Source organism: Peromyscus leucopus, chromosome 1 (assembly GCF_004664715.2).
Source record: "Peromyscus leucopus breed LL Stock chromosome 1, UCI_PerLeu_2.1, whole genome shotgun sequence".
NCBI lineage: Eukaryota > Metazoa > Chordata > Mammalia > Rodentia > Cricetidae > Peromyscus > Peromyscus leucopus.
In genome coordinates, this window is record NC_051063.1 from 86,253,211 (window position 1) to 86,397,389 (window position 144,179).

Sequence of the window (144,179 nt, forward strand, 5' to 3'; positions counted from 1 at the left end):
GGCCCCATGAGGAGGTAGAGGACAACATTTGGGAGTCAGTTAACTCCTTTTATCACATGAGTCCCAGAGGTTGGACTCTGGTCCTCAGGCTTGTAGGGCAAGAGCTTCAACCCTGAGCCTTCTCACCAGGGCCACAGTATGGGCTTCATGGCTTCAACACTGAGCCTTCTCACCAGGGCCACAGTATGAGATTTCTTTGCAATTTGACAACACAGTATCAATGTGAAAAAAAGTTGTGCACACCCAGTAGAGCTTGCTAGAAATGCAGGGTCAGATCTAAGGCTCTGCCCCCAAATTCCTGAGTGGGAAATTCCGGGTGAGGACTGTACCATGAAGCAAGAGGCTCTGTGGTTCTCATGCTGGGGCCAGCATCAGAATCTCCTGCAGAGGTGGTACAAGCACAGACCTGTTCACTTGCCCAGGGCATCTCATTCGGGAGGGTAAGATTCTGTTCCTCTGGTGAGGGTGCTGTCCATCATCCAGATGCTGCCTCAGATGTGGGTTCAGAGAATTAGCCTTGACAATCACCATGGCAGCTGGCAGTGGTGGCACATGTCTTTAATCCCAGCACTCAGGAGGTAGAGACAGGGGGATCTTTGTGAGTTCCAGGCCAGTCTGGTCTACAGAGTGAATTCCAGCTCAGTCAGGGCAACACAGAGAGACCCTGTCTCAAAAAACCAAAAGAAAGAAAGAAAGAAAGAAAGGAAGGAAGGAAGGAAGGAAGGAAGAAAGGAAGGAAAGAAAGAAGGAAAGAAAGAAAGAAAGAAAGAAAGAAAGAAAGAAAGGGAGTCTGTGGGAGTTCAGCTCCGACCTGTTCCCACCTACCTAAGGGTTCTTGGGTGGAGGAGAGAGGAATGAGGAAATATTAAGTAGAAAGATAGACCTGGACGATGAGAAGAAAGACAAAGACACAGGATAGCTTTGGAGGGGCCTGGGTCAATACCCAATAGCCTCAAGTTTGTTCAAAAGAGCTTTTTATAATATGCCAAGGAGCGGGGCAAAAGACCTCCCCCTTGCAAGATCAAAGCACATTGTACAGCCAAGTGTAGATCCTTCCAAACACCTGGTAAACACACCCATGGCCAAATCATCTCCTTATGCAGCCCTGCTGGGTAAAGCAAGCGCAGATTCTCTGACCCTGAGTAATTTCTCACTAGATAGCCTCTGTGGGCCTCTGAAAGAAAGGAAGAAAGAAAGGAAAGAAGGAGGGAAGGAAGGAAGGAAGGAAAGAAGGAAGGAAAAGAAAATCATCATGGCTCTCAGGGCACAAAAAGTTGGGGAACGGAACTGACTAAGGTGCCAGTGCCATGTTCATCTGGAAGTAACCTCCAGCCTCAGATCCTCTTCCTGCCTCAGGGAGAAAAGTACACAGCAGATTCCAAGCTGCTGTCTCATCATGAGCCCAGGAAAGCAGACTTCATGTGCTGCCCCTTGAAGTCACATCTGTGTTGTCATGTCCATGCCAACCCCAGCATCCTCTTCTCTGTCTGCAGTTAAATCCCATCTCCATTCTTCCTAGCTGTAGGAGGTGGGGGTGGAGGGAGAACAGGTGGTCACTCATTCCCTGAAAATATCCCTTCATATGTGTGCAGGCTGTTATTAAATCGCCCTCAGATTTTCCTTCTTGAAGACTAAATCATTAGCTACCCTTTTCTGAACCACAAGGTGGAGAGGATTTGGCTGACTGTCGTTACCAACCTCAGTCAAGCTAGTGTAGGGGTTCCAGCGGTTTTTAAAGACTAGGTCATCAGACTCCTTCATCTAAGCAAGATCCTTAGGGCAGACGCCAGCAGACAGCATGCAAGATGAAGCGATGTCTGGCAGGTTGCAGGGACCAGCAGGAGGGCAAGCGGCATGGGTGAGTCAAATGTCTCTAGAGCTGATGCCCGTCAGGTGCATGCCCTACCTCCATGGCATCTCCTACTCTGAGCCCCGACAGCCAATGATTAAACATCACTCAGAGGCAGTCTGGCTGATGGACAACATCCTTCTAGTTTGGAAGTGCAGAAGTACCACAGAGATGATGTCCTAACACGCCAAGGTCTAGGTTGGACTTTGTAGCACCTGCTTCCATAAGCATCCTCTGGAAAATTGGTAGGAACTGGGGTTCCCTAGATCCTGTCCCTAAACCTGCTACATCCCAGTGTTTAAGTGAGTCTGTGAAGAGGGAGTTCAATGAGATTGTCACCTGCTTCTGTGCAGTCTCATTTAAGAATAACTTGTGTCTGGGGTGGCTTTGTCATCTCAATCATGGCCATGAACCAAAAAAAGGAAAACTCTTCACAAGTAGTGGGGTCACTCACATTGATAGGGACTTGTCTGGGGTGTGTGTTCAAGTGTGTGTGTGTGTGTGTGTTGTGTGTGTGTGTGTGTGTATGTGTGAAAGTGTGTCCATGTGTGTGCCTGTGTGTGCTTGTGTGCATGTGAGTGTATGCGCGCGCGGTGTGTGTGTGTGTGTGTGTGTGTGTGTGTGTGTGTGACCCAGGGCCTCACACCACTAAGGAAGTGCTATCTCTTCAGCCCATACACTTTGAGAATAAAAACAGAGTAGCGGAGAGCATTTACTGAGAACTCCCTGGGGGCTGGTACGGTGCTACGGGATAAATGCAGTTATTCTATGCACCATCAGGGAGAGTGCTTCCTGCCATGAAGCACCGATTTTGACCCCAATTCACTGAGGAGGACGCCGAGGCCCCCAGAGAAATGCATCCCAGGTCTCACAGCTAATGAGAGGTGAGCAGCATGACATTCAGACAGGCTAGCTGACTCCAGCAGCCAGAATTTCAACCTCCACGTTGTCCCTTCTTGCTTCCTGACAAACTCTGCTTTTCCAAGCATTAAATACAACAAGAAGCTCCAGGTTAAATGTATGCTTTGGGGGAAAGAAAGGGAACCACTTCTGGTGAACTATGCATCCATGTTTGTGGATTTTCCCCAGCAATTAGCGTTCTCTCCAGGCCCAGCAGGAAAGTATATGATACTCATTTTACAGATGAGGAAAGCTGAGGTTCACAGAGATGAAGTGGCTTGCCCCTAGTCGCGCATCATTAGGTAGAGCTTTTGCCCCTGGCAAAGACAGAGACCAAAAGAACTCTGATGACCACGCAGCATAGCTTGGGCTCTGGAGACCCTGTTTAACAGATGGCCTGCCTTCCTCTTTCAGAATAGCTGTTTAATTAGCTTTAAGCCTTCTTACTACCCTGGCATTCTGGGTAGAAACACAGCCCTGGGGGCGGGGGTGGGGTGGGGAGATACAGGTATAGCTAAGGCAGGATCTGAAGGACATGTTTTATATGCCATAAAATTAAAGTAGACTTAGGCAACAGGTTCCATCAGTGAGAATGGCCAAAGCTGAGCGTCCCTGAACCAGAAGCTGCATCGCTCAGATGGGTGGCAACAGCTGTTTCCACCACCCTGGCACTTTTGAATGATAACAGGTATTGTGAGGGCTGGAGGCTGCATTCCCACCTCTAATTCCCTTCTGAAGACTGTTATTATGTGTATGCATCTGCCGCCCAGGGCTTGGTGCTCTAGGCTGGTTCATCTTAAGAGCTGGAGATGGTAGCAGTACCACAAGAGGAACTGGAAGTCAGTCCCCAGACTGTCCTGCATTAGGAGGGATAGAATTCCACAAACATCTATGCTTCCCTCTGATATGCTACTAGAGACCTCTAAATGGGCCATGGCTACCTCATGGTGGGAATAATGCCTCTGACTCCAGCATCTTTTTCTTAAAAAGCCAGCCTTTCCTGCCATCTATGTGGTTCTCACCAGATAGTGACTCCTGATGCCACACGCATCTGGCTGCCTGCCCAGTCTCACTCTAGCAGGGTCCTGGGTCCTCTGGCTCAGCATGTGACCAAAGCAGGACCGTTACATGTGACATAGAATCTCTCTTCATTGGACCACAAACATAAAAATGTAAAGCAAGGACATTTTTCTCCCTTCTGTCTCTTTTGCCTCAAGAAACAAATCTACCCTGGGGGCAAAAAAAAAATCTGAAAGAAGCCATAAGAAGTGATAGATGTAGAGACTCCATGGCTTCTAAGACACTCCGGATTCCAGCTGTGTCTGCAGGATTTGCCCTTGGACTTCCCACTAATGAGCCCCTTCTCTCATGGAGTGACAGGAAACTACTTGACCTCTGGTCTTTGCACGTGTTGAACCTCACTGGCCTCATTGTGGTCTGCAGCTAAACCAATGCACCTGCCACTTTAAGGGGGAGGGGTTCCTTGTCCCCTGTACCACTGGACCTGGGCAGTCCATGGAAGCCTGTAGACTGAATTTCAAGAGAATGGTTTTAGAAGTATAGACCATAGTATATCAGACATCAGAGAAATTAATTACTTGGATATCAGTTATCAAAGTATTTAAGCAAATTGAAATATAGTAATATTTATCTTCCTCCTCTTTCCCCTGGATTTTATTTTGTTTATTTTCTACTTTTCTTTAATTTTTGAGATTATAATATAATTACATCATTTCTTCCCTCTTTTTCCTCTGTCGAAACTCTCCCGTACATTCCACCATGCTCCCTTTCAAATTCATGACCTCTTTTATCATTAATTGTTGTTACATGCATATATGTATATACATAAACGTTCCTAGATTGTATAGTGTTACTCATATGTGTGTTTTCAGGACTCCCATTTGGTATTGATAACTGATTGCTGTGCTCGTCCCTGGGGAAGACTATTTCTCCTGCTCCCAGCATTCCTTAGCTGCTTGTAGTTCTTCGTGTAGGGTCGAGGCCTCATGGTCTTGTTCCATTCAGCATATCTATCATTGTCCTTATTCGGCTCATGTTTAGGCAGTCATGTTGGTGAGATTTATGGGTGTGGTTTCTGATATTCTCAAGACACACAATCTCACGACGAACTCCCTGATTCTCTCTGGCTCTTATGATCTTCCCACCGTCTCTTCCACAAAGTTCTTTAAGCCTTGGGTGCAGAGTTGTTTTGTGTGTGTGTGTCCACTGGCACTAAGCTTCACAACTGTGTATTTTAATTGCTTGTGGTTTTCCTGTAATGGTCTCCATCTGTTGCAAAGAGAAGTTTCATGGCAGAGGAATGAGAACTCCACTTATCTGTGGGTATAAGGACACATATATATATAGACTGTAGCTATCTTCTGGGTTTTGATTCAGGGTGTCACCATGTAGCACAGGCTGGCCTGGAATGCCTAATCCTCTTGCCTCAGCCTCTTGAGTATTTGGGATTTTAGGCATGTGCCATCAAACCCAACTTATATGTGTTTCTTCACCGATGCAGTCAATGCAAAGATCTAGTGTTGGGCCTGATAACTATTGCAATTTTCAAGCTGTAAAGAGTTCAAACATGGGCTCTATGACTATAAAGGCATTTTCTGCCCAGCCTGATGACCAGAGTTCAATCCCTGGACGCATGTGGTAGAAGGAAAGACTAGATAGTCATCCTCTGACCTTTACATGCCTCCTGTGGCACACACATGCCTGCCCCACTCCCTGACACACACACACACATCATATGTACACACAATAAATAAATACATTTTATAAAAAAGAAAATTATAAGAAAGAATACAAATGGAATTTTAAGTGTCAACAGCAGCTGTAAGGCAGTATACAGCCACAAGCTTTCCCTTGGCCAGAACACGTGTTCTGGATTGTTGCCAGCCTTTGTAATGTAAGTTCACAGACTACGTGGACATCTCTCCATAGATCCCTGAGATTAAGCACTATTGGCCCCCAAAACAATCCCCCTGCCTGCAATTCTCAGGACTCAGTTTAATGACAGTCCCTCAAGGAAGCCTTCCCTGACCCTCATCGCTCTGGATCAGCGTCCCTGCTCTGTACCCTCGGGGTTTCCCCTTGTCACCCCACAAGTCACAGGTAGTTCTGTTTGTCCGTCTCGAGAAAAAGTGTCATCTACCTCACTGAAACAAGGTGGTCTGAGTCCAGGTGACATCTCAAAGCTGGACTGCAAGCGCCTGTGAAGGACAGGGCAATGATCAAAAGGTCACAGGACCCTGGAATCTAGTCTGGGGGTGACCTTGCACGCTCATCTGATGAAGGCTTTAAAGCTGACCTCTGAGGATGGAGCAGCCATGCATGAACAGCTGGGCCTTCCTGGGGAGTAGATCAGCTTATCCCTTTACTGTGGATAGCTCACTCTGCCCTCCAATCCAGCACTACAGCCTCCTCACTTGTGAAAGGGAGAGAGATGCCACTGAGCAGCCTTGCGGAATTCCCACAGAGATTAAACAAGGATCGGTGTGGTGTGCTCGGCACCCCAGTGTAACTAACACTTTACTTGAGTGTTGGAGCTGTACTTGTGAGCAGCCATTGCTGTCCATTTACTCACTCAGCAAGCACTTAAATAGTTATTAAGCACCCATTGTGCTAGGTACTTCGCATGCAACCAAGACATTTAATAATAACAGAAGTAGATTTGCAGGTTCTATGATTTCCCACACCAAGTAAACACTTCTCTTGCCAGGATCCTTAGTATTGTCACAGACTTCAAATCTTAAGAAATGAAGGTCCCAGGGGCCAAGTGTGGTGGTGCACGCCTGCAGTCTCAGCCCTAGGGAGGCAGAGGCGGGAGATTGGAGAGTTCAAGGACAACCTTGGCTACATAATGACTTTGAGGCAAGTCTGGGGTACACAGTGGCACCTTATCTACAAAACCCCAGAGAGAAGAGAGGAGCATAGGTGCTTATGACAGTAGTGGTGATGGGGGTGATGGAGGTGGGGTGGAGAGGAGGGCAAAGGAGAAAGGAGAGGGGGAGGGACCAGGTGAGAGAAGGGGACAGGAATCAAGAATTAAGTTTGCTCCAAGAAGTTCATCTCCCTTCTCCCTAGGATCAAGCATTATGGGACCAGCAGCCAGAGCAGCTAGGGGAAGGATTCAAGTTTAGGCTTCCTCCTGGATCCCGGCTCCTGGAACCCATATACCCTCCAGACAAGTTTCTTTATCTCTATATGCCTCCTTTTTTGCATATCTAAACAGTGGGCTAGAAAAGGAGTCTACTTCAAGTTTATCTGAAAATTAGAATGTTGACTGTGTGCCGAAGGTAGAAGACAGACGTGAAGCTGGGCTTAGGTTTAGCAGGGCTCGGTAATGCATGCTTGTAACCTCAGGCTTGGATGTGGAGACAGTAGCGTCTGAGGTCAGCCTAGGCTACATGGTGAGAACTGATTTCAAAATTAATAATAATAATGTAAGCTAGATGTTACTATTTATAGAAACATCGATCAAACTCTTCTAGCCCCTCCCATCTCTCCAAGAAGTAGGCTTCCTCTGTGAAGCCTCCTCCCCCACAAGGGAAACACTGAATTAACACAGGTAAATACCGTCATGTGGTTAAGCCTGCCAAGTGTGAGGAAGGCAGTCAATGCCTTGGGGAGTGGCCTGACCTCTCTGTACCTCAGTTTCCCCATCTTTAAATAGGGGCCAAACCCAGCACAGGGGCCAGAATCTGCCAGCACAGGGACCAGCAACAAGTGGACACCTTGCCGAGGACCTACCCTGCTCTAGGCTCTGTAGTAGAGATAATGACAGAGCCAAGGCACACGAGTGGTGCTCTGGAAACATGGACCTCCCTGACCCATTATCCACACTCAGTGTGTTCTTTCCCAAGAGAAACATAAACACTCCCTACAAAGGACTCCAGAGACCAAGTGTGACTCCACCATAACCCAGCTTGGAGGACCACAGTTTATTTGGTTTACTTACAGAGCATGGGTGAGGGGTTACTTGCAGGAGTATGGGTGGTCCCCCAAAGAATCTGCACCACTTGAAAAAAAAAATCTCACTTCTCCTTAGCTGCGTATATGAAGGTCGTCCACCAACCCAACTGGCTTCAATTAACCTTCCACCATCTATATACTCTAGCATCTCAGAGATAGTGAGGCTGCGTGCCATTAGGGCAGAATTACGTACCAACGGCTTGGAGGTGCAGGAGGGAGCAGCCAGAATCTAAGGCGAGGGTCTAGCTACCCTCTCCAACCCCTCCTTATATGAGAGAAGGCCACCAGTCAACAAGCCCTACCTCCGTGTTCTCTTACAAAGTAGCACAGCTGCTCTGATGAAGGTGACGGCTGTTAGGCTCAGAGGATCCAGTTATTCAACTTGTCGCATGCTGTGCTACAAATGTCGTACTCCCGGATGCTCGATTTTTCCTTGTGTGCGTTACATACCTAATTACTTCCATATTCCTTTACTCATTTATCTCCCCTGGAGGCTAGGCTGGGCAGAAATTTGACCCCATTTTTATTGGTGAAAAAGACCGGGACGCCAAGAGGTTGAAATGACAAGCCTGATGAGTTGGTGAGCAGCGACACCAGCTGCCAGGCATGGAAAATAGAAACTCAAGGAGGGCCACGTTCCACCTCAAGTCCCTAGCTGGAGGGTTGCACCGACCTTAGTGGCCTAGCGAGGGAGACCCTGGGCTGGGAGATGCACTGGCGATCTTCCAGTGCGGGGGGGAACGGGGGACGGACGGGGGCACGGGGAGGTGGGTCCAGGCAGCAGGTGAAGTCCACCGCCAGCGACAGGTCCTGAACACTGGAGTCCCAGATGCCCTCGGGTAGAGTCACGCCGGCGCTGGGTGGCGCTACGCGGCCGCCCTGCACCAGACCTGTTGCGTCCTGGGCTCGGTAAAGAGGCCCACCCAGAGCCGAGCCAGGGTGAACGTCCCCCTGCCCCAGCACTGTCCCGGGAACTGCCAGGTCCGCCCTAAATAGGTGGCGCCTGCCCTTCAACCTCTACACAGTCCCCAGCCCGGTTCTAGGCGCGTCGGGTGCGGCTAGCATAAAACTTTCGCCAAACCGCTCGGACAGAGGGCGGGTTGGAGGGGGACCTTCCAATTCCAGACCCCACAACGGTCTGCGCGGTGTCACCTCAGCCTCTCAGTCGCCCCAGAAGCCCTGCTGTCGATCAGGCAGTGGATCGGTACCACTCTAGTTCCTGCCGGCGGCGCTGACCCGGGCACCGCCCCCGCCTACCCCTTCGAGGTCCCCTATCCCCTCCCCCGCCTCCCGCGCTCCGGCCTCAGCGTCGCCGGCCCCGCCCGCGCCGGGGTCGCCGCAGTCCCCACGGCTCGCCTGGGACTTCCTGGCCAGGCGTCCCAGCTTTATTGCAACCCGGGAGCTCCCCAAGGTGTGGCTGTGGGTGCTGGTCCACCAGAGGCTGAAGCCGGGGACCTCAGGGCATCCTGGTTCTGAGCTCCAGGGAGGCGGCCCCGCAGGGTTGGGCAAGGACGGGGCGGCCGGCGGAGGGGCGGGCGCCGCTCATCAGTCACGCCAGTCACGTCTGGGGCCACCCGGCCGCCCACTGGTGTCTTGCCGGCTGGTCGTGCCACCTCGCCGTGCCGGCGAGGGCAAAGGGGCTGTGGCGACGCCATGCCCGGGCCGGAGTGAGTGAGCGCGGGCGAAGATGGCGTACATCCAGGTAGGACTGTGGCTGGGGGGACGGCCAGGGGATACCGGGGACCGCGCCCCCTCGGCCGGGAGCGCGCGACGCGGGAGTGCGCACCACCCAGCTCCCACAAACTTACTAGAGGGAAAAATAAAAAAATCCAAAAACAACAAAACAACGGTTGCCCCAGAGCAGGCACCTGTGCGTGTCCTGGAACCAGGGCAGGGGACCTCAGATCCGGAATGGAGGGCCCTGCTTGGGACCTGCATTCTCGCGCTCGCCTCCCTGGGAAGGGAGACCGTAGGGTGACTTTGCACACACCCCCACCCTCGTCCCCCTGGCACCTACCCCAGGGGAGGGGCTGCAGGAGGGCGGCCCGGGGCGCCCCAGCCACCCGACCCGCCAGCGCCCGTTGCCGTGGTGATGGCTCGGGCTAATTGGCCGATGGAGCCAGCTGGAGGCAGCTGTTCAGACCTAGAGGGACAAGGACATCGTTCGCCCGGGCACTGGGTGCAGAGGGGTGGGGACATCCAAAGGCCAGAGCACACTAGTGAGGGCTGTGGGGATGGTTACTTTAGTCCGTTAAGGTCTGAGAAGTGCAGGATCCCCCCCCCATCCCTCTCAGAGCGCCCCCAAGACTCCCAGACGCAGAGAATTTCCAAGTATCTCCCCCCCCAACCCCACCCCGCCTTTAGAGGGGACGGGTGGGGATGGACTGTGTTGCTTGGTGAAGAAACCGATTTCTTTTACAAATTGCGAAGTGGTGACAGGTCATCCCCAAGGTCACTCGGTCAGACTCGCGAACAGATCGAAGAGCTGCAGAGTTCTAGGACTGCATGCTCTTAGCAGGAGAGGAAGGGAGCAGAGTGACTTCCAGGTCCAGGGACTCACTTTTGTCTCCCAGCCTCAGCTTGGTGTGTGTGGAGGAGGGCAGGGGACTGCAGACCCCCTAGGGCTCCCCTGCTACCTTGTACCCTGCTCCTCAGATGGCCTGCCACCAGGTGGAACCTGACCCTCTCCTCTGGCTTTGATCCCCAGGAATGGCTTGCTTTTTCATGGATTGCCTAGGTCCTGATTTCAAGTTCAATGAAGGTCACATTTACTGTACATCTACTGTGTCTTGGAAGTTGTTGGGATGCTGTTGAATAGTTGCTCTACACCAAGATGACACCAATTATGGAACAGCACTGAGGACATAGGTCACAGTCTCTGCCCCTCTGATGTCCAAGGAAGTGAGCAGAGAACAGTGAAACCAGTTTTATGGTTCTTCGTCGAATTAATATGTTTTCTTTTTCTGAGACAGGCTAGCTCCTGCCTCGTCTTCCGAGTGCTGGGATTACAGTGGTGGGTCACTGCTCAGCTACCTAAACCATATTTCAGAACAGAGAAGTTAAGTCACTTGCCAAGGTCACACACATTGCTACTTAGCAGTCATAGTGGGATGTGAACTATAGGCTGGGAGGGGGATGTGTAAGTCCTGCTTCTCAGGGGGTCCTGGCTCCCCTCTTAGAAACAGTCTCTGAACGTCTACAGAAGAGGAATAGTAGTATTCTTTTTCTTCTGCCACAACTTTTCACTGGGGAAAACAGTGCTAACGCCAGCACGGGGAGGTCAGAGAGTGGGCGTGGCTATGCACCCGCAAAGCTTTATTTGTTTCCGTCAATGAGTTTCAGCGACTTTCTGAAAGTCAGGAAATAGTTGTCTGTGATGTTTTGCAGCCATTTAAAAATTCTCGAATCCACAAGTCGCCCACACCTTTCATCCCAACAGCACTCTGGAGGCAGAAGCAGGCATATCTCTGTGAGGTGGAGGCCAGCCTGGTCTACACAGCAAGTTCCAGGACAGCCAGGGATACACAGAGAAACTGTCTTGAAAAACCAACCAAACAAACAAACAAAACGGGAATCCTTCTTTGCTGGAGGGCTGGGTAGTGGCCTACCATGGGGCTGTCAGCTGGACTCTGCTGGCCTCTGTGGGGTGCCTGGGACTTTCTCTATATGCTTCCTGGCTTGAATCAGTTCTCCAATGGTATCAGAAGAGGGAGACCAGAGGATGGAGTGAGGCAGATGAGACCCTGGCCTTGGGTCTTCCTTCCCGTTCCCTTTGTCCCTGCCTTGGGCTGCTCCTGGGCCACCATCTCGTACCTGGGCTTTGAGAAACCTGTGCATCATCCAGCAGTTTCCCTGCTCATCGTGGCTGTGTTAATGGCTAAATGGATCTCTTGACCACCTGTGCCTTGAGAACACACCCGCAAGTTGCTAGAATGCCACAGGTGCTTGGAAAGCATTCCTTCACTTTGCGGTGCCTGGGGGACCCTGGAGGACTGGGGAGGACTGTGGCACATCTCAGGGTGTGCGTGACAGTGGAGAACAGCTCTCCTTCCACCATGCGGGTCCTGGGGATTGAACCCAGGTCACTGAGTTTGGCGACAAGCACCATCACTCACTGCACCATCTCACCAGCCCTCAGCTATTTGGCCTTTTTTCTTTCTAGACAAGGTCTTGTTGTGTAGTCCAGGCTGGCCTCCAATTCACAGCCTTCCTTCCTCCGTCTCCTGGGGCCAGGATGATGGGCACACACCACTATGCTCAGCTTAGAGCAAACAGCTTCAAGTAAGCCCCACGAGAGCTCAGTCTTTAGGGCTTGAACTTGCCAGGGTGGCTCTTGGTGGCTCTTGGTGACCAGGAGGAATCATCTTGTCTCAGAAGCCACAGAGAAGGTGTGTTTATTTTGAGGTTGAGAGTCACACAGCATTTCTATATTAAGAAATCATCAAAAGAAGCAATCCAGGCTCAGAGCCCACCTCCCTCCCAACTTATAGGTCTTATGATCTGTGACCTTTAGCACTCTGTGTCTGGCTGAGTTGGGAGGGACCTGTGACCTTTAAGTGCTTTCCCATGAGACAACCCATGGCACTTCTCGGAGCTTGAGTTTTAGTTAATAGTATCACCACCTACGCTATTATTAATTGTTTTTTTTCCCTCTAGAATTGGACTCTAAGGGCTTGAGTTCAAATCCTCAGCACCCATGTGAAAGCTGAGTGTGGTGGTGTGTTACCCTAGTGCTGGTGAGGCAGAGACAGGAGAATCCCTGTGGCTCCCTGACTGACCAGCCTAGAGTTGATGAGCTCCAGGTTCATGGTCAAGATCCTGTGTCACTCAAGATCCTGACATTGACCTCTGTCCTCTACATACATGTGCACACATGTACGTGCATGTGTCCAAGCACTCACAGGAATGAATATGTACACATGCTACACACATACACAGTGGAAAATCAAACTCTCTTTTTTATTTTAACTTACAAAAAAAAAATCAAGTTGGACATGATAGTACATACCTATAATCCCAGAATCTGGGAGGATGAGGCAGGAGGATGAAGCATTCTAGGTTGGCCTGGGCCACAGAGTTATACCCTATTTCAGGACAGTCAGCAAGCCACCAGGCACACAAAAGGTCTGTGAAGGAAACTGTGTCACCCATGGGCAAAGAGAGTCAAGATCACATGATGGAAGCAGAAGGCGGCTGGAAAAATAAACACATGGGAATGCTACAATATTAAATGTGAGCTGGACTGGGCTCTCCCCAGCCTTAGAGGACTCCTCTTGCTATGTTTACAAGGAAGAGCAAGGGTCGAAAGATGTTAACATCTGGGAGCAGCCCCAGACTGTCTCCTCCCTGTTGGCTCCCTGTGCACTCCAAAGCCCTGGGTTTGGGCTGCACCTCCGTTCCAGCCTAGGAACTGTCCTAATCTGGTCAGCAGGATTTGATGCCTGCCTGGTGGGTTAAGTCGATCATGTGTTTGGTTTAGTTTTGAATCAAAAAATCCTGGGGCTGTAAAGATGGCTCAGCTGGCAAAGTTGCTTGCCACAAAATTTGATGACCTGACTTTGACCCTTGGAACCAGGTGGAGGAAGGAGAGGATGGACTCCCGAGAGTTGTCCTCTGACCGCCACATAGTGCGTGGATGGTTGTGACCACACGCAGAGAGAGACGTGAATGCACACACGCACTAAAGAAATGTAATAATAAAAAAAAAAAAATAAGGAAATCCTGGATCCACAGAGGAGCCCTTCTCTGGAAGAAGAGGAGGGAGTCTGGGGCTTGGGGACCTATGAGAAGAAGATGGGGTAGGGGTGGAACCACACCAGGGAGAGAGGACCAGCCCCTGGCTTCCTTCCAGCCCCTCCCCCATTTGTGGGTGGTCGAAGGATGCTCTCCACCAGCAGGATTGGAGCAGAATTGGAAGGTAGGGCCCTGGCAGGGGCGGGGGAGTCAGCCTGTCAGTTTAGCTAATCAGGCCCTCTTGGGTTGGCTTCTGGCTATTTCAGTCTGGGAAGGTTTGCGAGTCCCCTCAAGTGTGGCTGCGTTGTTGAGTAGCTTGACGATCTGTCTACCCGCTCTGATTCATAACAGCACACGGTGCACCTCCAATGGAAAAGCTCACATTTCCCGTTTATTCGCTGTTAGTTAACCGAGAGGCTGCCAGCAGCCCTGCAAACATAGCCATACCTTGGTAGTAAAGTCAGCTCCCTCCCCAGAATGGTGAGTGCGAAGATGCAGGGTGCTGTTCTCTGTTGTTTTTGTCTTGCTGTTCTTTGAGTTGCTGGAAGATTGCTAAACTGGTTCTCTCTCTCTCTCTCTCTCTCTCTCTCTCTCTCTCTCTCTCTCTCTCTCTCTCTCTCTCTCTCTCTCCCCTGCCCCTCACCCTGGCTTCACCGTGGCTCTCTAAAAGGGCAGTTGGAACCACTGAACGAGGTGGGTTAATTCAATTATCTGTTTGGTCTGGATTCTAATCAAATGCTTGCCTTTCCGTTTGGAGCCTGGTGTGGGGCTGGGGCATGACTGAGTACTGAGTCACAGGGTATAAGCAAGGGTACAGTTTCTGTTCCTTCCTACCGAAGGGAGACCCTGACAAAAGGGACATCCCTGGACAGCATGTGTGTCCCAACTCCGTGGGATTCCCCTAGTTTAGTTGCATGTCCCTGGGGCTATTTTTCCTGAAGTATCTTTTTGTTGTTGTTGTTGTTTGTTTTTTGTTTTTGTTTTTCCTTTTGCCAGGAGAGAACCCTATGCATTGTGTGTTTGAGAACATATTGCCTGGCCCTCTCCATGTTGTAATAACCGCCCACCTGTCAAGAAAGGCACACACATAAACTACAAAGGCAAACACCTGCGAGTGTTTTGCTTGCTCCGAATGGCTGGCTGCAGCCACGTCTGTTTGCCACCTTGTGCCCACGGTGCATAAATAGGAGAGGGAAAAAAAATTTTTTTTCTCCTACCAGCAACTCTGTTCTGGGGTGCCTATTTGTCATGGGTGGAGCCCATCCCAGACGGACTGCTTATAATTTGGGGGTGTTCTCTCTCTTCTCCCTCTTCCTCACCCTCCTCCTCCCTCCTCCTCCCCGCAATGGCCTCAGGGATTTCTTTCCAGAATCTCTGATGTACTGCTGTGTGGATGGACTTGTCGACACTGCTGTCAGAGGTGCTATGAGTCCAGCTGCTGCCAGTCCAGCGAAGACGAAGTGGAGATCTTGGGACCTTTCCCTGCCCAGACTCCTCCATGGCTGTGAGTAACCCACTGCGACATTCACCTCCCAGCATCCCCTCCACTGGAGGACCGGCAGAGGGTGGGGTGAGATAGGCTGAGTTACCATGGACATAGCTGGGAAGGGCTTCTCTGTGCCCCCTCATTTGCGGGCCAGCTGGTAGCACCAGCTGGCGGTGAGGCTCCTGCTCAGCCGTTCTCACACCGAGCTTCTGAGATGCAAGCCGGGGGATGCTAATCTTGGGGACACTTTAAGTAGCCCAAGTATCCAAGCAGAAAAAGATCTGGGTTCTTTTTGAAGAACGTCTTCGAAGGAGGAGCAGTGTCTGTTCCCTTCCCAGACAGCATGACAGACTGTCCGAAATGCTCAGTCCCAGGCCTGCGCTGAGTAGGTGCTTAGTGAATCTTAGCTGCCAGCACCTTTCTGATGGCGCCTTTTGGCTGACCTAAACAAGGCCTGCATCCCCAGAGCCACAGGGAGGCGTGCCCGGCCCATCCTGCCTCCAGGGCTTGTGGTGTTCACTCTGGCATCTTCTGTTTTATTTCTAATCCACTCCCCTCCTGCGCCCGCATGCACCGTCTTCATCTGCCAGTCGCTCAGATATTTTGGGAAGGCAGTGTTGAAGCTTGGCCACATGTCTGATCCACCTCTCTGTGGCAGGGAGAGTGATCTGGTCGGAGACTGGGGAGGAGCCACGAGACCTGGGTTGGGAAAGACCTAGAAATCATCAACAACAGCTGCTGAGGATTCTGGGAGGGAGGCCCAGAGAGGAGATGGTGCTGGGTAGAGTCAGAACCCAGGGGTAGCTGGGTACAATGGGAACCTAGGGGTAGGACCTAGAACTGACTCAGCTGAATCTTGGGCTGAAATCCCAGAAGCCCCTGGAGCCCATCTTTCCTCTGGGTTGGAGGTCATGCCATGCATGCTCTTATTTTTTCTTCTTAGAAGCAAGTTTCAGGTGTTTCCAGAACACAGTGGTTTCATGTCAGCCTATGTGAGTTCAAATTCAGTTTCTGCTACAGCTTTCTAACTCTTTAACCCTGAGAAAGTTGCTTGACTTCTATGAGCTTGGTTTTCCATCTGTAAAATGGGATGATAAGAGTCAGGCAGTGTTGGCACACGCCTTTAATCTCAGCACTCAGGAGGTAGAGGCAGGCAGATCTCTGTGAGCTGAGGGCAGCCTGGTCTATAGAATGAATTCCAGAACAGCCAGGGCTACACAGAGAAACCCTATCTTGGGGGAAAAAAAGTGTGTGTGTGTGTGTGTGTGTGTGTGTGTGTGTGTGTGTGTGTGTGTAATGATAATAAATAAATAAATAAATAAATAAATAAATAAATAAATAAATAAGGGTTGGGGATTTAGCTCAGTGGTAGAGCGCTTGCCTAGCAAGCACAAGGCCCTGGGTTCAGTCCTCAACTGGGTCGGGGGAGGAATAAATAAATAAATGGTATGTACCAAATAGGTTTGTTGAGTTTGTGTTTAGAAAAGTACTTAAGAGCACTTAAGACTTTGCTGATGATCAAAAGTGGGACACTTATTGTTTATTGAGGCAGGGTCTCACTATGTAGCCTTGGTTGGCCTGGAACTCTTTAAAGACCAGGCTAACCTTTAACTCACTAAGATCTGCCTGCCTCTGCCTCCTGGGTTCTAGGATTAAAGGCATAGACCACCATTCCTTGCTTATTTTTATTTTCATTTTTTAAGGCAGGGTCTCCTATAGCCAGGCTGGCCTTGAACTTACTATGTTGCCAAAGATGACCTTGAATTTCTGATCTTCCTGCATCCACCTCCTGAGTGCTGAGATTACAGGCATGGGCCACCATACCCAGGCCTATCCATGCTAGTCAAGCATTCTACCCTCTGAGCTCTGTCTCCAGTCCTGTGAGTGCAATTTTCTTCCGTTTGTTTTTGTGTGTATGTTTTTGAGACGGGTTTCTCTGGCTGTCCTGGATCTTGCTCTGTAGACCAGGCTGGCCTTGAACTCACAGAGATTCATCTGCCTCTGCCTCCTGAGTGCTGGAATTAAAGGCGTGCTACTACTACTACTACCACCACCACCACCACCACCACCACCACCACTACCACTGCCTGGCAAATGAGTGCAATTTTTAAAGACCCTGGTTTGGCTTTGATTTCCTTATCTAGAGAATGAGAATAGTAAAATAATTTATCTCACAGGGCTATAAGTAAGAGTAAGTGAAGAAGGCTAGCCACAGTAATGCATGCTTTTAATCCCAGGGCTGGGGAGGTGGAGGCAGGAGGGCTGTGAGTTCAAGATCACCCTGAGCTATGTAGTGAGACCCTGTCTCAAAAACAAATGTGAATGAGCTGCCTTCAGAATGCATTTAGCCCAGGGGCAAGAGATCCATAAGCATTCTTTCTGTCATTATTGGGTGTCAACAGACACCTTTCACTCATCTCAAGGACATGATTTCAAGTAGATGGTCACAAAGCTGAGATGTAAGAGACAAGCCCATTTCATAGGGTCCTGGTCGCAGAGTGGCTGAGACCATTTGGTTCCTAAAAGCCACATGTCTTTGTCATGCAAAAGAAAAGCTGATGACCAGGTAGAACATCACACCTGTATTCCCAGTCCTAAAATTGGAGGCAGAAGAAGCGTGAGTCCCAGGCCAGCTTCCGGAACTCAAGGGCTAGGAATGGAGCTCAGCGTTTGCAGCGTGTGTGAGGCTCAAGGTTTGATTCTCAAACTGGAGATGAAACAGAAGGGAAAATACATCCAAACATACACGCACATGCATGTGCACATATGTGTGAGTATATACGTGTATATAGTTTCAAAAGTCTGTTGGCCACCTGACTAGCCCTCAGGAAGAACCTGGACCCTGAAAATGCTCTTGTTCACTCACCATCACAGAAAAGTGAGGCTCAGTTTCCTTGATCTATGATGTATGGTATGTTTGCACATGTGTACATTTTGTAAGTACATGTGAAGGCCATGAGTCAACCCCAAGTCTTCACCTTGCACCTCAAGACAAGGCCTCTTGCTGTTCTCCACTGCATACACCGGGCTAGCTGGCCTGTGACCTTCTGGGGACTTCTCTGTCTCTGCCTCTTATCTTCCAGTAGTGCTGGCTTTCATGAGGATCTGAACTCAGGTCCTCAGCAACATGTGACAAGGGTTGCCCGCTGAACCACCTTCCCAGCCCGGTAGTTATTTCTTTGGGCACATGCTGTATGTGGGACACTGTCCTCTTCATGAGCTTAGACAGGCTTTTGTGAATAGGTTCAGGGATTTTTCAGTTTTATCTAGGACATAGGCAGGTGTGGGAGCAGGTCGCCCCTCCAGAATCATACTTCCATACCTTGCATACTATATGTGACAACCTAGCCTAGGGTCTCGTGGAAAATCCGGGGATGATGACTTCAGGCGTGGCTAGATCCAGGGGCTCACATGGTTTCTCTGGTTTCGTTTTTCATTGAATTAGCTTCATTCTTAAGCTCTCTTTCTTTACTCCTGGCTGCTGTGCTTGATGTACATTCTATCATCTTCATAGGAAAAAAAATTCAGGGGTTAGGGATTTAGCTCAGTGTAAGCAAGCACAAGACCCTGGGTTCCGTTCTCAGCTCCCCCACAACCCCCCCCCAAAAAAAAAGAAAAGAAAAAAAGAAAAAGAAAAAAGCCAATGACCCAAAAACAGAAAAATGCACTGGCCCAGCCTTCACCCTGTGCCCATCACTTGTCCTGACCATTTCAGGCAGGGAAAATAGCTGTCCCCCTGGGTTGCCTCTCCACCTGGAGCTAAGGAAGGCTTGCTCTCGTCTGAAGCATGTAAAGAGCTAGAGAGTAAATATTTTAGCCTGCTGGGCCTAGACCCTGAGGCAACTGATCACCCATCACAGCATGCGGCCACTATCACAGACAGAAGAGAAGGGAGGGTCGCGGTTATTAGGAAGCCAGGCAGCGGGTGTGACCCCAGCTCACAGACCCTTGGGGCAGATGCTTCACGTGTTGTAACCAGAGAGGAAGGAATGAACCTGGCCAAGGGAAACAGCACATGGATGCCGACCCCCTGAAGGGTTGGGGTCATGGAGGAGGAGCCTCAAGTTCAGCTTGTGCACGGCTTCGAGTGCCAGGTTCGAGATTTGGATGCTCTTCCTCACACAGCAGATGTCACCTCCTCCCAACCTTGCCAGTTCCAGTCAGGTACAGGCTCCTACCCACCCACCCCCAGACACCCAGAGATTCCCCGTTACAGGTACCTGTGGAACACTGTAACCATGTACCTATGTAACTATGTAGCCTCATCATAGCACTGAGTTTGGAGACAGTTTTGTTTTACATTGAATACTGGCCTTTTGTGCAAAAAAAAAAAAAGATTATTTTTGGAGCAAGAGGTTCATTCTGTGTGCAGACAAAAACAGCGAAGTAGACTGGAATGTTCCTTCCAGGGCCAGCACACTCCAGAACTCTGAGCAGTACCATTCATGTTATGGCATTGTGGGCTGTACCATCTGGAGTTGGACAATCTGCAATGTAGACAGCTATACATGACCTTTCTGCTTCCCAGGATGAGCTGGGCTGCCTCAGACCCTGAGTAGCACCTCATTTGGTTTTGGCATCCGACACAATATAAAGCAGAACAGAAATCTGCAAGGGGGAAAGCGGGTTCAGTCATTCAGAAAGCAGATCTGCGGCTTGCATTTGCTCCAGATTTATTTACCAAGTGGGCAGTTGCATGTTATCAAACAGACAGGAAGTAGAAATGTCAAGTGCTCGGGCTGTGCAATGCCATTCCCACTGTGACATCTGGGGCCTGTCTCCATACAGTGACGTGTGGTGGATGAGCCGGCCTCTGCGTGTTCTGTGTGAGTCTCTGGAGACACGGCACTCATTATCGTGTGTATTAATGTCATACGGACAGGTGAAGATCTTGGTGACTGCACTGTCTATATGGCTCTGTTGGAGCAGTGCCAGAAGGGTCCTTATGGGAGAGTGAATAAAAGCCAAGTTGTTTGTGTCCAACAAGCCTATATGGACTACCTACTTTAGGTATGGCTCTTGTGGATTGCACAAGAGATGCTCAGCTGTGACAGGGAGCATAGCTGGGATCCCCTGGGGTACCACAGTTCATCAAAAGGCAAATCAGCTCCCATCACAAGCTTGCATTTCCCATCAGTAAGGGAGGGAGTCCATAACAGCTGGCTGCAGGACTGCTCAGAGGATGGCCTCAGATAGTGCTTACGGGCACCGTAGGTGCCCCTCGCCACTCCCTGCCCCCTTTGATCAGTGAGTACAGATCCCAGTGTCTGGGAATGACGCGATATCTCAGTGTTGCTGATCCCAGTTCATTCTGGGATGTAAACGACAAGCCCTGAAGATGAGCATGCAGCACTAAAGGGAAAGACAGCTATAAGGTGGGGGCTGGGGAGAGGATATGGGGGAGGTCTCAGGACAGGATTGTGGTCCCTGGAGGAAGGGCCACTGAAGCAGAAGCCTAAGTGGTTAAAAGAACAAAAAACTAGCCAAGGGAAGAGCCTGGAGGAGCATCTTAGGCAGAGGGAACAGGGAGGCCCAGGACATCTGAGGGAACACAGAGGTGGGGTGGCCCCTGTCCTCCCAGACACCTGTGTTTTAGTGGCTCCAGAGGGCGGTGACGTTTAAGCTGACCATTGAAGGTGTGTGGGTCTCCTAGGAGGAGGTGGCTGTCACAGTAAAGCTTGGCAGCTGGGAAGCAGGGCCATAGGCAGGCAGGGGTCCAGGAGCCATGACCCTCCTATCCAGAGGCTGCTGCTCTTCATTCAGGGAGTCTTGCCCCAGTTTGGTCCTGTCCCTGTCCCCATGCTCCTGTCCCGCGCGTTTCATCTGCTGTCCATACACAGCCAGCAGGTATGCAGCCCCCCTTTCCAGCCTGAGCCCCACTTTCCAGCCTGTCTTGTCCTATCTGTTGCCTTTCATCACTCTGTGGTCAAGGCATCTCGCCCATCCGGTGCCCCCGAAGACCCTCTAGAATTCAAAGCTTGCATTTTTTGAGTCTCAAGACATGTTTGCTTCCTTGTAAGCTTAAATGTCAAGTTGAGGAGATGTGACCGGATGGCCCTAATCAGCCATTACGGCTCAGGGTGCACAATGCACAATACTCCCCAATGCGCAGTATCACTAACACTAGATCCCTTCGCAGGCTCCCTGCTCTCCCTTTCCCTGCCCCAGCACTCCTGCCCAGATGGAGTACTGGCGAGACCTGGTTTTGTTCACTTGTTTGAGATAAGGCCTTTCTTGGTAGCCTGACCTCAAACCCAGGACTCTTCTACCTCGGTCTCCTGAGTGCTAGGGTTACAGGCACACACCATACCCAGCTTGGGGGGCAGGGATCTTAAAGCCACCCCTATTGTAATGTCAGCTAAAACATGCCAAGTACCCAACTACGTCACTGCTGTATCATTTGATGCTTGTTAACTCATTCTGAGAGTTTAGCAGCCAAGGAACGTGGGCTTTTGGTTGTTCCCATTTTATAGATGGGGAAATGGAGGGAGAGGGGAAGGGAGTCACCCAGGATCACCTCGCTAGGGTTCCAACTGAAAGTATCTGTCTGTCTATCCATCCGTCTACTTACCTACCTATTATCTATCATTTATCATCTCTCATCTCCCTCACCATCTGTCCCTGAGCCTTGCCCATGCCTCCTCCAGTTTCTTAGCATTTCTTGTCTTCATTAGCATCATGTTGAGTCATTGCTGCTGCTAATTCGTAACCGCTTCTCCACCTCCAACTTCTGTTCTCAAGTCATTGATTCACAGGACCATTTTGTAGTCATCCACCTGCCACTCCACCCTTGAGTGACATTGTGATGGCGTATTTTTAAAGGATGTTAAATCAGAAGATTTAATAAGGAGAGTATTGAAATAGACAGACACATAGCCCCAAGAGCGACTCTCACAAGTTCAGATGCATCTAAACAACCACACAGTTCCTTCTGGACCCAAGATTGACAGGTCTCCTGCTTCAGTCCGCCATAGTGGCGCCCTCATGTGGCAACAGTGTGGGTTTGCATGCCCTCCGCCCAACTCTGAAGCTATTTTCTAAATCAGGGATGATATCTTTGAATTATTTCATAGTTTGTGAAAAAAGCCGAGACTCTACTTCCATCATTCTAAGTGATATAGTGTGCGTCAGTGGCTGCATCATCACCATGCACGCCCCAAGACAGGAGTCCCTGTGTTCACCCACTGAATGTTTGTTCAGGCTCTGGGAAAGGTGCGGGTAGTGGTTGAACTGTGGGAGAATGCAGAGAGCATGTGGAGGCCCACATGGGACTCTGGTGGGGGGTTGTCTCAGCAGCCACTGAAATCCCTTCTCCCCCCCTAGAATGGCCAGCCGGAGCAATGACAAGGACGGTGACTCAGTCCACACAGCCAGTGATGTCCCATTGACCCCAAGGACCAACTCCCCTGATGGAAGACGCTCGTCCTCAGACACATCCAAGTCCACATACAGCCTGACTCGGAGAATCTCCAGTAAGTGCCTGGAGACAGTTGGGGTTGGCGGGGGGGGGGGTGGGCATTCTCTTAGTACCGTGGGAAAAAACCTAGCTGAGCATGGTGGCTTGTGCCAGAAATCCTAGCACTCGGGAGTCTGGAGCAAGAGAATCTAGGACAGCCTGGAGTAGAGTGAGTTCCAGGCCAGCCTGAGCTATAGAGTAAGATCCTGTCTCAAAACAAGAGCAGCGCTTGCACTTAGGGTCATGGAAGCAGGAAAATAAAGGCAAGGGCTTGATGGGGGAGACCAAGGGGCTGTTGCACCTGTAGACCTCAGGTTTCCATCTGTTCGTAGGCTAACGGGGCTTCCACCCAGGCACACTGGCCCCTGGGTCCACTCTCCCAGAGGGGCAGTGCTACGCCTCAGTTGGGGAGGGTACATTTCTCTCTTGCATCTTGAACTTGCAAGTTCAGGGCTCTAGAAGGTCCTCCCAGTCTATCCCTTCATCTGTAAGGTGGACTAATGTCTCATCTAATAATCCAGGGGACTATAAAAAGCAGGTGACTCAGAGCATGATGTCCATTCAGAGCACTACCTGGCACCAAGCTGCTCTGATCATAGTGATGGGATGCTCCCAGATATCACCTCTCACAATAAGTAAGAATAGAATTATCTTTCCATATGCACACATTCTGTACCCTTAGGTTCAACCAATCCCAGTACTTGGAACCCAAGGTAGAAGAATTGTGAATTCAAGGCCAGCCCAAGCTACAAAGTGAATTCCAGGTCATTGGGGGCTACTTAGCAAGACCCTGTCTCAAAGAGCCAAGAAAAAAAGATTGAGTGTGTGTGTCTATACTTAACACAGACTTTCTTTTCATGTCTTTATTTCCTAAACAATATAGTATATTAGCCAAGCTTGGTGGTGCAGGCCTATAATCCTACTCAGGAGACTGAGGCAGGGGAATTATGAGTTCAAGGACGGTCTGTACAACTTGGTGATACCCTATCTCAAAATAAAAAATAAAGAGAGGCTCAGGCCTACGGCTCAGTGGTAGAGCCTTGCCTAGATGCATGAAGCCCTGAGCTGAATCCACCACACACCAGGAAAAGGAAGACTTGCCGTAGGAAGTTTCATTTTGCTGCATTTGTATTGTCCTCAGCATTTTAATCTGTTTGGAGATGGTGCAGAGGTATCCAGCCTTTGGGCACTGGGATTCAATGTTGTCTACAAGTGTATTGAGCTGCATTCACTGGGGTGCGTGTTGCCTGTGAGCTTCAGGTTGGACATGCATGAACATATATGGATGACCGTGCATAGGGTTGTAGATTGTTCTTTTGTATTTATTTATTTTTGAATGTGTGTGTGTGTGTGTGTGTGTGTGTGCGTGTGTGTGTGCGTGTGCGAATGCACACACCATGGTGCATATGTGGAGGTCAGAGGACAACTTTTGGAAGCTGGTTCTCTCTCTCCACCATGTGGGATTGAACTCAGGTCCCCAGGCTGGGTAGCAAGTTCCTTTCCCTATTGAAACATGCACAGAAGAGCCCACTGAAGCAGAGAAGCCCACGTGGGCATCTGGGGATCTATGCTGATGTCGGCGGGTGGCCAGTGGTGATCTTTGTTCTTGGTGGTTGTTTAGGTCTGGATTCCCGGCGCCCCAGCTCCCCGCTCATTGACATCAAACCTATTGAGTTTGGGGTTCTCAGTGCCAAGAAGGAGCCCATCCAACCGACGGTGCTGCGCCGGACCTACACCCCTGATGACTACTTCAGGAAGTTTGAGCCTCGGCTTTACTCCCTTGATCCAAACCTTGATGATGTGGACTCTCTGACTGATGAGGAGATCATGTCCAAGTACCAGCTGGGCATGCTGCACTTCAGCACACAGTATGACCTGCTGCACAACCACCTCACGGTGAGGGTGATCGAGGCTCGGGACCTGCCACCTCCCATCTCCCATGATGGCTCTCGCCAGGACATGGCCCACTCCAACCCCTACGTCAAGATCTGCCTCCTGCCTGACCAGAAGAACTCCAAGCAGACGGGAGTCAAGCGCAAGACCCAGAAGCCTGTGTTTGAGGAACGCTACACCTTCGAGATCCCCTTCCTAGAAGCCCAGAGGAGGACCCTGCTGCTCACTGTGGTGGATTTTGACAAATTCTCCCGCCACTGTGTGATTGGGAAAGTGGCGGTGCCTCTGTGCGAGGTGGACTTGGTGAAGGGTGGCCACTGGTGGAAGGCTCTGATCCCCAGTTCTCAGGTAAGGCTTGAGTTTTGCTGTGTCACCTCCAGGGAATTCTTTTTCTTTTTAAGATTCTTATTTTAATTATTTTACTATTTAATTTTTTCTTTTGAAGCTGGGTGTGGTGATATACATTCCTGCAATCCCAGCACTTGGGAGGTGCAATAAGGATCAGAATGTTCAGGGTCACCCTTGGTTATATAATGAATTTGAGGATAACCTGGGCTACTTGAGATCTCATGTCAAAAAAGCCAAAGGGAAAAAAAACTTACTTTGCATTTAAGTTGTTTTTATTTTGAAATAGTTATACTCACATGAAGTTTCAAAAGCAGCATAGAGTTCCAATTATTCTCTTTTTCATTGTCCCTAGGACAGTGTCTTATAGCATAGAGAATATAGTATATTCCACAAAATACCATGAACTAGAGTAGGCCAAGTTCAGATTCCAGTGGTTTATGTACATATCCCCCTACCATGTGTGTGCATGTGTGAGTGTGTGTGTGTGTGTTCATAGGCATGCATGTGTATGTATGCATGTACATGCATGTGTAAGTGTGTGTGTGTGTATGTGGACATGCATATGCATGCGTGATTATGTGTATGTGGATGCATGGGCATGCATGGGTGAGTGTGTATGTGTGCATATATATTCATGTGTGAGTGTGTGTGTCTGTTTGTATGTATATATATGCATGGGCATACATGGGTGTGTGGGTGTGGGTGTGTATGTGGGTGTGTGTGTGCATATGTAGTTCTATGAAATCTTTTCACTCTTTGATATATGTATGGAGATGTATGTGTGGAGTATGTAAGGTATATGAATGTGCATTTGTGTGTGGAGGCCAGGGGAGGGTGTCATGTGTCCTGCTCAATCACTCTGCGCCTTATTTCTTTTAGTCAAGGGATCTCACCAAACCTAGAATAGACTGGTAGCCAGCAAGTCCAGTGATCCTCCTGTCTCTGTCCCCATAGCACAGGGGTTGTATACATATCCATGTACGCATATCCATGTATGCATATGCATGTACACATATCCATGCCTGGGCTCTTTAGTGGGTTCTGGGATCCAAGCTCAGATCCCCATGCTTATGAAGCATGGACTCTGATGAGACATCTCCAGTTCCAGTTCTGTAAAATCTTACCATGTATACAGATTGATGGCACCACCACCCTGGAGCATTGCCCCCAATGCTGAACAGTTTAATCAGGAGAGTGGTTGTCCAGGGTATAAAGATATCAATCATTTTGACGTTCAGAAAGTGACTTGGAAGAAAAAACAAAGGTGGGGGCTATGGAACTGATGACACACGGATGTCTCTCAGGCAAACTGTGAGGTGATCGGCTTCCCTCCCTGGGGCCGGCCTGAAGGGGGGTGTGATTAGCTGCTGGGGAAGCCATCCTAAGGCCACAGGCTGAGCTGTGACTCCAAGGGGCTGTTAAGTACTGAGTGCACCCTCTGTGGACAGAGAGAGCTGGGCAGGCCAGGGAAGGGGAAGGTACAGCCGGGAAGAGGAATACCTCGCACACTGCGCAGGTGAGGATGGCCCAGCCCAAGCAGGTACCGACAGGGGACAGGGCCGTTGTAAACGAACATACACATCTCAAAGCTGTGCAGCCTCGATCAAGAATCCAATGACCCAGGCTGCCTTCGGGGAGGTGGGTTGGTTGGTTTGTGGTGAGTTATGTGCTAGGGATTGAACCCAGAGCGTTGTGCACGTTGAGTGTACTCTGTCCTGTTGAGCTATGCCACATCCCATCAGTATCCAGGTTTCCAGCACGAGGACAGGACTGTCCTGTCAGCTGTGTGTCTGTCTTCCTAGATGAAGGTCTACCCCCTTCTTCGTATGAATTCCCCATGAAGAAGGCCCTGAGGCAAGGCTGGTCATATATCCTGGAAATGTCACCAACTGGGAACACCAGGAGGGATTTGGAAAGTCAGGAAGGGTATGCGATGGACAGGTCAACACAACAGGACATTGTCTGGTTTTTAAACCTGCCAGAGACCTGGGAGTTTGTGCAAGGCACACACAGGAGCCCAGTGCTGTTCATCCACAGAACTGTTGAGTGAAGGCTACTGGGAACTGGGAGCTTAATTCCCTGGCACTTTTGGCCTCTGGTCTTAGAAGGTAAGAGGTCTCTGATACCCACAGTGGGAGGTAGCATCTGGACACAGGCCTTCATACTAAAACAGAGAGGACAAGGAGAGAGCAGGAAGACATGGAGACTGTTGTGACCTTGGATTCACACCTCAGACACTTCCTCTGGGCAGGCCTGCCCCCTGGCATCGCCATCATGTTGGGTACCTCCTGTGCCTTCTGCAATGGCTGATGACACTCGGTGTTCAAAGAATCACACTCTCTCAGCCATTCAGAAGTTTCAGTTGGGGGACTGGGGAACGTTCCATCTTGCCAAACTCAAACTCCATTCTTTTTTTTTTTTTCCCCAACTCCATTTTTTGTCCAAGTCCCTGGAGATGCAGAGAATCTCCATGACACCCACACACCTCACCTGCAGGTCTTGTTCACTGTTTCCATTCATGGTCCTCCTGGTCCGGTGGGTGCTGTAGCTCGCTTCCCTCCCACCTCCTTTTACTTCCCCCTCCCTCCTCACCTCCCTCCCTCCGTTCCTTCCCTCCACCTCCTTACCGCCTTTCTCCCGTGAAGTGAGCAGCCAAGGCCACCCTGCTGGGGTTTGAACCCAGATGCTGAAGGCTTTACTCCTCGCCATTCTTCCTCAGCCTGCCCTTCTCACAGTCCCCCTGCTTCAGCCTTCCGAGTGCTAGGACTACAGGCGTGCATCGTCATGCCGGGCTAGAATGGTCTTTAATTTGGGGGGTGGCTTGGGAGGTAGCTGGGCTAGTGACATGCTTGTTGTGCAAGTGTCAGGACCCACGTTTAGTGTCCATTTAAAAACCCGAGTTCAAGGCAAGTGTCTGCAATCCCAGTGCTTGGGGGACAGGGACAGAAGGATCCTTGGAGCTCACCGGACAGCCAGTCTAGCTGGATTGGTGAGTTCTGGGTTCAGTGAGACCTGGCCTCAAAAAATAAGGTGGAGAGTTATTAAGGAAAATGCTGGATATTGACATTTTACCCCTACATTTGCACACAATGCACACACGCACACACAGAGGAACACACACACACACACATACACACACACACACACACACACACACACACACACACACACACACACACACACACGACTGTTTGAGGCTCACGGGAAAATCAATAGGGAGATTTATAGGTTTCCCATCACCCCCCTTCACCCCTACCCACGCACAGTCTCCCCATTCCCGGCATCACTCACCGCAGCAGTATGTTTGGTACCAGAGACAAACCCACGTTAACACATCATTATTGCAGTTTGGGGTACACTGTTAACTCGTACATCCTATAGCTCTGGGCAAATGTCTGGTGACATATGTCCACCGTGATAGCAGCAGATAGAGTGGTGTCACCAGGGCTTGTTTTCAAGGCAAAAATAATTTGAGATGCTCAGCGTTCTGTGCTGATTGGACCCAGTACCTGGAAACTGCCTGGAGTTATGGACGCCCCCAGCCTGCCTTCTGGACTGCTAAAAACAGCCTGGTAAACAGAGACTCCTAACTGCCTTCTGTATTTTGAGATTCCTCACCAACTGCTACTGTCACCATCCAGCCCTCAACCAGGCAAATGGCAATGTTTTAAACTTGCCCTGAGCTGCTGTCAGCCTTGACCTTTAGAAAGCTGGCCTCTGTGTGTGTGCTAAAACTGCTTGCGGCTCGGTTTCTAATAGGCAGCCACATAATGCTTCTGGGGACCAGATCAGAATCCGGCCGAGCAACAGGAACTAGAAGTTTCCGTGTGCGTGGGCCTTCTTGTGCCCCTCCTCCCTCGGTAAAAATCAATTCCACACTTGAGAGCTTATTAGAATTTTTAACTACATTCTTTATTTACTTAGTGTGTATATACTATGGAGTGCTTGTGGAGTTTCAGAGGATGACTTGTGGGGACTGTGTGGGACCCAGGATCAAACCGAAGTCGTCAGGCTCTGTAGCAAGCACCTTTACCTACTGTCCCAGTTCACTTTCTTTTGCTGTGACAAACGCCATGACCAAAACCTACTTGGGCCGGAAAGGGTTTATTTGACTTACATGTGGGTCACAGACCATTGAGAGAGGCCAAGGCAGGAAGCTGGAGTCAGGTACTGAAGCAGGAGCCATGGAGGAGTGCTGCTTACTATGGACTGCTCAGCCTGCTTTCTTATACAACTTAGGACCACCCGCCCAGGAGTAGCACCATCCACAGTGGGCTGGGCCCTCCTCTCCCAATTAACAATCAAGAAGATGCCCCACAGACTTGCCTTCAGACAATCTGGTGAAGACATTTTCTCAACTGAGTTCCTCAATGAGTTACTCTTGACACAGCTCTAACTTGTGTCAAGTTGATAAAAACCCAAGCAGGACACCTGCTGAGCCATCTCACTGGCCCCAACACGAGCTTGTGTTCCCTAGTTATAGCATGAACTAAAGGAGGATCCAGAACGATGCGGGGGAACCTCCCTGTTGCATAAATGAGAAGACTGTGACAGGAAGGTTGAGTGACTGTCTAAGGTCACCCAGATTTTCACGGTGAACTGGGACTAGAGCTAGGTTGCCTGACTTCCAAGCAGGTTTTGCTACTGTGCCAACCATCTTTACTCCCTCAGATCATATGGTCCAGTGGTGGGTAAGAGTATGGGCCCTGCACTCACACAGGCCTGGGTTCAAGTTCAAGCTCTGCCACCTACTAGAGGTATGTGCTCAGGAAGGTCATACTTCGTCACTCAGCCTCAGTTTCCTGTCTGTCTCAGGAGGCTTGCAGTGTGAAGATCCGACTTCCCAGAACCTTGATTTCAGTCTCCCAGGAGCATTCCCTGTGAGCTGACTGACTCACAATGCTGACACCAAATGTGTATGTTTGCCCCCAGAACAACCATGCCTCCGTTTCTCTGGACACCAACTGTCTTACATTTTGCTTCAGTTTGGACTCTACCCTTCCTCAGATAGCGCGTGCCGGTCCTATGTCCCAGTTTACCACTTTGGCTGACCAGACTATTAAATCAAAAGTCCCCTGGACCCTATGCTCCAGTTTCATCATTTGTAGAAGGGCTCACAGAACCCAGCAAAGCCCTTTACTTCTTATTTTAGCTCACATTTTTACAGGGTTCAGTCCACGGTGGTTTGGCCTCTTGTCCTAGGACAGAGAGCATCCTGACAGTGGGAGTTAGTTCATCATGAAGACTCTGACCTAGGAACCGCCAGCAGCAGGGATGTACAGTGAAAGGCACACGAGGGAGGCACGTGTGAAGTCTCCACCCCTCTTCAGGCACACCACTCTTCCAACCCCCTGCTGGAACCACCAGTGTTTCCAAACCCTGATGCTTGGGAGGTTGGGTGGCGGTGGCGATCCCATGGTGGCGGTCACCATCCTCGTCGCAGGGCCCATTGAGAGCTGGATGAGATCACACCTGCGCCATGTCCAGTGCACACCATCTGCTGTGACTGTGGCTCATTTGTATACTGAATGGGCAGGTTTCTCGTGTGTCAGTGCCATGTAGGTCTTGGGGGTGGAGGTGGGAGTCGAGGCTCCAGATCTAGACTGAAAGCGACAGAACTCAGAGTCCTAAACTGTTCCCCACACGAGGACTTCCCTAGCGTGGCCTTCTGAGAGGCCTGTTCACGACCCCATGCCCAGGGCGGCACCAGAGCCTGGTTCCATGCGTTCTCTAAAGTGGCCACCAGCCTTCTCCCTGGTGGGCAGAGAGCATGTGAATACCACCTTGATGTGGGTTATCTGAAATATCCCGTTTGCCTGGCACGTGATTTGCCCTTCTGATGGAGCAGGAGATTAAAGGCAGCAGAAATCGGAGACAGAAGGGCCTCAGAGACTAAGCTATGATCTCGACTTTATCCTGAGGGAGATGGAAGCTGTTAAAAGATGACATGCTGGGAGATCCTGGGCTAGGTTTACATTTTCAGTTGCTCCTAGGGCAGAACATGAGATAGATGGAGAGCAAACCTTGCACTGGGGTACCCTTGGTTTCCCAGGCTAGACCATCCTGTCCATTAAGGCTATTGAACAATGTCCTTGGCCTCTCTCTGTGGGAAGCCAGTCTCTGGCCCTTCCTTGGTTATCAAAACCGAACAAACAAAACAAAACAAAAAACACTGCCTCCAGACTTCGTGAAACATCACTTGGGACACAGTCATACAGCTGATATCCATTGATTTTGAGATCTATGATAACAGGGGCAAGGTAACTGTATTAGTCACCTTTCTCAATGTTTTGACAAAAAGTATTTTGGCTTTTTGTTGTCATTGTGGATTGCTGTTGATGATGTTTTCTGACAGAAGCAACTTAAAGGAGGAGGGACTTATTTTAGTTTAGAGGCCCTGGGCCATGTTTGTTTGGTCCAGTTCATTGCAGCAGAGCATCATGGTGGCAGGAGTGGGAGGCGGGGGCTCCAGCCTGTGTATGTTCACTGTGGCAGAGAAACGTGGTGGGAGGAGTATGTGTTGGAGGCTGGTCTTCACTTCTTGGTGGGCAGACTAGAGAGAGACAGGGAGGAAAGCCTGTTACAACACATACTCTCCAAGGACACACAGAGAGACCCACCTTCTCCACTAAGACTCCCCCTCTTAAATGTCTACAACCTCCCAAAACAACACCACTAGCTGGAGACCATGTGTGCAACATGTGACCCTCAGGGTCAGTTCCTACTCAGGCCTGAGCAGTGCCCCTCAGTGAGTGGAGCAAGGGGTCTGGTGACTTAGATGTACTGAGGTTGGTGTGAGGGCTCCTACTCACTGTCAGTTTGGGAGTTAGGAATGACCTAAAAGGAGGGGTCTCTAGAATGTCATAAAGTTTGCCTGAGAGAGAAGTTTGCTGAGCTGGGTGCTAGGCAGGGAACTAGAGGACATGGGTGAGGAGACAATGGCTATGATGATGATGATGATGATGATGATGATGATGATGATGATGAATTTGATGTAGGATGCAGGATGTTGAAGTTGATAGGGGAGCACCTCTGTGACTTGTAGTGAACTAAAGTTCAGATCCCTAAGTGGCCTTGTCTGATCCAGTGACTTGAAACAATACTACGTTGGGCCTGAGATGGCACCTCATGCTGGGGGCACATGGAGGGGAAAACTGCTCACTAAATGGCTGGGGAACAAAAGGAGAGAGACCAGTGTGCCCCACATTCTCCTTCAAGGACAAACCCTGAGGCATCCAAAGGCCTCCAAATAGGCCATATCTCTGAAAGCTGAAGGCTCCACCTCCGAATAAACAACAAATTGTGGACCAAGCCTTTGACACATGGACCTTCAGAGGATTTTCTCATGCAAAGTATGGCAACTCTTCAGCTCCCATCTCTCCTCTTTCTCATATCAGCATCATTTGTGCAGGGGAGGCTTGGGAAGGTGAGTTCCCATAGCATTTTTTACTCTCTATAACACGAGCTGCCACGCTAGTTAAGTCATTGCATAATTAACGCATTGGTTATGTGAATTATTTATATACTAAAAAGACCTTCACTGTCTTAGATACTCTCTACTGGGATGAAGAGTGACCAAGGCAGTTCATAAAAGAAAGCATTTAACTGAGGGCTTGCTACAGTTTCAGAGGGTGAGTCCATGATCATCATGGTGTGGCCGAATGGCAGCAAGCAGGCAGGCATGGCGCCAGAGCAGTAGTTGGGAATTTGCATGTGATCCACAACCACTAGGCAGAGAGAGCTACCTGGAAAGGTGTAGACTATTGAAACCTCAAAGCCCACACACCTCCTCCAAATAAAGCCACATCTCCTAATCCTGTCTAAACAATTTCACCAACTGGGGGCCAAACATTCAAGCATATGAGCATATGGGAGCCATTCTTATTCAAACCACTACCAGCACCTATTATACATTTCTGTAGGCCTGACAGATGGTCATTTCTCTGAATAGCTGTACAATGCAGAACAGAATAAGGCTTTCTGTGGAAATGGAAGAAGGAAATGGTATAAAAGGTTAAGGCCAATGCTCCCGATCCAGCTTCTCCCTTTGTGTCTTCCAGTCAATTCCCTAGAAGGTCCCCAAGGCCATCCTGGCTTGTGCTGCTTCTGCTTGGGGGGGGGGTGCATCTCTAATCATAAGGTTGCTTGTCTTGATTGTCAGTACTGATTGTCAGTTTGATTGAACTGAAGAAGCCTAGAGATTAGTAAGGCACACCTACCTCTGGGTGTGTCTGCCCAGAAACGATTAGACCCTGAAAGTTCTGACCTAAGGTTCAATCCATTCATGGAGTCTCAATTTCAGTAGACTGTTGTGAAGTGGTGAATCTGTGGAATGTGGAGCCTGGTTGGAAGAGATATATTACTGGGACATGTCCTCAAGGCCCCTATCTTCCCCTTCCCTGTACTATTCCGTTCAGCTTCCTTTCTGCCACAATGTGAGCAGAAACCTCTGAAAACGTGAGCTGAAATAAATCCTCCTTTGTTTCAGTTGGGTATACCCAGTGTTTGGTACAACAATGTGCAGTCTAATGGAACTGCGCCTATCAGTTCTTCACTGGGTAGGTGGAGAACAGGCAGCATGCCTAACCTGGTTTCAGGTTGGGGCTGAGTGCTTGCAATAAGATACTCACTGGCTGCATGGTTGATACAGAATGAATCTTACTCTTTTGTGATGGAGTGGGTCTGAAGTGGGTTGGCTGTGTCTGGACAGTCATTCAGTCTAAGACAGAAACTCTCAGACACCAGAATACTGACCTGCTCTCCAAGCTTCTTTGGAAGACTGGATGTCACACACAAAGCTATAAGTAAACATTTCACTGGGCAACATTTACTGTGGGTCTGCTGTATGCCAGAAGCGCTGGGAAGTTGGAGGCACTGCTCTGAATGAGCTCCAAGCCCTGAGGAACAGACATAAAACATAGAAGGCTGGGGCATGGCTCAGTTGGTAAAGTGTGTGCCTAGCATGGGTGAAGCCTTGGGTTCTGTCCCCAGCACTGCATAAACTGGGCATGATGGAGCATGTCTGTACTTCTAGTACTCATGAGGAAGAGGCAAAAAGAAAGATAAGTTCCAGGTCATCCTTAGCTACACGTTGAGTTTAAGGCCATCCTGGGCTACATGAAACATTATCTAAAAGGAGAGAGAGAGAGAGAGAGAGAGAGAGAGAGAGAGAGAGAGGGAGGAGGAGGGAGGAGAGGAGGAGGAGGGAGGGAGGAGGAGAGAGAGAGAGAGAGAGAGAGAGAGAGAGAGAGGGAGAAAGGAAGGAAGGAAGGAAGGAAGGAAGGAAGGAAGGAAGGAAGGAAGGAAGGAAGAAGGAAGGAAGGAAAAAAGAAAGAAGAGGAAGAGAAAAAAAAGAAAAAACCTTGCTTGTATCATACACCAAAAGAAGCCCACATAGTCAAGAACTTACATTTGGAAGTCTGTCTTAGAAGGAAATAAAGCATCCTTACAGCTTAGTCATAGCTAACCATCTTTTTAAATGGTCAAAAATAACTTACAAATCATAAAGGGAGAAGATGAGTATGTTTACATGTCAAATTAGTGGGCTTTTGTCGACCTGAAGCTCTGATAACGGACACTGAAGGCAGCCGGGGAACGTGTTTGTGCAAATGTGTTGGTTTGCCAGTTCTGACACAACTAAGAACCACACCCTGGTGGCTCAAACAAGACAGACTAGCTGTTCCCACGATTCCGGACGTTGTTGTTGAGCCATGTGACCAGGAAAGCACTAAGAAAGGGTCTGCTCCAAGCTTCTCTTAACCTACCAGGGTTTCCTGTCCATCCTTTGTGTCCTTTGTCTTCCAGGTATCTACAATCATCTGTGTATGTTGTCTCTGTATTCAAATCAGTTTCCCCTTTATAGAGACATCAGTCATATTAGATCAGGGTCCTCCCTCTCCAGGGTAGCTTCATCTTGGCCAACTACCTGTTATGATCATTTAAAAATAAGGTATTTCTAACTGGCTTTAGGGTTGAAATTGAATATGGCAAATATATTTGGGGGGAACAACCCCAGGAACATGTAACTGTCAAATGATTAGTATCTGCAATATTGAAGGTCTTTTTGTATGTTAGTAAGAAAAGAATAATGCTCAACAGAAAAATGAGCAAAAAGAAATGGACAGGATTGTCACAGACAGCAGTGTATGAAAAGCTGATAACCCTGAAAAAATACCTGCTCTCTTCAGCAGTCAGGAAAACACAAATTCAACTCCTTGATCAGCTACTCATCTGTTGTGGTTTGAGTATGAAATGTCCCCAGTATGCTCATGCATCTGAAGACTTGGTCCTCAGTTAGTGGTGCTGGAAAGTTGTGGAACCTGTAGTAGGAGACACCTTGCTGGAAGAAATACACCACCGGAAGTGGGCCATCACTTCCTTCTTTCCTCCAGCCAGTCCTGCCTCCCCAGATGTCCTCCCTCCCATGCGCCTACTCTCAAATCGATAGTCTCTTTTTCTTTGCTTACATTTGTTACATGCATGTAAATAGATATATGTGCATGCATGTACCATTCACGGTGTGTGTACACACAACCTACTGAGTCCATTTTTGTTGATGGTGTGTATATGATTTCCAGGCTGACCACTCTGCAGTGGACAACCATTAAGGGGCCTCATCGCTGGGAGAGGCTAATTCGCCTTCTCTCAGCATCAATAGTTCTTTGTCTAGAGATTTTCCCCCTCCCACATTAGCATGTCCATTGACAATGTCATCGTTCAGGCCTTGTTTCTGCAGCCATTCTAGGAGAGACTGCTCACAGCAGACTTCCTGATACTATGTCTCTTATAATCTTCTCACCTCATCTTCCCCAGTGTTTCCTGAGCCATAGGTGCGGGAGCTGTGGTGTTGATGTAACCGCTGGGGCTGGGATCCCATGATAGGTTCATCTCCGCATTGTGTCCAGTTGTGATTTTCTATGATGGCCTCCATCTGCTGTACAATGAGACTTCTCTGGTGAGGAACAGGTCTGCTGAATGCCCACAGACCTATGCCTACACTTTCTGCCTAGCGTCTACACTATAGGCAGACTATACCTACACTTCCTGTAGGCGTGTCAAAGACTTAGAATGTAGTAAGGAATTATGGTGGTCTAGCAAAATCTCAATAGCAAACTCTTTTCTAAGGTCCATTTCCTCCTAGCCCCAGGAAGCCAGCTAGGTTTTCATGCCTGGGATGATTTCCCTCCTGTGGAGAGGACCTTAAGTCACTCAGACAGCTGTTGGTGGCCACCGACATGTGAGTGCCACTTACTTGCACCTTTATTCATATCTTGCCACACTGGTACTTGCTGTGGTTCACAGATGTTGCAGCTGGTAGGATTGTTTAATTGCCTCCCTCCCTTGGCCGCTTGGGTAGCATTTTCTGGAACCCTAGAAGTTAGGTTGGAGGAAACAGGTCAGATCAAGCTCCAGTCATCCGAGTCCTATATCTAAGTGTGTGGTGTCCTCAGCAGGAGGGGCTTACCTTCAACCCTGAGAGGCAACCAGGGGCTACATCAAAAACCTGTATTATCTGGGGAGTCACTTGGATCACCCCGAACATCCTTTTGAAAGGGTGTACCTTGCTTGGGTCTGATCCTAAGGATTTTGTTAGACTATGGTTCTTGTGGGGAGCATTGTCAGCTCAAATGTCTTAACCTACACACACACACACACACACACACACACACACACACACATATTTAACACATATATTTTAAATTTATTTACATGTGATATATGAGATATTATATATATATATATATATATATATATCCCTTAACATATGTATTTGTACACACACACTAACACGCACTCTGTGTAATTTTAGGTAAATATAAAATAATGTGATTCCGTGAGTCTTTATCAAACAACCCCAGTGTGATTCACCCACCCTTCTCCTTCTGCACTGAACTCCCTCCCACTTCCTCAGTTGGAGGACCGCGCCCCCCCCCCCCCCGTTATTCCATTTCTCAGGTGTTTGCAATGTCACCATCAGCTTCATGCCCCTGCTGCTGTGTCTTCCCTGCTGATAGACCGTGTCCCCTTGGAATTGTGAGCTGGAATAAACCCTTTCCCCCTGACGTGGCTTTGGCCAAGAACTTTATCACACCAATGTATAAAGTAACTAAGACGTCATTGGACAAGAATGATGGAAAGCTTGACAGTGGCAGATAGATCCAGCCCATCATATCGTCACCCACATTGTGGGCATGGAGAAGATGTTGGACTTAGACAGAAAGTCAGAAGCCAGTGGTTCTGAACAGAGGAAAGGCAGTATTCCTCTCCTGTGCATGGGTTTGCTTTCGATGGTTTCACTTACCAGGGTTAAACGTGGTCCAAATATATAAATGGAAAATTCCAGAAATAATACGTTTTAAATAACTCATTATAGTGTATTATTCTAATTCTTCTAATATTATTAGTGTTGGTTTCTTACTGTGCCTAATTTGTATGTTTGCCTTTACTGCCCATAAAAACACATAGAGAAATTATGGTGGGTATTGGCTTCACTATTACCTGTGCTTTCAGGCACACATAAAGTGATAAAGGGGTACCAATACACATTGACACCTGACTAGATAGTTCTGTCCACTAATTTTCTTGTCACTATGACCAAAGACAAAACTTAGGGAGAAGGGTTTTTTTTTTGGCTCACAGTTCAGATGTGCAGACTATCATGGCAGGGACAGTGGGGTGGCTGGAGCATCTTGGTCCCTGGCGGCAAATGCTTGGGGCCGGTCACATCACTCCTTACCCTGCACCAGAAGCAGATAGAACCTTCAAGGCCTGCCCCAGGGAACTGCTTCCACCAGCTAGTCACCATGTCTCAAGGGTTCCATAGTCTTTCCAAACAGCACTGACAGCTGAGACCAGTACTCAGACACACAAGCCTGGAGGGGATGTTTCGGATCCAAGTCCTGACAATAGTCAACTGGAGAAACGCAGCAGCAGTCGTATGTCGGAAGTCACCGTGATTTGCATCCATTTGTTAAAGCATTAACACCCTCCCACAGTCTCTCCTGGAGACATAGACTCACATCTTGTACGCTGGTGGCCGTAAAGTGAGCTTGCCCCTTTGGCAATCAATCCTTCAATTCATATTGACTGCTAAAGAATGTCTTCCTGGTTCTTGAGCCGACTATCCTACCTCAGGGTTTTATTGAGAAGGATGTAATCTTTAAAAAAAAAAAAAAAATCCTGAGTATTCCATTTAGGTCATTACAAGTAACTGGGTGGGGCTGGGTGCCTGGGAAGATTTCTCAGCTGCACAAGCATGACTAGATCCCCAGGACTCATGTAAATGCCCAGTGGGCATGGCAGTACACCTGTAATCACACTGCACAGACAGTGGATCCCCAGGGCAAGCCAGCTAGCAGATTAGCTGTCCCTGTGAGCTGTGGGTTTGATTGAGAGATCCTGTCTCAATGAATAGTGGAAAGGGATTGAGGAAGACTCCCTATGTCAGCCTCTGGCCTACACACACACACACACACACACACACACACACACACACACATGCAAGCACGCAAGCACACACACACTGCATACACATGGGAATGCGCACATAAACATACCACGCACAACTAGGTATCTGTCAATAGAAAAATAGTTATAATCCAGTGTAGAGTAACAGACTACATTGTTAGATTAAAGCTGATGCATCGCTAGGTCATTACAGGAAAATACATGTGTTTAAAGTTCCCTACAAGGAAATTTCGGAATCTGCTTGTGTCCTCCAGGCAGCTGTGTAAATACATGCCGGTGTCTTGATGGAGGTGGGAGGAGAAAAGGACATGTTGATGAAGTGTGTAAAATGCTGGGTTTTTTTTTTTTTTAATGTAGCTTGTAAATACAGAAGTGTGTTTTTATGTTAGATGGATTTTGCTTTTTTTTTTTTTCTAATCATTTTCTTTAGAAAGGTTGCTTATACAGTAGATTAGGAAACAAAGACTTCTCCAAGGCGGTCCGAGTGAAAGCAGAGGGGGCCGCCGAGCAGCTGTCTTTGTGCCTCATTAAAAGTTGTGTGCACACTCGCGAAGCCCTCTGCAAGGTAAGCGTGAGCAGAAGGAGCATTTAGAAGCACTTCAAAGAAAGCTGAGAGGAGAGAGCCCGGCTCTTGTTTCCCCAGAAAATGTCCTTTGTCCCAGATGGTTTTCTTTGATTTCCTTTTTATTGATTAGAGCTTGACTGTATTCAAAGGCTGCAGGAGAGGATTTGCGGGTTGTTTTTTTTTTTCCCCCTGGGTGGAGAGCTACAGCATTTGCACATGTAGGCTGCCAGAGAGCTGGCAGAGGGGGCTCTGGATTCACTTGTGTAATTTACAGACGGTCTATTTTGGGTCTCCCTAGCCCACCCCACGTGGCACTACTCAATTAAGCTCATCAGGCTTCTATAAAAAAGGAAATGAGGCTTGTTTATTTGTGACATTGCCTCAAAGAGGGAAAAGGGAGAAATGATTCTCTAGCTCAGTTTCCTCCTCCCGTCTCCCTCCAGCCTCCTAAGGTGGGGAAGGACAGGTGTGTCTTGCTCATGTCCTCTCTGGGATGGTGATGTGACAGCGGTTCCATGTCCATCTGGGGCCTGCAAAGCTTGTTCTCAGGATCACCCAGACTGAAGTGGTATCAGGTGCCATGAGTGCGGCTTGACTTACAGTGCAGTCACATTCCCGCAGATCCACTGTGAATTAAAAACATCGAAGCTGAAAGCATCTTTCACCTCTCTGCTGCAGCCTGCAGCGTCATTGTCTCCCATTGTGGTGGAAGAGTGGTCCTCAGTGGGGTGCTATTGGGTGGTGATGGGGTCTTTAAGATGGGGCATAGGGGGAGGTCTTTAGGTCAAGGGGATATGCCACCAAAAAGACCCTGGACCTCTTCTCCTCCTCTCTTTTGCATTCCAGCTGTTCTGTGTGGTCCAGAGAAGGACCTGTGGTAGATCTATGGTAGCTTGGGTTTCAAATGAGTGTTTATTAACCACATAGAAGGCATAAAAACAGCAAGTGCAGGTAAGCAGAGGCTATAGGTCAATAGCAAGCCTTCAAGTCGGGTACTTACAACATCTGACAGAGAGGTCTGACAGGACAAACAAGGGTAACACCACCAGGGCTCACAAGTATCCAGCAGAAAAATACACTGGGGAGAAAGTGGTCGCCTGGGCCCCCAACACCGTCCTTCTGTGGCCCGGCTTCTGGCTTCCCTTCCCACTGCAGGCATTTTCATACTGTGGGATGAACAACAGTGACCTCTGTTGGAGATGGTTTGTCATCTCACTGTTCTCAAAGGCAGTGTTTTAACCCCCCAACTGTTTGCTGCTCTCTTTTCTCCCTCTTGTAGAATTAAGGGTAGCCCCTGCCCCAAGACGGGGATCTTTGGAGGATACTTTGAGACCAACATGACTGAATCTGAAATAGGGGGAAAGTGCCTGCTTCCAGAGCTGGCTTCTCAGTGAGCTTGAACAACACACATGACAACTCACCAATATTTCACCAACCATGATATAAGTGGTTTTGTTCTGCTGTGAACTCCCATATGACATATTGCCTCACCGCAGGCCCAGAGCAAAGGGGTCAGCCTACGGTGGATGGAAACTGCCATAAACCTTTCCTCTTAATAAGTTGATTATCTCGGGCATCTAGTTAGAATGACGGAAATGCTGTGTAGCCTTCCAAACATCACAGTTTAGTAGCACAGAACACCTGTTGTCCTTTCATGGCTGGTGGGAGTCATACTCACTGCTCATAACACTGCAAGAGAGAAGCACACATAGCCCGAGCTCAGACATCAGCATACAAAATTCAAAGACAATGTGGAAAAAAGAAATCCCAAGTTAAATCATTGTAAGTTAAAGACTATCCATATCAGCATGCCACGTGTGTCCCAGGATAGCTATGAATGTGGCCTGACTCATTTGTGAATGATAATGTCATGCCAAAATTTCAAAAGATTGGACACTCTCGTTCTATATAGGAGTAGACAGATGGGCATTGTACTGGCCTTTATGGGGAACATGAAAACATCTGGTAAGGACAGAGTGCCACAAAGGATATAAAACAAGGCTGCATGATGGGGGGACCAGGCTGGTTTGATGGGAAGCTTAGATGAGAAGGTGACATTTGAGATTCCCTGGAAACTGCAGGACTCCTGCACTAGCCATGGTCTTATATTTTTCTTCTTTGTTCGTGTGTGTGTGTGTGTGTGTGTGTGTGTGTGTGTGTGTGTGTGTGTGTAGGTATGTATATGCATGTCTGATTGGACATGTTGTACACAGGCCTGAGGAGGGCATCCAGTGTCTTGTCCTGCTCCGTTATTCTTGTCCCCATTCCCTTGAGACAGGGTCTCTCACTGAACCTGGAGCTGGGCTGGTGGCCAACAAGCCCCAGCCATCATCTCCCCACACACAGCACTGGGGTTACAAGGCGGGCATGTGGCCACGCCCATCTTTTTTTACATGAATGCTGGGTATCTGGACTCAGGTCTTCATGCTTGGGCAGCAAACACTCTTACCCATCTCCCCCAGACCCCAGCTTTCTAACTTCTCAATAATTCCTCTAGAATTGTTTTTCATACTCTTGCCCCTAAAATATACATCTCTCTTATTTGAAATAGAGATGAGGGTCCCACCTACTTCTGCAGGGGTCCCCAACAGATACCTGTTCTGCCTTCATGGGAAGACATCCTTATCTTTCCCTCTGACCAACCCAACCATAACAACTTGAAATTGCCTGGGTGAGGTTACTTATAAAGGAGAGTCTTCATTTATTTTTTAAAATCTAATCTATTAACTATCTCAGCTGCTTTGTCATGAATAACAAGTTATTTGGAACTTTGTGTTATGAAGTTTAGGAATTCAGGACCTGAGCAGGAAAGGGCAAGGGGACTGGAAGGAAGGACTCCCAGGTTCTATCCCATCCGTCAACATTTCTCTACAACAGGATAAGCTAAACAAAATTCAGCTCACATCTTAAGACCCCAGTTCATCCTTCTCCAGGAAGCCGTGGTGGCCGCATCCTGCTGAGGCTAGATCAGACTTCAGGCTCTCTAGTGTGCCCCGGGCCTGATGGTGCCCTCTTAAACGGAGACTAAGTTCACATAACATTAATGTGGTCTTTTTAACGTCTACCGTTCATTGGCATTGGGAGCCTCAGTGGTGTACAATCATCCTTTCCACCTAATTCTAGAACATTCCGTCACTCAGACAAGGCTGTGCATTTGTGACGTGGTCACCCTGCATTGCAGCGCTTCTCAGATCCTGGAAAACACCACTGGGCTCCCTGCTGCTGTCACTTCTCTTGTTGCTATGGCAAAGAGTGGCTTGGGGAAGGAAGGGATGCTTGGCTCATCGTCATGGAGGGGACGGCGTGGTGGCGGGAGAGAGGGGCAGCTGGTCACATTGCGTCTGCGCTCAGGGAGGAGAGCAACGAGTTCTGGTCCTTTTTCTGTTAATTCAGCCTGGGACCCCAGCCCGTGGGATTCAGGGTGGGTCTTCCCTCCTCAGGTAGACATCACCACAGACACACCCAGGAGTATCTCTTAGGCGACAAAACCAGTCCGTCAGTCAAGCGGACCCTCGAAGTTACCCACCACAGTTGGTACGTTTGTGTGTTAATGGGATCACACAGCACATGTCTGTGTCAAGCGTGTTTTCCACGCCCATCTGTGTCATGTGTGTCATTCCTTCACTTACACGTTTCTAATTTAGAGTGTGTGTGCACATATGTGTGCATGTGTGTTCGTGCATGTGCACACGTACCACAACCCATGTTTGGAGGTCAGAGCACCGCTTTCAGAAGTTGGTTTCTTTCCTCCCTCCGTGGGTTTCAGGGATGGAATTCAGGTCCTCAGGCTTTCATGGCAAGTGCCTTTACCCTCGTTCCTTCTTATGACTGAGGAACATTTGATTGTCTATATACACCACAGTGTGTCTCTATTAATGACGGACGCTGTGCGGCCTCCACCTGTGGGCTGCTGGGAATAGCACTGCATGAACATCTGGCACGTTTGCTGGGTTCTCTTCTCTGTGGGTTCGGGTTGTCATTGTTGTTGTTTTGAGACAGGGTCCCTCTCACCGTGCAGCCCAGGTTGGTCTTGAACTCATGAGCCTCCTGCCTCTGCCTCCCAAATGCTGAGGTTTCCCCCACCTAAAGCCTGGCTCGTGGATAAGTTTTTGTGTGGAGATCTGTTTTCTCTAGTAGCAGAATTGCCGGATCCCATGGTGGCTGTGTGTCAAAATTTTGTATGTACGAGTATATGTGTACATGTGGGTATTGCGTGTATACATGTGTGTGGTGTGCATGCACATGCATATGAAGTCCAGACATCAATGCAGGGAGTGTCCCTCAGGCACTTGCCACCTGATGTTTTGAGACCAAGTCTCTCCCTGAACCTGGGGCTCACCCATTGGCTGGGCCAGCTAACCAGCAGGCTCCAGGGGCCCACCTGGGTCTGCCGCCCCAGCGTTAGGATTACGACCAGTGCCATCGGCTGCCTTTTACCTGGGCGCTGGGGATCCGAACCATCCGCATGCTTCCTTAGCAAGCACTCAGCTGGCCGTGCATCACCTGACTCCAGCGTTGAGACTCTTGAGGCTCAGACTGTTGAGAGTTTTACATTTCCACCAGCTATGGCCAGGGTTCTGGTTTCAGGACATCATTTTCTGCTTTCTGCTTTTCTGTATGTGTGCACATGTGTTTGTGTGCATGCGGGAGTGCTGAATAACCTGTATGGAGATAGGCGCCGGTTCTCTCCTTCTGCCTTGTGGGTTCGGAGCTGCCTCGGTGGTAGAGTCATGGGTTCATCCTGATGGTAGCCATGTAGATAGGCAAACAGATCCTGGTGCTTTGACTTTTTTTTTTTTTTTTAAACCTCTTATCACCCAGTAGACTGTGCTTGGCTTGCTGCATGTCTGTGATTGCCCCTTCACTGTCAAGAAGGTCGTGCAAGATTAAAGACAGGAGCTGAGCCTGCACCCTCCTCATGTCATTCATGATCTGCACCACATGGTTTGGATGGATTCTTTCATTTGTAAAGTGGGAGCCTCTGGTGTGGCTGGAAGGACGGAATAGCAGCCACACAAGGGACTGAGCCTATGCTGATGTCTTACTGACAGCTGGCTGTAGTGGTCATGACCGTGACACCCCCTGGACTGAGGACCCAGGAACTATTGAATGAAGCTTGTTAAATGAATCATCAAGCGCTCTGTTCAGTTAGCCTTCTCTTTAGTTCCCACTAACCATCCCTGGGCTGCACATTGATCACTCCCTGATGAGCAAGCAGAAGAGCAGCTGGATCAATGCGCATGTTTCCCCGGGAGGCTGGGAGTGGACGCTGTGGAACTGGTGTGGGGTGGGCGTGGGAAGAAGAGGGAACAGTAAGCCTGAAGCCCACACAAGCAAGAAGCCCATTTAAGGCAAGAAAGGGGATGAGTCCAGGAAGCTGCCTCAGAGGGTCAATTTGGCAGCTTAGATGAAGGAAACAGCAGGCCTTTCTGCTCTTGAGGGTGTCAGGAAGGGCTCAAGAGGTCCCTGGGTACCGAGGTTCAGGCAATGGTGTCCTGTCCCCTCCCGCTTCCTTTGAGAATGTCCAAGGCTGGGCAGACTCCCATGAGGACAGCCACTGAGCAGCTTGCCATGGCCCATGGATGTCTCTAGAATCCGGCTATGCCCCGCCCCCAGCCATCTTACCCTTCATTTTATTCTTTAAACACACCAAGTTTATTCTTTCATGTTTAGGCAGCTTGAGTGACTGAGCCATTAATCCCTCCCAACCCCAGTTCCACACAGAAGGAAGGCATCAGGAGTTGAGAAGCTTGTAGATCTTAGAAGGAGTGAGGGAGGTGTTGTTTTGGATTATAAACCTGGCAAGAGGAAAGTTCCTGGAGACCAGGATGGCTTCCCCTGGCCTGAGCTCCTGTGGGGTCTCAGCCAGGCTTACTCACGGGAAAACAGATGTACCTGCGGGGTCAGATGCTAAGGATGCTGCACCCTCCAGGTCCCTGAGGACCAGCAGGAGGCCACATGCAACCATGTCAAGGGCCCTGGGCTTTTCTTATGTCCCAGGGTACCCAGTTCAGCTTTCCTGCCTTGAAAATCTGACCCTCCAAGCCAGGGCAGGAGAAACCTGAAAAGACAAAGGTAACCAGGGAACATAATGACAAGAGCAGGTCTCACCAAGCAGGTAGTGGATGGTGTTAAGGAAAAAATACCCAATGACACTTTTTTTTCTGTCCTGAGGTGGAACCCTTACACTTGCTAGGCAAATGCTCTACCACTGAACTACTGAACTACGTCAGAGATACTCTGTGTGTGTGTGTGTACATGCACATATTTGTGGGTGTGCATGTTTGTGTGGGTATGCACTTGTTTGTAGGTGTGTACATGCTTGTGTGTGTGTACATACTTGTGTGAGCATGCACATGTTTGTGAGTATCCATGTTTGTATGTATACATATTTGTGTGTATATGGCTGTGTGCATGTTTGTGTGTATGTGTCTTCATGTATTTGTGTGTGTGCATTGTGTACATGTTTTTTAGGTGTGTACGTATGTGTACATGTTTATGGGTACACGTGTGTATGTGTACATATTTGTGTGTATGTGTGTTATGCATGTTTGTGGGTGTGTACATTTGTGTAGGTGTGTGGATGTGTACATGTTTGTTGGTATGCATGTTTGTATATACACATATTTGTGCATATGTGGGTACGTACCTGTTTGTGTATATATATTTGTGGGTGTGTACATTTGTGTGGGTGTGTACATGTGTGAAGAGTGTGGACGTGTTTGTGGATATAGATGTTTGTATGCGTACATATTTGTGTAGGTGTGTGTGTACATGTTTTCTGTGTATTTATGTATATGTGTTTGTGTGGATGTGTATATGTTTTGTGTGGGTATATGCCAAATATTTTCTCATTCACTCTCAACCTTATTTTTTAGACAGGAGCTCTCACTGAACATAGAACAGTTCAGCTAAGGTGACCTGTCTGCCAGTGAGCTCCAGGGAGTCTCCTGTCTCTGTGCTTTCCCAACCCCCATCACTGGAGTAACCATGTGCCACCCCACCAAGATTTCATGTGGGTGCTGGGGGCCCAAAGCATGTCCACATGCTGGTGCAGCTGATGCTTTCCAGATGACACTTTAAAGCACAGGCAGTCAGACTTTCGTCAGGACCGCCCTGACGGCGTCAGGAGCACAGCAGTGAGATTCTGTAGAGGGGCAGAGCTTGGGCTCAGTCCTCACCCAGGACAGTGGTGGAATATTAATGAGGGGTGCCTCCAAGGGAAGAAGCATTCTGTCTAAATCAGCCTTGCTGAAGACTGGCCAGGCGACTGGGAACGGTGGAAGAGGAGGACTTGAGATTTGAGAACTCAGATATTGACGGCAGGGGTTTGGTGCTGGCAAGAGGGCTCAGTGGGTAAGGGTACCCCCAAAATTACTAAATAAACAAATAAAATATGATGAAAAAAGTAACAGGGCAGGGGGGCTCTTGGTGAGTGAAGTGAGCAGGCCCTTCTGCAGAACTGGTTTTCCACAAGTAGGTACACAGAGGGGCCACCACTATAGGCTATCCAGCAGAGACTCTTTGTCGGTCACCAAGTGGGAACGTGGGCCCAGCACTAGCAGACCTTCCTGTTCATCAAGCAAAGCAAGAAATTCTATTTTTTAATATGAAATAATTGGTCTTTTAAAAGTACATAATAATTAGTAACTGTCTGTCTGAATGTGACGTGAGCCAAATAAAATACGCCCATGGGTTGCAAGTTTGAAATCTGTAGCTAAGTGTGAGGTTGTTTCTTGTTTATAGGTTAACTTGATCCATATAGGAATCTGGTCTTGTTTTGTGTTTGAGACAGGGTTTCACTCTGTAGCCCTGGCTGGCCTAGAACTTCCTTGTAGAGTAGCTTGCCTCAAATTCATCAAGATTTGCCTTCCAAGTGCCTCTCAAGTGCTGCGATTAAAGGCATGTGCCACCATGCCCAGACCATATAGGAATCTTTTTGTGATAAACATTGTTTTAGAATTGCCACTTGCCATCAGTTTGCTGAAAGGGGTAGAGAACGTGAATGGATGCATGCATGTATGCATGAGTAAATGGATGGATGGGAGGATGGATGCATGTATGCATTGTAGTGGATGATGAGCATGATACATGCATGTATGCATAAGTAAGTAGATGGATGGGTGGAGGATGGATGCATGCATGTATGCATAAGTAAGTAGATGGATGGGTGGTGAATGGATGCATGCATGCATGTATGCATTAGTAAGTGGATGGATGAGTGGGAGGATGGATATATGCATGTATGTATAAGTAGGTAGATGGATGGGTGGAGGATGGATGCATGCATGCATGTATGCATAAGTAAGTAGATGGATGGGTGGAGGATGGATGCATGAATGTATGCATGAATAAGTAGATGGATGAGTGGGAAGATGGATGCATGCATGCATACATAAGTAGGTAGATGGATGGATAGGGGAATAGATGAAACATCTTTAGAGATACATTCTGAAATATTATTAATAAAATGGTGTATGTCTAGGGGCCACTTCACAATCATATATGGTGTTGAATGAAGATGTAGAAATTTAGATTGACCATGAGGTAATCCTTGAATCTGAGAGATGGCATATATTGAGGTTCCTTGGTCATTTTTTGACTTCTCATATGCCTGGATGTTAACCGTACTAAGAATGCTTATTTTAATATCCTGATCACCTAGAGATGCCTGTGTGGGGATAAACAGATAAAATTACATCCTACTTGGGACTTAGTTTAAAACCTTTAGCTAATTTTTTATAAACAGAGGTGAGTATAGATAAAACATAATTTGTCAAAAGTTTATAATTAATACAGTTGGGGAGTGGGTAATGGAGAATGATTCACTACTCTGAAGCAGCTGACTTTTTTTTTTTTTTTTTTTTTTTTTTTTACAATTTCTTAAATAGATACATGAAAATGAGGCTCTCATTTTCTAGGCAGCATGGAGTCAACCATCCTGGGTACTTATGTAGATTTTTCATAAGTGTAATAGTCCAACATAGAGGGAAGGGGTGCTCTTTGGTAGGAGGAGTGTGCTGAGCATGGTCGTGGTAAGGAATGGGCTCTGTAGTTAGCTATGGGTTAAGAGTGGTACCTTTTCCAGGTAGCACTCTGCTGGTTCAAGAGTCTGCGATCATTTCTCTGTCTAAACTACTTCTTTCCAGTTGTGTGACTTTGGACTGAGTCTCATTTTCACCATCTACTAAATGAAGTACGTAGTGTTGCCTCTTGGACTCGTCATGAAGACTCAATCGGGTGTTACATCCAAAGCACTTAGCACAGCACTTGGCCATCACTTCTGTTGCTGCTGTTAAACTTCCTAAGAGCAGAAAACACTTTCTGAGATAAACAAGAAAATAATTGAATGCAGAAACTAAAAGAAATCAAACATGGCTTAGTCGGTAAAACACTTGTATTCCTGATGATCCAAGTTCAATCCTCAGAATCCTCATAAAAATGCTGGGCATGCCAGCACATGCTTGTAATCTCAACATTGGGGAGGCAGAGACAGGAGGATCCCGGAGGCTCAGACAGCCAATCTAGCGTAGTTGATGAGCTCCAGACCAATAAGAGATCCTGTCTCAAAGGAGGTGGATGGCGTTGAAAGGATGATGCCCAGGTTTATCTGTCCTCTGACTTCCATGCAAACCCATACATGTGCACACATGCATACATACCCATGCACAAGAAAAAGCACAAGAAAGAAGCATCCACTGTTGATTGACCCACCGTCAACCACTCGGTTATGAGTTTTGGGAGTCAGCCTCCTGTACAGGGGACACCAAAGGGAAGAAACTAATGAAGCAACCTTCTGGTGATTTTCTTTCCTGCAGAATGAAGTGGAGCTGGGCGAGCTGCTTCTGTCTCTAAACTATCTCCCAAGTGCTGGGAGACTGAATGTGGACATCATTCGGGCCAAGCAGCTCCTGCAAACTGATGTGAGCCAGGGTTCAGGTATGGCACAATCCTAGTATCTTCTACATCTCTAAGGGGTTCTCTGTTGTTTGAGGGACCCAGTTTTTTGTGTCCTGGATGCTATTAATAAGGTAACATAAGGGTGGACAGCATCTAGAACTAGAATACTAGTTCAAAAAGAAAAAAAATAAATGATTAGCTATGTCTTAGGATGAAACAGGTCATCATGGGAACCTTATCACACCTGTGACCAGGTACGATAACTTCTGAAATCCATCTTCTCTTTGAACTTATTCGTCACTGAGAAGTAACTTGCTTTTCCCACATCCTATGCCTGTAATGCAGATGTTATACTCTAGGTGGCGATAGCTCACAAGGTGGGCCCAGACTGAGGGTTTTTTTTTTTTTCAGCTCATGTCCTGTGTACCATAATTCTTTATAAATCCCAGCTCTGAAAGCGCTATTTACTTTCAAGCAGAAACCGGTTCAAACACATTTAACAAAAATCCCAGATTCCATTCCATCTGTATGTAGCTTCTTCTGTGACAGCCTAGGATGCTATTGTAAATGAAGCCGTGATCGCTGGGCTCCCTCCCTTCAGCTCAGTGGTAGAAGTGCTGCTCCCCCGCCCCAGATCCAATGGCCAAAGGAAGTTGTTTGCAATGAGGTGGCAGCCGAATCTAGACTGCACCCTGAGTTCTCAAAAGCCACACTGTAAAGTAGAGGCTTCAAGATGGCTGGAGGAAGGAACACTGCAGTGGCTAGCGCATTCCAGCTCACCATAATGGAGAGGCAGGATGCTGAAGCAGAGGGAAGCCAAATTGCCTGCCGCAAAACGTCTGTGCTGTTTGCAAAGATGTGACCCTGAGAAGTTACTTAACCTCTGGATATCTCAACTCCTTCGTCTCAAAAATTGTATAATGATAGTATGGGCTGCTTAAATATTTAAATTCAATCACCTGCACAAATCCCTTTCTAACTATAAAATGACCAAAGCATGACAAGTCTAATTCTGCCTTTGCTCTTCTCCTGTGTATGAGCTGTGAGCCCATTGGCCTGTAATGGCTTTCTGCTTTTGGATTGCCTCCAACCTGGTTCTGCCTCCACCAGCTAGACCTTGAGCAAATCATCCCTTATCTTTAAATCTTCGGTTTTCCCATTTATAAAATGAACATGATGCCTAAAACATGGGGAGGAGTTCAATAAGTGCTAGATGTGTGGAGGAAGAGGAAAGGAAATCAGCAGATAAGAAGCTAGATGTGGTAACAGAACAGTCGGATACATAGGAGAATGATTAAGTGAAAGCAGGGGTGGATTGATGCCTGGATTAGTAAATGGATGAGTGGTTAGATGAGCAGGTGAATCAGTGGGTAGATAGATAGGAAAAATGAAAACAGCTCAGTAGTAGAACCCTTGCCTGGTGTGCAGGAGGCCCTGGGCTCCATCCCCAGCACTGCAGACTATATAGAGATGGGGAGGGAGTAGATGGTTACCCTGTTACATAGATAATTTGGGTGGAAGGATGGATGCATGGACAGATGGATGGGTAGATAGAAGAATGGTGAATGGTGAGTGTATTAATGACTTGATGGATAGATGGGAAATAGATGGACAAAAGAGTAAATGAGTGCTTGTGTAGATGAATGGAAGAATTGGTCGAGATGGGCAAAAAGTGAATGGATGGATGGATGGATGGATGGATGGATGGATGGATGGATGGATAGGTGGGTGGGTGGGTGGAAGAGTGGGAGAGTGGGAGAGCGAGAGGAAGGCTGGAAAGTTGAAGAGATGAGAGATGGTAGATTATGTTTCCTCATCTCCAGTATTCTACAATGTTGTATCCAATCCTCAGACCCATTTGTAAAAATCCAGCTGGTACATGGACTCAAGCTTGTGAAAACCAAGAAGACATCATTCTTGAGAGGCACAATTGACCCTTTTACAATGAATCCTTCAGCTTCAAAGTTCCCCAGGAAGAACTGGAAAATTCCAGCCTAGTATTCACAGGTAAGATAACATCCTAGACCCTGAGGAAGCTCTGGTGAGGCATGTTCAACTTGTTGCATAAAAACTGAAGGCATGTAGAGCGAGTTAACGCCTAAGAATTTGGTGTCTGATATTCAATTACCTAGATTTGAACTAACTTCCTATCCAGAAACTTGGACAACACCATAGACTATAAACACAGTTGTTATGTAATTGCCAGGAATCTAACTCAAGCTAGATTCCTTGAAACTGCCACTTAACTACCCTGGGCCTCAGTTTCCTCAGCTATAAATTACGGATAATATTAGCTCTTGTGTTATATAGGTTTACTGTGTTGAGTAAATGATTTATGACCCTTGAATAGTATCTTATATATATTATGTCAGCTTTGATAGTGATGGTGGTGGTCCTGGTGTCAGGGATGGTAGTGGTGGTGATGATTCAAGTTGCTGGGTTTAATATAAGTGTAGAAGGCTGGGCGATAGTGGACCACACTTTTAATCCCAACACTCTGGAAGCAGAGTCAGGTGGATCTCTGAGTTTGAGGCCAGCCTGGTCTACAGAGTGAGTTCCAGGACAACCAGAGCTACACAGAGAAACCCTGTCTCAAAAAAATTAAAAAATTAAAATAAAGTGAGGTCACCTTACTCAGAAAGGACAGTTGTAAAAGGCATGGAGAATATAATATTTAAGAACAGGTGTCATGTGCCACTCTGGTAAAATTTAATCTACTTTTCTGGGATACAATTGTGTTTGATTTTAGGGGTTAGTAGTTTTCTGTTACTGCATAACAAATCACCCTGAATTTTAGTAGCATAAATAAGTCATCACATATTGTGTCATAGTTCCTGTCACTCAAGAGCCTGGACATGGAGCTGGGGTCAGAGCTCATGCTAGAGTGTTTGCCTAGCATATATGAGGCTCAGATTCAATGCCTAGCACTATACAAATCTGGTGTGGTGGCGCCCACCTGTAATCCCAGCACTCAGAGGATCAGAAGTTCAAGGTCAGCCTCAGCTACATAGCAAGTTCGTAGACTGCCTGGGCTAAATGAGACCGTGTCTTAAAAACAAAACAAAAAACCAACTCTGGCAGAGCTCTGATGTGCTCTGTGGTTCTGGCTGGTCTGACATCTCCCCCAAGGAGTCCTGCTCTGGGACAACTGGAAACTCTCCTCTGTTTAGATGTAGTCTAAAGTCCTTGTCTCCAGGTCTTTCATGAACTCTTGCCCTGGCCAAAATCTTTATGAGATGCTGAAGAGATGACTCAGTGGTTAGAGTCCCTGCTGTACTAACACAAGGTTCAAATCCCAGAACTCATATAAAAACCACGCGTGGCTGCATGGGCCTCTTACCTCAGTACTGGGGGCTCCTTGACAGTGGCCATCAGATTCTCAAGGGAATAAGGAGGCAGATGATAATCACCCTCCCCTGGGTTTCACATACACATGCACCAGTACACACACACACACACACACACACACACACACAGAGAGAGAGAGAGAGAGAGAGAGAGAGAGAGAGAGAGAGAGGTGAAATTTTCAAAGAATAATTTGAAAAGGACACTTTTGTAGATATTCATGAATTCAACAAGTATGTATTAAACATCTTCTCCCTGCCCAGACATTGCTTCCAAGTGCTAAGGACAGAGCAGAAACCCAGTTGATCCCATCTGGGTCCTCAGGGTCACTTGGCCTCTTTATAACCATAACTGTACTACTTACTGTTCTGAAATTATCGGTGAAGGTGTCTGGTTCTTCACAAAAGAAATGCAAGTGTGGAGAAGTTTGCACTTATTTGCAAAGGGTTTCAAAACCCTTAAATCTCACATAGTTATTCTGTAAGAAAGAAATTTCAAAGTGCAAGTGTGTACAGAGAGAGAGAGAGAGAGAGAGAGAGAGAGAGAGAGAGAGAGAGAGAGAGAGAGAGAGAGAGAGCGCCCCACCTCTGAGGTGATTGTTTTCAGTTGGGAAGCATTGTCAAAGCTCTATCAGAAAAGGTCTCTCTGTGTCTCTCTAAATTGCATTTACTTATTTGTGTGTGTATATGTGTTTGTGCACTTGATATCATGGTGTCTTGACTGAGTCCGTTCTCTCCTTCCACTGTGTAAGTCCTGAGGATCAAACTGAAGTTGTCAGGCTTGGCACTTGACCCTCTGAGCTTGCTTGCCTGTCCAAGACCTGTGCTCTTGACACACACAAAAGATGTACTTAACCATACAAGCACCAAGGCTCGTGCCCCTTAAGGCCAGCACCGTGGCAAATGTTCACTCTGGAGGAAGTTGACATGGCTCCCCATGCCATGATGTCAAGGTTACTTACAGCATCATCAGGGAGCTTGAGAATGAATGCAGCCAGTGGCCATGCCTCATCCCCAGAGACTGGACCAGAGTGCTGGGACTGGGTGTCCACAGCAAGTCCTCACCATAGTTTTGCTGCCAGGGTTTCAGTCAGCCAGTCAAATGAAGTGCAAAAACACTGAATGACCAGTCGGCGGTGGCACACGCCTTTAATCCCGGCACTTGGGAGGCAGAGCCAGGTGGATCTCTGTGAGTTCAAGGCCAGCCTGGTCTACAGAGCAAGATCCAGGACAGGCTCCGAAGCTACACAGAGAAACAAAAAAAACACAGACTCCCACTAAAATCCCACTGTATCCACGGAACCTGGAGGGCAGTATATAGATGTAGTAAGTATTCTAGTTTATTATTGGCCGCTGTTCATCTCTTACTCTGCTGTATTTATAAGTTAAACTCCATCACAGGTATAATACAGAGTTGATACTGTGAGATGTTTGAGGCATCCACTGGGCCTCTCAGATTGTCTTCCTACAGATGAAGGGGGTCTACTGTATATATAAAGATATTATAAAGTACCTCTAGATATTTCTAGTACTTGGCTAGGGTACAGAGTCACAGCTAAGAATGGGAACTACGGTTGGTTGGCATTTTACCCACAGGGCTCTGGCTAGTATAGTAGCAGAAATGTGGATGAGTGGGTTTGGATCTAGACAAAGCCACAACCCTCTCATGCAGCTCCACAGGTCTCTGACTTCCTAGATTTGCTGTTTGGGGGAGAGTGCCATTGCCTCCAGGCTAAGGATCCGAGTTCCAGCCCAGCCCCAGGTTTCCAAACACTTCTCAGGGAAAGTCAGGTTGATCTGCAATTTAAGCATTTGCTGAGACTCCTTGGGGAACCCTGTAATTAGCCTGGGGCTGGGCATTCTGAGAAGTTTCTTCTCATGGGGATGGGGGGGAGGGAGGATTCTTCTGCCTGCAGGCAGTCAGGTGAAAAAACAGCTGGGTTTAAAAAGAAAAAAGGAAAAGGGAAGATTGCTTTCCCACCCTTGAAACATATGGTTTAGGACCTTTCTGGAAAATCCACCAAGGTCCTGTGTGGAGGGGAATGTGAATTGGCCAAAGAAGTGATTGGGAGGGAGGAGGAGGGAGGAGGGACAGTGTGGAGAAGAAGGAAGAGGAGGGAATTGAGGGAAAAGGGAGGAAGGAACTGCTAAGAGAAGAGGAGGCCAGAGGAAGGGAAGCAGGAAGAAGAGGGAAAGGGAGGAAGGGACTCAATTCAATATTCAAAAACTTAGAAGTAGACCTCTATTGCCATCCACCAATTCTACTTCTCTGTGTAAAAAGGGGGCAGGGAATCTACAGGAACTGAAAGCAGAGACCCAGGTGTCTGTGTCCCTGTGTCCTCAGCAGCAGCATCCACACAGCTAGAAGGGAAACCACCCAGGTGCTCAGTGATGGACAGTGAAGGATGCAGTCTCTACTCTTAACTCTTTTGGAGGCCCACCACTCAGCTCCCAAATAATCACATGGAGGCTTATTCTTACTTATGAATGCCCAGCTGGCCTTAGCTTGGCATGTTTCCAGCCAGCTTTTCTTAAATTATCCCATTTACCTTTTGCCTCTAGGCTTTTACCATTCCCTATTTCTGTGTATCTTTTCTTTCCTTCTTATTCTGTGTCTAGTTGTTTGGCTGGGTGAGTGGTCCCTAGCATCCTCCTCTCCTCCTTCTTTTCTCACTCTTCTCTTCTCTTTTTCTCCTTCCATTTATTCTCCCCGCCTGGCAGCTCCGCCTATTTCTCTCCTGCCTAACTATTGGCCGTTCAGCTGTTTACTAGACCAACCAGTTGTTTTAGACAGGCAAACACAGCTTCACAGAGTTAAATAAATGCAACATAAAGGAACTCAACACATTTTTGCATCATTAAACAAATGTTCCACAGCATAAATGAACATTTTCAACTAATATTCTACAACAGAAAGACAAAGAGAACCTGGCCTATCCAGACCATGAAATGACCATTAAACTCAAAAAGGAAGCTCTTTGGATGCCTGCTACATCATGAAGCTTGAAGTCATGTGCTGTAGAATAAGCTAGCCAGAAAAGGATGAGCATCATATAGATCAGTCAAAAATCTATGAGAATAGGGGTCTCTGGGCTTAAGAGCAGGGTACATAGGAGCTGTTTTTAATGGTAGAGAGCTTCACTTTGGGATTATTATTATTATTATTATTATTATTATTATTATCTAGTGTTGGCATGATGTCACACTCCTGTAACCCCAGGAGTCAGGAGATGGAGACAGGAGCATCATGAGTTCAAGGCCAGCTGGGACTATGTAGTGAGACCCTGACCCTGACAAACACCTGTTCAAACATGGACTCAGGCAGGGCGTGTTGGTGTACACCTTTGATACCAGAACTCAGGAGGCAGAGGCAGGCAGATCTCTGTGAGTTGGAGGCCAGCCTGGTCTATAAAGTAAGTTCTGGTACAGCCAGGACTACACCAAGAAACCCTGCCTCAAACCAACAACAACAAAACCCATGGGCTCCAACAGCAATTATGGCTCCTATCATATCAGGGCAGTACATGTCACGGATTGTGTGTTAAACAGTGTTTTAAAAATGTATCTTTTAGCCAGGGGTGGTGGCCCACGCCTTTAATCCCAGCACTTCGGAGGCAGAGGCAGGCGGATCTCTGTGAGTTCAAGGCCAGCCTGGTCTCCAAAGCGAGTTCCAGGAAAGGCACAAAGCTACACAGAGAAATCCTGTCTCAAAAAAAACAAAAAAAAAAAAAAAAAAAAAGAAAGAAAGGGAGACTAAAAATGTATCTTTTATGTGTATTGAGCTGCTTTGGTGTTTGCTTGTTTTTTGTTGAAACAGAGTCTCAGACATGCAGACTAGCCTCAAACTCTGTAGGTGAGGCTGACTGGGATCATGGGTGTAAGCCCAGGACTTTGTGCATGCTAACTGGACTCTCTACCAAATGACCAACATCCTCAGCCCTGTTTGTTTTTTGAGAAAAGAGCCTTGTTATGTAGCCGCAGATGGATATGAAACTTGCTGTGTAGACCAGACTGGCCCCCAACTTGTGGTGATTTTCCTGCCTCTGCCTCCCACTAGGAGCCTCCATGCTTGACTTGCAACTTTTTAACAAAGGAAAGAAATGCAACTGGAGCCACATAGACTGTGAGCACTTTAGGTATGTGATTGGATGCTGATGTGGGTCCCTAGTGGGCCATCTTCCTCCACTGCCTGGAGGGAATGTAACCCAGCAGTTAGGGCTCTGTCATGTTGGCACTTTGCTCCCAGAAAACCTTCCCAGCCTCAATTTCCTCATCTGTAAAATGGGGGTGCTGGCATTTCACTCAGTGGGTTGTTTTAAAGTCCAGATGTGTTAGCATATGTCTATGCTTAGCTCAGCGAAGGTACTCCTTAGATGTGCTCTAATGCCATCACTAATTGAAGCACTCACAGATGACTATTCTGCAGCCAGATTCCACCTTGAAGCTCTTCTGAAAGAAGACCAGATCACTCTCTCTCCTCTTCCTTCTCAGAGTTAGAGGAGACCTTGTCTTCTTGGAGATGAAGCTGGGGGAACCTTAACTTAGGACAAAGGATTGTGTCATTTGCTTGTTCCTCAGTGTCTCCTAAGTGTCCTACCTGGGACTGTGTTAGATGCTACACATTCAAATCAACTCAGATATTCAGGGCCCATGTTCTTGGGGAGCTTAGGTCAAGACTGGGGAGTGAGAGGAGGCGGCACATGAGCTAGGAGTTAAGAGATGAGCAGCATGGACCAGAGGAGGGATCAGAGGGTGTGAAAGAGCCCGGGAGGTCCCTGACAAAAGCCACCTTCATCCTTTAGCTAGGCAATGGATGGCCTGCAGGGGTCCACATGGAAGACCCCATCCTGTTACCCACTTGTCTTGTTGGATCTCAGAGTACATGCTGCAGAAACTCTTCAGGACACAGACAGCGATAGCTTGTGCTGGGCAGCTCTGAAGAAAGCCAAGGAATGTCTGGCACCTCTCTCTCTCTCTCTCTCTCTCTCTCTCTCTCTCTCTCTCTCTCTCTCTCTCTCTCTCTCCCTCTCCCTCTCCCCCTCCCCTCTCCCTCTCCCTCTCCCCCTCCACCCCTCCCTCCTTCCCTCCCTCCCTGCTCCTCCTTCTCCTCTACTGCCAGCCTGCTGACTTTCACATGCATGGGACAATGCAGATTCTAGCCAAGAATGATGGCACATGCCTGTGATACTGGTGCATAGGAGATGGAAATAGGAAGATTATGGGTTCAAAACCAGCTGGGACTACATAGTCTCTAGCTTCCAGTCTTGTGAGCCAAATGAATCTCTATTCTTTGTTTGTTTGTGTTTGTTTTTGTTTTTCAAGACAGGGTTTCTCTGTGCAGTTTTGGTGCCTGTCCTGGATCTCGCTCTGTAGACCAGGCTGGCCTCAAGCTCACAGAGATCTACCTGGCTCTGCTTCCCGAGTGCTGGGATTAAAGGTGTGCACCACCATCACCCAGCTAAACCTCTATTCTTAATAAATGCCCCCAGCAACAGAAAGCAAACTAAAGTGTAGACTTGTTTTGGGTTTGGGGACAGGCTCTCTGTCTGGCCCAAGCTGGCTTCAAACTTACCACCTCCTGCCTCTGCCCCTGCCCCTGCATCTGCCTCCAGAGTGCCATGGTTACAAGCAGGTACCACAACACCGAGCCTGACAAGGACTGTTTAAAAGGCTGATGTCCAGAGGTCAGCTCGCAGTTATCAAACCTGCCATGACATCTATCTCTCAAAGCTTTGAGGTGGCTCTCTTGCACAAATGATGTCAGCCAGACTTTGCCCAGAGTCCATCTGCTCCCTCCCTCCCCACTGTCTGTTTGGAATTCTCCCAGGTCCCACTGGGAGAGAGAGTTCTGAGACACCTGGTCTGTGTTTCGTAACTGCCCGTCTTTCTGCAGCTGGAGCACAGACTTGGTTAATTGAGTGAATCTGCTGCAGCAATGAAGTGGGTGGAGAGGCAATGGGTACAGATCAAAGGATGGAGGGTGGTGCCTCCAACATCCACCCTGGAAAGACCGAGGGGTCTGCTGGGTACAAGGTGGCATGCATAAAAAGTGTTCGGTGTGGAAAGTCAGGCAGCCTGGCAGTGGTGGCGCACGCCTTTAATCCCAGCACACAGGAGGCAGAGCCAGGTGGATCTCTGTGAGTTTGAGGGCAGCCTGGGCTACAGAGTGAGTTCCAGGAAAGGCACAAACCTACACAGAGAAATCCTGTCTCGAAAAACGAAACCAAAAGAAGAAGAAGAAGAAGAAGAAGAAGAAGAAGAAGAAGAAGAAGAAGAAGAAGAAGAAGAAGAAGAAGAAGGGAAGAAAAGAAAAGAAAAGAAGAGAAAAGGAAAGAAAAGAAGAGAAAAGAAAAGAAGAGAAAAGAAAAGAAGAGAAGAGAAAAAAGAAAGAAAAGCCAGGCATGGCTATAATCCCAGCATTGGAAGGTAGAGACTGGAGGGTACTGGGATGTCAATGGCTAACCAGTCCAACCAATCACTGAACTCCAGGTTCAGTGAAAGAAGCTGTCTCAAAAAATAAGGTAGAAGACCAGGCAGAGGATGGTGGCACAGGCCTTTAGTCTCAACACTGGGGGAGACAGAGGCAGGCAGATCTCTATGAATTCAATGCCAGTGAGGGGTATTAAGTGAGATCCTGTCTTTAAATAAATACAATGAAGTGTGATAGAAGAAAACATCTGACATTGACTCTGGCCTCCACACCACAACTCAACACACACACACACACACACACACACACACACACACACACACACACACACACACACCAGGTTTCGGGAGCAGGTACGGAAAAGCTGAACACATCCATTGAAGGAGAGAGGAGGAAGCTAGTTGAGAAGGACATGGCTGTTCTAAGATGGAGTTGTATTATGAGTTTATTCTGGGGCACAGATGTCTCCCCAAAGTTTTGGCCCTCTCCCAGTCCACCTGCCGTACTTCCCTGCAGCTTCCACCTCGCCTCATTCAGCTGGGTTTCATGAGCACAAACCCCAGCTGAGTCCTGGAGAGAGAGCTCTAGGCTGTGCAGACTGTGGAGTGGTTTGGTTCACATTTCACCTTTGCCACCTAGCCATAACACCAGGCAAATGCTACTCTCTTCTGTGCCTCAGTTTCTCCTCTATTATGAGTTTCTAATTCAACACTTTATAGCATAAGCCTTGAGTATGCCTGCACATGGTTGATTGATACTTAAGATTTACCAGATGCAATAGTGTTGTGCTGACGATGCTAAGGCTGGTGGTGATGGTGATGCTGCTTCGCAAGTCATGATAATGGTGGTGGTGCTGGTATTGATACTGTTGCTGTTGCTGCTGCTGTTGCTGTACTTACTAATCATTATGGTGGTGGTGGTGCTGGTATTGATGCTGTTGTTGTTGTTGTTGCTGCTGCTGCTGCTGCTGCTGCTGCTGCTGCTCCTGTACTTACTAATCATGATGCTGATGGTGGTGCAGGTATTGATGCTGTTGTTGTTGTTGCTGCTGCTGCTGGTGTTGATGCTGATGCTGTAGTGATGCTGCTGCTGTGGCTGGTGGCAGTAATGGTGGTGCTTATGTTAGATAGTCCTACCATAGAAGGATCGGACCCTGGAATTATAAGGACTTGGGATGAATCTTGAGCCCACCATTAGTCAGCTGTGACCTTAAGCAAGTGATTCTACCTCTCTGAGCCCAGCTTCTTCACATGTAAAATGTAGCCCATTATTCCTGTTATAGAATTTAAGGTGTAGGGCGGTGGCACCATATACCTGTAATCCCAGAACTCAGGAGGCAGAGGCAGGCGGATCTCTTAAATTCAAGGCCAGCCTGGTCTACAGAGAGAGTTCCAGGACAGCCAAGGCTACAGAGAGAAACCCTGTCTCAGAGGGAAAAAATGGAAAAAAGAATTAAAGGCGAAGCAGCATGTGGACCTGTCCAGCTCAGACAGCCACTTGAAAAACCCTATCTGCTGCTTTATTCACCTCAGTGTGTGGGGAGCTGATGTGCTGGCACTTTGAAGGTTCGTGGCTCAGCCCAGTTGGCTGTACTTGTTGTCCCAGCACCTTCCTTACCTAGTCACCATTACCCCCAAGTTACCAGCTGGTACCATGTCCAGAAACTGACATATCTATGCCAGCCCAGCTGCGGAACCAGACCAGTGTGGCCTCCCACAGCATGCTGAGTTGGCAGTGTGTGAACGGGTCAGAGGGAAAGAGCAGGCATCTGCACCGGGCTCCGGCCCCAGATCTGCTCATGAGCAGCAAGCAGCTGAGTGAGCAGCTTAATGCCCTCAGTCCAGCCAGAGGATCGTGAAAGTCACCCTGGCAACCAGAGACTAGGGAAACTCGCAAAGGGAAGAGCTGGATAAGGGTCCCCATCAACCTGTGTGTGGACCCCAAGTTCAGTGGGAGTGGATATGACCTTCAGATGGTACAACGGAGGCTTTGCAAGCTGAACTGCACAGGGTGGATTGTCACAACTCCTCCATTGATCACTGGGGGACGTACCCAGGGCAGACCACAGCACAGGCACTGAAAATTGAACTGATGGTGGAACCATGTCAAACAGAAGACCAGGTAGAACTTGTGATCTGAAACTAATTACTTTAGTTGTTTAAACATCAACATATTAATAGGGACTAAACAAGACCCAGGGTCTTATAGTATTCAAATATATGTTGTAACAATCCAAAATGACTTCCTTTATAAAGAACCAAGAAAACCTGACAGACTCCTAGGGAAACATAATTGATGACGCAGCCATAACACTGCCTAGATGTTGGGGTTCTCCCAGGACTTCAGAGCAGCTGTGACTGCCATGCTCTAAAATAGTGTTTCTCAACCTGTGGGTCACGACCCCTTTGGGGTTGCATATCAGATCTTTACATTATAATTTATAACGGTAGCAAAATTACAGCCATGAAGTAGCAATGAAAATAGTTTTATGGTTGGGGGTCACCACAACATGAGGAACTGTATTAGAAATAAGGGTGAGCCCTCTCAAGAAGAAGATAAGAACAAATGTGTCAGCAACCGGCAGAGAAATAGAAGTGTAGAGACTTTAGAACCAGAGAAGTGGACATGAAATAAAATGCTCACCCGATGACCCCATGGCAAGATGGGAAAGTTAGTGAGCTGGGGTCAGGTGTGACTGAGAACCGCCACGCCTTTTCTGCTGATGGGCTCCATCCTTCAAACACAGCCAGATTAAGTCCTTCCTCCCTTAAGTGGCTTCGTTCAGGAAATTCATCTCAGCAATGAGCAAAGCACCTAATGCACTACCAGGGGTGTGGGGTGTGGGAGCACTGTGGGGGATGTGAGAGCACTGTGGGGGATGTGGGAGCACAGTGGGGGATGTGGGAGCACTGTGGGGGATGTGGGAGCACAGTGGGGGATGTGGGAGCACAGTGGGGGATGTGGGAGCACAGTGGGGGATGTGGGAGCACTGTGGGGGATGTGGGAGCACTGTGGGGGATTCAGAGCACTGTGGGGGATGTGGAGCACAATGGGGATGTGGGAGCATAGTGGGGGATGTGGGAGCACTGTGGGGGATGTGGGAGCACAGTGGGGGATGTGGGAGCACAGTGGGGGATGTGGGAGCACAGTGGAGGATGTGGGAGCACTGTGGGAGATTGAGAGCACTGTGGGGGATGTGGGAGCGCAGTGGAGGATGTGGGAGCACAGTGGGGGATGTGAGAGCACTGTGGGGGATGTGGGAGCACTGTGGGGGATTGAGAGCACTGTGGGGGATGTGGGAGCACAGTGGGGGATGTGGGAGCACAGTGGGGGATGTGGGAGCACAGTGGAGGATGTGGGAGCACTGTGGGGATTGAGAGCACTGTGGGGGATGTGGGAGCACTGTGGGGGATTGAGAGCACAGTGGGGGATGTAGGAGCACAGTGGAGGATGTGGGAGCACAGTGGGGGATGTGGGAGCACTGTGGGAGATTGAGAGCACTGTGGGGGATGTGGGAGCACAGTGGAGGATGTGGGAGCACAGTGGGGATGTGGGAGCACTGTGGGGGATGTGGGAGCACAGTGGGGGATGTGGGAGCACAGTGGAGGATGTGGGAGCACTGTGGGGATGTGGGAGCACTGTGGGGGATGTGGGAGCACTGTGGGGGATTGAGAGCACAGTGGGGGATGTGGGAGCACTGTGGGGGATGTGGGAGCACTGTGGGGATTGAGAGCACAGTGGAGGATGTGGGAGCACAGTGGAGGATGTGGGAGCACTGTGGGGGATTGAGAGCACAGTGGGATGTGGGGATGTGGGAGCACTGTGGGGATGTGGGAGATGAGAGCACAGTGGAGGATGTGGGAGCACTGTGGGGGATGTGGGAGCACAGTGGAGGATGTGGGAGCACTGTGGGGGATTCAGAGCACTGTGGGGGATGTGGGAGCACAGTGGGGATGTGGAGCACAGTGGGGGATGTGGGAGCACTGTGGGGGATGTGGGAGCACCGTGGGGATGTGGGAGCACTGTGGGGGATGTGGAGCACTGTGGGGGATGTGGGAGCACAGTGGGGGATGTGGGAGCACAGTGGGGGATGTGGGAGCACAGTGGGGATGTGGGAGCACAGTGGGGGATGTGGGAGCACAGTGGGGGATGTGGGAGCACAGTGGAGGATGTGGGAGCACAGTGGGGGATGTGGGAGCGCAGTGGGGGATGTGGGAGCACCGTGGGGATGTGGGAGCACCGTGAGGGATTGAGAGCACAGTGGGGGATGTGGGAGCACAGTGGGGGATGTGGGAGCACTGTGGGGGATGTGGGAGCACAGTGGAGGATGTGGGAGCACAGTGGAGGATGTGGGAGCACAGTGGGGGATGTGGGAGCGCAGTGGGGGATGTGGGAGCACTGTGGGGGATTCAGAGCACAGTGGGGGATGTGGGAGCACTGTAGGGGATGTGGGAGCACAGTGGGGGATGTGGAGCACTGTGGGGGATGTGAGAGCACTGTGGGGGATTGAGAGCACTGTGGGGGATTGAGAGCACTGTGGGGGATGTGAGAGCACTGTGGGGGATTGAGAGCACTGTGGGGGATGTGGGAGTGCAGGGGAGCCCAGGGTTCATCAAGCATGCCTGTCCTGCAGCACCTGAGCTAGACAGATTGAGAGAGGAAGGCCCACAGAAGCCAGGCCTTTACCCAAGTCTGTCTCAAATGCTGCACAAAGCCACCTCAAGTTCAGCAGCCAGGGCCAGCCCGTGGGGTAGGCCTGTGCTGGAAATTAAGCAACAACAATAACAACAACAAAAACAAAAACAAAACAAAACAAACACACACATACACACACACACACACACACACACACACACACACACACGCGCACACACACCTCTTGTGGCTGCATCCACCTAGAGCTGCTGTCAGAGGGAAAGGCGCAGCATGCAGGGCACAGGCCAGTGTCCCTGTCTGGTATTTCCAGGAAGCCTTTTACTGTCTAAACAACCCTAGGTTTGGGAATCAGGAAGCTCAAGTCCCACAGCTTAGCCACGGTGCCACTGAGAGCAAAACCTTCTCTTCTTTTTGGTCCCCATTTTTCACCATCAGGATACAAGTAAAATCCATCTCCAGGGCCAGTGAGATGACTCAGTGGGTAAAGGTGCTCGCTGCCAAGCCTGGTGACCCGAGGGTGATTCTCAGGATCTACATGCTAACAGAAGAGAACCAACTCCCTAGAGTTATTCCCTGACTGCCATACCCCTCCCTCAAATCAACAAAGAAGTGACTGTAGTAATAGTGATGGATACATCACTTACCAGATACTGCCCCAAGGGAAACCCTTGAGTAATCGATGCTGAGAAAGAACCATCTATGCAAAAAAGGAACATTCTAGACAGAGAAAATGACAAGTCCAATGGCCCTGGGTCAGAAAGGAGCTTGTTTTGTTCTTAAAAGAGAGAGAGAAGGCCAGAGTATCCAGATCAGAAGTAATGAAGGAAGTGGATTATGCAATGTTGGGGCTATGGTAAGGAGCCAGATGAGAGTATTCATCCAACACCTACTGTGTACCTGGGGCTACAAGCACTGGGGAACAGATGTGGCTCACGGCTCTGTGAAGGACTGGGTAAGACGGTGTGCGTGCAAGGACTGTGCACAGAGCAGATGCTCCGTGGGTGTCACTTTCTCGCTCTTCCAGTTTGTAAGTCGACATGAAAACTTCTTCTCTGGGTCTCTGCTTCCTCAGCCCCCAGCATCAGAGCAAGGCGTGGCTGCTTCTGTGGGAGTCACTCTTGGAGAGGCTTGGGCAGAGGCATCATTTACCCGGAACACACTCTGGAGTGAAGGACAGGCAGGGCTGGGGAGATGGCTCAGTGAGTAACTGGAAGACCCGAGTTCTGATCCTTTGAACCACATAAAGTGGAGTGTGGCAGCACACACCAGGAATCTCCACACTGGGGAGATGGAGACAGGATCCCTGGGGCTCGTTGGCCAGCCAGGGTAGTCAGTCAGTGAGCTCCAGGTTCAGTGAACAGCCCAGCCTCAAAAAGTAAGGTGGAGGGTGATTGAGCAAGACATCTTATGTCAACCACTCATGTTCACATGTATACACACTCGTGTGTGCACACGCCCACAAATAGATGAATGAGAAGCAAAGGAACAGGCTTCCCTTCCAGCTTCATCAACAGGTGTCCCATACTGGCCACAGGAGGGACTTTGAGGCTTTGTGGCAAGTCCTTTGGAATCCTGAGTACTTAATAGGCCTACATGCTTGTGCCTTGTCCACTGGCCTGGCAGCCGAAGTACCTATCTTGTGTCTGCTGTGGGATGGACCTCATCCTGTTTAATGCACTGGAGTCTACAGGAATCTGTAGGTGATTCATGGGTGAAGTCCCCTCCCACTTTTGTTTAAGGCCACTCTTGACCTCTTGGTGAACTCTGAGTGAGGTGAGGCAGGACACCTGTCCTGTGCCTGGACAACCCGGTGCTCAAATGAGAGCACCCCTGCCCCTTGTCACATGAGGTATCCCCAGCGGGACTTAGTGGCTCAGCCTTGCAATCCCAGCCACTCAGGAGGAAGATGGAAACTTCAAGGCCTGCCTGGGTCACAGAGTGAATTCACAGCCAGCCTGAGCAACTTAATGAAACCCTGTTTCAAAATAAGAAAGAAAGAAAAACAAAGGGCTAGGAGTGCAGCTAAGTGGCAGATTGCTAGTCTAGCATGCACCAGGCCCTGAGTTCAATCCCCAGGACTACAAAGGAACAAAAGTGTCCCTAAAATCCAAGTGAGTCCCTGGGGAGTCTGAGAACTTTTCCAAGTTATTCAGCAAAGCTGGACAAGAAAGTAAAACAGAAGTCAGGGGACTCTTAACTGAGAGCAGGGACTTGATGGTCCCACAGTGTTAATAGCCAACTTTTATAAAGTGCGTAGTGTCTGCCTGGCAGTGTCCCGACACTCTGTAACACCATCTCAGTGATCTTCGCAATGATCAAATGAAGTACATGCCACTTTGTGCAAAATGCATGAGACCAAAAGTGTTTCGGATTTTTAAATTTTTTTGATTGTTTGCATATTCATAATGAGACCCAAGTCTAAACATGAAGTTCATTTATCTTTCATCTCCACCTGATACATATAACCTAAAGGGAATTTACAAATCAAGATTTCATGGTGTGACATCTCTACTTGTAGCATCGTGTCTACATTCAAGAAGTGTGAGGTAACGGTGATCGAATGAGGGGTGCACACTCTGTGCCGTTATCAGTCCATTTTGCAGGGCTGGGGAGATGCCCAGGAAGTTCAGATGACTTGCTGAAAGACTAGAGGTTGTGTATAGTTAAGGGGAGGCTGGCTGATGCGATAGGTCAGCCTCCAGGCGAGGCTCTGTGCTTTGCGGCAACAGAAGCTTGCTACTTCTCTGCACAATGGTCCCGAGGCTCCTTCCATGTGTGGCTTCTATGCTGAGGTATGACCCAGGCTCTGCTGTGCTCTCAAGCTTTTCTGGCTTTCATTTCCAACCACTTTGTGCAACAAGGACAAGAGACAGGGACAGAGAGCTGAAGAGGGACAGGCATTGATTGTTTCATGGGGAGATTTTATGCCAGGACTGGAAGGAATGCATATCACTGCAGGAGAAGCTGGGAAATGTTGCCCAGCTGTGCAGGCCAGTGAGAATGGCCATCAGGCTTTGAGGATCACACAGCCTTCTCTGCAGTCAGCAAACAGCAAAGCTATTCTGTGTCTCACATAGTTTGTTCTGTTTCCTCTCTGGCCTTCCTGAGTGCTGTTTGCCTCCAAGATCAGGGCCAGAGTCCATTTTGGGGGTCCCATCACTAAATGCCTAGTAGTAACCCGGGATGCCCTGAGCCGCTGTCAATTTAGACCTGTGGTTCGCTGACTTAACCTTCCAGCAGATGTCTGGCAATGTCTGGGGCCATTCTTGGTTGTCACAGCCCAGGGGATGCTACAGGCATCTAGTGTATGGTAAAGGCTGAGACACTGCTCAGCACCCAGCAGTGTACGGCAGTGTGGGTAACGGGCAGTTCCAGCACCAGTGGCAATGCTGCTGACATGGAGACATCTGAGCCAGAACTGGGGTGTGGCGTCTGTCCAGAAGGGTAGATCGGCACAAGGAGGGCAGAGCTCAGAAGCTTCTGCCTGCCCTGTCTGGGGCTCGGCTACTCTGGGGCATTTTTTTCCTTACCTGCCAAGTGTGAAGGACTCTCAGGGAAGCAGGGGAATCAGGTAATGCCAGCTCCTCTTTGTGCATTTCAGTCGGTTTTCCCAGCCTTCCCGTCTCCCCCTACAAAAAATGTGTGCAAACAGAAATGTCTTCCTCCACAAACAAATCCTGCAGCCCAGCTGCCATGGCCTAGGCAGGGGGACTGTGGGCCCAACAAAGGAGGAGGGTGGGAAGCCTCTTGGGGAGTGAGCGGAGGTTTCACCAGTCTTCTCTCTACTCCTTCACCACCTGTGGCTCATGGGTGCATGACACCTGTGCATGGGGACACAAAGGGGCCACAATATCATAAAGAGACGAACCCAGGGCTGGAGAGAGATCAGGTAGTAGAGTGTTCGCCATGCGGAGTGCTTGCCGTATGGGGAGGTGAAGACAGATGAATCTCTGGGGCTCACTTGGCAAGCTGAGGCCAATGAAAGACCCTGTCTCAAAATATAAGATGAGCTGAGGAATAACACCTGAGGTTGACCTCTGACCTCTACACACATGCACACCTGCACCCACACACTCAACCACATGCATGCACACACATACGTGCACATGTACACGAGCACATATATACATATTTATTTCTATAATTTATATTCTCTATGTATGTATTACTATACAACTCTGTAAACTCTGTAATTATACTAATTATCATATATAATAGTAATTTTTTTGTTTTTTTTGTTTTGTTTTGTCTTGTTTTTTGTTTTTTGGTTTTTCGAGACAGGGTTTCTCTGTGTAGCTTTGCGCCTTTCCTGGAACTCACTTGGTAGCCCAGGCTGGCCTCCAACTCACAGAGATCCGCCTACCTCTGCCTCCTGAGTGCTGGGATTAAAGGCGTGCGCCACCACCACCCGGCCTAATATAATAGTAATATTTACATAAAATAAAATTTATATTATTAAAAAGAAAAACTATGTTGCACACATATATGACAACCATAAAAAGGGTAATCTAGATTAGAAAGTAAAAGTCTTGAATTTCACTTACATGAATTAGTCATTTTGAACAGTTTATTGTCACTTTTCTGTAGGAATGTGCTTGTGTGAGAGAGAGAGAGAGAGTGTGTGTGTGTGTGTGTGTGTGTGTGTGTGTGAGTGAATGCCCTCTCCATGACTTTTGCTAGTGTCCAGAATGTATACCCTTGACTGGAACTTGTCTTTTCCATTTCATGTACCTCAGGCATCCTTCTAAGTGTGTGTTTTTCTCACTCATAAGTTTCTCTTAGGAGCCCGGCATTGTGATAAAGTGGGTAATACATCAGATATCTAGTTCAACCCCAGCTTTATCCCCAGAGCACAGTGAGACCCCACCCAGCCTCTTAGTCACCAACACCTTGTTCCCCACAAGATCCATGACAAATGCCACAGTGACCCATGAAGGCTGGAAATAAGGAGCAATTACAGAGGTGAAACAGGACAGTGTTTAAACTGCCTCCTCTGTGATCGAATGAGCCACACCCATGTCTGAAAAGGAGTCTCCACACAGAGGAATGAAAGCATGAGGGAATGGTGCAGAGGTCTCAAAGACATTAAGATAATGTTATTACATTTGTTTACTCTCTCTCTCTCTCTCTCTCTCTCTCTCGCTCTCTCTCTCTCTGTGTGTGTGTGTGTGTGTGTGTGTGTGTGTGTGTGTGTTAGCACGTGTGGAGATCAGAGCACATCTTGCAGGAACTGGTTCTTTCTGCAGTATGATTCTTGAGGATCAAACTCAGTTCGTCAAGCTCAGCAGCAAGTGCCTTTACTCACTGAGCCATCTTGTGGGTCCATCAGAGGAATTTTAAGAGTGTAACCTTTACTTCTACCTTAAAAATCACATCTCAAGAGTCTATACCACCTTAAAAGAAAAGGGCTGTGATGGAGGTTTTCATCCTTTGAAGTGAGAGGTATGTAACAGCGTGAGTCATAGGAAAATGAAGCTTATAGAAAAGGAAGACTGAGGCACCACTCCAAAAATAAGGATCCGATTTCTTTGGGTATTTTTATGGGAATTCTAATCCCCAACTTAATGGTGCGAGGGTTCTTAAGCCAGAGTGGCTGTGGAACCTGGCTGTCCATGCATCACCTGAGAAAGATTTTGAGAGTACAGATGCCCAACTGGGTACACCTATAATCCTAGAATTTAGAGGTGGAAACAAGAAACTGACTGATTCCAGGGCAGCCTGAGCCACATAATGAGACACACACACCTTGTCTCAAAAAACAAAGAAAGCATACAGATGCCGGGAACCTGTATCCTCACATCACATCCCTGGGACAGAATACCTGGGAGTTATCTCATCACATCCCTGGGGCAGAGTACCTGAGATACAGCACTTTAAAGAAGGAAAGATTGGCATTGGGCTACCAGCCTCTGGGGTGTCAGTCAGTGGTCAGTTGGCCTGGCTGCTTTTAGGTCTGTGGTGAGACAGACAGTACATTGGGGCAGGACTGGTGGAACTGAGTTGGGGTGGAGCAGCAGAAGGAGATGAGAGGCAACAGGGGTTTTTTTTTTTGATAATAATGACCATGATGATGTGATGATGGTGATGGTTGTGATTGTTGTGATGGTGGTGGTGGTGGTGGTGGTGGTGGTGGTGGTGGTGGTGGTGATGGCGGCAGTGGCGGCGGCGGCGGTAGTGGTGGTGGTGGGTGCACAAACTTGTGCCAGGATGATCTGTGGGAAGCAGTCCTGTGGTGATTTGAAGGAAAATGCCCCCCAGGGGGAGTGGCACTATTGGGAGGTGCAGCCTTGTAGGAGTAGGTGTGGTCTTGTTGGAGGAAGTGTGTCACTGTGGAAGCTGGCTTTGAAGTCTCCTATGCTCAAGCCATGCCCAGTGAGTCAGTTTATTTCCTATCGCCTTTGGATCAAGATGTAGAATTCTCCAGCACCATGTCTGCCTGCATGCCACCATACTCCCAGCTGCCATGATCCCTGCCATGATGATAATGGGCTGAACCTCTGAAACTATAAGCCGTCACCCCAATTAAATGTTTTCTTTATAAGAGTTGCCATAGTCATGGTCTCTTCACAGCAGTAGAAACCTGACTAAGCCAATCCTCTCGTTCCACTGTGGGTCCAGGGATCTACTAAGTGCTCAGACTGGTACAGCAGTAAGTACCTTGCCAGCTGAGCCATCTTGCTGGCATCTCCAGTGTAGTCCTCCCGTCCAGCCTCCTGCACATCAGTAATCCCAGCAATTAGCTTGAAGCAAAAGGATTGTGTGTTCAAGGTCAGCTTGAGCTGCATATGTATCAAGACCCACACACACACATCTCAAAAGAGGGGGTTACACCCCAATGACCTACTTCTCTTCCTGTGAGGACCTGCCTCTTAAAGGGTCCACCACCTCCCAGGAGCACCACTGGAAACCAAGTTTCTAGTTTTTGAAGGATATTTCAGATGCTGTGGTTTGGGGCCCACACTTAGAGAGCAAACTGCAGCCCATAGTCTAAATCTGGCCCACTCCTTGTTTTACAAGTAAAGTTTTATTGACGCCCGGCTATGTCCCATTTGTGGCCAATTGTCTACAGCCTCTTTCCCCTTCAACAGCATGGTTGAATCATTTCAGCAGAAACCTCGGGTGGCCCTCAAAGCCTAAAATCTTCACAATCTAATTGTTCACAGAAACAGCGTGTGCACTCTAGCCTAAAGGAACACCTCCACATTCTCCCAGGTACCTGCTCTCCCCTCCAGGGGAGGCATGGCTTGTTTGATTGGGAGCAGGGTGAACTTCCATGAACACATTCCTGGTTGTCTTGTGGGAGGGACTAAAGTCTTAAAGGGACCTGCCCATCCTAGGCAGTGTTCTCCATAGCCCCTCAGTGAGCCTCTGGTCGGACCGTTGTGTTCACAGAGGTTTACTCCAATGAGGGCAGAGAACGGGGTCAGCTGCTGTGTGGGTCAGGACTGCAACCCTGTGGCCAGTCCCTGAGAGAGCAGCTGCAGGGAGGAGAGAGGTTCAGTCCCCCTGCTTTGTGGCAGACAGGAAACAGTGACAAGGAAATGCAGGAAGGGGTCAGGGTTAGCTGTAGCTCCAAGAACAACCCCCACCCCCACAGTGGCCTGCTTCCTCCAACTAGGCCCCTGGTCCTCTTGCCACCTCTCCATAAAGCCAGGATATTAAAACTCCATCAAGATATTAATCTACTGGTGATGTCAGAGCCCTCTTGATTATCTCTGGAAACACCCTGGACACACCAGAGGTGTGCTTACTACGGTCTTAGACATTTCCCGATCCAATCAAGTTGGCAACAAAGACCAGACCACGATGGGTCCCTTTATACAGTCCATTGAAGACCTCAGTCCACCTGCAATTTTTATTCTGCACAGAGCCTGGTATATGAACATCACCCGGGGTGTGTTTGAAAAACACCTGCAAAAGTCCCCCAGGTCTAAACACCAGCAGACTCTCTGAAGCAATGTTGGCTGAGCAAGGAAGATATAATTAATTGTGCTCTTAAAGCATCAGTAGGTGTCTCGTGGCTAGCTGTGAAGACAGCAGGTAGTGAACATTTTCACCAAAGCCCTGCCAGCATCTCTGGAATGAACATGTAGAGACACTCTTCAGTCCAATGTATAAAATTTGGTGGTTCATGTAAAAACAAAAACATTGCTTTATAGTCACACCTTCAGAGGCTTCCAACAAAATGATGTGATTCACACCCAGATCTGAAAGTAGTGTTTCACTTCATGCGTCATCTTGGCAGATGCAGGCTCCACATACTCCACAGAGATGCAGGTCCATCCACCTCAGAGGGGTTTTAAGAGATTTTAATCTTGGTTTCCATTTCTTAAGGAAGGAAAAGATATCTAACTGATAAACCATCTATGCTGGTTAGTTTTAATTATCTCCGTGGTGAAACCTATAATCACCTGGGTAGAGTGTCCCAGTGAGCCATTTCCTGTGGGCATGGGAAGGGCAGTATTTTGAATCCATTCATTGATGTGGGAAGACCCACACACACCCACTGTGGGTGGCACCATTCCCTAAGAAGGAATTTCTACACGGTATGAGTAGAGAATGTGAACTGAGCACTGAAATACATGCATGCATTTCTCTCTGTTCCCTTCCGTGGATGTGAACTTGACTGCTCCTGGTTCTGGCCCCCTGACTTCCCTGTGATGGACTATAACATGGAATTATGGACTAAAATACCCTCCAAGTTGTTTTAAGTTATTATTTAAGTTATGGGACACAAGCAGCATAAATCAAGGAGATTCCATATATCTTGTGTGTGTATGGGTGCGTGTGTGTGTGTGTGTGTGTGTGTGTGTGTGTGTGTGTGTATGGGTGCGTGTGTGTGTGTGTGTGTGTGTGTGTGTGTTGGCCAGAGGCACACACAGGTATTCTTACCTTATTTTTTGAGACAAGCATCTCTCACGTAACCTGGAACTTGTAGATAGGATAGAATGGTTAGCAGCGAGCCCCAGAAGTTCGCTTGTCTCCAACTCCTCAGCACTGGGATTGCAGGTGTGCACTCCTCTGCCTGGCTCTGGGGATTGAACTCAGGTCTCTGGGCTGTGTGGCAAGCCTCGTGCTGACTGAGTCATCTCCCCAGCCCTATCCTGCATTGTATCATACTTTCCATCTTGTCCTCTCTCCATGGGGGAGTCAGGGGAAGGAGGGACCAGCTAAGACCTTTAATTTTGTGATAAGAAAAGGAAAGTGGTGCCTATCCTTCCATGTCTGTTCCTGGGGTATGGATGACCTTGGACACTGAAACTCTAATGCCTCTGAGCCCTGGATTTCCTGTCTGCTTGGGGGAAGAGGGTATGAACGGTGCCTTCCCAGCAGGGCTGTGGTCTGGATTAAGCGCTTTCCCCGTGCCTGCATGGCAGAAGTCAGGATTAGTGATACTGGTTTCCAGTGATTAAAGTGTGGTTACCCAGACTGTCCTTATAGCTGTGGGAACAAAAAAGGCGGAGGCAAACAGATCTGTCTGAGCAGCTGCTACGAATCATGAACAGAGCCAGGAAAGCTTGTAAAGTCAGGGTGAAATCTCTCAGGCAAGTGCTCTACCGCTGAGCTGCAGTTTTGGCCTGGTGAAAGGTCTTGGAAACAGACAGCATCTGAAGGGGCGGGAAACCTGCATCTGCCCACCCATCTGTAATGTGGAAACTGAGACCCAGAAAAGGGCTAGGTAGACCTTGTATAAGGAAGAGTGTTCATGTGTGTGCTCATACATATGTGTGCTTGTATATTTGGAGGCCAGAGGCTAACCCTTCTTTCACCAAGATCTGGGGCTTGCAAGTTAGGCTGGGCTGGCTGCCCAGTGAGCCCCAGAGATCCACCCGTCTCCACCTCCCTGGCTCTGGGATTACAAGCACATGCCACCATTGTCAGCTCTTTTTTATTGTTTGTTTTTTCTGAGACAAGGTTTCTCTAACAGTCCTGGCTGGCCTGGAACTCACTCTGTAGACCAGGCTGGCCTCAAACTCAAAGAGATTCACTTGCCTCTGCCTCCCAAGTGCTGGGATTAAAAGCATGCACCACCACCACCACCAGCAGCCATAGTCAGCTCTTTACAGGGGTTCTGGGATTGAGCCCAAGCCTTCCTGCTTTAACAAGTTTCTTTAATTACTGAGCCTCATCGCCAGCCTCCTGAGGTAACTTGCTGCGGACAACCCTGGAGCAGCTTGCTGACTTCAGAAAGAACTGAGTGGGGAGTGCTTGCTGCTGAGGGGATTCTGCAGAAAGTAGAGAATGGGGACCCCTTGTTGGGGTATGCAGAACTGACCTGTGCAAGGGTAGGGGAATCAGATGCACGACCCTGTGGGTCTCTGAGGTTGACTCATGAACATCCTGAAATGCAGGCACTCCCACTCCTTGCGGTGAGCCAGAAGGGTTGTGAAATGTCCAGTATGGGTCTTGCTAACTTAGCACTTTTTTCCCCCTAGAAATGGGTAGACAACTTACTCCAGCACCCAAGAGGTGGGACGCTGAGGGCAGTATGGGGGTGTTAGGGTTCCACACATGATCTGAGGGTGCCCCTGTGCTGCAGGCCCAAGGGTGCACTGAGGGTGCAGTGTTGGCACCCTTCCATGGTGACATGGAAGAAAATCCATAGTTACCTGTGACCCAGCATGCACAGGAACTGAGCCTGTTCTCCTTGATGAAACAGAGGACCACCCTCCCTTTTTTTTTTTTTTTTTTTTATTTGTAGTGTTTATCACACCCACATTTGAAGGCATCCAGCTTCCCTTCTAGAACCATCTGCCTTGGCAAAGGGAATTAGCAATGAAAAGAGTTTAGCTCCAGCAGGGAAGAACAAATTCATTTTCACAGCAAGTGTCAACATGGGATGCTTCAGCTTGCCACAACTGGTTCAAGAGAGCTAGACTTTGACCAAAGCTCAAAGGACTTTTTAGTTACTTCTCTGGACTTTGGTTTTCCGATGTAAAATGGGTGAATGGATGCTCTCTCTCTCTCCCTCCCTCTCTCTCTCCATGTGTGTCTATCTCTTTTCTCTAAGCTTCTTTTTCCTCTCCCTCTCTCTCCTTCTTCTTCTCTGTCTTTCTGTCTCATCCCTCCCTCTCTCTGTCTGCCACAGTTTCTATCTCTCTACATCATTCTCGGTGTGTATGTGTCTCTCTGTCTCTGCCCCATGTCTCTCCTCATCTGTTCCTGTCTCTTTGTCTCTGTCTCTCTCTGTGTGTATCTGTCTGTGTGTGTGTGTCTGTCTGCCTCTGTCTTTCTCTGTGTGTATGTGTATCAACCTCTCTCTGTCTCTCTTTCTCTTTTTGCCTCTGTCTCTGTGTATCTGTCTGTCTGTCTCTCTCTGTGTCTCTCTGTGTTTGTCTGCCTTTGTCTGTCTCCATCTCTGTCTCTGTCTCTCTCTCTGTGTCTGTGTTCTCTCTCTCTGTGTGTGTGTGTGTGTGTGTGTGTGTGTGTGTGCTTTCTTGTAGACTGAAAGTCACGGTTGTAGAAAGGAATGATTTCAGAGCAATCTCCTTCACCTCTCTTCACAGGAGAAAAAGTTGGCATTCTCTTTCCCAGAATCCCCCATTTTATTCCACCCCTCTGAGTCCTTCTGTCTGTCTGATAGTCACAATCTACTGCACTAACTTGTGTTGTTTCAGATGAGGAAAACAGATGATCAATCCCATTAGCTCATTTTCTATTACTATAGCAAAATACGTAAGGTTGGGTACATTCTAAAGAAAAGACGTTTATTTAACACACAATTTTGAGGGGCTGAAAGTCCAAGCTTGGGCAGCCCCAATTTTTTGTTCCTTATTGAAAATCTCAAAGCAGATGGCATCAAGGGAGATCGCGTGGCAAGATACGAAGACAGAGAAATTTGGGGCTCAAGCTGCTTTTGGCTCTGCCTTTGAAAGGCCCCACCGCCTTAGCACCGCCACACTGAGACCCATACATGAACTTTGTTAGGATGACCCACATCCAACCCGCAATACCACATGCATTCTGTGTCAAAACCCATGAAGCATAAACAGGTTCTTGGAGAGGGCCTGAGGATTCCTCCTCATGATCCACTTGGAGCTTGTGACATTTGTCCTGACTGTCTATGTTCTGGGTATCACAGGCTGCTGGGAAATTGATTCTGAATGACAAGGGCATAGTAGGAGTGTGTGTGTGTGTGTGTGTGTGTGTGTGTGTGTGTGTGTGTGTGTTACAGTAAAACATTAATGTCTGCTTTCACATGCATGCTCCATGACAACCAGTAAGGAGTATTTGCAGGGAGACGGATCTAGTTAGGGTTGCTTTCCTTTGCGTCAATTCTATGAGTGCCACCCACTAGCTGTAGGGCTTGGCTTCCTAAGCCATGGATGGAGGAGCAGGGATATCCAGCCCACTGTCTCAGACACCATACTGGATTCTTTTATGTTCGCTTATTTGAGACACTGTCTATACTGATCTCAAACTTTTGATCCTCTTGCCTCAGACTCATACAGGCTGGGATTGCAGGGATGCCCCAGCGTGCTACATTCCTTTTCCGAATTTCATGTCTAATCCGTTTTTGTTTTTGTTTTTGAGGTAGGGTCTCACTATGTAGCCCTGGCCGTCCTGGAACTTACTATGTAACCAGGCTGGCCTTGAACTCACAGAGACCTACCAGCCTCTGCCTCCTGTGTGTTGGGATTAAAGGCCTGCGCCACTACACCTGGCATCTAATCTTAGTTCTCTGTTCTCTCCAGTGACACAGAGCTTAGTATTGCCGTGATGTCAACTCTTGACTTTTCCCTGCACAGCTTTTGCATTCGATGCCATTAGCTTTATATTTGCCTCTGAGATTGTGCATTTTCTCACAGACTGTCAGGAGCGTGAAACTTTGCTAAGCACTTTGCAAGTGCCAGTGCCTGCCAGTTAATTCAGATGGCCATAGAGGCGGCCTTCCCATCCGCCAGGACTGAATCACCGGGAGAGCTCCCACCTCCCCAGGGCCAACCGATTCATCAGCCAAGTAACTTTGCAAATCAGGCTGGAAAGCGTAGGCTCTACGGCTCCCATTTCCTTTCCTTCCCTTCTGGCGATTTAGATGCGAATCTCTAATAACGGCTGTTTTTTGCTTTCTTCCAACATAATATGTACTTGTTACATGAAGTTCAAACTCTACAGACTTATGTAACACAAAAAGTAGGACTTTCCAGAGAAAGGCTCTCTTGACAGTTCAGTGAACTGTGTATCTTGGAGATCCCCCCATCTCCTTTTGAATATGTGTCGCTGTCTCTTTTCCAGCAATCATGCAGACCCAAGGCATTCTATTATATCAGAGGTTAATTAGTGCTCTTAGTGTTGGCATCCACAAAGCATGTTCTAAGTTGATGACATGGGTGCAAATGAGCTTCTAAGAGAGAGCGATGGGACCCCCAGGGGATGATTAGGTGACTGGGCTCCAGTATTTGCCCTCACACATGCCACCAAATCCAGATGTTGAGGCCTTGACTTCTAGGGTAATTGTATCAGGATGTGGAACTGTGGGGAGGTGGTCATGAGGAAAGAGCACTCCCATTTGGGATTTGTGGCTTGATGAAGGAGGCCTCAGTGAGCTGACCTGTCCCTCCCACTGTGTGAGCACACAGCAAGATGCCATCTCTGAAGAGGATCCTCCCCAGAGATGAAGCTTGTTGTGCCTCGATCTTGTGCTGCCCAGTCTTTAGAACCATGAGAAGTAAATTTCTGTTGTTTACAAGCCACCTGGGTGATGGCATTTCGCCACAGCAACTCAAACAAATTAAGATATAATTCTGTAGCACAGTGCATCATTATGTAAGAAAATGGGGTTGGCCATGTTTCAATAAAACTTTATTTACAAAACACAGGTGAAGAGCTGTGTTTGTCTTGAAAGCTTTATGTTGTCAATTCCTGCTGTATAAAACATCCTTGTGTGTATTTATCTGTGTCTGTTTCTGTAGGTGGTGCTGTGCGGCTCATTCTTAGAGCAGATGTGCTGGGTCACGAGTTGCTTTTTATTTTGAGCCAACTCCAAAAGTTGAACCAACTCAGTCTTCATTACATTAGAGTGTTTAAATTTTTCCTTTCTTCTCTCTTTCTATTTCTCTCTCTTTCTTCTCTCTGTGTCTCTGTCTCTATTCATGTGTCTCTCTGTCTCTGTGTGTGTGTGTATTCATTTGTATGTGTGTGTACATATGCACGTGAAGGCCAGAGGTTAAGGTTGAGTGTCTTCCTCAATTTCTCTCTCTACTTTATTTTTTGAGATAGGATCTCTCTCTGAACCTAGAGGTCACCAATTAGGATAGGCCAGGACCAGTGAGTGCACAGGATCTGTTTATGTGGATGCTGTGATTCTAAACTCTGGTCCTCATGCTTACATGGGTAAACACTTTACTGAATGAGTCTTCTCCCCAGCCCAAGATTTCCCTCCTTAAAACCTCTTTCTCATGGATATAAAACCAATGCTCATTTGAGGGCTGCTGCTATGTATGGCCATTCTCTCATTGGAGTTCTGGAGATGGGGGCTCAGTCTACAGTCTAGTCTGGCTTGACACAGGATTTCTCCTGCTTCAGCTTCTCACATGCTGGGATTGTAGGCATGAGCCACAGGACCATTCTATTATTCTTGAGCTTTGCAGAGGCAGAGAGGGTGAGAACATGAATCTGGAATGGTCTCCTAATAAAATGTTATTTTAGACTGAGGTTCACAGGGAGAGGAACCCTGGCAACCTGTTCTTATCTGGTAAGATAAAACTATGTTCTTCACTAAACATGGTTCAAAAAGGTCTTGATTGTTACCTACTCAAAAGTGTTTTGCAGTGCATCACCTTAGCAATTTCCTTTCTAAGCTAGGATTCCATCACTTATTGCCCTTCTATCACAAGGGGTTTTCACGTAATGAGGTCCATCTATGCACACCAAGTTCATTACCAACTGTACAAAAAATATACATGCTCCAATTTCCCCTGCAGAGCTGACAAGCAGCAGACCCCTTGAGCAAGCAGCGTGTTTCTCCTGCCCTGTTTCACCAGGTGTTTTGGTTTTCAGATGCTGGATGGTGTTCTCGGTTTTGTGTTTCCACTTTTCTTCCCCCAACTCCCATTTCCATCATTTGGAATTCTCTATGTGAACCCCACACGGGAGAATGGAGGCTCACTACTAGCATTCAAGCTCTGTTTGGGGCTGTGGATTTGAGCTGTTGTGTCTGATAATCAGCACCCCTCCTGGGATCTAGCCTGCCTTTGCTTGGCTCATGCTGGGTGAATCTGTGATGTTTCCCATTCTGTGGCCTTTCATTTATAACACAGGCACAGCCTGCTTCCCCATTAGTGCGATGGCACGCTTGAACTACCCACACACAAAGAATGAAGCTGAACTTGGTAAAAAGATAAATCAGCCCAACCATCTCATTAGGTTTGAAAGACACTAATTGAGCTTGCATTAGAATTAATGGAGAATCCTTAGGAGAGACAGAAGATGTGACAAGGGGCGGGAAAAACTACCCTGGCCATTTTTCTCAGTGAACTTGCCTCCACTGTGAGAAACAGAGGAAGTGTGCAATATCATTTTTATGAAGTCAGTGGACAGAAATTTAAGATCAAAATGGTGATGCATCATTTGCCATGTGTTAGGCACTGTGTGCTGAGAGCCCTACACACATTATTTCATCTCCATCATGCATTAACTTTCAAGATAAAGTAGAGTGAGAATCCCATCCACTCAGTGAGGAAAGGGAGGCACCAGAGACTTTTCCTTATGTCACAGGTACTTTTCCTGTTTGCTGTGATAAGATACCCTGAGAAAAGCAACCTCCAAAAGTTTATTTCAGCTCATGGTTCTGGTACAGTCCATCACGGCAGAATTCAAAGCAGAAGGACTTTGAAGGAGCTGACTATATTGAGTACCAGTCAAGACACAGTAATCAATATGTTCAGCAAATTTTCTCCTTTTCCACACAGTTCAAGACCCAAGCCCAGGGGATGGTGCCACCCACAGTGGGCAGATCTTCCCACCTCAGTCAGTCTAAACAGGATAACCTCCATAGGCAGGCCTAGGAGCCAGTCTCCCGGGCGATTCTAGATCCTTTGAAGTTGACAGCTGAGATTAATAATCACCCTTGCTGCTTCAGAGCCCAAGATTCACCTCAGAATGTCTATCCTTAATTCAACTCTAGTTGCTCTCATCTGTGTTGGATTGACCCCCTAGTAGAATGTTGGCCATGTCAAGAGACATTTGTGGTTGTCAGAGCTTGAAGGAAGGATGCTGCTTCTGGAATCTAGTGGGTAGAGTCCAGAGATGATGCTAAGCACCCTTCACATCACCAGACAAGCCTCTACAGTAAAAAAAAATTATTCATACCATGATATCAACAGTACTGGAGAGATGGATCAGTGGGTAAGAATGCTTGCTCTACAAGCATGAGGGTTTGAATTCAATTCTCCATCACTCATTAAGAAGCTGAGTGTGACTGAGGGTGCATGCCTGTAATCCAAGTGCTTTGGGGGGCCAGAGACAAGAGGATTACTGGGGCTTGATGGTCTAGCTCCAGGTCACTGAGAGAGCCTTCATAAGGGAATAAGGCAGAGTATAATAGAGCAGGACACAACGTCCTCTTCTGGTCTCTGCAATTGCACACATAGGCACGAATATGTGCACTTATAACACACACAAGAAGTCCTGGCTTGTCCACTTAGCTGGGCTATGGTGATGGCTTGCTGTCCCACCAGAACTCTATGCCCATTCATAGAGTTCTGTAGGCAGTGTGTGAGTCATTGGGTTGTGAGCTTATAGTCGCATATTGTGGGTGGCACAGCTATCTCAAAGAAGGGATAGCCAGGGCAAAAGTTGGTAAGTGGGAACATGGCTGACTTGGTAAGGGACAGCAGGAGCCTCCGCTGTGCTCAGGAGACTGTCCCCATGAGAAGAAGCCATGTCCCCAAAGCAACAACCGCATGTTTGCTGCTGAGCAATGTGTGAGCTAACGACCTGTGTCTTGTGCCTACCTCCCCATCCCATTACCCCACGCCTGACTTCCTCCCTGCCTGCCCTCACCTCTCTGGCTCTCTAGTGTTTGGTCACAACATGAAGAGCAGCAATGACTTCATTGGGAGGATCGTCATCGGCCAGTATTCCTCCGGCCCCTCTGAATCCAACCACTGGAGGCGGATGCTAAACACCCACCGCACTGCCGTGGGGCAGTGGCACAGTCTGAGGTCCCGGGCCGAGTGTGACCGCGTGTCTCCTGCCTCCCTGGAGGTGACCTGATTGCCACGGGGAAGACAGCCATCACGGGTTTGAAAAAAAGAGAGAAAAAAAAATATGTGTCACATCAATACTCAACCCACACCTACATCTACTTTCACACATGTGCACGTGCATACGCAATGCCCTGTCAGCACTGAGAGCAAGCTGACAGTTGGTCATGGAATAGCCACCCTCATTGAGGGAAGCTCGTGAAGTTCCCGGAAACTCCATTCGTGCGTAAATCACAAGTTGAGTAGGCTCTGCTGTGAGACTTACTGGCAGTGCCTGCTCTTACCCATACCCCTGTCCCAAAATGTGCTTTCAACCTCGGGCCAGAGAAAAGAGGCCTTCCGAAAAGAGCCTGACTCAGTTTACCAGGAGTTTGGCTGGTATGTCGGGGACCTGATCCCCACTTCAAAAACACCCTTGCCAGGGAACTTCTGAGCAGGCCACTGTTTCCTGGGGTCTCCACACCTGATACCTTTCTCCAAAGGTGTAAGTATCTTTGTTTTCTCCTTAGTAAATGTGATAAATAGATTAGACTCTTCGGAGAGACCGGGGGTGACAAAAGACAGTAATTCAGAGTCAGGAACCCAGGCTCGCCTGCTTTGTCCTCGTGTTAGCTTATTTCTGGGACTCCCTGTGGGTACGTGTGGGTATGTTTGTGTGTGTGTGTGCCCTCACAGGTGAGCACATGTGTGCCTCCTCATCCTGTTAGACAGCAAGGTGGTGGCCAGAGGCTCCATCCTCAAAGTTCCCTTATCTCTCTGCCTTTCATCCGGTGCAAGTTCACCCCATGTCCTCCCATCCATCAGAGGCCCCACATCAAGTAGCAATAGTCTGAGTGTGTCCCATAAGTAGGGTTATGATAGAGCAAAGGTAACATTTTCTGACTGAATTGTGGTGGTTATGACCCATAACCAGGGGTCTGGCACATGAATGTAAATGGTGCCACAGCCCTCCACCATGACCTTTCCCCTCGATCATATTCCAATGAGCTCCGTGTTTGTGTGTGCACCACAGTCTTGTCTCATGTGCTAAGGCTTTAGTGTAGTTAGAATAGATTCTTCCCTCATGGGATGCTTCTGTATCTTTCTCCACAGCATATCGTGGTCCTCTGTCATGGGAAATTATTTGTTGAAAATTAAAGATTATTTATTTGTGCCATGCATTGGAGTTATCTCTTTTGTTCATAACATAGAAGATGGGAGAGAGTTTGGCTGCTTGTATGCATGATAAGGCAATCCAGTCAGAGCCAAGAGATAGCTCACGGAAGTGCTTGCTGTTGGAACCCCAGTACCCACGTAAAAAGACAGGCCCAACAAAGAGTAACTGTAATCCTAGTATGGAGTATGGGGTGTGTGTGTGTGTGTGTGTGTGTGTGTGTGTGTGTGTGTGTGTAAGGATCACTTATAGGAGCAGAAATGACTCAAAGACACCTGCATCACCAAAGCCCACCCCAGCATGGGTGACAGCTCATAAAAGCTGGGAACCTGGAGCACACTGCACAGCCTGAAGGCAACTCCATTGGCTTCTGCTTCTTTTAAGCAGCTGGTCTGGTCTTGGAGCTTTCTTTATAATTTGGCTTGTCTGAGAGATTCTCAGGTCTCTTTTTTGTTTACTCTTAGGAGGGAGGGGCCTAGGCAATCTGGTCAGCTCCAGGGACAAACTTCCCAGCAGGATGGAATGTTTCAATCTAGGAGGAAAAGCTGCACCACTGTGTGTGTGTGTGTGTGTGTGTACACGCGCGCGCGCGCGTGCATGCGCGCGCACGCGGGCATCCAAGTGAATCCCTGGGGCTCACTGGCGAGTCAGTCTAGTCAACCAGTGAGTCCTGAATCCAGTGAAAGACTCTTTTTTTTTTTTTTTTTTTTTGGTTTTTCGAGACAGGGTTTCTCTGTGTAGCTTTGCGCCTTTCCTGGAACTCACTTGGTAGCCCAGGATGGCCTCGAACTCACAAAGATCCGCCTGCCTCTGCCTCCCGAGTGCTGGGATTAAAGGCGTGCGCCACCACCGCCCGGCTGAAAGACTCTTTTTTAAAACATAATATGGAAGTGATGAGTAAGAGACTCACCAGTAACCTCTGATCTCCACAACCAAACCTACATACAACACACACACACATACACACTCACTCCCAACTACACAGAGCAGTGATGTTTATCTTGGTAACAGATTTTTATTCAGTAAGATCCAGCTCAGACCCAGCAGGGATGACTCAGCTCTGCTCCCTGCACCTGAGACCGAAGCTGGAACACTTAAGGGCTAGGGCATGGAACCCTCTGAAGGCTTTCCCTCCCAAGTTTGATGCTTAGTGCTGGTTGACAGCTGAGGACTTGTTCCCTATCCATGGAGGCCTTAGCACAGGCTGCCTCCACAGGGGGCTAGCTTGGGCTTCCTCACAGCATGGCAGTGGAGGTGATGGTTCTGAATACAAAATGTTCCCCAGGCTGATATGTTGAATGCTTGGTCCCAAGCTAGTGATGCCACACACTCCTGCCACTGTAGTGTTCTACCCAAGGGCCCGGCCAAGCCACCACAGACAGGATCCTCCGAAACCTCAAGATAAAGTAAGCCATTCCTCCCTTAAGACACTTTCGTCAGAGCATTTTAACACAACCATAGGAAAAGTAACATTACACAGGGCAAAAGGCAGAAAGGATTCTCTATGACTTCTGAGAACAGGGCACAAGAAGGACGTGTTTGCTGGGTGGTGGTGGTGGTGGTGGTGGTGGTGGTGGTGGTGGTGGTGGTGCACACCTTTAATCCCAGCACTCAGGAAGCAGCGGCAGGTGGATTTCTGAGTTCAAGGCCAGCCTGGTCTACAAGACTACACAGGAAAAACCTTGTCTAAAAAAAAAAAAAAAAGATTATAGTTTCTATCTCTACTTCTCTCTGTCACTTTCTCTCTCTGTCTCTCTGTCTCTGTTTCTCTCTCTCTCTCTCTCTCTCTCTCTCTCTCTCTCTCTCTCTCTCTCTGCTTTTCCTTAGGAACTTCTGTATCATATGCTTTCCTCATCATTGTAACCAAAATGATGATTTTGGCTCACAGCTCAAGGTTCCAGCCCATCTTGGTAGAGAAATCAAGACAGCAGAAGTCTAAGGCATCACATTGCACCAGCGGTCAGGAAGCAGAGAGCATGAATGCATGCTAGTGCTCCGCCAGCTTTCTCTGTGCTGTGCAGCCTGGGACCCAAGCCCAGGGAGTGAAACCACTTTCTGTGGGCGGGACTTCTCACCTGAGTTAATCCAATCAAGGTGATCACTCATAGGCACGCCCTATCCCAGGGCTCCTGTCCCAGGTAATAATAGATCTCAAGAAGTTAACAACTCAGACTAACCATCATGCCTTGGTTGGAATAGTCACAAACATATGCTGTCATGAAGGGGAGGGGACATGGGGAATATCAGGAAAGAAGAAGCAGTTGGACTGTATGAAGAGCTTGTAAAGTGTGTGGTATACAGTCCACACAGTGGGGCAATCAGACTGCACATGGTCATGCTGGACCTCATTGGTACAGGCGGGGTGTGGTCCAGGCAAGAAGAACAGGTGAAACTAACATACCAATTTGAGGACCAAGAGGCGAACCCACATGAAAAGGAAATGGTGTTTATGTTAGATGACTTTGGTTGTCACCAACAGAAGTTCCAGCTGCAGACACAGCTGGAACTAGGGGCTCAGCTGAGGCCCATCGGGGCTTTGTTTTTCACTTCCTCTCTTGGATAGTCTCTCCCCACTTAATGAGCATCTTGGTGACCAGTAGTCCTAACTCATCCTCCATATTGAACCCATGGCATTGTGCACTGTGAAGGCCTAGACTTGACTTGACATCTTGGGGAAGGGCCATCATCATAGACCACCTGGTGACCGGGGGCTGTACTCAGTTCCAGGAAGAACATCAGAATTGTGCCATGACAACTTGAGCAGATACCCTAGAAGCAGCCAATTAAGAAACAGGGCAGTAAAGTTTAACAAAATCCAGATGCTCCTGCAGACATCCTGTTGGCATTTATGGCCCTTGCAGATATACAGATAATCCTGTCAGCAGGTTGTGGTTCTGAGCCAAAAGTCTAACCCAGTAGTTTCAAATGTAGTTTTGCTGAAAGTCTAGACCAATAGTTTGAAAAATTCACCTTGCCCTATACCCCTTTTACCCAATCCCAAAAACCACCAAGGCGTGTAATTCCCAGCTGTGTTTTTTTCCTTTAAAAACTCTCCAACCCCTGAGCCCAGGGTCACTGAATTTCCCTTCATCTGCCAGGTGGTGGCCCAGGTTCAAACCTGACAATAAAAAGACCTTTTTGTCCTTGCATCAGAAACCGGCTCCTTGGTGATCTCTGGAGGTTTCGTGACACAGGTACAATATGCATGCCAGGCAACAGTTTGTATTCTACAGGCCTATCTTAAGTTTCTACTTCCTGGTCTTCCAAGGGTGAAATAACATCTCCTTCCTGTCCTCCCACAGCAAGAAACTTCTGTTTATATTTAATGATAATGATTAAAAAAATTACCACTTACTGCCTGCTGTGCACTGTGATAATCCAGGTGCTATTTAGTCCTCACAGCAACCTTTGAAATAGGATCTGTTATGATCCCTCCCCCCTGTTAGATGTGGAAACAGCACTCTGGACATCAAGTGTCACTCATCATGTCACACAGAAATATGGAGTGTGTGCATGTGTTCACCTGACTGAAGCAGAACATTATAGTCAGTTATTCTACATTAGTCATTCTCCACAAAACTTCTCATTTGTCCCAGACCAGAGTCATGGCTTGGCTTTTTATCCATCATGCCCTGCTCAGGACTGGGCCCAGGTAAACACTACACAGACTAAAAAAGGTCTTGCCTCTCCTGGATACAAAAGGTATTTGTCTGAGTTTCTCTTCTGTTGCTGTGATAAAAACAACGTAAGGGAGAAAAGAGTTTTTTAATCTTGCAGTAAAAGGACAGCTGTGATCGAGATGCCAAGGCAAGAGGAGTTTGAGAGGGTTGATCATGTCACATCCACAGTTAAGCAGAGAGCAATGCATGCTCAGATCACTCTCTGTACAGTCCAAGATGTCCTGCCCAGGATGGTCCAGGCCACATTTAAGAAGTGTTTCCCACATCAATGTAATCAAGGCAATCTCACACAGGTATGCCCAAAAGTCCATCTTCCAAATGATTCTAGATTCTGTCAAGTTGACAACTAAACACGAACCATTACAGGAATGAAGAAATCTGTGATGATGTGTTGCTGGTGTCACTGTTTCTGATATTTTATAGCAGAAGTCACAGGGTTGAAGGCTGAGTTCTTGAGAGAGAAAAGTAGAGATGATGTTGTCCTTTTCTACACAACACCTTCCTTGCTGGGCCTGGACAGAAGAGAACAAAAGCAAAAAAAAAAAAAGGCAAACATGAGAGAGAGGTGGATAACGGGCCTGAGAGACACGATAGACAATGGTCAAGCTCATGGGCTCTAGAACCAAAGAAACCACAGCCCAAATCCTGGGCCCACAGTCAGACATGATCCAGGTAACGCCTCCAGGCTTCTGTTTTCCTGCGGTCTTAGTTAGGGTCCCTCAAAAGCAGATTCAAGGAGGCAACTTGGAAGTAAATGATTTACTGGGGAGACAGCCCCGAGAAACCTAAGTTTAAAGAAAAAGGATGAAGGACAGATAAAGACTGCCTGCATTAACAGTGGGGACAGCAGGATCTTGGAGTTATTATTGTAGAGGATTTAAGTACTGAGCCTTCTCCCTCGGGTTGTTCCTGAAAGTGTATAGTGTTTGATACTTCAGGACTGTGCTGTGTGGGTGGAGCAAGCTCCTGCAGCAGCAGAGGAAACTCCTGGGCAAAGAGAGATATGCATGAGCTTGATGGGGTGGACTGTGCACATGCACACCCTGGCCCACTGTAACCACTGAGGAGCTCAGCTGGGCTGCAGATAGGAGATCAGGCAGCCCCAGCCTCTGCTGGCCTCCTCAGTCATAACAAGAGGGCTCACAGTGTGAAGTACCAGACTTCTCCACATTCCTGCAGCAGGGACAATGCTCTTCTGTCAAAGTTCAATGAAGCAAGTAGTGATGCTGGAAGGCCAGCTCAGGTGCACTTACCATATAAGCCTGGCGATGACCCAAGTTTGATCTCTGGAACCCACGTAAAGAATCAAATGTGCTGGTACCTATCTACCATCCCAGTACTCTTAAGAGAATCTGCTGGGAGCTCACAGGCCACCTAGCCTGGTGTACAAAGTACAGTGCCTCAGGAAACAAGGTGGAGGGAGAGAACTGACTCCCCAGAAGCTGGCCAGCCTCCACATGAGTGTGGTTGCACCCATGCACCTGCACTCCCATACACAAAATAAATAAATAATAAACATTCTTCCCAATTTACATCTGTGTCTTAGTCACTGTTCTATTGCTGGGAAGTGACCCCGTGACCAAGGCAACTATTATAAAAGAGAGCATTTAATGGAGGATTTACTTACAGTCTCAGAAGTTTAATCCATTATCATGGCAGGAAGCATGGCAAGCATGCAGGCAGATGATGGAGCAGTAGCTGAGAACTACATCCTGATCTGTAGGCAGAAAGAGAGAGAGAGAGACTCTGGGCTTGGCATGGACTTCTGAAACTTCAAAGTCCACCCCCAGTGACAACCTTCCTCTAAAAGGCTACACCTCTTAATCCTTCTAATCCTTTCAAATAGTACCATTCCCTGGTGACTAAGCTTTCAAATATATGAGCCTATGGGGGCCATTCTTATTCAAACCACCACAGTCTGCATTAGATGCACACATATTTCTTTTCTCATCATCACTCCCCATATGATGACATGCAACAGCTGTATCAGTAGCACGGCTGGCCAGAGCACTGGGTATTGTAAGCAGTCTAAGATGATGCAGTCTTCAGAGGGCATGTCGTATAAGACATGTTAGGGTTAGGGTTAGGTTAGTTCTATGTAAACACTGCACCATCTTATGAAAGACACTTGAGTATCTGTTGTTTTCAGTATCTCTGGGTGTCCTGGAACTCATCCCCCTCAGACATCTGTAATCCAGAGTAGGCGTGGCCAACTGCCCCCGCTGGGCTGTTTTGTCTGACAATCAGTAACAACCCCAAGGGATAGATGTAAGGACATGCTGGAATCAAGCTGGCAGAGTCCTCACTTGAGTCTTGGCACAGCACCCAGTGGCTATTATTACCTGGCGTGCATCAGACAGCTTTTGCTGGGGACAAGAAGGAACATTGGCAGCCCAGATCAGAGCCATCCACATCTCCAGGAATAGAGTTTGTCAGGAGACAGAGAGATGTGTTGAAAGGTGAAAGGAGGATTGAGTTTCTATAGAAACCAGAGCCCAAGGTGCCCTGCTTTGGACTACCCATTGTTTTAATTAGCATCCTCCTCCTCCTCAGGTAGGAGGTGGGAAAGAGATGCCTGGACCACTTCACCACTCTGTGTGGTGTGGGGACCCAAGTTAAAAGAATAAAGGTGGGTGGGGAGCAGTAGTGGGAGTTTTAAAGATACTTCCATTTCCCCAGTTCTCTTGAGTATTCTCATCTCTCGGAAGAGAAGGCATTCCCTTCTTCCTCCTCCGCTGCAGCTCTGAGCTCAGGCCAACTTCAGAACATCTTGGGACTTCAACCACACCCCCAGACTTGACACAAACTACAGACCTTTGCCCTGCCTGCACTGAACGAACAGTCCCATCTAGGACACCAAGACCAGCCTGCCATCTGAGGCACTGGCATTTTTCTCTTATCAAACCAAGAAGAATTGCAAGGCAGAAGCATCACTTTCCTTTCTGGGTATCCCATTCTAGTGGGATAACTACCCTTATGTCCAAAAACTCCAAGTAGAAATTATTCCAGCAGGGTTGGTAGGTAAAAACCTAATAGTTCACACCTAGAAGAAAATGTTGGAATGCAATGCCTTAGAGGTTCAAAGTGGCTAACCTTCAGAGAGCATGTTAGCTTTTCATCACTATAACAAAGCACCTGAGGCAGGGAAAATGTGAAAGACGAAAGTGGACCACTGTTTGAAATCTGCTGAGGGCAGTGGATGGAGTCACATCTTGGTGAGAGTGCTGTAACCAGGAAGCAGAAACAGAGGGAGAGTGCTGGCATGCTCATCTCATAATCCTTGTGAGTTCCCACATGAATGGCCCTAACCTTTTCCAAGGACAATGTCCATGGTGATCTCCCATTAGGACCAACCTCTTAAAGGCTCAACCATTTCCCAATACTGCCACTCTGATTCATCATAGGGACTTTTGGAGTACATTCAAGCCATATCCAGACCACACCAGCTCCTTTAGTTCCTAACTTTAGGTCATCTTATCCAGGATTATTTGAGGTTCCAGATTGTGGGTGTTTCTCATGTGCCAAGCATTTTCTAAGTACTTGCATGGGAGAAGTATCAGTTTGTTCATATTTTGTAGTCAAGAAAGCTGAGGCTTAGAGAGATGTACTAATTGGTATCTAATCACACAGCAGCAAGTCTAGAACATGAAAACATCTATCTCATAAATTTACAAAATGAAAATTAGCATCGAATCCTCTTTTATAATGGTTGAGGACATAGGAATTTAGCTACTAACTAAGCAATATTTTAAAATGTTTGTGTGTGTATATATGTTTGTATGCAGGTATATGTATGAACAAGCAGAGACCAGAAGAGGACATCAGGTGTCCCCCTCCATAACTCTCCACCTATTCCTTTGAGATAGGGTCTCTCTCTGAACCTGAAGCTCCTGTTTTCTTGGTTAAATTGGAAACCAGAAGCCCCAGCAATCTTTTTGTCTTTGCCTCCCTTGAAGCTGCAGTTACCAGAATATTCAAAGACATCCAGCTTGCTACTTGGGTGCTAGGATCCAAATTCTCCTCCTCATGATTGCATACCAAATGCTCTTAACCTCTGAACCATATCTCCAGCCTCATAAAGAACATTTTAAAAGCTAAAACCTTATGAGAGAGACATATGATAGATAGATAGATAGATAGATAGATAGATAGATAGATAGATAGATAGATAGATGATAGATAGATGATAGATAGATAGATGATCATTGGTAGATGGTTTAGACAGATCTTAACTGACTTGCCCAGCCTTTGGAATGTTTGTCCCCACCAAAATCCATATTGAATTTTTTTAATGTGAGGTGTTTTGGGCTCATAAAGAGTGGATTAAGGTGTTTATCTCTGGAGTTAGTCTCCTCTTCTGCCCCTTTCTCTCCCATAAACACATGTATAGAGGAGGGAAAACAGAGTATCATTCAGTAAATGTCATTTTAAGAAATTAGAAAAGAGAGAGAGAGAGAGAGAGAGAGAGAGAGAGAGAGAGAACTACAAAGAGATCCTTACACTCTCCAGCTGACAGCAAACACACTTGTGAAAAAAAACATTCATTTTTTGTCTCTAAACTTGAGACTTAGGTCATGAGTTGGCCCAACCCGTTGCCTGTCTTTATAAATAAAGTTTTATTGAAACACTTCCAGGCCTATTCCCGGATCTCTGGTAGAGCTGAATAGTGATAGATTAGCAAAGCCTACAGAGCCTAAAAAATGTACTCTTTCTTTACAGAAAAGTTCTATACCCCTGTCTAGAGCAATATTCTGTAAACTTTAATGAATACACAAGCCACTAGGGAACAGTAACCAAGAGCAGTTTCTGGTTCAGTAGCTCCTGGCATGGCCCGAGACTGCAATTCTGATGCACTTCCACAGGCCACACCTCAACTGAGCAAAGGACACATTCAGAGAGGGGACAGAACTGATCAACAACAGCACTCAGACCCACATTACAGGACAGGTGACTACAGGTGGGGATTCAGCAAGATCTGTCTAAAATCTTCTATCTATCTGTCTGTCTGTTTGTCTATCTACCTACCTACCTATCTAGCTATCTACCTATCTACCTACCTGTCATCTATCTATAAGTCACCCATCTGTCATCATCTATCATCTATCTCTCTATCATCTATAAACTATCTATCTACCTACCATCTCTCCTCCTTGCACAAGAATTTCCAGAGGCCTCTTTTGGATTATTTCTCCATCTCCCATCTAGAACATCCACACTCAGAAGGACATTTCTGTGATTGGAATGTTTGTCCCCACCAAAATCCATATTGAATTTTTTTAATGTGAGGTGTTTTTGGACTCATAAAGAGTGGATTAAGGTGTTTATCTCTGGAGTTCGTCTTCTCTTCTGCCCCTTTCTCTCTCTTCTCCTTTCCCTCTCTCCCTCCCTCCCACCCATGATGCTGTAGCAAGAAGATGCAGATGCCCTGATACTGAATTTTACAACCTTGAAACTGAAAACAAATCATCTCTTTTCATTGTAAATTATCCAGTCTCAAGTATTTTGTTATCACATCAAACATGGAGTAAGACAGATGTGTCTGGGTTCCTGGTATCCCCAAATAACATAGCATCAGGGGCCTCTCTATTTCTACTCACAGGATAATAACACTGAAGAGAAAATGACTACTTATATTTTTAAGTCCCTTCACTAGTGTCAGGTTAGGGTGTTTGGAGCAGAGAGACTAGTGTGGGAAGTTATAATAGTTACCTTCGCTCATTGCTGTGAGAAACCTGACGCAGACACTCAAGGAAGGAAGGAAGGGTTTGCTTGGGCTCACAGCTTTAAGGGTATAGTCCACGATGCCAGGGAACACGTGGTGGAGAGAACGGCTCCAGCTGGAAGGGAAGGCAGGTGGACAACTGGTCATATTGCATCCACAGACAGGAAGCAAAGAGAGAGGAATACTGATGCCAGACTGGCTTCCTCCTCTTCTCTTCTTTTCAATCTGGGTCTCTAGTCCATTGGATGGTGTGCCCACATTCAAGCCGGGTCTTCCCTCTTTAGGTAAATGTCTCTGGAAACACACAGACACACTCAGACATGTGTCTCGTGAGTGGTTCCAAATCCAGTCAAGTCAGTGATGAAGACTGACAGTCACACATTAAAATTTACATTCACAGTAATGTCAGCACTCTTATGAGCATGTACTAAACGTTCACCACTTCTGAATAAACATACGTGCCTTGGCAGCTGCCCTAACACAATGGTCTGGAGACAACCAGTGTGCTCCAGACTTGCTGTAAACTGGAGTTGGGCCTGAGTTGAGCCCGAGTTGAGCCTGTATGCTGAGTCATGCCTTGGCAGACTTCGGTGCCAACGCCAGTGGGGCAAAGCATGCTGTGTGGGTGAGAGCTAAGTTGTTCCTCACAAGCACAGCAGTGAGGGATCCAGAGGGAAAGTGAGTGACTAGGAAACCAAGTTGACATATTCTCATCTTACTCACGAATGCCAGTTACGTGAAGTGTCAGACCCCCCCTCCCCACTGAGCATTTTGGGGGAGGATAAGGGGCACACAAGATGGAGAGGGTGCAGCTGGTGCCAGGGTAAGTCTTTCCTGAGATCAAGCTCAATAATGGCAACCTGTGCTGTTGTTTAGTGAGCATCTTCTACTGGCAAGCATCCATGCTGAAAAGAATAAACACCTGGCTGTGGTGGTGCACACCTGTCCTCCCTACACAGGAGAGGCTGACACAGAAGGACCATGAATTTCAGGCCAGGCAGGGCTACATAGTGAGATCTTGTCTCAAAATTCCAAGGGGGAAAAATGGTGTAAGCAAAGAGATGAATTTTACTTAATCTCTTGGAGATATTTACTCTTTATTACTAATTAGATGGAGGGAGAAACTGAGACCCAGCTAGGCAAAGTGGCTTGCCCAAGCACACACAGGATAGAAGGGACAGCAATTCTTATTTGCACAAATGGGAGTTCTTGGGCAGGGTTATGGCTCAGCTGGGAAAGTGCTTTGCTTCCCAACATGAGGACCTGGGTTTGAATCTCCACACCCATGTACAAAGCTGTGTGCCGCCACACAGCTCAGTAGCCCAGAGCTGATGAGAGAAGAATCCTTAAAGCTCATTGGCCAGCCAGTCTAGCGGAACCGATGAGCTCCAGGTTTAGCGAGAGACCCTGCCTCTAAAAGTAAAGTAAGTGGAGAGCCATTAAAGAAGACATTTGACACCAACCTCAGGCTTCCACATGCACAGTCCACACGAACACACATATATATGCAAAATGGAAAAAATAGGCACCCTCCTATATGCAGTGAAATCCCGAGAAAAACACCAGTGGGTTTTAAGACATTTAAGAATGAACAAACAATACAGTAGAGATAGGCTCACAGGATGACCACTGTGACGGTTGTAACTCATTGTGTGGCTCTTCTACAGATCCCTCCTTTAACCGTGCAAGCAGCTAAAGAGACCTTGTGGGCCTTAACATCAGCCTAGTGGACAGGACCTCAGTAAACCTGAGTTCATAGAGCCCTCCTGATGTGGGTACCCTCTTCACCTCTGGGCGGTGATTCTGCTGCAGAAATGGTGGCCGAGTCTTGTCCAGTTTTCAGATTTGCAGCAGGAGTCAGAAATCATCCCTTAGTAAAAACCAAACAAACAAACAACAAAAACCCAAAATTCCTAATTATTATAACCTGACATCAATGTGGGGTGTGTGTGTGTGTGTGTGTGTGTGTGTGTGTGTGTGTGTGTGGTGTGTGTGTGTGTGTGTGTGTGTGTGTGTGTGTGTGTGTGTGTGAAGTATGCTGCTTGGAAATCAGGAAAACTTGCAGAAATCAATCCTCCCTTCCATCTTGTGTGTCCACGCATGTCTCAGGTCATCAGGCTTGGTGACATGTGCTGAGCCAGCCCTGTTTTTATAATGATCTTAAGGCATTATGTGGACCACACAAATCACCTCCAAGGCTACAAGGCCTTCTGTAATCAACCTTGACTTGCATTTTTACCTTTTGAGAGGTATTCACTCAAGAGGATGGAGTTGGTTGGTGGCCTCGGACAGGCTGGAACACCGGCCACTTCATGATCCTGCCTGACAGAGGCAGAAACTGAGGCTCAAAGAAGAGATGACGGGCTGAAAGCTGGGAACTCAGGTGGCTTAGGGGCTCCCAGGGGGCTGGAGCACGGCTTTGCTCTTAGTTGTCATTCTGCATTGTGTTCAGTGATGCAGAGGCCTGGGAGAGGGGCAGGAGGAGGAGGGGCTGGGGTCCATCCCATCTGCCCTAGCTGCTGGAGGCCTGAACCTAGAGGAGCCATCAGAAACCCAAGCTCTGTGCTGCTCTGCTCCAGCCAGAGGCAGCTCCCTCTGGGCTCAGCATGCAGAAGTGCGGACTGTGGGCTGTGGCCTTCCTGGCCCTCCTGTCTGCACGGGCCTTTCCACACACCGACATCAGTATCCACTCAGGTGAGCACAGGGGCCAGGGACAAGGACAGGTTGGGGGAAGTCACTTCCAGGGACTTGAGGGCTCACTAGAGAGGCCAGCTGCTTGGACTGTGGGAATGCTGAGGGGGAGTGTTGGGGGGCTAAGATGACCCTCCTATAGCTAGGCCCCTAATGAGGAAGCATCCCTCGTCCCTTAAAGGGTAAATCTCAGTTTTGCAGTTTACAAGCTGTTAACCTGGGAAACTGACTTACTTCCTCTATCCTTCTCTCTCCCTCTCTCCCTCCCTCCTTTTAAATTTTAGTTATTCAGTCATTTATTTTTGAGACAGGATCTTGCTATTATCTCAGGCTGGTCTTGAAATCTCAATCCTCCTGCTTCCTGCTCCAGAGTGCCAGAAAGTGGTGTGTGTGTGTGTGTGTGTGTGTGTGTGTGTGTGTGTGTGTGCGCGCGCGCGCGCACGCAGGTGTGGGGGTGTCATAAGATCACCTCCTCCAGGCTGTGGAGAAAGTGCTTAGCACTGTACCTGACACCGTGAGGAAAAGGAAAATAGTATTTTTGTTAGAAATCTGACATCTAGAACCTTTCCCCGACTCCAACCTTGGCAATGCCAACCATCCCCAGGGATCTTTCCAATTCAGATGTACTGGAGGTGGACGGGCAGGATGGACACAGTTGCCCCTCTTCTGGTCTCCCTGGCAGCCTGGCTCCAGTGATATCCAGCCCTGTGGGCTTTGTGGGATGTCCCCAGGAAACGGGACTCATCAACCCCAGGCACGTGACCTCCCTATATGCCATTTGGGGGATGAGGGGCAGTCATTGAGTTTGAATTCTTCCATATTTCAAAGCAGCGGCTGGGGCAATAACACCAGACAACTGCTCTCAGGTTGGGAGGCAGCCTGCATCTCCTTGTGCCCGTGTGCCAAGGCTCTGACCAGAAACCTCCACCAAGTTCTTTTCAAGCATTGTTTGAAAGACCCCCTAGCTCCAGGAGCAGTGGTACATGTTCGGACGGCTGAGGCAAAAGGGTAGAGAGTTCAAAGCCTGAATGGATTACAAAAGAAGTAACAGGCTAGACTGTGGTACCTATGTGATGCTATCTTAAATACATATATGCATATGTATGTGTATATATGTGTACACACAAATACCTCATTTGTGAGGGAAGACTCACAAATCCCTTACTGTTATCGACATAGTTCTGAGTACTTTTCATCACCAGTTTATGTGATCTTTACAGCAACCCTGTGGTGGAGACCCATCATTTTCATCCCCTTTTAAGTGAAATCTATTATGAAATTTCCAGGTGGAGATTGTCAATAGGCCAGTTATTTGGCTGTCGCAGATTGGGGGGCTCTGAGTTACCAGATAAAGCATCAGTACATAGATATCAGTAAATCCTTTGTGAGTCTAAGTGTACCTCAGTTATTGCATGGACAAACTTATACTAAAAATTACTTGTTATTTATCTGAAATTCTGATTTACTAACCACTCTTCTGTTTATTTGTTTGGCAACCCCCTAGTAAGGAGGCGGGCAGCCTCGGCTCACCTGGCCAAGCCTGGGAGCTTCGCTTCTACCCAAGCTCTCTATGTGCATTAGTCAGCTCAGGCTGTCACAGCAGAATCCATAGACTGGGGCCTGAGACTGCAGAAACTTGTCTCTCAGCCCGTGGCTGGCAGTGCTTGTTTTACAAGCATAGGAGCTGAGGTTTATCCCTAATGCCAAATAAAAAGCCTGGCACCACGGTGTGCCTGTAATCACAGAGCTGGGGAAGCAGAGACAGGAGGATGCCTGAGACTTGCTGGTCAGCCAGCCTTGCTGAATCAATGAGCTGCAGTTCCAAGAAAGACCCTGCTTCCAAAAAACAAGATGGAGAGTGACGGAGGTAGAAACTCAACTTCAATCGCATATACACCCAATCCACTTTGCACCCACACAAGAACATATCCACTACACACATGCTTAACTGCACATATGTACACACACACACACACACACACACACACACACACACACACATGAGCGCACACACACATGTGTGAGGATAATAATGAAGCAACAGTGCACATAAGGTGCTGACCGCATGACAAGCATTTGGAAAAAAAAACCAGCATTTTTCTTTCAACACCCCTGTCATTGTGGTAGTTGGTGTTACAATGTCACACGCAGGAGAGTTTCATTGTTACAAATAGGATTCATCAGAGATGGAAACTTCCAGACAACACATCTGTCCCCATGTGCCACCCACTTTTAGACAAGGTGAACCAGGATCACTTGAGACCCGGCAATCTTGGAGACCTCTGACCACCCGACGCTTCCTTACTGCAGCAGGGAAACTGAGGCTGCAGACTGCTGACCAGGACCATCACTGCTCACACAGCACTTACTGCGTTCCCCAGATCCCCACCCAGCAGACGAGGACTCTAGGAAAATGATATCAGCCCAGAGAGACTGTGACACACAAGCATGAGAGAATGCGCTGCTGGTTGACTAGCGTGGACTTAGTAGGGGCCCTGTGGTTCCTTGCAGACCTTGAGGGTGGATACGCACCCCAAAGTCCTCTTGTGTTGAATGACCTTGATTTCTTTCTCTTCTGGATACCCCCTAGCTATGCTGTACAAAGCAGTACAGGGCACCCATCAGCCATTCTCCCATGGCTCCTGCCTTTCATTATCCATTCCCCAAGCATGCCGATCTATGCACAGATCCGCTCAGCATCGGTCCTGGATTTTCTTGGAGAAAATATCCTTCATACATGCCTGGAGGACCTAGCCAAACTAGACTTTCCCCCAAGCCTTTCCTCTGAAATTACCTTTGATCTCATTGTTTCTGTGGATTCCAGCAAGTGAAGTACTTTGAACCAGCACCTAATAGCAGTAAGAAAGATAATTGCTATTAGAATTCTTCAGCCATTGCTGGTTCCTTCCCCAAGCTCCTGAACCCAGAGCTTTCCATGTGACACCAGGGCAAAGTGATTTGAAACTCAACACCTGCCTCTGCAGGGCCTCTGGGTACAGATTGGGGATCAGTCAAGCTGCTCAACCTTCTCCCCACCCTCCAGAAATACAGCATTGCATTCTTGACTGTGGGAAGGTTCTGGGGCCCAGACCACTTCTGCTGTGGTAATGCTTGAAGTTTATTAGGATGCTCACTCTGCCTAGTCATCTTCTCAGGGAAATAAGTACTCAGCCAAGCCCATCGTGTGTGTCCATGTGTGTGCGCACATGAGCGCATCGAATGTTGTGTAGAGACCAGAGATTGACATTTGGTGTTTTCCTCGGTTGCGCTCTGCCTTTATCTTTGGAGGCAGGGTCTCTCACTATCCTGAAGTTCACTGATTCAGCTAGGCTAGTTGGCTAATGAGTTTCAGGGACCTGCCTGTCTCTAACTCCCCAGCAATGAGATCAAAGTCACATCACTGTGTCTGTTTACATGGGTACTGGGGATCTGAATAGCTCTGGTCCTCATGCTCACACAGCTGGCACTTGACCCACTGAGCCACCTCCCCAGACTCACCCATGCACATTTTGCAGATGAAAACTGAGGCCCAGGGAGCTGTTTTCAACCCGGGTCATCTGGTGCCAGAGTCCAAGCTTCTCCGATAGGGCACAGAAGCCCAAGCAACTGGATGTCCTGCCTCCTAGAGTAGATCCAATCCTGGAGCGTGCCTCAGACATTCTGGCTGTTCCTGCTCCCCCTCTGTAGTCACAGGACACCCTACACATACTTTGGAGCACTCCTTAGCATTCGATAACTAATACCATGTGGGAACAGCCTGAGGTCACACACTTAGGAACATATAGGAACTCAGTAAATGCTGATGTCTTTAATTAAATCTTGGTTAAACTTGGTGTCTGACATACTGTGGTCCCTCAGCCATCTGCAGGGGATTGGTTCCAGAATTCCCATGGATGCCAAAATCCTCAGATGCTGGGTCCCTGCTGTAGAAGGGTGCAGTGGCTGCATCTTACCAATGCCCATTTCCTGTGTTCTGGGGTGCATTGTGTAGAGAAGGATGACGGGAAAGAAAAACTGTGTAACCCCCAGTTATGGCACTTAGGAATCTTAGACAGGAGAATCTTAAATCCAGGGCCAGACTCAGCTACAGAGTGAGACCCTATCTCAAAACACCAAAAGCCGGGGCCTGGGTAGAGTGTTTGTCTAGCACATGCAAATTCCCAGGCAGGATTCCCAGCACCCAGAAGTCTGTGTTCAGCCCAGGTGCAGTGCCTCCCAGATGCTTTCTCTCCACTATTGGTTCAAGTCATGGACCAGAGCCTGTAGGTGTGAAGGCCAACTATACTTATTCTGCCAATGAGCTACGGGACCATGAGCATGAACACGTCTCCCAGCAGCACTAAAGTGCTTAGGAGTTTCAGAGAGTTACAAACCCAACTGCCAGGAGCAGGTGGCAGCCTCTCCAATCCTTGTCTAATATCGCTGCTGGGCTGCCCTCCAGGAATCAAACCTTAAACACCCAGTGAGTGGTGCTGTTGGGATCCATCTAAGCAATGGTTTTGGGGCTTTTTCCTCCCCTCTGAGGCCTCCAGAGTATCCCAGAGAGGAAAAGGCAGAGCAAGGCTCTGGAGTGCCGCCAAGCCTTGAGACCAGACAGGCAACCGGAGGATGATAACGGTGGTCCAGCCCTCAACCTTGCTCGAGTCTGGAAGACACTTGCTTCCCTTTAGCTTCTAGGTGTATCGGGGGCCACTGTGGGAATGGGGAATGGGAATGGGAATGGGGAATGGTGGCCTGGGGGGGGGGGCTCCCCACCTCCTCTCCTTATCTGGTCCCGAGGCTGCTCTGGGCAGGAGGTGGCGGAGATCTCAGAGCAGTGAGTGCATCTGCAGGAGGCAGCAGAGAGCAGAGTGTTGCATCTGTGGGCGGCTGGAGGGGGGCCAAGGGAGCTCACAGCCAGAGTGAGTAGGAAGGTGACAATTTATTCTTTCAAAGTGGGAGAGCTGGATTCCACGGATGTGTTTTCCTCCCAGAACAAGCTCAGCTCCCAAAAGCTTTGACTCCCCCCACACCCCCAGCTGGGAGGCCTTGGCTGCTGCTAATTGAGAAAAAGACCATGCAGTTTGGCTTCTCCGTTTCCTGAGCAACAAGCCTCCTCCTCCTGCCCTGCACCTCCTGTCTGACTCTCTCCCTCTATCCCCCATAGCTCCCTCCAGCCTCATCTTGGATTCCTTCTCAGATTCTGTTGAACCATTCCCTGTCCCCCCACATACTCCATCTTCTCCCTGGGCCGTGCCCCCTGCCTGGGCCGTGCCCCTGCCTGGGCTGTGTCCCCTTGCCGGGAACACTGACTCTAGCATCTCCAGGTCTCTGCCGATTCATCACCTTTTCCAGGAAGCCCCTCAGATCTTCAAGTCTGGCTTGTGTGCTGTGTTTAGATACTTCAGGGACAGCCCTTGCCATCCATCACCCGTCTGGGCGCCCCTTGTGCTGCGCTGTCCTAACTACTTGTGAGGTCCTTTCTGGCAGGGATCAGAGAGCCATTAATTCTTTTTCTCAAAGGGACAAACAAATAACAAGTTTCCAATTTTGCCTGCAAGACTCACGTCCACAAGTTAAATATTAATGGCATCATTATTTCTGTGCTCTCTCTCTTAAAAAAATAAATCTCAGGCTCCAGAGGCTACCTCTGAGCAATTCTGTGACCTTTGACAAGGGAGTCAACCTCGGTGTGTTCTGAGTTTCTTTGTAAAGTAGTAGTGATTACAGTGCCTCCTGGAAGGATGTGAAGATTAAATTAACAGTCCGTTCAAAGCACTTAGCACAGTGCCTGGCACACAGCACGTGGTCAGCAAAGGTTGGTTCTGGTTATTGCTTTACCACCATTTTCTGAAGGTCAATATGCAAACCCAACGGCGTGCCCATAAAGACAGACAGGCTAGCAAAGGCTAGTTAGCAGTCCAGTTGATGAAAACCCTTCCAACCCCAGCTCCTAAGCCCTCAGAGGCAAGGAGAAGGGAAACACCGGACATCTGGGAGTTCACTCTTGTGCCTCCCAACCCTCCAATTAAAGGATTTTGCTTGCCTGGACGGGAGGAAAGGAATTGGGCAGTGACCCACCACAGTCCCATTTTCTGGTTTACTTCAACCCAGGCATGCAGAAATTCCTTTTTCCTTAGTGGGGGAAAAAACCTCAAAGGGACCAGATTGGGAAGGCGCAGAGTAGTTTCCGAAGTATTTTCCACCTTGGGAAGAAGGTTTTGAGACCAGGGGCTTTTACCTCCTCCTCTTCCCACCCAGTCACCCTTCACTTAGTTAATTATTAATTACTCTTTGCCAAGCTCTGTCCAAGGCAGGAAGAAAGGGGAGAAAGAGAGAATGGCAGGCAGAATGAAGGAAAGGAGAAGATAAAGGTAGAGAGCAGAGGAGAGAAGGAAAAGGAGGAGGGGAAGAGGAGAGGGCAGGGGAGGGGATGGAGGAGGGGAGGGGAGGGGAAGGGAAAGGGGGAGGAGAGGGGAGAGGGGAAGGAGGAGGGGAGGGGCAGGAGAAGGAAGTTCCTTCTACAGGCTTCATCTTCCTGCTTACAGGCTTACATTACATCCCTATTGCTTGTGTTCACTCGGAACCTGGACTAGAGGGATGGTACAGAAGCTAAGATTAGGGCCCTTCAGAGGACCCCAGTTCAGTTCCCACCTCAGCACACACATCAGGTGACTCGCAACTGCCTGTAACTCCAGCTCTAGGGGATCCAATACCTTTTTCTGGCCACCAAGGGCTCTGCACTCACATGCATGTAACCACCCCATAATTAAAAATAAAATAAAATGCTTAAATCTAAGTCCCATGCACCCTCTGTGTGCCAAGATTCTGGGAGAAGATGAGTGGTCGCAGTAGCTACTGACCAAACAGGGGCGACATGGACAAGAATCCTGGGAGTAGGTGGGAGTCGGGGTGCATAAGCACTTACCAGAGATTCCCATCTGATGGTACCTGTACCGGATGGTCTTATGTCAACTTGATACACAAACTAGAGTTATCTGAAAGGAGGAAACCTCAACTAAGAAGATACCTCCATAAGATCTGACTGAAAGGCATTATTTTAATTAGTGATTGAGGGAGGAGGGCCCAGCCCATTGGGGGTGATACCATGCCTAGGTTAGTGGTCCTGGGTTCTATAAGAAAGCAAACTGAGCAAGCCACAAGGAGCAAGCCAGTTAGCAGCACCCCTCCATGGCCTCTGCATCAGCTCCTGCCTCCAGGATCCTGCCCTGTTTGAGTTCTTGTCCTGACTTCCTTTGGTGATGAACAGCGATGTAGAAGTGTGAGCCAATGAAAGCCTTTCCTCCCCAATTGCTTTTTGTCATGGAGTTCCATCACAGCAGCAGAAACCCTGACTAAGACAGTACCCAAAGCCACCTTGTGGGTGAGACTAGAAGAGAAGCAGGAATTAGCCAGAGTCAAGGCAAGAGAATACCCACAAAGGTCTGATTAGGCATTTGAGAATGGTAGATGAGTCAACCTGGATGAAAGCAGAAGGCATGAACTCCGGGGACCTGCCATGAGCCAACCTCAGCCTGCTTATGTCCCATGAGGAGGTGGTATGTGATGCTGTAAAGGAAGTCTTTGTGATCCGGAGGTCGCTAACACTTTCTTGCCATGCTGATCTTATTGAAGTCTCACTTTCTCTCTGTCTATTTTCACATCATAAATGCTCCATGGGGGCTAGAGAGATAGCTCAGGCTAGAAATGATTCCATTGAAAGCATGAGGATCTGAGTTCGATCCCCCGAGAGACCCCATTTAAGCAAACAAACAGGTGTAGTAGCTGTACTTGTAACCCCAGTGCTGGGGAGGCAGAGACAGGGGCATCCCTAGAGCTCACTGGCCAACTAGCCCAGCCTGATTGGCAAGATTCAGACCAATGAGACACTATCTCAAAGGAAGTGGCTGGCGTTCCCGAGGATGGCACCTGAAGTTGTCCTCTGCCCCCCATATGGATGTGCACCTACGTGCACGCACAAATAAATAAATAAATAAATAAATAAATAAATAAATAAATAAATAAATAAATAAATAAATGTTCTATGAATGGTGCTTCTCTATGAATGTGTGTGAAAAGAGAGATGTTATTCTCCACTTTCTGCTTTCCTTTTTGGGGGGAAGGGGTGGGGGTCAGGATTTCTTTCCTATGTAGCCCTGACTGGCTTGGAACTCCCTATGTAGACCAGACCAGCTTTGAACTCATAGAGATTCATCTGCCTCTGCCTCCTGAGTGTTGTGATTAAAGGTATGTGCCACAATGCCAGGTCCTTTTTGAGACAGGGTCCCTCACTAACCGTGAAGCTTCACCTATTCAGTTAGACTGGCTGGCGAGCAAGCCCCAAGGATCTGCCTGTCTCTACACGTGCCCCCAAACCTCCAGCACTGGGATTACAGGCATGCATCACCATGTTAGCTTCTTCTGTGGCTGCTGGGGATATGAACTCAGGTTCTCATGGTCGCACAGCACATACTTCACCCACTGATCCACCTCCCCAGCCCCTATTCCCTATGTTAGGATTCTCAGAGTCAGTCAGATACGGCAGTGATTTGAAGGCAGACTCTGTGCCTCTGAGTGGTTACAAAAGAAGCTCCAGGTGTCTGCCAGTTGGACATCTGAGGAAGAAGAGAATGTGCCTATGAGTCACAGCAGGTCAGACACAAAAGTGGCCAGTATGTAGGTGTCCAGGGACCACTGCTCACTGCGTGGGTCTCCCAACCTAGTGAATGAAAGGTTCTCAATCATCTGCCTCTCCCAATAGCCACCTTCTATTTCCAAGAACAACACCCCCAAGAAGTTTCAAGAGAAGCCAAGACTTGAGAGAAATTTATAGTCTCAAACACCATAATCCTGTTATTGTTTTCAATGTGCTGCCTCTCACAATTAACAACCTATCCTGACCCCAGCAATGTGATGGGCAAAAGATATAAAGTCTTGGTTCTAGCTTGTCAGTAAATGCACACATTTGACAGATAGCCTGGAATTGCAAATTGAAACAAGGTGTCATTTCTTGCTTCTAAAATTTGCAAAGATTCCCAAGGCAATGATGGCAGTCAGAACTAGCAAGGGCAGAGTGAGATAGGTCCCCTCAGCCATGACAGTGAGAGGGGAAATTGATTTCAGGAGGCAGTTTAGAAATTGTATCAAAGCCATCCAAGTCTCTCCTCAGAAAACCACCAGAAACACTGACAGTTTGTTGCATGAAACTTGTCTTAGTATTATATATAATAGGCTTTTATTTAAAAAAGAAAGAAGGAAAGAAGGAAGGAAGGAAGGAAGGAAGGAAGGAAGGAAGGAAGGAAGGAAGGAAGGAAGGAAGGAAGGAAAGAGAGAGAGAGAGAGAAAGAAAGAAAGAAAGAAAGAAAGAAAGAAAGAAAGAAAGAAAGAAAGAAAGAAATCTAATTATCCAAATATAAGGCAGTCATTAAACTCTAGGGAGGCCACTTAGGGGTTATTCAAGAGCCATTTAAAACAATCTCAATAGGGGCCGCAGAAGAGGCTCAGCACTTAAGGGAAAACCCAGGTTCTGTCCGTCACCCAACCATGGTGGCTCACAACCACTACAGCACCTGGGGAGCCAGCGCCCCCTTCTGGCTCAGGAGGTACCATCACACATGTGGCACCTGCACACACACAGCATACACACATACATAATGCATAAATAATTCAAATAAATCTCTTTTTTTGGTTGGTTAGTTTGTTTGAGACAGGGTCTCTCTATGTAGCCCCGGGGTGTGCATGTATTTTTTGATTTCAGGCACAGAACTGTGTTAATCATAGTGGATGTGTTTTACTCTTAAAAATGTGTAATAAGGCATAGAGACAACACGAGCCTCACCAATCTTCCTCCCACTTTATTTTCTGTCTATCCCCAGCCCTGTCGGAGGGACCCCAGATGTCATTGATGTGCCCCCTGTTCTGGACAGAGTTCAAAGGTCACTGCTACAGATTCTTCCCCATCAACAGGACCTGGGCGGAGGCTGACCTGCACTGCTCTCAGTTCACTGTGGGTAGGAAATCTGCCAAGCTGGCCTCCATTCACAGGTGAGTGGACTGCTCGGGCCTCTGTGGCCTAGCCAAGTGCCCCTGGGGGAAAGGACTGGAGACTGATGTCTCCAACTGGTTTCTGGCTCAGGTCATGGAAGCTGCTTTTTACCCAGCACAATTTCTCATTGAAGTTACCCTGGGTGAAATAGAGGGCAAATAACTCAGCAGTGGTAGCAAAGAGCATGCTGGGAGAATCATCTTTATAATTGCCAGTTTTGTGCCATACACTGCAGGGCATCAGAGCTCTTGATCCGGTGACACAGCTGACCTAACAAACACGTGTGGAATGGGGATAGGTGGGCCGGGAAGATGGCTTGGTAGGTAAAAGCACCAGCTGTGCCAGCCTGACTACCGTAGTTTGACCCTCAGAACCCGGATGGTAGGGGCGGGAGAAGCAGATACCTGATATACATCTGTATCCATCACTCCTTATGTGAGGTGGTAGGTAGAGGCAGAGTTGCCTGGAAGCTTGCAGGTTAGCTCCCTGGAGTTAGCAACGAAGCAGAAACAAGAGAGTCCTTTCCTCAACAAGGTGGAAAGCATGGCCACCTCCTCGGACCTCTACTCCAGGTGAGACACACTCCATGGTGGACGCGCCCACAAAATGGCAGCCCTTTCAAAGTGCACTTGGAACATGCCCATGGGAGCAGATAGGCCTTCAGTCCAGAACTAGAGCACTATGACTTCCCTGATGCACTGAAGTTCACCTCTTACCCATGGTGGGAACCACTTGTCAGGCCATCTGTCCATCTGGTCGTGTGAACAACTGAGTGACCTGTGCTGCCATCTGTCTGTTTGCCCCCACATCCTTCCTCTGCCCTCCTGATTTCAGCTGATGGCTTTTTCTGGGCTCGCTGATATCAAAGCACTGGGTGAACCACTCTTTGGGTGAGCAGTTACCTTGACTTTCCTCAGGAAAGTTTCCAAACAGGAAGGGCAGAGCAGAGACCGGAGCCTTCTCCACACATTTTCTTCTTTCGACCAGAAGGAAAAATGCTTCCCAGACTCCCCCTGAAAGCCGTGCCTTTCAGTTAGGTGTTCGAGCTGGGTCCTTTGGCAATGTTACCTTCAAAGAGAACTGGGGAAAGAGATGTGCCTTCCTAGGCTATAATATTACAGTAGTAAGACGAAATCATCTTGTGGGAACGGCTTTTGGTGCAGACACCAGCCAAGTCTGCTTCAACTCCAGTGTGCTATGAGGATAAAATGAACTCATGGCTGTACAACATGGAGCACACTCCTAACATAAGTGGGTACTTGTAGCCTCTGTGAATCTGTTTTGCTATATCCATCTATACATCCTTCCTTCCCTATATTCTTCTATTTTTCTATCCGTTCATCATCCATCCTTTCCTTTATCCATTCATTTATACATTCCTACTTCCATTCATCCACCCATCTCTCTGTCCTTCCATCCATTCATCTCTATTTCTTCATTGTTTTAGACAATGAGCAAACACCAGTGTCCCTCACTGGTTTCTTTGTTGATAGGCTTTTGAAGTCAAGGCTAGGACTCCTCCAAAAAGACACTGAGTGGAGTAAGCAAGTTCAAGCTTATAGCTGAATTTCCCAGAAAAAAAAAAAGAGAGACAGACAGACAGGAAATATTTTAGTGATGCTATGTGAGAAGAGATTAGGAAAGAAGCCATGTAAGGATTGGCAGTGCACAGTGGTTCTTGGAGAGAGAACAAAAGCAGGTATTGGAAATCTCATTAAGTCGTTCAGCATGCACAATACAATGTGTAGCCCTTCCATTGTTCTTTTTATCTTCAGTATGACCCACATCATTTGCAGTATTTTTGAAGTAGTAGTATTGTGCTGAGTCTTTCTTTCTCTGAGCTGGCATGGATGGCCATATAAGGTTGACCAAATTAAGAATAATGGAGGGATTAGAGAGATGGCTCCATTGCTAAGAGCATTCTCTCCACAACTGTGAAGACCAGAGTTCAGATCCCAATGTCTACATAACATGCCAGGTGCCCTAGCAAATGTCTATATAGCCCCAGTTCCAAGGATGACAAGATGATTGCCGGGGCTTTCTGGCTTCCAGCCTAGCTAAGAAGTATCAGAATTTTCCCAGGGACCTGCCCTGAGAAGATTCCTCCCAGGGTCCTGGGGAAGATGCTATGGCCAGCATGGGAGTATTCTAAGAGAAAAGACTCTAAGAACACCAGGCTCTTTTGTCCATCTGCTTTATTTCTCTAAGATAAAATTCTATCTACATAGCTTCAGTTCTGTTCTGACATTCAGTTCCTCTCTTTTCCTGTCCTCTCATAGCCCTAACTAAGCTCTTACGCTTTTGATCCCATCTTGTCCTCTGTTCCTTCATCTCCCACCTTTCCTTCCCCCTCTTCTGATCTGCCCCAATCCCTACTAGTCCAAAAACTCTGCCTTTTCTCCCTTCTCTGGCCACATGACTCTGCTCTGACCAGGAATTCTGCACCAGCCTTCACTGCACCTAATTATGCAAAAAAAAAAAAAAAAAAAAAAAAAACCTTTTGTCCTGAGTCAATAGCTCTGCAATGCCATTAGGCCTGATGGAAAGGGATGGTCTGAGCTTCATTTGCACAAAGCTATGCATCTGCATACCTGCCTGTCTCCTAGGCTCTGTAGGGGTGTTACCTAGTTCAGCAGTCTGAAAGGTCTGAGAAACTTATACTGTTTGCCAATTAAAGCCTAGTAGTATATGAGCCCACAAGGAATTCATAGCAGAAGACAGTTGATATATTAAAAGCAGAATATCATCAAATATTCCTTGATATTTGACTTTCCTCTAGAAGAATTTCTTGACCCTTCTAGGTATAACTTTATTATATACAGCCTAATCTCTATAACATATTCTTGTGGCTTTCAGCAAAGAGGTTCATGGATAGACTGTCTCAGAGGAATATCACTCAGACAGAGAGAGTGGTAGAGGAAGACTCACTCTGGCTGCTGCACAAATACACACATGTGCATACCCATACACACATGTGCACACATACTCAGGCACACACATACACAAACTGAAATCTTAAGAGAACAGAAAAGGAAAGCAGAGTTATAGCCTGTCCTCTTTTTCCTTAGTCCAGAAGACTTAACAAGCTTGCTTTAGATTCCATCCTATGGAAAGTGGAGGTGGTAACTACTGCTGTGCTTCTTATATCCACAGCTGGGAGGAGAACGTCTTTGTGTATGACCTGGTGAACAGCTGTGCTCCTGACATCCCAGCTGACATCTGGACAGGGCTTCATGACCACAGGCAGGTGAGGTGAGGAAGCCACAGCTGTCAGATCCTGTGGAGGAACTCCAGCCAAGGCTCCACTTTCTTTTAACAATGCCAGGTCACAGTTACACACTCAGCACATAAATACCAACCTGCCCCAGTTAGCCATGGAAGTGGGTGTGACAATGACGTGCCTCTGTTAGCTGTGGGAGTAGGTGTGACCAGAACATATAGGATCATCAGAGGAAGCCTTTGTTTTGACTTGGATTCTCTAAAACAAAAATGTGGTTAGATATATGAGGGTCTTTCCCCACTTCAGCATCACTGAACCCAGGGCTCAGCACACAGTAGATGAGTGAGCACTCCATCAGTGAGCTGCATCCCCAGCTCACTTTACTGTTCCTTTTGAGGTGAAGTGTCTTTTGATTGGCTGGGCTCACCCTGCGCTCATTCTTTACTGTGGAAGGCCCTGAACTCGGGCTTCTTATCTCAGCCCTAGGTTCAATCCCTAGAACCTCAAACAAATAAAGAAAAAAAAAGCTAGGAAAAACTTGTAATACAAACTTGAGATACAGTGATGGAGCACACAAGAGGCCCCAGGTTCCATCCTCAGCACCATAAAAATAATGACTAAATGAACCTGTAATAAAAATGAATATTGCCATTTAAAGCAGCAGCGTTAAAATTAGACTAGCTGTCATACCAGTCCCTTACCTCTGTCCCAGTGCCCTCCTTTTAGTAAGGACTTCTAAAGGCGGAGTGGAATTGTGTGGAAATTTCTGCTGAAGGAACCACTGGGTGCCAGCTAAGTGTACAACTAACACTTGCTCAGTTTTAACTGTATTCTAGAGTATTTCCCAGAGACTTGGGAGTTCTTTAAATTAAAATCATCCTAACCAATATAAATAAATAAATAAAATTAGTTTAAATCTACATTAAATCACAATCTAAAGAAGGTACATTATAGGCTGGGCAATAGTGGCGCACACCTTTATCCCCAGCACTTGGGAGACAGAGGCAGACAGGTCTCTATGAGGCCAGCCTGGTCTACAAAGTGAGTTCCAGGACAGCCAAGGCTACACAGAGAAACCCTGTCTCAAGAAAGAAAGAAAGAAAGAAAGAAAGAAAGAAAGAAAGAAAGAAAGGAAGGAAGGAAGGAAGGAAGGAAGGAAGGAAGGAAGGAAGGAAGGAAGGAAGAAAGGAAGGAAGAAAAAGAAAAAGAAGAAAGGAGGAAAAGGAATGTATAGTATAAGGCTTAATAGCCCTAACAAACAAGACAAAAGGCCTTTTCTCCTTTTCTTCTTGGGGCCAGGCATTGTCCACCAGGCTCCATGTCGCCATTCTCATACTTTGAAAGCCACTCAACCCCCAAACCTCTCTGGGATATTCACTCTGCTGTATTGATGGGAAACGGAGGCTCAGAGAGGTTGAGTAATGTGCCTAGGTCACAGAGCAAGGAAGGCCACTAGCCAGGAAACCTTGAGCTCCACCTGCCCCCTCCCTGCTATTTCACTGCACAGAAAGGACTTCAGATCATTCATGCCTCAAGAGGTACTTTTCTAAAGACCAGAAAAATGACAAAAAGAGGCGTGACTCCTGCTCCCATGGCCTCTGGTGTCATTCTTTCCACAGTTGGCTTGCACACCTGCTGCAGCACCAATCAGATGTCTAGCAGGGCAGCATAGTTCCAGACCAGGAAAGAAAAACACAGACTTTTGAATAAAAGAAAGTGAGGAAGAGTAAATATCACTGGCTGAGAAAGGACAGTGCTTACGTGTTGGATACTGGAGTTAGGTCCATGTGGGTTTGAGTACCAACACTAATGAATCTGGGCCAACTCATCCATGTGCCAGTTTTCTGAAGATGAAGTTGCCTGTAGTACAGAGCAGTGAGGACAAAGTAAGTAAAGGTCACATGATAAGGGTCAAACAAGGCATCTGGGAAGAGCAGTGCTGACAGCCATAGTATGTAGGTGGGTGTTTCTTTCCCATCCACCAGTTACCAACACGGAGACTTAATATTAATTATAAATGCTGGCCAATAGCTCAGGCTTGTTGCTAGTTAGCTCTTATATTTAAATTAACCCATATTTCTTATCTACACTTTACCACATGGCTTTGTACCTTTTTTCAGTATGACATGCTCATTTTGCTTCTCTCTGTGTCTGCTTGGGACTCCAGACTCCGCCCTTCTCCTTCCCAGCATTCTCAGTTTGACTCTCCCACCTAACTTTAATCCTGTTCAGCTATTGACCAGTCAGCTTCTTTATTAAACCAATCATAGTGACATATTTTCACACAGTGTATAGGAATATTCCACCATAGTACAAATTACAAGTGAGGGCTTTGATGCAAGGTGACAGGCATGAAGTACTATAATGCTGTTCCTATATGGGAGCTGACCCAATATTTGGCCTTCCTCTCTACTTCCTTGCCTCTGAATGGACCCCAGGAAGGACAGTTTGAATGGACAGATGGCTCTCCTTACGACTACAGTTACTGGGACAGGAGCCAGCCTGGTGATGGCATCCATACAGACCCAGAAGAAGACTGTGTGCAGATGTGGTACCGGCCCAGCAGCGGTGGGTACCCGGGACCTGAACTCTCTCAGAGCTGCTAGAGAGGCACCATGAGGGATGCGGAAGCACCCTGAAGGATGGGGATACAATGAGAAATGGGGTCACCATGAGACATGGGGGGGGCATCAAAGAGCATGGAGAGGCACCATGGGGACACAATGAGGTTTAAGAGGACGTCCTATTTTCAGCACGTTGGAGAGCAGCCAGATTCCCTGGGGATAGGATACTGTCTAGGATAGAAGTACTTTAAGTGATCTTTAGTGGTTTGTTGACATTCCGGCTCTAAATGGATGAAAAGGCATTAGAGAGTTGGAGTGGGCAGCAGAGCTTTCGTTAAGTTCTTTGATGTGCACATGCAGCCTATATCCCTTTTTAAAAAGGTTTTGCACTGAGCGTTCGGCTCCTGGGTCAGCTCACCAGGGAACCAAAGTCCAAGCCCTGATCCCAGGCTGGTACTTGTGAATGTTAGAACACAGTTGGGGTTGGAGAAGCATGGAAGTGTGGGCACTGAAGAGCGCACACCTGGGTTTAAATTCCAGCCCTGCTGCTTTGTAGCTGTGTCCTCACAGGGAGTAATTCACCCTCTCCCAGAGTCTGTTTCCTCTCCTGGGAAATGAGCTTAATATTCACCCCTATGTAAAAGGCTGCTGAGGTAATTGAGGTACATCTAGCAGAACACAGTGGTAGGACATGGGTTCCTCAAAGTGTCAGCCATTGTCTGAACGCACGTTCCATGCTCTATCAACTCTGGAGTCCAAGGTGAATCTGGCTCCAGGAAGCTGAGCAATTTCTTCAAGGTCACAAAGCAGGCAAGAAATGAAGCTAGGTTTGAAACATGCACAGAATCCCAGATCCAAGTATCTCGCTGCTCTTCTCTATTCCTTCTCCTTCCGAGGAGTGGTGGGAGGCTAAAAAAAAAAAAAAAAAAAAAAGTGACTTATCCTGGGGGCCATCCTGCAGTCCCGCAGGCAGAGCTGGGGCAGTCTCTGGGTGAAGTTTACCCTCCCCAGACCAGCGGCAGGTCAAACCCAGCTTGATGAGAGACAAAGATCAGAGAGCTGTCTCTGCAAGCATCAGCAAGTGAGGCCTGCTGGAGAAAGAGAACTTTAACTCCAGAGCAGTGATGTAGTGACTTTTACTGCAGTCGATGGTTCTTCACCCAGACTCTCTGCTTCTTCTGTTCACAGCACTGAGGTCCTGGAATGATAACACCTGCTACAGGAAGTTCCCCTTTGTCTGCAAGATCCCATCTCTGAGCATTCACTGATGCACTCCTGTCCCCTGGCATGAACTCAGCATCAAGATGTCCTGCAGCGGTGTCTAGACCAAAGCTGACACTAAGCAAATGTAAACACGCATAGAAGGGAAGTCCTCCAGGCAGAGATTCTCAACAAGCTGATCTTAATTATTCAGTGGCCAAGAGATAGCAGATCAACTCACACAGGTTCCAGCATCCTAGATTGAACTGAATGTTGCCATCCTGGTCAGGTCTCCAGTTCATGCTTGAAGTGGTCACTTAGACACAGGTTGACTGGTTAGCCCTGATGTGGTGTGCATCACTGAGGCAGAGTGGAATGGGAGTTAAGACCCTCTGTGGGGATCTGGGTAATGAAAATCAACTGTTGGCTGGAGGGTGTGAGCTTTGGTTCTGTTCAGAAGAGTCAGGTTTAATTGCAAAGTGTCCATGGAAGCAGAAAAATTGGATTCAGTTCTAAACTGCACCCCTTAATATATGACCTCAGACAGGTTACTTCTCTTGTGAGAACCTTGATCTGTACAGTGAACGAAAAAGAAATATGTTATAAATACCTAAAGAGTGTCAGCTTCAAAGGGCCCGATGTGTCAGAGGAGTTCAGTGTGTGGGAGTTGTTACTACCTATTAATGCCAGTGATGGGGTTCAACTCCCCAAGTTTTCTTGCCAGTAGAGTGGGCTGCATCCAACACACGTAAGAGGATTCAAAGAGGCAATTTCTTGTCCCAGAGACCAGCAAGCTTTTCCCATAAAGGATCATACAGCAGATATTTTAGATTCATGCACCTTCTGCAGCTGTGAAATTCTGCCATTGTTTGATAGAAAGTGCTATGAGTTCCAGACTGTGTCTAAAAACCTAAGCTTCCTAGAATGATCATGTTACTGAAACACCAGACACCAAAGCAACTTGGGGAGGGTTTATTTCAACTTACACTTTATAGTCCATCATTGAGGGAATTCAAGGCAGGAGACTGAGGCAGAAACCATGAAGGAATGTTGCTCATGGGCTTGCTCCCCTGGCTTGCTCAGCTAGCTATCTTATACAACCCAGGCTCACCAGCCTAGAGATGGCACCTCTTGCAGTGAGCTGGGCCCCCCTACATTAATTGTTAATCAAGAAAATGCCTGTGCTAGGTGGTGGTGTGCGCCTTTAATCCCAGCACTAGGGGGGCAGAGGCAGGTGGATCTCTGTGAGTTCAAAGCCAGACTGGTCTACAGAGAGCATTCTAGGACAGCCAGGGCTACACAAAGAAACCATATCTCAAAAAACCAAGGTGGGGGGGGCGGTTGATGCCTCCACAAACATGGCCATAGGCCTATCTGATCAAGGTAATTCTTCAGCTGAGTTTCCCTCTTCCTAAGTGTCTCTAGGTTTGTGTCAAGTTGACAGCTGGAGGTAACCATAACAACGTGTCATGAAATATTATTCTTTGGACCCCTTTTTCCAATTACATAAATTTTATTTTTAACACTCACATTGCACAAAAGCAAGCATTGAACCAAATTGGGTCACAATGTGCTGCCCCCTGCCCACATGGTTTCACTGGGAGGACCACAGTATGCTTACTCCTGCCCACATGGTTTCACAGGGTGGATAGGAGGAAAGACATGAGCAGCAAGGATTATATGGGAATAAGGTTCAGGACTCCAGGGTTTCAAGCAGAGTTCTGTATCTCACTTGGGATGTATCTCAGTTCCTTTTTTCTGTTACTGTGATAAAATTCCCTGACAAAAGCAATCTACAGAAGGACAGATGTATTTGCCTCACAGATCAAGGGTGCAGTCCTTCATAGCATCAGGAGCTTTAAGCAGCAGCTCACATCACATCCATAATCAGGAAACTGAACTGACTGTTCAGGTAGTCTCCTCTTTACACAGCCCAGGTCCCGAACCCAGGTAATGGTGCAACTCTCCTTTGGGGTGAGGCTTTGAACTAACTTAATCTAAATTCTCACAGGTATGCCTGGAGGCTAACATAGTCTACCTAATCCCTCACAGGTGTGCCTGGAGGATTGCTGCTAGGTGATTCTGGATTATGACAAATTGTCAGTCAATATTAAGCATCACATAGTGGGACCCCAAATATCCTGAACCCCTCTCCATATGTTTATTTGTAGCTGGAGTTTTCTCCTGTCCTGCCCAGCATCATGGACCTCGCAACCACTTATAAAATAATCACTCAGAAACTTATATTAATTAAACTGCTGGGCCATTAGCTCAGGCCTACCATTGACTAGCTCTTACACTTAACTCAGCCCATATCTGTCAATGCATATGTTGCCACATGTTCCGTGGCTTTACCTGTTGCCTTTTCACGTTGCTCCCTGGACGGCAGGCTGGCATCTCTCCCCGCTTCCCCCTCCCAGCCTCTCTTCTCTGTTTGTCCCACCTATCCTATACTTCCTGCCTGGCTGCTGGCTAATCAGTGTTTTATTTATCAATCAATCATAGCAACATATATTCACAACATATAGGATATCCCAAAGCATTTATTCACTGGTCTAGTAGCATGTGCTGTCCTGACTCAGGACTGTTGCAGGAATAAGATGGTGATGGATGTCACACTATACACTGCTGGCACAACAAAAAGGTGTATATTGTCAACATGTATCCAGCACTTCCCAGGGCCCATGTGGTGCTTAGGATTCAATAGCAAAAGTATCAGATTCTTAGGTGAGAAGACTGGAAATCAATAGGATTGCATTAGTTAGCTAAGAGGCTGAGCCAGGAAATCAGTACCAGTGTCTGCAGTTTTCCTAGATGAAAGCCCATATGTGGACTTTACAGCCAGTCTCAAGTGGGAATAAACGTAATTCTGAAGGGAGCCATGGGAAAGAGTTGTCTGAAAGATGTGTTGTTCAAGAGATGAGCAGGGTTAGGGGATAGATGGAAGTTAACAAATGTTCTCAGAAACACACCTAGGCTTGAGTGGGTAAGAACAGAGATGGTGCCATGGGAGGTTAGAGCTGTCACTATAGGAAAGGGTCCTCCCCAAAATGGCTTCTGTCAAGCTCTAACCAGGAGTGGGGGCTGGAGGTACCCAGCATCTCCATCCTCTCCACTAGTTTCCTCCCTGTTTCCAGTATGGGATGAATCCAGCTAGAAGCCAGATGACAAGGAAGCCTAGATACCATGTAGGTTGTACCTATAGCCTTGGAGGCTGAAGAGGGGCCTGGGGAAGTCCACACTTTGGGGGACACCAAATAGATGACCTTGTCCCATGCATCAGGGTCCTGACCTTGGCACAACCAGCTACTTTTGAAGTCTGTCCCAGTAAGTCCTGGCAAGGTCCGCCCCTGGGTCACAACCAATGAGAATTTCTTTGTCTGCAGCTGGAGTCTCTGTGGCTTTCATCCTGGGGTGCCTCAAACTTGTCCTGGCTGTTGGCTTTTTCTGTGGGACCAACGCCTTTTGTGCATAGATATTTGTCCAGTTAGCCACACAGCTGCTGCCTGCTCCTGTTATGCTATGCCCTCTGCTACAGCAGGACAGAAACTGCACTTACTGTAAGGATTGACTTCTCACTTGTGCCCACAAGGTAACTAAATACCAAATATAAAGCCACCTCTGCCTTTGTTCCCATGTCTCCTTCACACTGGGTGACCTACTGACCTCTGCATGCAAGCATGTTAGTCACTCAAGGACTTTGTATATAGAAGTCTGTGGTACCTGATTCACCCATCCCCCTCTGAAACTGAAGACAAAGGGAAGAATAACTGAGCATCATATAGCCCGTTTATTTATTTATTTATTTATTTATTTATTTTATTTTTTTATGCGTTGTATTGTGGTGTGTGTACTTGTCAATGTGGGTGTGTGCACATTTGGGGGGAGCAGAGGTCAATGTCAGGGGTCTTTCCTTGATCAAGTTCCACCTTTATTTTTTGAAACAAGGTCTCTAGCTAAGCCTGAAGCCCATTAATTCAACTAAGTTGGCTGACCAACGAGCTTCAGAGATATGTTTGCCTCTACCCACCCGACCAACCCCTCCACCCCCAGCCCTGGAGTTACAGGTCCACTGCCACACCTGACTTTTTGCACAGGCTCTGGAGATCTGAACTCAGTTCCTCGTGTCTTTGTGGCAGTTACTGCCATTCCCCAGCCCACTTACTATCAGCCCTTTACAGCATTCTATTCCAAGCCCCCAAAAGCCATGTAAAACTTTCCAGTCCTTTGCCTTGAACTCCACTAACAGCAGAGCCTCTCAGACCTCCCTGCTCTCGCTGAAATGAGGGAAACTGTCTATAAAGGCAAGGCTGCACCCTGGAGCAGGGGTGATCACCCATGGTCACCCAGTTGTTCCTCCCAAGCGATGAGGTCTTCTTAGGACCATCCTGCAGAACCAGAACTGGGCAAGAGCATCCAAACCACACCTTGAGCAGAGCAGCTTAATTATGTCTAGCTCTTGTCCCCTGGTGCAATTCTCCCTTTGTTTAAACTTAAAGCTCTCATCAGTGCTCTGAAGATGGACTTGGGGAATCACCAGATCCCTCTATCTATTCCTCTTCCATTGTGAACACTGGTTAAATCTCTCCTGCCTCTGCTTCTCACTATTACTCACTTCTTTGACTGGCATATTAGGATGGGTGGTCAAGCCTAGTCCTTGGGCCTCCCAAAGCTGGTGCTTTTGCCCTGAAACTCTGGTTCTTCTAGAGCACGGAGCATCCCTTCTGCCTGGTACATCCCTCCCCTAGTGCCCGTCAAAGTTTTTTTTTATTTAATTTTATTGTCATGTGCATGTGTGTGTGCACACATGAATGAGAGAGAGAGAGAGAGAGAGAAGTGGGGGGTGGGAGAGGGGGAGGGAGAGAGGTTGGGTTGTGGGGAGTATGCATGTCAGAAAGCAACTCTGTGGTCCTTTATGTGGGCTCTGGGGCTCCAACTCAGGTGGTCAGGCTTCTGTGGCTGGCACATGACCTGCTGAGCCATCTTGCTGGTGTCCCTATCCAAGTTTTAACAAGTAGAACGCCAGCTTGTCCCAGGGTCCATCTGTATTTCACTTCTGCCATGGCAAGATGGGCAGCTGGAAGCCAGTGTCCAGCTTTCATGCCTCAGCTTGTCATCTGTGTCTGCAGCTTGTCCCTGAGGTCACAATTAGAGGCAGGCTTCTGGGGGAGCAGCTGCTGAGATATTTTGGAGTTCGGGTTGCTTATCAGGAATTAATGTCTGTGAAAGGGAAGCAGGGAGAGGCTAGACATTTGATGTTCACTGAAACATTCTCAGCCATCCTAGGGGTGAGATGTGGGGTAAACGCTGACTGCCGGGGGACACATCTCTCACCAGTGCTCTCTGTCTTCAAAGAGAGCTTACCCACACAGGAGGTTTCTTCAGGTAAGGCAGCAGTGAATGAGCCCGAAGTCGCTGACGGCTGGAAATGACCTTCTGCCTCCTGCTTGAAGGAGGAGCCATGTGGGGCCTCCACAATACAACACAGAGAATCAGATGTGCGTGTGGACCCCTGCCATTGCCACTGACTGTGACCTCATGGGAGTGACCTGACTTCCCTGTTCCATTTCTTGGTAAAAATGGAGACACAGATTCTTCTAGCTTTGATTCTGACTTTGGGAAATGAAGAGCTCAGCACAGCAGATGGTTGGTTGGTTGGTTGGCTGGTTGGTTGGTTTGAGTTTTTCAAGATGAAGTTTCACTGTGTAGCCCTGGCTGTCCTGCCACCTGCTGCCATGTTTCCCTGTCATTATGGATTCTCCCTCTGGAACTGGAAGCCAAAACGTATCTGTGACCTTTGATTGGAAGGCAGAGCAAGCTATAATTTAAAAAAAAAATCATAAATATATGTGAGCCTTTTTTTTCTTCCGTAGACTCTTGGCCATCCATCCCCCTGAGATGGTAGAGGAAGGAGCACCAGGTTTTCCACTTGCTCCGAAGTTGGGAAAAGCCCACCTCCCACAGCCTAAGGACCATCTAATTAACACCTGTCCCATCATGGTACCCAGCAAGCACCGGGCAGGAACCTATACTTTGCCCTCCACCCACTGGAGTCACTGCTCTTCCCTTTACAATAGAAAGAGCCCACCAGCCACGTGGGCCTGTCAAATCCAAGGATGGCGGGATGCATTGGCCTGCACTAATGATACCGTAGACCCACGGGGGCAAGTCCCCAGCTGCCAGAAGAGGGTGGAAGAGGCCCTGCGGGAGCCCTCAGAGCCTCCGCATGCTCTGCTCTCTTCCACGGAGCTGTTGACAGCTTGATGTCCCTGGCACCTCCTTGATGAGCCCCTTGGTGCATCACCCACCCCCAGAGCCATTAACTCATTACCTTTCACCCATACAAGCCAGCCCACCACCAGTCCCACTCCTGACCTGGGCCCTTGTCCTTGCTGGCATCTCCTGGAGTGGGTGTTACAAAAGCAAACTCATAGTGATAACAGGATGGTAGGGGAATTGCAAGCCTCCACATTTCTCTTACGGACAGACCTGCCTTTATTTATGAAAATATGTGTCCACTTATACGAACATGTACGAACACACCTGTGCAAGTGTGTGCAGAGGCCAGAGGAAGACATCAAGGTCACCCTCTATCTTCTTGTTCCCATTAGATAGAGTCTCTCAGTGAACCTGGAGCTAGGCTGGCAGCCCCGCGGCCCTCAGTGGTCCTTTTCAACCACTCCAAACACAGCAGAGTAACAGGGGCACTCAACTATGTCTGGCTGAGATCTGAACTAAGATCCTCAGGCCATCTCCCAAGACATCCCTCCAGCCCCAGGAAAACATGGCTCTAAAGCGCGCGCGCGCGCATGCGTGCGTGCGTGCGATGTTAGTGCAGGTACCCTCGGAAGCCAGAAGAGAGTGTCAGATCCTCTGCGACTGGAGTTGTGAGCTGACATGGGTACTGGGAACCAAGCCTGTCTGCTCTTAACTACTGATCCATCTCTCCCACCCCAAGGGAAACTGTGGTGATATTGTGTTCCCCAAAATATTGTGCACCCTAATAGACTTATCTGGGGTCAGAGAACAGAACAGCCACTAGATATAGAGGCCAGAAAATGGTGGCACACACGCCTTTAATCCTATCACTTGGGAGACAGAGATCCATCTGGATCTCTGTGAGTTTAAAGCCACACTGGAAACAGCCGGGCATGGTGACTCACACCTCTAATCTAATCTAAAGCAGAAAGGTATATAAGGCATGAGAACCAAGAACTAGGGCTGGTTAAGCTTTTAGGCTTTTGAGCAGCAGTTGAGCTGAGATTCATTCTGGATGAGGACTGAGAGTCTTCCAGTCTGAGGAAACAAGATCAGCTGAGGAATTGGCAAGGTGAGGTGGCTGTGGCTTGTTCTGCTTCTCTGATCTTCCAGCATTCACCCCAATAACTGGCCTTGGGTTTGTTTTTATTAATAAGACTCTTTAAGATTCATGCTACAGGAAACATCTTTTTTTTTTTTTTTTTTTTTTGGTTTTTCGAGACAGGGTTTCTCTGTGTAGCTTTGCCCCTTTCCTGGGACTCACTTGGTAGTCCAGGCTGGCCTCGAACTCACAGAGATCCACCTGCCTCTGCCTCCCGAGTGCTGGGATTAAAGGCATGCACCACCACTGCCGCATTACAGAAACATCTTAATAAAGCCTTTGATGTAGAGGAGGAAAGTCAAGGTCACAAATAAATTTGGGGTGGACATAAAGGAAGAAGGTAACTCACAGGAATTTCTGTCCCATTTGTCAGTGTGTCATTTTCCTAATATGTTTTCAGGTTAAAAACAGCAATTCTACAATTCTTTTTTTTTTTTTTTTTTTTGGTTTTTCGAGACAGGGTTTCTCTGCGTAGCTTTGCGCCTTTCTGAGCTCACTTGTAGCCAGGCTGGCCTCGAACTCACAGAGATCCGCCTGGCTCTGCCTCCCGAGTGCTGGGATTAAAGGCGTGCGCCACCAACGCCCGGCCTCAATTCCACAATTCTATAGAATATGAGGGCATGTTACAGGTTCTTCTATCTTGTTAATGGTGGAAGCCATGGGATACTAAACTGGTTCAAAGAGGATTGGAGACCTGAACACACACCAAGTGTCTGTCCACAAGCATGCCCGGGCAAACATTCAGCAGAAGGAATGGGAGATGAACACACACACCTAGTGTCTGTGCACAAGCATGCCCATGCAAACATTCAGCAGAAGGAATGAGAGATGAACACACACACACCAAGTGTCTGTGCACAAGCATGCCCAGGCAAACATTCAGCAGAAGGAATGCTGAGTAAGCATCTAGATAAACACAAAATTAGCTAGAGGCCTACAGACAGATTAAAAAAAATAAAATAAAAAATAAAACAAACTCTCTCTAAGACAGAAACTGGCAAATCACAGTCAACCTCAACTCGCCATCTAATCATGTGTAGGATCCACCAGCTGCACGTGGTTTTTATGGTTTGTCAAATGACTGAGGCAAAAATTGCATGTAGAACATGTTTCATGGTGCATGAAAACCGCACGTGGTGGGCCAGGTGGTGGCGCACGCCTTTAATACCAGCATTTGGAAGGCAGAGGTAGATGAATCTCTGAGTTCGAGGCCAGCCTGGTCTACAGAGTAAGTTCCAGGACAGCCAGGGCTACACAGAGAAACCCTGTCTTGTAAAAACAAAATGAAAAGAAAAAAGAAAGAAAGAGTGGCATGTGGTGGTCTGGAGAGACGGCTCAGTAGGTAAAGTGTTCAAGCTTGAGGACCTGGTTCAGATCCCCAGCGCCAGTGCAAAAGCTGGGCATGATAGTGCACAGCTGTAACATCTGTGCTGGGAGTGGGAGGCAGAAACAGGAAGATCCCCTGAGCTCACCTGTGAGACATACTAGCTAAATAGGTTCAGTGAGGGACTGTGCCTCAGAAAAAATAAGGCAGATAATGATAGAGGAAGACACTCACTGTTGACCTATGGCCTCCACAAGCATGTAGACCCAAACATACAAACACATGCACACACTTATACCATACATGTGTACAAATAAAGAAAGGAAACACTCTATGTGTCTTGTATTTTGTAGTATAGGAAAAGGTTGCTAGCCTGGAGATCTGAGTACCATCCCCAGAACCCATGTAACGATGGAAGAAAAAGACAAACCCCACAAGGTTGTCTTCTACTATCTATACTTCTAATATCAGATACATCATGCGCATGTGTCACAATAACAACAATAGTAGAAATAAGAAGAAGAAAATAGTACAAAAGCGGGCTTGGCAGGCATAATACAAAAAGAAGCAAAGTGCATGGTGGGTAGAAGCCGATACAGTTACAGGGCAACGTCATACCAGACATCACGGTGTATAAAACAAGCGCAAAACAAGACCACCCAGACCACACCAAACCAGCTGTGACCACTATGACTGACCAAGACATGGGCTTATAGATCTGTTCCTCACTGCACTGGCTTCCCCCTGTCATGGGCCTTGCAGAACTGGCTACAGCCATCACACATCTGATACTAGGTCACCCCATGTAAGGACAGAAAAGTAGTAAACCCTGTTGTCAGAAAACCTCAATCATACCACAAAGATACATGCTCAGATATGTTCATAGCAGCACTATTTGTAATAGCCAGAACCTGGAAACAACTTAGATGCCCGTCAACTGAAGAATGGATTAAGAAAATGTAGTATATATACTCAATGGAGTACTACTCAGCAGAGAAAAACAATGACAGCATGAAATTTGCAGGCAAATGGATGGAACTAGAAAAAAAATCATCCTGAGTGAGGTAACCCAAACCCAGAAGAACAGACATGGTATGTACTCACTCATAAGTGGATTCTAGATATAAAGCAAAGAATAATCAGACTGCAACCCACAGAACCATGGAGGCTATATATATAGCATGAGGGACTCTAGGATGACTGTGGCTTATAATAAGTTTTGGTTTTACTCAATTACTGAGAAAGCCTCAATGAAACATTTCACTATTAAGATAAGAATTTATACTGTATCAATCTGATAATAAAAAAAATTAATTTTAAAAAATAAAAATAAAAGTAAAAAAAAAAGAATATTTTGAACTATTAAAAAACAAACAAACATATTTTACTAAAGTAAAAAGGGGGAACTAGGGACTCAACATTCCTCTCCACATTCTATTCTTTCCCTTGTTTTATATATTTTAAATTTTTTATCAGTTGATTCTGCTGGAGTATCTGCTGCAGATAAGCATTGGAGGGCTCCTGTTGCAAATCACCCTCTGGAATGATGGAAGGATCTTTCCACTGGCACTTGGAGAAGACCCAATCTGGTACTGGTGTGGGCCCTGGGGTTCTGTTTATGTCTTTCCTCAGGACAATGAGGTTCCTCTTTGGACTCCTGAGCTCTGTGTGTGCCTTGTGGCTGCTGCTGAAGCCCAACATGGCAGAGACCTATTGGGCCTTCGTGAAAAACTCTCCCCTTCTGATGCCAATGGGGATTGAGAGCCCAATATGGTCAGCTTTGGCAAGCATTAACGTAAGCCTAGGAACTGTAGCCATGTGGTTTGATTCTCTAGAAATTAATGTATGGTAACCGCTTTTTCAAGTATGTTTGAGAACGTGTCACCCAGACACCTTGGAGATTAAGGATAACCCTGAAGGTCACTGACCTCCATTTGTTAACAGTAGCATGACAGCTAAGCCTTTTCATTTTCACAATCCTCTTCAAGCTGGTGTAGTACCTACTTTTCAGGAGTGGCTCTGTGCAACATTTATTGGCCTCCTGAAATTCATTTAGCCCCCTTTGAAGATTTATGAGCCTCAATGTAGCCATTATAAGACCATTAGTTATGCTCCTTGTGAGCTGCCTGGTTTTTTGGGGTTTGTTTGCTTGTTTGTTTGTTTTTTATGGTTCTTAGTTGTTCTTTTGCAGAGCTGCCAGCTTAAGTCATGCTGGGATCAAGAAAAATGGGCCTTGGCAGTTCGTGTTCCTGGAGTTGTATCCATGCCAGTGGATGCCCACACACTCCAGAAGAGAATTTGACATTGCTGCTGCTGTTGTTGCTGTTATAGCAGTGGCAGCCACCGCTGCTACTGTTTCTGGGATTACCATTTCATAATTGGTTACTACAGCTAGCACAATGGAGACCCTGGCAGCAAAAGTAGCTACCACAGTTAGTTAATCTTTCATTCTATTGGGCATGATAAATTTAATTCAATAGTTATATACATTTCAATTGGCTTTGAAAATTATAAATTTATAAACTCAAGTTCCATTTGCTTTTGGGATACCATCTTACAAGGACTCCAATTTGCAGTAAGGCTCATTAAGGAAGGGAATGGTTCAGTTGTCTTTAGCCTACTGGCTATGGGTGGGTTAGGACTTCTGTTGGTCTCTTCAGTGTTGAACACACAGATTGCAAGCCCAGCACCACTTTGAGATCTTTGGCAGCAGCTAACTCTGTAGCTCACACACAATTAAGCCTGTATGGTAATGAGTATTCAGAGACGGGTAATGCCTGGGGAGCGCTCACCAACCTAAGACAGAGTGCCTTGTGGTCTGGGCAGGTGTCTCCATGACGAGTAAGGTGACCTGCTAAAGTCTCACACAACCTAAGTCAGAAGCTCATTTTTTTAGTGGGCCCTAGCCCCTGTTTTGGGTAACTATTGCCTTGCTTACTGACCTTGACCTTGATATCCCCCCTATGCTAATTCCCTGCCGGGTTCCACCCTTCTGAATGCTTAAGGGAAGTTCCTTGTCTATGTATCCTGCAAAATGGGCATTAACAGCTTAGATACAAGATTATAAAACATCGGTAGCGAACTTCTGCCCTCTGGGGTTCTCCCATTGTGCTGTAAGCCTGTATTTAAGACCTCCTCCCTCCTTCAATAAACAGCATTCGGCAAAAGAAAGAAAGAAAGAAAGAAAGAAAGAAAGAAAGAAAGAAAGAAAGAAAGAAAGAAAGAAAGAGAGAGAAAGAGAGAAAGAAAAGGAGAGAAAGAGAGAAAGACCCAACAAACAAAAAGAAAAGAAAAAAGAAAACCTCCAGTGCACTCCTGACTGCCACCCACTTTAACTCATGAATAATGTCCCATCTCCTAATGCTTGCCTGTAAGACTATTCAAAATCAGGAAACACAACTAACTGTCCATGCAAAACCCAGCTCTCACCTCAAAGGAGGTGAGTTTATTCTGGAGGCAAATATGAGGAAACGAGGCAGAGGACATGTATTTCTGTTGCCCCAAACACCATTCTCCAACCAACATGGAAACAGTTTAATGAGCTTTTTACAGTTACAGAGCAAAAGAAAGGCATGGATCAAGGCATTTTCAAACCTCAGGTGGATAGTTACAGCAGAATGGCAAATCTCTACTGCAAACCTCAGAAGCTATCTGAAAACATTCCTAGCTTTGAGGTCTGGGGAAGCTAGTGGTCTATCAATACATCCCAAAAGGATTTACCTGAGTCACGAGGATGTTAGGTCAGACACAGAGGTGGGCAATGAATGCCTATGAATGCAGCTAAAGATAACACAAGATGTTTTAGCTCAGAAACATCTCAGAATGGCATCTCCATAGGATAAAAATCAAGTGCAATTTTCTGCAAGGTGACATCTCATCCCATAAGCTGGAGTCAAATCTGTCCCCAGGGAGTCAGATAACCCTTGAAAAGTTTCCACTGGGTTTTGAAACCTTATGCTGTCAGCTTTCTGCTTTGTTCCAGAGTTTTTGATACTTGTTCTGAACATTTGATCCCATAGTGATCAAGAGATCACTAAGTAGGGCTGGGAAGGCGGTTCAGTCAGTAAAGCACTGGCTGTGCAAGCCTGAGGACCTGAGTTCAGATCCCAGCACCAACAGAAAAAGTCAGGTACAGTAGCACACACAAGTAATCCAAGCACTGAGGAGACGGAGCCAAGTAAATCCCTGCAACTTGCCAGCCAGTCTAGCCAAGTCGGAGCACTCCAGTTAAGTGAGAGATCCTGCCTCAAAATGTAAGAGTGACTGGAGAAATGGCTCACTGGTTAAGACTTGCAGAGGACCCAAGTTCAATTCCCACTACCCACAGGATGACTCACAACCATCCTAGCTCGAGCTCCAGCTCCAGAGAGATACAATCCACCCTCTGACCTCCATAAGCACTAGTCACACAGGCAGTGGGCATACCATAGACAAAACATTCATACCATAAGATAAGTCTAAAAATATTTTATTGTGAGAGCAGCTGAGGAAGACACATGATGTCGACCTCTGGCCTCTAAACACATGCATACACATGTGCACCTGCATACACAGGTACACACACAGCGATCACTAAGCCATCACAACGGGAGATGGAAGGTGAGCTCCTCCCAGGAGCTCTCTGAATTGACAATCTAAAGTGCCTACAGGAGATTTTAGGAATGGTAATGATGTAAGTCAGCTGAAGCCTGGGCACACTCAGACACAGATTTAAGCAACAAAGGTCTGGTCAGGAAAGGCTTCCAGCCTTCTGCTGCTGAGTCTTTCAGCTCAAAACTGGCATTTTAAGAATGGACAGGAACAGAAGAAGCCAACTCATCAGCTAAAGGATGTCACAGCCCATAATCCCCTGAGGTTCCTCTAGGGAACGTCACTCACTCCAAGAGGGAGCATGCCATCCAAGCAACAAGGAATGCCTCCCTCCCTGTAACCACTCCACTGCTGACTGATCTGGGAGCAACATTTGTGCTACATTTTGTGATCTGGGCTCCTTGCTGTTTGGCTGAGTAATTAAAATCTGGTGCTTTAAAATTGGCTTCTAGTCACATGAGGCAGGAAGCCCTCACTCAATAACAATTTCCACGACTCCATCGGCAAGTTCATTAAAATAGAAATGTTAATATATTTATTTATTTATCATTGATTGATTTTACACACATCTGGTTGGTTCCTTTGGTCTGGAAAGTACTGCCAAAGGCACCATTCAGTGAACACAGGTTCTGAGCATTAATAACAGCCTAACTAATGCCTTGCTCTCTAACCAATTCAAGTAGCAGCTCATTGTGTGTCTGTCTGTCTCTCTCGCTATATCCGTCTGTGTCTGTGTTAGTGCATGTGTGGCTGCCAGTGTGTTCAGGCGTGTAGAGGCCAGTGAAAAAATATTGCTCTTCAGATGTAGTCCATCTTTTTTTTTTTTTTTTCTTTTTGAGACAGGGCTCACTGCACGGGTTAAGCTGGTTGGTCATCAAGCCCTGGGGATGCCTTGTCTCTGCTTTTCCCAGCACTGAGATTACAAGCACATTGCCATGTCTGGCTTTTGAATGTGGACTCTGAACTTTGAACTCAGCTCCTCGTGCTTATAAGGCAAGAACTTTGCCAACTGAGCTGTCTCCCTGACTCACATCTTTGAGAAGTACAAACAGGAAAGTAGGTAAGTGCAGAGTCAGACAGCGTGATGCAAGGGGCAAGCACTATAGTACCAAAGGTCAGAACATTGCAAAATGTCCTTCAGATTTCTTTGCCAACAGACAAGGCTCAAGGGTGTCACTGTGCTCTCTGGGCCTTTCTGGATGTTTCTCTGCAAATCTGGTACCATGTAGGGCCATCAACAAGTAGGATGCAGAATCATAGGAAGAAGTCAGTGATAGATTCTGTTAACCTCTTTGGGGCTGTTAAACTGTGAGAGGGAGAGAAAAACCCAGACATAGCAGCAGAGGGGTAGGGTTAGGAACCAGAAAGCCCCTCCCACTCTCACTGGGGTCCTACCACAAACTAGTTCTGTAAGTTAAGCTAGTTGGACAAGCCTCTGCTTGTTCTTCAACAGAGTGGGTTCAATAGGGCTGGAGAGAAGGTTCATTGAGTAAAAGTGCTTGCCAAGCACGCCTAACTACCTCAGTTTGAACCCACAGAAAGCTGAAGCTGGATGCAGTGGTGCACAATGGTAATCCCAGCACTCCCACAGTGAGGTAGTAGACAGGAGAATCGGCCATAGGCTTGCGGGTCAGCTAGCCCAGAGTACCCTGATGGGCAGAAACAAGAGACCTGCCTTAACAAGACAGAGAGAACCAACTCCTGCTGATCTCCACTTGTTTACACACACACACACACACACACACACACACACACACACACACACACACACTAAATGTAACTAAACTTTTAAAATGTTGTGAATAGATAAATGAATAAAAAAATGAGAATACTATTGAGCCATAAAGATGTATAGGATTATTACACATTCTACAACACAGATGGAACTTGGAAACGTACATAAAATAAGCCAGATAGAAAAGGATAAAGACAGAGCCTTTTGGGGGTGAAGAATGAAATTCAGTGGTTTAAGGGAATGAGTTTGGGTGTCAAATTGACAAGGGGTGAACTTTTGATGGCTTATGTTATCATCCCGATTGGATTAATACATGCTTAGGAGATTAGTGAAGTATATGCACAGGGTGGGGACAGAGTATGGTTCCGTGGAGATGAGGTAACTAGACTAGGCACAGCCATAGAGACAAATGGCAGATCCCAGGAGATAGGGATTGGGATTGAAGGGACCATTTAATGGACACAGAGCTTCTTTTAGGGTAAATTAAAGGGCTGTAGAGATGTATAGTAGTGGTCATCTCACGACACAGTGACTACACCGATTTCACTAAAGCTCACATTTTTACAAACGTCCAAAGTGGAAGGGAAAGCTCTTGAGGAACGACCCCTTGCTCTTTCACTGAGGAGCCATGGACAGCTGATGGTGGCTGGGGAAAGGGTTGTCATCTCCGTCAGCGCTGTAGTCACTGATCAGCTGCCCACGTTCCTGTAAGCAACCTCCCACCTGTGCTCGGACAGGCAGCCATTGTTAAGCTCAATGGGTCACACACACACACACACACACACACACACACACACACACACACACACACCAGCAGAGTAGGAATGTGCTCAACATAAAGTAGGGCTTCAGCATGGATGAGGGAGCGGGGAGTGACCATGAAAGGTAAAAATGACCCAAATTCATTATATTCACATATGAAATGGCCAAAGAACTTTTTTTTTTTTTTTTTTTTTTTTTTTTTTTAATTTTTGTGTTTTTTTGATAGAGTGGCTCAAAAGAACTTTAATGTGGCTAAAATAATGAATTCTATATATGTATTCAAAACATTTTTATGTTTAGTTGATGTATAATAACTTCTAAGTTTAAAAAATATTTTTATTTGGGGGCTGCCTGTGCCATGGGGCTGTGTGCGGGTCAAAGGACAACTTGTAAGAGTCAGTCCTGTCTCCCCCATGAAGGTCCTGGGGACTGAATTCAGGTCACCAGACTTGGTGGCAGAGCCTCTGTTCATCTCCCCATCCATCCCTGACAAACAGTAACTGCATATACCTATGAGGTACAGTGTGCCGTTTCAGCATACTCTCAGTGTGTATTGGGCAGGTTAGAGTCACTGGCATCTATATCACCTCAGATGTTTACTATTTTCTGTGTGTGTTGGGAATGTCTAAAGCTCTCTCAACCAGCCATTTTGAAATGTATGATTACTGTGCATCATAACCACTCTGCCGTGTTATTACCCTTATCCAACTACATCCTTCCTCCATCCCCTCTCCACCCACCAAATACTCTCAGGCTATAGTAGCCACTTAGTCTATGATGACTATATTTCATCACAATAAAAATAAATAAGTAAAAAGGACTGGGTAGATTGCCTAGTTGGCAAAGTGTTCACCACACAAGCATAAAGACCTGAATTTAGGTTCCCAGAACACTGTACCTGTAACCTTAGTGATGATGGAGATGGAAACAGATGGATCCCTATAGTCCACTGACCAGCTCATCTAGCCATACTGTGAGGCCCCAAGTTCAGTGAGAGACCCTGTCTCCAAAACTAAGGTGGAAGAGCCTAGAGAGACAATTCTGTGGATAAGAACCTAGGCCCATTTGGTGACCTAGCACTCACCAATACCCTAGCACTATGGGAGCAGAGACCTAAGTGAAGGACACTTGTGAAGGGACTAAGATACAGAGTGATAGAATAGGATGTCTTACCTCCTCCTTTGGCCTACAAACACATGGGCTGTGTACTCACACACACATGTGCATACCAACACACACATACACACACACACACACACACACACACACACACACACACACACACACACACACACGCACATGCACATATACACAAAAAGAAGATAAAAAGATGAAGAGCAGTTAAGAAAGACACCTGGCATTGACCTCTGACCTCTACATGCCTCCACACAGGAAATAAATAAATCTGAGAGGAGGTAGCTCAATGGTAGAGTGTCAGCCGGCATACCCAATGTTCTGTGTCCAATTAGACAACTGTAAATAAATAAACAAATCCTTTAAGGCCTCCTAGGTGTTTAAGACTTTCTTCCAGAAGTATCTGATTCAGAAGAATTTCCAGGGGCTAAATGCAGAGAATTTGCACAGAGGAAAAAAGAGCTAGCTGTGGGCAGCCCCCACTGTACCTCCAACCCCTGCTTCCTCCGAATGGATTCTAATAACCCAGCTGGGCAGATGGAGGTCCATTTTTATTCTCATCCCAAACAGTGTTCTCACAACTGAAAATAGCCTTAACCAGAGTGTCTCCTCAAATGGACAAGTTTCTTCCCAGCAAAGGAAGGAGGAACACACACACACACACACACACACACACACACACACACACACACACAAGAAGAATGAGAATCACCAGTTACTGAAAGCCGAGGAGAAGCACACACCTCTGAGCCCCACACTGGAGTTGTGGGCTTGCAACCTGCTAGCTTCCAGACAGCCTGCACACCTGACCTGTCCACCTGCATCTTCTCCATTATTAAGGAATATTCCCAAGGCATGCTTCCTTCAGGAAGTCTCTATCACTGCCAAAGCTGAGGCTGCAAAAGACTGAAGGAAATGTCTACTGTTTCCTAAAGACAAAAATATACATCTCCCAGATGGCTACATTGTTTCCTAGATTCCCCATCTAGATAGGAAGTAAGACTAAATTTAAGGGTGACCATGGGTGGCATTCAGGGGACACCAACAATATGTCAGGCAGAATGCCACCTGGAATATTTTTCTTCTTGCCATGAATAAATAAGAAGCAACTTAAGGGGATGGAGAGATGGCTCAGTGGTTAAGAGCACTGGTTGCTCTTCCAGAAGTCCTGAGTTCAGTTCCTAGTACCCACATGGTGACTCACAACCATCTATAATGAAACCTGGTGCCGCGTCTTCTGGCATGTAGGCATACATGCTGGTAGAATACTGTATGCATAATAAATAAATCTTAGAAGAAGAAGGAGGAGGAGGAGGAGGAGGAACTAAAGAGACATGGGATTTATTGTGGCTCACAGTTTGAGTAGACACAGTCCACAGTCGACAGAAGGCTGTTGTAAGGAATTATCCTCAGACACAAACTGCCACAGGGCAAGCTGGGCCTGCTCACCAAAGAGCAACACTGCTGGACTTGGTGACTGTTGACACGCCCTCTTGGAAGGGACATCGGACCCTCACCTCAGTATTCAGCCACCTCTCCCAATCAGCCATATGCAATTCTGCCCTAATTGCACATGGTCTTGGGGAGGGGTTAGAGGAGGAGGATAGGTTCTATCTATCTATCTTGGGAAGTCATCATCCCTGCTGGGTACAAACCTTCCAGTGGTTTAAGGTCACTCATTGGTATCCCCTGGTGAACTTTGGTAGAATTTTCGCTGTTGTCGGGGCCCTTGGAAAAGGAATAAATGTTTATTTCTCTTGCCAAGGGAAGAAATTTTAGCAACAAGAGCAGCAGGAGCCTGAGGCAACTGGTCATATAGTGTCTGCAGCCAGGAAGCAGAGAGGGGACAGGAAGTGGGGCCAGGCTGTGCCCCATGACCACTTCCTCCACCCCAGCTCCTCTTCCTGAAGGTTCCATAACCTTCCAATTCCTCTCCACCAGCTGGGGACCAAGCATTCAAACTTCTGATCTTACAGGGGACAGTTCACATTCAAACTACCCAACCTTATTTGCACAGGACCATAGTTCCACAGCATGGCCCTTTATACTTGTCTTCCTTTAGGAAAACGAAGCCCATATACACCTCTACCTGACTCCGCAACCTGTGCACAGAACCACCACACCTTGATTTTCAAACTTTTTACACAACAACCATCAGAAAATGCATTTAGCATGGTGATCTCACAGTGATACCTATATACACATAAAACCAAGCCCAAAAAATCTTTAATATCTTCTACTTTCTTTAATAATAACTTTGGGGAGGATCTTGCCTCAGCTTCCCATAGTCTGTTATTAAAAATGGCTACTACCAAGGCAGGCATGGTGGCACATGCCTTTAATCCTAGCACTCTGAAGCCAAGGCAGGCAGATCTCTGTGAGTTTAAGGTCAGTGTGGTCTACAAAGCGAGTTTCAGGATAGTCAGAGCTGTTACACAGAGAAACTCTGTCTCGAAATCACTCCTCCCCCCAAAAAATAGCTGCTACCACACTCAACTTATTCTTTTAATTTTGTATGTGCCATATACATACATGTTCATGTAAATATGTGCACGTGTGTGTGTGTGTATACATGCACGCATTTGGAGGCCAGAGATCAACATCGGATGTCTTCTGTCTTACTTATTCCTACGTTCCGCTTCTATGTATCACTAAGTAGAATCATACAGTGTTTGTCTTTAGGTGACTGGCTGGTTTATAACTTCTCTTCTGCCTGTACTCCTATGGACCATCTTTTTCTCTCCTCTCACTTTCAATCTCTTTGTGTCTGAAGCTCTAAAGTGGATTTCCTGTGGATATTGGGTAGTTGGATCGTATTTTTGCAAATTCATTCTGCAACCTCTGCCTTTTGACTGGAAAATGTAGTACTTTTATATTTAATGTGGTTATTGATAAGGGGGAACTTGCTTTATTGTTTTACTATTTGTTTTCTATTTATCTTATAGCTTTTTGCCCCTCATTTCCTGCCTTATTCTCTCCTTTTGAATTTAGCAGATTCTCCACAGTGAAATGTTTTGTCTTATTTCCTTTTGTGTGTATGCATGTTCTATAGATGCCTTCTGAATGCACACACTTATGTGTATGTATATTTTCCTCTGTGGTTACCATGGGATTTCATCTCCTGATATCACAAAGCTCAATTTGAATTTACAACAACCAGCTTAACTTTCTTTTTCTTTTATTGAAAATAGATTTTTTTTTCATTCAGTATATTCTGACTCAGTTTTCCTTCTCCCCACTCCTCCCATTTCCTCCCCACTTCCCTACCATCTGGTTCCACACCCTGTCTCTCCTTAGAGGACAAACAGGCAGCTGGGTGTGATGACACACATGGAGTTGGCTTTTCTCACTCTTAGGTCTTTGGGGGCCCACCACCTACCTCCCAAATAAATACACGGAGACTTATTCTTACCTGTGAATGCCTGGCCTTAGCATGGCTTGTTTCTAGCCAGCTTTTCTTAAATTATCCCATCTACCTTCTGCCTCCAGGCTTTTACCTTTCTCTATTCTATATACCTTTCTTCCTTTCTTTCTTACTCTGTGGCTGGGTGACTGGCCCCTGGCCTTCTCCTTTCCTTCTCCTTTTCTCACTCCTCTTCTTCTTCTTTTGATTCTCTCTACCTGGCAGCCTCACCTATCCCTCTCCTGCCTACCTATTGGCCATTCAGCTCTTTATTAGACTAATCAGGTGTTTTAGGCAGACAAAGTAACACAGCTTTGCAGAGTTAAACAAATGCAACATAAAAGAATGCTAAACATCTTTGCGTCATTAAACAAATATTCCACAGCATAAACAAATGTAACACATCTTGAACTAATATTCCACAACACATACTCCTTTAATCCCAACACTTGGGAGGCAGAGGTCAGCAGATCTCTGAGTTGGAAACCAGCCTGGTCTACAGAGCAAGTTCTAGGACCTCCAGAGCTACACAAAGAAACCCTGTCTCAAAAAAACAAAAAACAAAAAAGACCTTTCAAAAATAATGACACATTACTTTTTTTAAAAAAGAAAACAAACAAGCAACTAAGGCATAAAATAAAATAAAATAAAATAGCACAAAAACAAACTAATCAGGATAGGACAAAACAACCAAACAGGAAATAGAGCCAAAAAAAAAAGCACAAAAATGCATACAGATAAGAGATAACACACATTCTCACACAGAAAAGTCACATTAAAAACACAAAACCAAAAGCCATAATATATGCACACAAAGGATCTGTAAGGTAAAACAAATAAACAAATGACTTAACACTATAAGAAAAAAAAAACTTTCAAAGATGCCATTGTGTTCATTTTGTGTTGGCTATTTACTGCTGGGCATGTGACCTATGCTTAATAGTAATTTGTTTTCCCCGGTAAGAGCAGACTCCCTTGGAGAAAATTATTCCTCATTTGCAAGCGGCTAACAATTGAAAATAGCTTCTGGGTTAGGGTGGGGATATATGTTCACTTCTTCCATCTCTAGGACTCCAGCTGGTACAGACCCAAGCAGGCCCTGGGCATGCTGCCACACTCTCTGTGAGTTCATATGTGAGCCAGCCCTGTTGTGTCTAAAAGGCCTTGTTTCTTTGGGGTCCTCCATCCCCTCTGGCTATTATACTCTTTCCACCTCCTCTTCTGAAGGGTTCCCCAAGCCCTGAGGGCAGGAATCTGATGGAGACATCCCTTTCAGGGCTGAGTGTCCCAAGGTCTTTCACTTTCTGCATAATGTCTGACTGTGGGTCTCTGTATTTGTTCCCATCTGCTGCAGGAGGAGGGCTTCTCTGATGATGACTGAGCAAGGCCTAGACCATGAGTACAGCAGAATGTCATTAGGAGTCATTTAATTGCTACGTTCCTTTAACAGAACAGTAGTATTTGGCTTTCCCCCTAGGTCCCTGGCCTGTCTAGTCCCAGGTTCTTAACCAGACAAACAGCATATGGTATGGGTTTCGTTTCATGAACTGGTACTTAACTCAAATAAGATATTGGCTGATTAGTCTCACAAGCTTCATGCCACTCTGGCACCAATGTATCTTGCAAGCCGGTCACCAGTGAAAGTCAAGTGTTTGGAGCTGGGTTGGTGTCCACACTTCTCCTTGGGTAGCATGCAGGGTACCTTCCTGTACCATGAACATAGGGATGAAGGCTCTAGGTAGGCACCGGCTTGACCTCCTCATGTTCAATGAGTTATGTGGGGGTTGTCTTCAGCAGTGGGGCTTTACTGTCAGCTTTTGTGGAGCCACCAAAAGCCCTGGCAACACCCTGGGGTTTGGGGAGGTTCCCATGGGACCCCTTTGGTCAAGGACTCGATGAAGTATAACCTATTCCCAGAACTGGAAGATCCATCTGGTGATGATAGATATCCAGTGGGGGCTCTGTCCCCACCCCCCATTATATTTGGCAATTTCATTTAGATCACCTTATGTATGTATACATTTTAGGAAGCTTCTACTGTATTAGATTTCCACACGACACCTCAAATAGTCCTTAGTTTTAGCTGTTCCTTCCCATATTCCCTCCCTCTCCCCTCCCCCTCCCTGTTTGATACACACACACAGCCCCCTGCTATCCATCCATAACAATCTATTCTATTTCTCCTTCCTAGGGAGAACCATCCTGGCCCCGAGTCCCTTACTCTCTAGGACAGCCAGGGCTACACAGAGAAACCCTGTCTTGTGTGTGGGGGGGGGGTATTTATTGGATACAGCAGAAGGATAGATCCTATTTTCACATCCATTCTGTTAGTCTGTGAAGAACTGAGACCACTGATATTGAGAGTTATCAATGAGCAATATGTTGATTTGTTGTGGTGGTGCCGGGTTTTCTTTTCCCCATTCTTTTGATTTTCTGGTCTGATGTTATTTATTTCTTGTGTTTTCTTGGTTGTGGTTAGCCTCTTTAGGCTGAAGTTTTCCTTCTAGCATCTTCTGTAGGGCTCGAATTATATATAGACTGCTTAAATTTGGTTTTATTGTGGAATGTCTTTCTTCAACTATTGTGATTGAAAGTTTCACTGGGTATAGTAGTCTGGGCTGGCATCTGTGGTTTCAGAGTTTGCAGCACATCCATCCACGACCTTCTGGCTTTCAGAATCTCCATTGAAAACCAGGTATTATTCTAATAGATCTGCCCTCAAATGTTACTTGGTCTTTTTCCCTTGCGGCTTTTAATAGTCTTTCTTTGTTCTGTACATTTAGTGTACATTCTTATTATCATGTGCCATGGGGAATTTCTTTTCTGGCCCAGTCTATTTGGTGCTCTGTGTGCTCTTGTACCTTAATGGGCATCTCCTTCCTTAGGTCGGGGAAATTTTCTTCTATGATTCTGTCGAAAACATTTTCTGTGCTTTTGACCTAGGTTTCTTCTCCTTCATCTATTCCTATTATTTATGGATTTGATCTTCTCACAGTGTCCCAAATTTCTTAAGTGTTTTGTGCCTGGATTTTTTAATTATTGTTTTTTTGTTTGTTTGTTTAAGATTTATTTATTTATTTATTATGTATAGAGTGTTCTGCCTACATGTATGCCTGCAGGTCAGAAGAGGGCACCAGATCTCATTGTAGATGGTTGTGAGCCACCTGTGGTTGCTGGGAATTGAACTCAGGATCTCTGGAAGAGCAGCCAGTGCTCTTAACCGCTGAGCCATCTCTCCAGCCCTTAATTATTGTTTTGTTGTTGTTGTTGTTTTAGATTTAACATTTTCTTCACCTGGGGTATTCATTTCTTCTATCTTGTCTTCAATACCTGAGGGTTTTTTTTTTTTTTCTATCTCTTGAATTCTGCTGGTGAGACTTGCCTCCTGTGGGAATTTCTAAATTTTTCATTTCCAGCTTCCCCTCAGTTTGGTTTTTCTTGATTTATCCTATTTCCACTTGCAGGTCTTGAACTGCTCTCTTCATTTCACTCCACGGTTTGACTATGTCCTCACAGGTTTCATCAATGGGCCTGTTCGTCTCCCCTTTAGGCCCTGGAGCGTGTTCAGAACAGCTGTTTTGAAGTCCTTGTCTTGTGCTTCGGCTGTACTGCCTTTCTCGGGGCCTAATGTAGTAGAGTTGCTGGGTTCTGGTGGAGGCATCGTGTCCTGGCTGTCCTGTTTTTATGCTGACATCTAGGTATCTGGGATTGGGATGGTTGTGATTCTAGGTGCTGATACCTGGTCTTGTCTTTGTTGGGTGAATGTTCTGTTCCTTGGTTTCTATTGCACTCTTTGGTTCTTAGGAAAGTACTGTGAGTTACCTGATTTGGACTGCTTCTGAATCCCTGCCAGACATGGCCACAGGTTGTTTCTGTTATTGGGAGCTGACATTTAGGGTGGAGATGGGCTAAAAGGAAGGAGGGTGCTGAGTGGGTCCACAGGAGGGAGGAAAGGAGAGCATGCCTCAGGGATCTGCTTAGTCCCTTGGGAATGGTGGGGAGGAGGAAGAGGTCACAGCAGGTGGTCTGCTACTGGGGTGAGAGGGAATTGGAGGAGAGGAGGCAGAGTGAAGCTCTGAGGATCTACCTGCTGACCCGCCCTATCTGCTTCCTGGCCAGTGGTTACCAGGGGATAGCTGTGGGAGCTGATGGCTGAAACAAAGGGATGGGGTGTGAGGGAGGCAAAGGAGGAGATCTGTGTGATCCTCTGGAGATGGGGGCGGAGAGGAAGGAGGCCACAGCAGGAGTTCCACTCCGAGGCTAGAGCCTGTGCAGCGGCCTCTCTGCTGTGAATCACTTAACCACAGTCTGCCATCCCAGCTTGCCTCAGAAGCCGAAATCCTTCACACATACTCCAGATGGTGACGCGTGCAGGAGGAGTCTGAGGCAGGAGAATCACAGTGAGTTTTAAGCCAGTCTAAGCTACATAGTGAGTGTTAGGTCATTCTGGGACACAGAGCAAGACTCTTCAAAATAACAGGAAAAAAAATAGGTCCCAGGTTTCCCCAACCGTTCAATCAGACAGATCCTTCCTTATAAATTCTGTCTAGTTAAGGAGAGAGTTAACTGTCCAGTTAAGCTCCCTGCTCTTCCATGCTTCTAGAGTCTCCCTCTGGCTTTTTAAAATTATTTACAATCCACTAACTCTTTCCCCCAACACACCAAACAGTCTGAAAAACTTTTGCACTAAACTATGCTAAGTTATCAACACTTAAAAATTTATTGAACACCTACTATGAGCCAGGAGCTAGCCATGACTGAAAATCTCAGGAGAAATGAAGCAGGGCCTCCAGCTCCAGGGACTCTACACATGCTAAGTATGGAAGGGAGCAGGGCCCGAGGCTCTCCATCCACACAAGTCTATTCATGCTATATAACCTAAGAACCATATTTGATGAGACAGAGGGTGCAACTCAGTAGTAGGACACTTGTCCACCATGTGCAAGGCCCTGAGTCCCACCCATAGCATTACCAAAAACCATGACATCAGCAAAATACTAAAATACCACATCTGAATGGTTGGGGTGTGTCTGTGTGTCTGTGTGTGTCTGTGGAGGCCAGAGATCATATTAGGTATCTTTCTCAGGTTGCTCTCCATGTTATTTTTTGAGGCAGAGTCTCTCATCAACCCTGGAGATTCAGATTTGGCTAGGCTGGACAGTCAGTGAGTGGCAGGGATCCCCATCTCTGTCCCTCGTCCCCCCCCCCCCCCAGTGCTGAGGTTCCAGACAATGTGCTCCCATGCCTGACTTTTCACACAGGTGCTGGGATCTGAACTCAGGTCCTCAGGCTTCAGCAGCAGGCACTTTACTGACTAAGCCATCTCTCAGGCCCCGGGAGTCATTTGTCTTAAAACAACTTGTTGCCAGGTGGTGTTGGCACACACCTTTAATCCCAGCACTCAAGAGGCAGAGGCAGGTGGATCTCTATGAGTTCAAGGCCAGCCTGGGCTACAGAGTGAGTTCCAGGACAGCCAGAGCTACCCAGAGAAAACCTGTCTAGAAAAATAAATAAAAAACAATTTGTTGAGTCGTTTCTATGTACCTGTCATTGCAGGCAGCACTTAGAATGTGAGACTGAAATCATTACTCCAATACAGACCTTTCTGGTTTCAAAATGTGTGATCATATTCAAGGAACCAGGAGCAATTGCTCTCAAGGTGCAGAAATAGAGATGGTGGTGACTGGGCTGGGAAGGAGGATGGGAGTCATGCCAGGATCAGTCTCCAAGGCCCAGGGCATTGAAGGAAATTTGAAGGCCAATTTAGCTGTCCTGGAGGACCAGGAGAGGTAATGCTGGACCCTACAGGTTCTTTGCAGCCAAGAAGCCACTGACTCACACAGACCGTCATATCCAATATATGCCCTGAGAGCGCTGCCCTCTATAGCTGCTAAATGAGCCTCTGGGGGCAAGCCTGCCAGATCACACAGCATCCACAGCCCATGAGCAGTCCATCTCAGGAACCTGCCCCGCAGCAAGGCACCCAGACTAATAATCAGTCACCACGGCTTGGAAATTCTCACATATTTATTCCGGGCACTCTGCAATTTGTTCTGTATGATTTCCAACTACAGGGAATGACTACAAAGAGACTCAGTGCCCTTGAGCAGGCACAGGCGGATGCCAGCCAGGTCTAGCCTTTTGAGAGAAGGTATTAGGAGGGAAGGTGCACACATATTAGGAAGCATGAAAATGAGACTCCGGTATGCTCATCAGAGCTGTGCAGCCCCCAAGGCTCCAAAGTGTCCTGGAGGAGACCCGAGTGTGTAGGAGCTGTATGAAAAGGTGCTGGGACTCCACAGTGAGAGAAAGGAAATTGTAAGGAGCAGCAAAATGTCACATGTTGCCCTTAATTTGAACAGAAGGCAAAAGACAGAAAATACCTGGTTTTGAAAATGACACTATGAAAAGGATCTTATACACTCTTATCGGGGACACGTTATATACGTGTGCACTCATCTGTATAGGTATATGTGAAGGCCACAGTTAGATGCGGGGTGTATTCTATTGATTTCCACCTCACTTTTTAGGACAGGGTCCCTCACTGAACTCAGAGTTCACTGATTTGTCTAGGCTGACTGGACAGTGAACCCCTGAGACCCATCTGTCTCTTTCCGCCCCCCACAGTGTTTTGGTTACAAACACACACTGCCATGCCCAACTTTCGTATGGGTTCTGGGGATCCAAACTCAGACCCCTATGTTTGTGCAGCAAACATGCTACCAATGGAGCCTCATCCCAATCCCTGTGCATGGCTTTTGACCTGATTCAGACCTGAGAAGTTATCACACACAGAAGGCCTGACCTAAAATTTGTGAAGTCTCATTTATTTCTGTGCATTTGTGGTTTTGCCTGCATGTATATCTGTATGAGGGTGTCAGTCCCCTGGAACTAGAGTTACAGACGTTTGTGAGCTGCCATGTGGGCGCTGGGAATTGAACCCAGGTCCTCTGGAAGAACAGCCAGTGCTCTTGACTGCTGAGCTATCCCTCCAGCCCTGCAAAGTCTCATTTCTAAGCTACATGTATTGGGACTTCCTGGCACACCAAGGAGGAAGGAATTCTTTCTCTATGGGCATGAGACACATTTAAAGAAATGTCGCTTAGGCCATGTGTGGTGGGTGGCACATGCCTTTAATCCCAGCACTTGGGAGGCAGGTGGATTCTCTGCGAGTTCAAGGCCAGTGTGATCCAGAAAGTAAGATCCAGTCTCAAGAAGGAAAAAGAAAAAAGAGTCACGTGACTCTTAGACTCCCATTACTCAATGCTGGATTAAAGCCAACCTTCATCCATGAGGGATTTACAGTTCAGTACACAACTAATGTAATAATATAAAAGCAACTTAGGTTACCACAAGAAACCCTGCCGCAGAGGAACGCTGAGAGCCTGTCCATCTACAGGACCCAGCAGCTCCTTCACAGCAGCTCAGCTAAGCCCCCCAGGCACACAGAGGGGAAATATTGTTAACCTCATTGACAAACATACAAATTGATCTAAAGAGCTGGGGGAGGGGTGGAGCACACCTGTAATCTTAGCACTCAGAGGGCAGAGGACAAAGCAGGAATCTGTTCTCTCCATCCACCGTGCAGGTCTTGGGGACTGAATGCAGGCTGTCAGGCTCGGTGGCAAGCACCTTACCCACCGAGCCATCTTGCCAGCCCACTTCTGGGGTTCTTGTAGCTCTGCTGTTTATGTTTCTGACACAGTCCTACCTGCAGCACAGTCTGACCTAGAATTCACTGTGTAGCCCACGAGGGCCGTCACGTGTGTGTGATCTATCTGCCTCTGTCCTCTGATCTCCGCATGTGCAGCGTGGTGCACACAGGCATGCACACATATAAATGCAATGTGGGGCTGAGGAGATGGCTCAGCAGTTAAGAGCATGCACTGCTCTTGCAGAGGACCCCAGTTCACTTCCCAGCACCCATTTCGAGTGACTCATAATGAGCTATAACTGAAGCTCCAACGGGTCTGTCACCCTCTTTTGGATGCTTCGGGTGTTGTGGTCCTGTCACAAGACCCAAACCCCACCCTGAGCAAGACCGCCACAGAGCCGATATCCAATGCAAAACACACAGGGGTTTATTGATAACAAGCAAGCCCGGCTTGGTCCGTGTCCAACACTCCGACACAGCAGGTGGAAGAGGATGGCCCTGACTGAACTCTCAGAATGAGGAGGGTTTTTGAAGGGAAAAACTGCAAGCAGGGTGGTACAAGCCTTTGCATTAGAGGATTGGGTAAGGGTGTGTAACCTTTGAATTTACTAGTTAGGGATTACAGTTATCATTTGGGGGCAAGCCTGGACAAGTCTCGGGCTTCGTCCTTGAGCTGCCATGGAGGCTGGCTGGCCTAGCACATACTGACTGTGGGGGCTGACTCAGTGGCCCAGGCTCTGTCCTTGACTCATGCACATAGCTCTAAGTTAGTGAGAGGTCCCAGACAGTAAACAACTGGCTGAACCTTGAGCAGTCAGTTACATGCAGAAAGGGAGCTACTGTAAGGACTGTGTCTTTTGTTCATGGCCCTCCCAGAAATTGCTTGCTCAAGTCTCAGGAAATTGAGGCCTGATCTCTAAGAGAAGACTGACAGCCTATTATGGCATCTGCTTGGTCCTTCCAGGGTATCTGTATTCACAGGTCTACATACCCACACACAGTTATACACATACACATTATTTAAATTAGAATAAATATATTTTTTACTTAAAGAACTACAGAAGCCATCTTTCTGACTACTGGTTTTTCCAAGGAAAGCACATGGCTGCTGGTCCAATTGGGGTTCTCTGAGATTTCATCAACGGCAGGAAGATCTGTCTTACCCTTTGCATCCCAAGATGAGAAGGTGGTAGCCTGGCTTGATGCGTGACCCTTGCTTCAGTGAGGCCAAAACACTGAAGGGAACTGCTGCCTAGTTTATGTCAGCTTGACACAATCCAGAGTCATCGGAGAAGAGGGAACCTCAATGGAGACAACGTCTCCATCATCAGGCAGATCTGTGGGACATTTTCTTGGTTAATGATTGATGTAGGAGGACCCAGCCCACTGTGGGCAGTGGCTCCCTGGGCAGATGGTCCTGGGTGTATGAGAAAGCAGGATGAGCAGCCATGATGAGTGAGGCAGTAAGCAGCGCTCTTCCGTGGCCTCTGTACCAGCTCCTGTCCCAGGTCTCTGTTTGAGCTTCTGCTCGGCTTCCCTCAACGATGAACTTCTTTTCCAAGTTGTTTTTGATCATGGTGTTTACCACAGCCATGAAAACTGAGCAAAAGACAGATTTTGTTTTTACGACAGCAACTGAGACAAAAGACAGATTTTGTTTTTTCCAAGACAGGGTTTCTCTGTGTAGCCTTGGCTGTCCTGGAACTCACTCTGTAGACCAGGCTGGCCTCAAACTCACAGAGATCTGCCTGCCTCCGCCTCCCGAGTGCTGGGATTAAAGGTGTCTTTTAGCCGGGCAGTGGTGGAGCACACCACTGCCAGGCTAAAAGACAGATTCCTGACACTACTGTTTGAGTCCCTGGGCCTGCCACCGAGCTTCCCAATCCTGTAAGTTAACAAACCCCACTTGCCATTGGTTTATTTGGGGTTTCAGTCACTTTATAGGGAATTCCAAACATAAACAAATGCAAATGCAGCAGGCGTCGAGAACTCGCCATCTCATCTACTGCCTCAGAGGAGAAGACAGGGGTTTCCAAATGGCTGAACCTAGGTCGGCCTTAGCCCAAAGGCCGCCCGTTGCTCCTCCGCTGTGCTGTGGATTCTCTCCCCTGGGAAGAATAATCATTTCTGGCAGTTCTTTGAGGTCTAGTCATTCTTTTTGGTTTCCTAGTTGGGAATATCATAGCGACTTGGTGAAAATGGCAACTGAGTTTTGCATCAGTGAAATTCTTACATCTATAGGACATCAGCCCACTCCATTCCGCCACTTTCAGGCCGTGTGATCTTGGGTTTGCGCCTCACTTGTAAAGTGGTGATGGGTTAGTAACAGCTGGGCATCATGGCATGCCCCAGTGAGCCCAGCAACCCCAGAGTTCAAGTGGAAGGATGGTCTGAGCTCCAAGAGTTCATAGGTCAACATCAGGAGACTCTATGTCTGAAAGAGGGGATAGATGCAATAAAATGTTTTAACAATGATACATGACTGTGCTGTCAGACTTCACGACCGGAGAAAGTGGAAAACAGATGTAGGAGGTACTGACTACATTAACTAATAGTGTGAAGCATTTACCTAGCACTGCCCCATGTTAGATCCTGGGAAACCAAGGCTCAGAGGGGTAAAGACAATTGAAAATGCAGCGTGATAGAGTTGAGGTCGGGTGGATTAGAACGAGGTTTCCCAACTCCCTGGTCCTTACAGCCCACAGCTATGTAGAGCCTCAAAGGCCAGGACAAGCCCCGAGGGGTGAGTGGAGCCATGCGCAATGGCTGTGGTGTGGCCACCCCACTGGTTCACTCACTTGATTGTGCACTCCCGATGGACAGAGGTAATTTTGTCCCTTTCTCTAACTCGGACGCCACAGTTAGTGCTCCGTGGTGACTGAGCCATCAACAAGTCCCTGTGTAAGTGCACGAAGACCTTTTCCAGGCGTGGATCTGATGTCACAGATGAGGAGGGTATGATTAACCAGTAAGCAAGAGAACATTTATGTCACCCACATCCCCATCAGGTGAGTGAAGGAGCCACCCCCATGATTCCCACAGCACTTGGTGTGGTCCCCAAGTCTTACCCCTCCCCACTATTCTGCTCACTTCGGGGGTAGTACTTACCCCATTGACGTGTGGCCTGGGAACAGAGAGGTGGCCTTGTTTTCAGAAGGTGGTCCAGCATTGCAGGGGAGAGGCTACACTCTGAGAACTACCTGCCTGGATTCGAAGCCCAGCTTGGCTGTTGCCTAGCTCTGTGGAGAACAGCTGTCTCAGTCAGCTTTCTGTTGTGCTGTGTTTGCTGTGGCAAAATGCTTGAGACAGTCAACTTAAAAAGAAGGAACCAGGTATAGCACTCAGGAGGCAGGGGCAGGTGAATCTCTGCATAGCAAGGTCCTGGCCAGACTAGCGAAGGATACATAGGGAGACACTATCAAAAAAAAAAAAAAGACAGACAGACTGAGGCTGTGAGTGTAACCTGGGCTCCATCCTCAGCATGACGAGAGAGAGAGAGAGAGAGAGAGAGAGAGAGAGAGAGAGAGAGAGAGAGAGAGAGAGAGAGATGACATGTGTCATTTTTGCTCATGGTTGCCGAAGTCTCAGCCCATGTTGTTTGGCCCCATCACCTTCAGCCTTGTGACAAGGCGACACATCACAGTGGGGAAGGCAGGACAGAGGGGGCTGCTTGCCCCTTGCCAGTCAAGAAGCAGAGAGAAGGGGCAGGGAGGGGGACAGGGCCTGCTATCCTCTTCAATGGTATGCCTCAATGACCTCACTTCCTCCCATCTGGCTCTACCTCTTAAATGTTCTGCCACCTCCCAAGGGCACCTGGGGACATTCCCAAACTGCAACAACAGATTACCTATAGAAATGGGGAATTAGGCTGGGGGGTGGCGGCAGCAGCGCACACCTTTAATCCCAGCACTCTGGAGGCAGGGGCAGGTGGATCTCTGAGTTTGAGGCCAGCCTGGTCTACAGAGTGAGTTCCAATATAGCCAGGGCTACACCAGAAACTCTGTCTCAAGAGATGGGGGGGGGGGGCCACAAGGATTAGAGCTGGGAAGCCCCTCAATGTTAGAGTGGTTGCCTGGCATGAACGATACCTCAGTTCCACCTCCCTCCTCCTCCCCTTCCCCCCCAATACCAAAATGAGGGTGTGATGATAACTATGCCTTAGTCAGCCGAGGCTGCCGTAACAAAACAAACCTTCTGTTGGATGGTTTCAACAGAAGACGTTTACTTCTCACAGTTGTGGAGGCCGGAAGCTCAGAATCAAGTGCCAAATGGCTCTGCTACAGGTAAAGGCTTTCTTGGTGACTTATGGGTGGGTGGCCGGTGTATTCACCGTGTGTCCTTATGGGTGGGGAGTGGGAAGAAGACACTAATCCCACCACAGGGCCCCACCCTCGTGACCTCCTGCTGTGTGACATTCTTCCAGGGGAAGCATGAGCAAGTATCAGCTCATCCCAGAGTGAGAATCAACGACAAACCTAGTCAAAGCTGTATTGTAACAATACAATCCTAGTCAAAGCTGTGAGCCAATGCGTTCACTGGGATTGCCTACAGCGTGTGAGGAAGGGCTTCCTTAGAAGAGCACGGATGACTCAGAGACAAGGGAGTCGCCTAAGCCCACACCTATATATACATATATGGGTGACAGTTGCTGAAAGTTAGAGTCCTGGAGCTCACTGCTCAACTTTCGGGCAGCTCCACAGGTTGGCGGGCCTTCTCTCCTCAGCAGCGGGCCTGGTTAGTTTCCTGCCAACTGGACACAAGCTAGAGTGTCTTGTCAGTCACCTGACAAGAAGGAACCTCAATTCAGAAAACACCTCCATAAGGCTGGCCTGTATGCAAGTCTTTGGGGCATATTTCTGAATTAGTGATTGATGTAGAAAGACCCAGCCTACTGTGGGGGATGCCACCCCTGGGCTGGTGGTCCTCCTAGTGCATAAGAAAGCAGGCTGAGCAACCCCTGGGAAGCAAGCAAAGAAGCAGCACTCCTCCATAGTCTTTGCTTCCGTTTCTGCCTTACCTTCCCTGGATGATGGACTATAAACTGAAAGGTTAAATGAACCCTTTCCTGCCCAAGCTGCTTTTGATCCTGATGGTTTACCACAGCAGTAGAAACTCTGACAGAACTTGATACCAGGTCATGGGGTGTTGCTGTGACAGACCTGTGTGTCTTGAGAGGATTGTGGTAGCACTTTTGAACTTTGGACTGGAAAAGCACAGAGCTTTTGCTCAGATCACAACTCTTAGCATTTATATAAGCTTAGAGGGGGTGGGACCTTGTGAATCTGTTAAGTTTCAGGGACTTCCTGAATCCAGAGAGGTTTTTGTTTTTTGTTTTGGTTTGGTTTTGGTTTGGTTTTTTTACAGCATCAGTCTTTACACCTTCCCTTTAGAACTTTGGATCTTAAGGAGTTTACCTCCATGATACATGAAATGTTCCAGGTCAGAAGAAATTGCTATAGAACACCTCTCAAATGCAAGCCTCAACAGGAATGTGAGGGTAGGGTTACAGATATTCGGTCTATAATAATCATTTCCCTCATGAAAATTTTAAGAGGCTTAAGCTGAATTTTTTTAAAGATTTATTTATTTATTTTCATTTTATGTATGTGAGCATTTTACTTTCATGTATGTACATGAATTGCATGCATGCCTGGTGCCCATGAAGACCAGAGGAATTGTTAGGTTCCCTGGAACTGGAGTTATAAATGGTTTTAAGCTGCCATTTGGGTGGTAGGAATTGAACTCAGGT

The 144,179-nt window shown here is 47.5% G+C and overlaps 3 protein-coding genes and 1 long non-coding RNA gene across 5 annotated transcripts in view; 3 read left to right on the plus strand and 1 right to left on the minus strand.

Moving 5' to 3' along the window:
• Positions 1-9,316: 9,316 nt before the first annotated feature.
• Positions 9,317-81,372, plus strand: Syt17 (synaptotagmin 17). The gene is given in 9 exon segments (XM_028867785.2): positions 9,317-9,431; positions 14,138-14,155; positions 14,818-14,966; positions 22,272-22,420; positions 24,026-24,645; positions 48,496-48,616; positions 50,430-50,507; positions 50,510-50,584; positions 80,028-81,372. Coding segments are annotated over 9 exon segments (1,422 nt in total). The 5' UTR covers positions 9,317-9,416; the 3' UTR covers positions 80,225-81,372.
• A 21,939-nt stretch (positions 81,373-103,311) lies between these two features.
• Clec19a (C-type lectin domain containing 19A) lies at positions 103,312-111,492 on the plus strand. Its single transcript, XM_028867908.2, has 4 exons — positions 103,312-103,483; positions 106,638-106,731; positions 109,143-109,272; positions 110,457-111,492. The coding sequence occupies exons 1-4, from the start codon at positions 103,335-103,337 to the stop codon at positions 110,534-110,536; spliced, it is 453 nt and encodes a 150-aa protein (XP_028723741.2). The 5' UTR covers positions 103,312-103,334; the 3' UTR covers positions 110,537-111,492.
• Positions 111,493-140,346: 28,854 nt separating this feature from the next.
• Positions 140,347-141,893, minus strand: LOC119087547. Its single transcript, XR_005091015.1, has 3 exons — positions 141,539-141,893; positions 141,229-141,364; positions 140,347-140,864 (listed from the first exon to the last, which is right to left on the minus strand). It is a non-coding gene; the product is annotated as an uncharacterized LOC119087547 (long non-coding RNA).
• Positions 141,894-142,127: 234 nt separating this feature from the next.
• LOC119087552 overlaps positions 142,128-144,179 on the plus strand; it is a 3,512-nt gene continuing 1,460 nt past the window's right edge. Inside the window, exons 1-2 of one of the 2 annotated variants that reach the window (XM_037203453.1) lie at positions 142,128-142,171; positions 142,665-142,713. The gene's annotated coding sequence lies outside the window, so the exon portion shown is untranslated. Of the gene's footprint in view, positions 142,172-142,644; positions 142,714-144,179 lie in introns of both variants that reach the window. The other variant, XM_037203452.1, reaches the window with a different exon arrangement.

What these genes read in the sequence shown, in the direction of transcription:
- Clec19a (XM_028867908.2), top strand. Translation starts at nt 103,335, where the DNA reads ATGTCATTGATGTGCCCCCTGTTCTGGACAGAGTTCAAAGGTCACTGC. An exon ending in AAGCTGGCCTCCATTCACAG is followed by an intron (nt 103,484 to 106,637) that starts GTGAGTGGACTG and finishes TTATATCCACAG; the next exon opens with CTGGGAGGAGAACGTCTTTG. An exon ending in GTGGTACCGGCCCAGCAGCG is followed by an intron (nt 109,273 to 110,456) that starts GTGGGTACCCGG and finishes TTCTGTTCACAG; the next exon opens with CACTGAGGTCCTGGAATGAT.